Genomic DNA, 140206 nt, shown 5'->3' with positions numbered 1-140206 from the left:
TCACTCCTTGTCACAAAAAAACTCATCTGTTAGTACCTAAGTGACTGCTGAAGTGTCTTCAATGACAGTTCACCTGCTCATCATTTCACAACAAGCAGACAGCAATGCTTCCTTCCCAGTTCAATCCAGTTTATCTCATGTCCTCAATAGGGTGCGTTTGCCATCCCAATGCACTTTGAACCAGTTTTATGATTTTATCTTCATGGCAACAAGCCTCTGCTTTGAGAAGGAGCACTTATTAACTAGAGACAGCGTCATTTTCAAAGTGATTTATTTTATGAGGGTTTTGAAATAAATGATCAGTCAGTGATTGGCCATAGGGGAAAAGCATATAAAAGCTTACCACATGCATTGAACATACCATCTGGTATCCTTTAAAATCTAGCTTCAGGGTGGCTCAGCTAATTCTTCAGAGCACATGATGTTCACAGTGCACAGTGAAGCATGAATACAAAAGCTGAGTGACATCGCCCAGGAAGAATCAACACTGTAACTGAAGCTTAATATCTTACATCTCACTGTTCTAGCCCATCGTCAGAGACTGGCATTTTTTTAACTAAAACTGACATGACATTCCATAGTTTTAAACTCATTACAAAAAATAAAACCTAATCCTTTTATTTTCTGGTTGGATAAAAAAGGGATGCCTCCACTGTGTCTCAGTTCCTCCTTCTGACTAGCTCATGTAAGAGCAGGAGGTACAAAAAAGATACTGTTATTGTTCTTCTGAATTTATTGTTTGTGGCATGTACAGCCCTCTGGGTGCGATAAAGTTTCCTGACTCTGATGCTTGTCACATTTCAGGATCTGTGTTATTGTCCCTGAAAAGTATTAAATCAGACAATTTGGGTATTGTCTGTTGTTCTTCCACCCCGAAGTAAAGGCTAAGGCAGGCAATTATGCTCGAGTTTGCCACTGAAAGATGAGAGAGATGTCGACAAACTGGAGGGAGTTCAGAGGGGGGCCACTGGTGTGGCTGGGGGGCCAGAGGGTATGAAGAGAGGTTGCAGAAATTGCAGTTTTGAGCTAGGAGAGAGGGTAGGAGGAACTCACCGCAGCCTCCAGCCACCCAGAGGGGTGTTAAAGAGCAGGCAGATGCTTCGCAGAGGTACGTGGCAAAAGGACAAGCAGCAACAGTCACAAGATACAGCAAAGGGAAGTCTGACAAGATGCAAGGAATAATGGCAGCATTCACAGTGACTGTATTTAGGGACTGCACTGGATGTCCAGAGAGGTTGTGCAATCTCCATCTTTGGAGACACTCAAAACTGACAAGGTTTGAAGTTAGCCCTGTTTTGAGATGCAGGTTAGACCGGAGCTTCTCTCCAACCCAAATATTTATATGATGCTGAAGGGAAAACAAAGTGGCCTGTACTTGTAACATACAGGCAACAGTGCAGGCCCTGCAACGTAGACCTGTAATAAAGAACTGTCCTCACATTATTATACCAAACAGCCTGTCTGAGTAATTTAAATAATACCCCAGCAGGTCCTACAATAGAGGCATGGAAAATAATGCCTCTTACTAATAGTAAGCCAAATTTCTTTCACACAACTTCCATTGTCTTCCTTAAGAGCTACATACAAGCTCTAAATTTGCAATTTCACCCCAACTTTTTTTTCTATTACATAATTCAGAGTGCAAAGTAATGTCTTCCAATAGGATGTGGCCAGGGCTTGACATTAGGCCCCCTGAGTCCAATTCCTGGCACTAAGACGGATCAATTGCACACAAATTATGTAAAGTCATGTCTGCAGCTCTTTTTACAGCTTTAAGTATATACGTACACACAGATGAAGAGCTGCCTTTGCCCGAAGGAGGGGAAAGCTGTGAAACAAATAAATGTTTGTGCAAAAATTCATCATCCTTTCTGCTTCTGCAGAAAGGGGGGTGACATTTATTACACATCAGGCGATCCTAATGTGAAGGCTGGCTGGTAAGGTTATTGATTAAAAGTGCTATTGCCATCCCAGTTTGAGATTTAAAGTGAGGCAACATCACCGTCATCGGCCGTATGTTTGCTCATTAATTAAGGTTTCTAACTACCAGATTGCTCAGGAAGAAACATCATGCTCTGGGGACTCCTGCTGTCACCGCTGGCAAACCAGGACCCAGCAGCAACTGCCCGCGGTGGAGCCCTTTCTAGGATGGAAAAGTGAAGGTGAGCTGAACTGCTGTGTGAGAAAGATTGATTTCATTCTTACTTGTTTGTTTCTTCCAACAGGGCCACACAAGATATGCTGTTTCTACACAAACTCCCAGTGATCGCTGTGCTCAGGAAGGCGGTTGTGACATCAGCCTAAATTTTCCATGGTGTTTAATTAAATTTGGAGGGAGCTGATTAACCAAGTTACCATGCCGTCATGGGACTGGGTCTGTAGTGAACGCCCATTTAGTTTTAGTAGTGATGATTTATGCAAAGAAATAAGTAAAAACGTTACAGTTTCATGCCTGTTGCAGCTACCATAGCTGCCTGGGGCCTGCCCCTGCTGCTGCTTTTTCCCAGTTGCTTCAGAAATGGCAGAATAACGACCTTGAGAAGTACAAATAGATGTGCAGTCACAAGGGGAAGGGCGCCAGCACATGGGGCATAACCGTTGGCATGTGCTTGGCATCTGCTCGGCATCGCCCATGCCCGCGTTTCTGCTGAGTTTAACGGAATAATCTGTGTATGCAAACGCTTGCAGGATTAGTGTCATAGCTTGGAGGGGCAGGGCAGGAAAACGATGCTGTATATTTAGTTCTCCTTACTACAAGGGTCTGAGGACATGAAGGTAAGCAGTGAGATGTCGTTATCTGCGAAAACCCGCCAAGTTATCAGGTGTGCCGCCCAACCCTTAGGTCTAAAATGCTAAAACTGTACGTTTTGGGTAACTTTACATAAACCTTGGTGGGATTTTGTGCTAGCTGAGGGGAAAGTGGCCAGCCAAGCCAGCAAAGGGCTCGAGGTCACCCTCCCGCCGCTGCAGACACCTTTCGGCGGGCGGTGGGACGCCTGTTGCCAAGTGGCCCCGCCGCCCGGTGCCCCGAGGCCGGTGCCGGGCCGGGGAGGGGCCGCCTGTCCCTGCGGGGGCCCGGGCTGTGGCCGGCGCCGGGCGGATCCTGTCAGCGCCGCTGCCAACCCCCGGCGCGCGGGGGCGGGAAAGCTCCACGTGACCGCGAGGCCGCGCGGCGGCGGCTGGCGGGGGGGGGTAGGGGGTGTGTGTCACGTGGCCCGCAGCGGGGCTGGCGGGGAGGGCGCGGGCGCTCCTCGGGGGTGGGGCCAAGCGCGGGAGCTTCCGGACGGCGGGGAGGTGGGGCCTGTGACGTAGTTCCGCTTCCGCCTGGGCGTCGGGGTGGCGGTGGTGCTGCGGGCCGCCGCCTGCTGCCTCGCTCCTGGCCTGCGCCGCGCCGCGCTCCTCCCGCCCAGGTACCCGCCGCCGCGCAACGGCGGGCTGCTGCCCGCCCGGCCTCTTAGCCAACGGGAGGGAGGGCCGGGCCGCTGTGTGGGGAGGAAGGGGAGGGGGTTCCATCCCCCACCTCGGCGGCGGGGCCGTCCCCCGGGGACTGCCGGGCCTCAGCTGGCTCTTCCCCCTTCAAAGCCTCGGGAGAGGCGGGTGGGGAGGTGCCGCCTCCTCTCCCGGCCCCGGCGAGCTGCGGAGGGGTGGTACCGGGGGGTGGCAGGCCTCCCAGCAGGTAGCCTTCCCCGCCCGGAGACCCGCCGCCTGGGGAGGGCCGATCGCTTCGCGGGGCCGGTGGCGGCCTAGTGGTTGCCGCCGCTCTCCGTGCCGTGGGGCTGGCTTCGCTGATGCTGCAGAGCAAAGGAGGTTCCTTTGTAGAAGATCTGGTTTACGCTGTAACAGTGGTAGCTACTGTGTCTTGACTGGGCAAAATGTTTTGTTGGCTTTATTGATGCTAGATGATCGTCATCCGTAAATGACTAAAAATGAATGCGGATCGCACATAAATGACTGTTTAACTCAAAGGTTCTTCGTTAAAGAAGGTCTCAGGCAAGTCGATTTTTCATAGTTTATGAGAAGTTGATTCATTTTATCAAATGTTAATATACTTAAGGTAGCTACTTACTGGGAAAGCTAGCACTGTGTGGTATTAAAGGGTGCATTGCTTGGAGAGATATCTGACAGGTTTTTATCTCTGAGAGGGAACTTGTTTCTAGGTAGATTCCATAGAAGACAGTGTTGCTCTGATGCTGTTCAACCTTATTGTCAGTGGATGTAAAACCAAAGGTAGCTTTTTTAAAAAAAAACACTGATACACCTTGAAACTACCCTCTCCTAGACCTATGGAGACCAGTGGCTGATGCAAAAATTTGAGGTAAATATCAAGCCAGGCCTAGAAACCTCTTTTGATATTCTTGAAACTTGAGTTCATTCAAGTATGTTTTAACAGTGCCAGATCAGCATGTGAAAGATGCCAGCCATATCCATGCAGTGGGTTTGGAGCCTGAAAAGCAGTTATTACTGTATCCTGGAAAAGCTCTGAGCCTCTGTTCAGAAGCAAAAAGCTTTGTGACTTTGTCACATTGATGCTAGAACTGGAATATGACATGCAGTTTTGGTGGTTTTATTGGTGGGGGGCACACATGCGCCAAAAACCCTCCAGTGAAGATAGCAGATAGTCACTTACTCTTGGGGTCAGTATGTTTATTTCATCCAAAACAAATAAAAGTAAGTAAGCTGATAATTCCTGAGTATATAGCTTTGATAGGAGGAGAACACAGGTATTCTTTAAATAGTTTTAATAGCTAGTTCAGGAAGACTTCGTAAGAATTGATAATTGGAAGCTGGATAACGTGATGAGCATGGGGTCTGTAGTGCTAAACAAAGTTTAGAGGCAACTATGGAAGTTATGTTTTAATTGTTCTGAGCTGCTGGAGTAATAATCTTTTGCAAGATTCATGGGGTAGGATGGTGCGGACAGGAATAATCTTGCGTAGTGGAGACTCACTGTTCTCCGCTGATTCTGTATCACAGCTGGCACATGAACAATCCACCTCAGAAGTGATATATGTCTGCTGGGTTTAGAACCATCTGCTTGTGATGTGGTGACCATCTGAAGTGATTAGGTCTGGTCTTGGTAGGGAGGCAGCTGTGAAACTGAATGGCCTGTCACGGGTGGAAAACTGGAACAGATTACAGTCTTTTATGGCTTTGTATTTTACAGGTCTTGGAAACTGATAAGACTTCTATTTTGAAGATTTTTTTTTTTTCTGGTAGTTGATAATTTATAGCAAATGCAACATTTTAGTTGTCTGGTCATAATTAAATCTGTCCTGAAAACGTGAAAACTAAAAAGCTGACTACTGTCCTTTTTGTTAGTCAAAACAGACATGGGAAGGGGCAAAAAGATCACCAAATTTCATCTAGCTACTAATGATATAACCGTTTATTTTGTTTATTTTTTCCCCTCCTTCTGTCTGTTTACCAGTTGTCTTTATTCTCCCAGTGAATAAACATGCAGGTCAAATTAAATGATTGCGTGGTACGCAAGCGCATCAGTGTGGCTGCTGAGAAGGCATTAAAGATAGGGAAAGGCCAGCTATAAAATGTTGATGTTTAATGCCTGAAGGTAGAAGCTGCAGGAATTTGCATATTTTAGGAAACATTTAGAAGCTGTCTAAGATTTGGTCTCTCTTCCATTTTATCTGTATAGCTATGTTGGGTAGTTATACTTATGTGGGCAGAAATCTTGTAGATGAGGTTATGCTGGTAGGTATTAGTCATGTTAGAGTGACAAAAGAACCTCTTTCCTGATAGAGCCATGCCACCCAGTGGAAATGCAGCAGAGCCTGTTGCATCTAAAAAGCATTTTTTCTGTGTTTGAAAAATGATCTTGGAGACGGGAACTAAATCTGGCACATCAAGTGTTTGGAAAATGTCATACAACTAAAAAAAATGAAAGCAGTTGATGCTTAGTTTTGGAGAGCTTTATTAAAAGAAAGTGATTTGGACAGCTCTTTCTAATGAGGGTCCCTAAGGACTGATGATGGATAAAAGTCAGGAAAGGCAAGAGTATGAGAAAAAGTACTACTACATCCATCCCTTTCAGTTGGGCTGGATGTGATCAGGGAGAGTTTAGAGCTTAAACACTGTGGAGCTGTCTTACTGTGGAAGCTGTTTAGTAGGACAGCTTTAGTATGCCACACGTAACACCACACTTCCAGAAACTTTCCAGGGCTTTCACAGACCTCTCTGAAAATCACCAGTTGGTCTTGAACCCTGTTGGTAGAACTAGCCAGCCGGTGCTGTGTTGGAGGGGTGCTTCCCAACCTTTCTCCAGCCTGTGGCGTGGAGCTTGGTACGCTTGCTTGTCTCACCTACCTGCTGTTAATTTTTGGGAGCAACTCATGTGTCCAGGAGAGCCTGGACTGTGGTTTGAAGATTTTGCTGTGTGTGCTTTCTGGGTAGGTGCGATGGAAGTCCTTCATGCCCTTTCATCACTCTTCAGGATAAAGGATTAGAGAGTTTCTGCTCCTGGATGCCTTTTTTGCAGACATCGGTGATCTCTGTCTATCCCTGGCTTCAGTTTGACACTTCTGGCCATATGCGTTCTCAGAGGTGGCTGGGAAATGGTGCCCTGACCAGTGGTTGGGAGCTGGCAGGCTCTGCACTTCTGGAAAGCAGGGGATGTTACCAGGGGCGGTGGCCTTCAGAAAACAAAGGAAATCGTATCTTACGGCACAGTGGATGTGAGCAGGACTTCGGTTTGAGTGCTGCCAGTTCTGTAGTCTTTCTACTCCCTGCCAGATTACTTAAATTCCTGAAGCCTTCTCCTTCCACTCACTCTTTACTTCCCTCAGCTCCAGGAAAGAATAATTTGAAGTAAAGTTTAGATGTGGCAAAACAGACGTCTGTGACATGAATCAGCTTTTCTCTGCTTGTATCGGTGCTTCTAGGAAAGCTTGAATAGAAAATGGGAGTCGATTTGTTAACTGTACTGACACTAAAACTCTAGTCAAGAGCCATTCAGTACATTTTTCTAAAATCTTGAGCCCATGCATGATGAGTAGGTACGTTAAAATGGAGTTACTTGGAGGTCTTCTGTCTGACAGTGTCTCTCAAGTCCAGTTTGCAAACATCTGAATGCCTTCGGCAATATTCTTACAAATATAATTGATATTTCTGTAAGGTTTTGATTGAAATTCTTTATACTAGTGTTGTAGATCCTGGATTTAAGTACAAATTAGTTCATATATTGTCTGAATATGTCTAATGGTAATTTTCAGTTTCCTATTTACTAATTGAAGGTGGCAGTACCCAGATGAAATGTGTGCTTAAAAAACGTCCCTGAAGTAGGCCATCCTGTCTGCGAGAGGATCCTTGACATGCTTGGCATTGGCTCAGTAATGCCAAATGTTGCCAACAAATGTTGCTCTTGTCTGCTTGCCAAAGCAAAAAAGCCACTAAATCTCACTATAAGCTATGCTTAACTACGCTTTTTTTTTTAATAAGTCGCGCAGCAGAATTGTCTCCTTAATTTTCATGACACAGAAATCTGCTGACAAATATTGGGGTTATTTGTTGATATTTTGTAAGCAGGCCTGTTTCAACTGTATTCATTCACAGCTTTGACTTGAATTTACTACTCCCTGTCACTTTTCTGACAGATCATGGGATTTTCTTCTGCATTCGCCTGTAGGTCTGTTCTTTTCTTCCTTCTGTCCCTTGCAGCATATGTTCTAACTTCTTCTGTGGGCTTTTTTCAATCTCTTGTGGATCTGTTTTTCAGTTGGTCTTATCCCATCTCTCCATCTGCCCAAAAAAAGGATGATTCTTGTGGCCTGTTCTGGTGTTACTTTTTGTTAACCTGGGTTTGTGGGGGTTTTTTTCTTTTTTCTTATGAATACATTTACATGCATACCTCTGTAAAAAGTTATTTTTGTTCTTGTCTCTATATTAATGATTGATTACCTATATTTTGTGGATTATATTAGTTTCTGTGTCTGTATAGGTAAAGTACATATTGAAGTACAATGCCACTAAAAAGCACATACCAACTTGTGATTATTATTGAGTATGGTTTATTGCAAAAAATAATGAATTTTAATGTAAGAGGTATCTATTGATGAGAAATTGAACTTTTTTTGGTAGATGTCTCTTGAACAGCTGAGCTGTTAATAATGGGAGCAAAATCTACCTTCCAGAAGTAGATCAGTTGGTTTCTCAACTTTAAACAAGTAGTCATTGATCATTGAGCACAAATAATGGGCTGGGCAGAGAACGGATCGAGAGCAGCCCTGAGGAGGAAGACTCGGGGGTGTTGGTGGACGAGGAGCTCAGCATGGCCCAGCCCGGAAAGCCAACCGTACCCTGCGCTGCATCACCAGTGACGTGGCCAGCGGGTCGAGGGAGGGGATTCTGCCCCTCTGCTCCACTCTGGTGAGACCCCTCCTGCAGTGCTGTGTCCAGTCTGGGGCCCCCAGCATCAGGGGGACATGGACCTGCTGGAGCGAGTCCAGAGGAGGCCACAGAGATGCTCAGAGGGCTGGAGCCCCTCTGCTGTGGAGACAGGCTGAGGGAGTTGGGGCTGTTCAGCCTGGAGAAGAGAAGGCTGCGGGGAGACCTGACAGCACCTGCCAGTACCCAAAGGGGCCGACAGGGAAGCTGGGGAGGGGCTTTTTACAGGGGCCTGGAGTGCAGGACAAGGGGGAATATTTTTAAACTAAAAGAAGGCAGATTTAGGTTAGACAGTAGGAAGAAATTCTTTACTGTGAGGGCAGCGAGGCACTGGCACAGGCTGCCCAGAGCAGCTGTGGATGCCCCATCCCTGGGAGTGCTCAGGGCCAGGCTGGATGGGGCTGGGAGCAACCTGGGCTGGTGGGAGGTGTCCCTGCCCGTGGCAGGGGCTTGGAACTAGATGGTCTTTAAGGTCCCCCCCCAAACCAAACCAATCTATGATTCCAATTTGATCAGTGTACCCCATCTGACTTAGGTATTTGTACTTACTTGAAGGAACTACTGCTGTTGTAAGCTAATGTTGAAGCTTCAACTAACCTTCAGATTCATACAGTTAGGCAGTGATTTCCACCAGGATGCTACCTTTGTAGATAACGTATTTCTTAAAAGGTTTATTTAAATTATTAAGTGTAACGTGGAAGTTCACTGTGTTTCCACCGGGGTCTAGGCTGCTCAGTGTGGTCATAAATAACTTGGGAAATGAGATGAGTGGTGTCTTGTTGATATGAAGCCATTCAGGAAAGTAAGGATTAGGTAATAAATGACAGGTACAATTCAATGTTGATAAATCTGATGTAATTCAGAGTAGATAAATGTATAGTGGTGGTGCATATAATTTCATATATAAAATGATGGGCTGACCCTTAACACTGAGGAGTGAGATATTGCTACAAAAGTGTCAGTTTGATAGTCATCAAAAAGCAGATGAAACATTAAGAAGTATTAGGAAGGAAATAGAAGATGAACCAGAACATAATTATGGAACTGTATAAATCAGTGATTATCCTGCACCTTGAATTCTGCGTGGTTCTTCTTGTCATTCATCTCAAAAGGTATAAAAGAATTGGAAAAGCCTCAGAGAGGCAGTGAGAGTAATCAAAAGTATGGAATAGCTGCTGCACAAAGGTCAATGAAATAAGATAGAGCTCAGCTTGGAGAAGGAACAGCTGAAAGAAAATGGTAAAAATCTGTAGAATAATAATCAGCATGGACAGTGTGGATAAGAATAGACTTACTGATTTCCTCAGCTGCAAGAATGAAGGCGCAACAACTGAAACTAGTAAGATCCCAGGTTAGAACAGAAAGAAGGTGCTTTTTTGTATAACAGATAGCAGCCCTGCGGAGTTCCTTGCTAATGGATGTTGTAGGTATGAGTGGTACAACTGGATGTGTTTGTGGAAAAGAAATTATTTGAGGTTTATTATTCCATAGAAATTGCCTACAATTTTGGAAGACTCTGAGCTTGGAACTGTTGAAGTATCAGTTCTTGTTATTCCCTACTGGTCATTGTTGGAGATAAGATGGGATGCTGAGCTAAATGGCCCCTTGTTCTGAATCAGTACTGTCCTAAGATTAGGAAACGATGTAGATAGTCTTCCCTGAAACTGTACAAGTTTATTACTCTAGTTTACATGTGCATTATTTGCATTATGTAATTTATAACCTAATGAAGCTTATACACTTGTTTGTCATAGGCTATCTATACAAACATCTGTCCTTGAGACCGATCTCTGTGTTAAAAGTGAGGTCTTCACCTTCAACAAGAAAAAACAAGGATTGTTTTTCATAGGGGTCAGCTTGACAGTAGTATTTGTACTCTTGACTTATATTTGGTATTTTTCCTCCTCTTATGTTCTTCTCCTTCTCCCACGCTCTTCCTTAAAACCTTCTGGCTGCACTGGGACATGTGCACCTATTTCACTTGCTTGTGGTTGTCTGTTAACAGTTCTTCGCCTCTAGTCAGTATTTGTTGTTAATCAAACTGACTATAACTTCAGCTGCCCTTTTGTATGGCTGACAAAGCCAGTCAACATTCATTGTGGTGAAGCTCTGGAAAGCTCTAAGTGCTGTAGTTGCCTTCATAAAAAGATAGCATGACTCACTGGTCCCTATATTCGATGTTTCTTGTAAGGGTTGAAAGGTTAGAAGTTAGGTACACATTAATGACACCTTTGCAATGTCTACGTTCAGTTAAGGCTAGCTAGCTGGAGTCAGTGAACATAAGTAAGAGCTTCCGCTACCGTTAGTATGTTCGGAAGTAATTGGAGGCTAAAGCATCAGCCAAGTATAGTTCTTTTATTTCTGACAATAAGGTCTGCATGAGGATTTAATCATGTTTTGCTTTTGATGCGTTAACTTCACCTGCAAGCAGCCTGCTGTACCTTTTCTGAGTCCCAGTTTAGAAAAGTGTGACTGCTTTACAGGCGTCACTGTCTGGGTAGGCTGCCTACTCAGTATGAAAACTTGAAATATTTTTTTAGTGTAATGTGACCCATTTATGTTATGTGTTGGTCCTGTCTGAGATGGGTAGAGGCTGAAGACTTTCATTTTCATGAGAACTTTATCAAGAGGAAAGTATATGGGTGGCATGTACCTGTGTGGGCCAGAGTCATTAAAACAAGCCACTGCGAAGAGGCACTGCCAGTTCAGTACTTACTGTGGTTTAATTGAGACAAATGTAGAGTGTCTCATGAACTCTTGCTTGAAATACTTTTATTATTTTCAACAATTTTCACTTTATTTTGCCTTACTTTTCAGCAAAATGTCTGGAACTGATGAATTTTCGGTAAGTCACAGTTTTTCTTTCCTGAAGGTCAGCCAGTTCTGGTACTTCATTCTAAAAGTTGACAACCTTTTTCAAGATGAAGGAGAGCTTACAGTGTGAGAGGCTAATTCTCCACTACTGCAGTTGTGGTGTTTTCCTTTTGGGCAGATACAGCAGTCTGGGTTAAACATACAAAGCTGCTAGGTGCCTTGTGGTCTCTCCTGCTGTGCTATTAGCAAAGGAGTTGTGCTTTAATAGGGTCAGAATAGCTGTAATGGAAATCTATGAAAATCTTTTCAGATTTGCACTGAACTTGCTTATTGCTTTGTGTGGTCGCTTGCCTTTTATCTTTGGTTTTCTAACTGCAGCATGTCAGAATGCCTCTTCTACCTTAATGATAGAAGCTGCACAAAAATTAATGTAATCGTGTCTGTGCAGCAACAAAGAGCTCTTCTCCTCCCGTTTTGGCAACTGAAACATATACTCGTAGTGGGTGGATGTCTGCAACTAGTAAGTCCAGTAAACATTTTACATTCTCACTGATGCTTTATCTTTTAGTTGGCAGATGCTTTACCAGATCAGTCACCTGCTAAAACCTCCAAAGTGAGCAGTACAAAACCTGGCCAACAGCCTGGTCAGCCACCGCAGGGCTGGCCAGCTTCGAATCCTTGGAACAACCCAAGCGCTCCCCCTATGGCGCCAACCGGACTGCCACCAAATACGTCTGCTTCCAGTGTGCCATTTGGACCTCCACCAACAGGAATGTATCCTTCAATGCCCCCTGGACCGCCTGCTCCATTTCCTCCTCCTCCTACTGGACCCTCTTGCCCTCCTCCTGGTGGTCCATATCCACCCCCAACTGTGCCAGGTCCTGTCCCACCAGGGCAGTATCCTCCACCAAATATGCCCTTTCCAGAGCTTCCAAGACCTTATGGTGGTCCAACAGAGCCAGCTGCACCTCCTGCTCCGGTTGGGCCATGGGGATCCATGCCCTCTGGAGCATGGGGACCAACAATGGGAGGGCAGTATCCTGCACCTAGCATGCCATATCCACCCCCAGGGCCATATTCCGCTCCTACCCAGACTCCAGGGGCTGCACCGACAGTACCATGGGGTACGGTCCCACCTGGAACATGGGGACCTTCACCGCCGGGTCCATTCCCTCCACCCACAGGATCATATCCAGCTCCAGGACTCTATCCTACGCCCCCTAATCCTTTTCAAGTGCCATCTGGTCCTGCTGGTGCTCCATCAATGCCTGGTGGTCCCCATGTGAGTATTAATTTTGGTCTCAAATTACTCTAAAATGTAATACTTTTAAGTGTGGAAATTGAGTAGCATAAGACCTATTAGTGCAGGTAAGGGATTTCAGCACATCTGGTTTATTCCTGTAGTGAGTGGAATAATAGCCAACTTCTTAAATGCTTAACTAAACATACTAGAATGTTAAATTATATCAAGTTGGAGTGTGTCTAAGCATCACATTACAGTGGTCTTCCACTCTGTAGAAAGCCTTCTCTAAAAGGCCAAAAAGAAAGGGGGGGGGGCGGGGCAGGAGGGGAAGCCTTGTAGTAATTTCTGAAAGAGAAAATACTCTGTTCTCTGTAATCTAGTGAGATTGCTTCTAAGGCACATAGGGAAGGAATAATAAATTATAAAGATGAATTTGGTTTTAATTAAGAACTTCTGTAATTGTGAATTAACTGCTTTGTGAAAAGCCTGTATTGACCATGAATTATTGTCTCTTGCAGCCTTACCGTTGAATACATTCTGGGCAACAAAATACTGTAGTTTTCCACCTTCATCCACTACTTACAGAGATTTTTACAGTTTTTGTTTCAGTAATGTTTGGGGCTATGAAGAATACTTGCCTTCTGTATGTGCATTTGAGGTATGAAGGAGCAGTTTGCGTAAATTTACCTTGCTCATATGCTGGCATAATCATTTGGTTTCAAAGTGAATTACGAAGAACGTACATAAAACTAACATCTGTAGTTCTTATGTTGGCAAGTATTCCTTGAAAAGACGGGAGTTGCCAAGTAAGGATTATAAAGAATCTGGCCCAAGGACTTAAAAAAAAAAGTTAATTCTTAAGTTTCCATGGATGCTTTAAGTCTTGTTGCCAGACTTGTACTGGTCACTGAATGGATGGATAGTCATATTTTGTCTGTTTTCAGGTTATTCTAAAATGTCAATAAAAAGTGTTTCAAGGTTTTATTCAAGAAATGTAATTTTTGAACATGCTACAGTAATTCAAACTAAAGAGACAGAGCATGAGAACTTGAAGGTTTTCTCAGCATTTTGTATATATTTAAAACAATTGCTCAGTCTGGGACTACGGAAGAGAAGATGCGCATTTGAAATACTTGGTCTGACTTGTCAGCACACTGTTCGTGTTCACAAACAGGCATTTATGTGCAAATTTAATAACCTGAATGTGCAGTTAACTTTGAATCGACAAATGTGAGTTTTATGCATGCAAATGAGGACATCATTTTGCCAGTTCTCATTCTGTGGTGGTTGGAAGTTTGGCTTGGTCTATGTAAAGAGAAACTAATTCCCACTTAGGTAAGGTACTTCCCTATTTCTAACCTGGGTTCTAGTCATTTAATATTTGACTTTGCTGCTGAGTTGCGTGAACTCAGCAGACTTTTTCAGAGTCCCTGGAAACTGAACTTGAGCTTAAAAGATCAAAAAACCCAACCTCATAATTCCCTTCCCGGCAGTTTCTGGCATGGTGTTTAGTTCCATCGGCTACAAAGATCCTTATTGCCACAGTTGAGAACGAGGAGGTCTCATTGGGGCTCTGTTGAGTATCGTAATGGGGAAGAGTCCTCTGTTCTCAGCTGTGTGTCTGCATACCTCACTGAGTAAGTGTAATTTGGGAGTAATTGAATGTTTAAAAGCCTGTGCACTGCTGTGTAGCTGTCCCCCCTCCTCCCCCCTCTGAAGGGACACTACAGTAAGTTTTCATATTCTTGCCATATCTGTGCAAAGAGCATGCAAGGGATTTGCTGCAATGCTAGTTTAGTGTTATTGAGACACACAGCCATGTGTCTGTGAGAAGTTCTGGCACTCTTTGTGGTACTTCATAGCCTAGGCTTTGACCATGGACAGTTTGTTTCATCCCCAGCTGGGGATATCCTAACTTAGCCGCTGTAAGTAGAATTAAGAACAAATTTTGCTTAACATGGTAGTTTGTTAACTACCATGGGAGTCTTTGTATCATGGAACTGTGAAAGCGAGTTAATTCTCTTCCAGTACCTTATCGTGGCTTCCTGCATGCATGTGATGGACTATCTTAAAAACAAATGGGGTGACCTGGTGGTGATGCGTGTTAGTAGTCCTAGCCTTTACGGCAAAGTCCTGCAATATTTTTGCAGAAGGCGGCAGTCATCTTAGCTGTGCCTGTTTTACTCTAATGTCACGAAAGCTAATAGCAGAAGTATGTGTATTTTTTTGTTTTAGGGAGACAGTACTGAAGCTGAACAAAAATACTTAACGTTTCAGCTTAAAACCTGGCATCTGTAACCCTAGAAATAGGAACAAAAAGTGAGTCTTTACTAACCTTAAATAAGCCCCAGTTGCCCCCCAAACAGACTTGGCTTAGATCTTGGCAAGACTAATTAAAAATTAACATAAGAGAACATTGACTACATTTGCTCAAGTGCTTTTTTTGATACCTGCAGCCTTAGATGATAAATCAATGTAATGAAAAAACATTTATTCCAAATGAACGGATCGTGCAGTAGCAGCACTCCAGTTTGAAATTGCACTGGCCGTATGTCTTTGCAGGGAATGGGAAGAGGTAGGAAAGGATAAAGCAAGTGTAGCAAGTAATGATTTTTGGCAAGGGGATTTGTAAAAGTAACTAGACTTCTAGGTTCTTCCTGAAATAGGCAGGATTTATTACTGGAACATTTAGGCTAAAATTCAGTATATATGGGATGTTTTTCAATGTATATTCGTATTTCTTGAGATCATAAAACCTGTTTCATAACCCCTTTGTTTTTGTGAGCAAAGTTCTTTGCATAGCAGTGAAAAGGGTATACCTGTTAATCTATCGTGTAAAAACTCAAGTTGTCACTATATACCGTGTAGTAACTTTATCACATGTTATGTCAAGTGTGAGCAACTTCTGGCCTGAAGCTTTTGCAATGGAATTTGTACATTTCTATGCATCGTTTGAGTTAAATTGCTGAGAAGTTCGTTTTGACTTGTGCTTTGAGATTGACATACTGCATTTGTTTACAATATGAAATATAAGCAATCACATCTTTAAAGTATAGATTATCACCTGCTGCTGTATTTTCTTTAGATGAAACAAATATTGCTGTATGATAGTGAGAAGCTATAAATACAGGATTTGATATTTTTTTGAAAATGCTGTCACTTTTGTATAAGATTAGACATTAAACGTATTTTCAAGACTGTGGTGTTCACTGTTTTTCAATTACTGCTTTTGGCATGCTTGTGTAGACTTTTGCCTTGAATGAATAGTAAAAATAGGACATCCTTGATTTGCAAAGACTGAATATAAAATCAGAATTACTTGACTTCTGTGAGTGTTTTTCCTCTTCCTTTTGTGAATTTTTGCAGCTTGTGCATAAGGCATATTAAATGTGGATGCGACCATTGCGATATTGTAGCATATCGGCCTCGGGTATTGCCTGTTCACATAAATGCCCTGTTAAGAGGAAAAAAAGTAATGTGATCTTGCTTGTTCTAGAGGAGGAATGGGGCTTAATTTTTTTTTTACCTGTGAAGAGTGTGGTGTGCGTTTTTCCTGGCTCTGGACAATTCCTGTGCTGGGTTGACTCGTGGATGTGGTAAGTGACCCACAAACCAATGTTTTCATACGCTTGTCAGGAGTTTGATGGGGCAGGGTGGATAACTGAGAAACTCCAGGGCTTGGCAGCTGCGTGAACTACAAAGTTTGGGCATCGCTCATCACGATGTTTACATTCTTTGTATATAGTGGCCTGCAGAATGGTTCACACTGAGCTGGCCAGTGCTGCTGCCTTTGCTCACACCTTCAGCCTTCCAGGAAGGTAAAAATGGCAGCAGTGAGCAGTAACAAGTGGAAACAAAAATATTTATCCACTTCAAGGCTTAGAAAGCAAGCTCCTCTTAGACTGCACACCAAATGGAATCCTTACATCTGTTAATAGAAGAAACGATACAATGTCTGGCCAGTGCTTTATCTTACGTGTTTGGCTAGGGGGTTGTCTTCTCCTCTGGATTTCTCGAATGAATTGTCTCTTGCAACTGTTTTGCATTGGTAGAGATGAAGACATGGGTGTGCTGATCCTATTATGTTAGTTGTGGACTGCCCTGCAGACCCAAAAAATGTATTTGAATTTTTTATTTTTTTTCTTTTTTTGGGGGGGGGGGGGCAGAATCCAACAAGTGATACTTACCTACATAATTCTATAATTCTTATGGGAGTAGTTGTGAAAAACTGTTCCAGGGATCTTGCAGAGCGGGGAGGATGTGCAGAGGTAGATCGACAATGTAGGATATGTTAGTTCTGGACTGCTGTTTTGAAGGCAGACGGCTCAATTCTCCAAGCAAGGTCAGGCCCCCTTGTGTGTGGAGGCATGGATTCACTGGCCAGCCCGTTTCCAGCCTCTCTGCGCTGTCCAGAGGGTGAGATGTTGATAGTCCTGAGCCTGTGTGTAGTAAGAGCCCTTAGGCATCTAAGTAAGGACAAAACTTACCATAAATATTTTTCCTTATCATATCAAGATATCCTTTCCATATCAAGAAATGCAAGTTGCAACTTTAATAGAAGCTTCTAATCAGCTAGAGCATGGTGCCAGGTTAACTGTCACTGCATGACACGAGGTGGGGTGCTTACCCCAAGACATCTGGAGAAAGATCTGGAGCGGCCTTGTGTCGGGACGCGCTCTGTGGGCGGGGGCAGGTATCTGTGAGGCTGAGAGCGGGGAACTCTGTGCTCGCTGGCCGGCTGCTCCCCAGGCGTCACCCACCCCTGGGTCCATGCACGCTCGTGCACAGGCAGAGGCTGTGGTTCTAAAGGTCACGCTGGGAAGAGGGCCGATGGCTATATAGACACGGCGCTTGCGCTTCGCTTTGTATCAGCCCGGGTTTCCCAAATCCATTTCCAAGGTAGTTGCAGTGGGAGGATCAGCCATAACTTTTCCCTCTGCTCTCACAATTCGGGAGGATTTGAGTTAAATGATCTAGAAATGCACGTGCATACACACGCTCGTTAAGCTGCTAATGGCAGGGTGAAGTTTTTTTTGATCATCTCGCCTGCAGAATCAGGTGTGTGGGAGATGCAGCGCTGGAAGCTGTGTGCACCGAGGCAGCGTGCTGTTGGGAGCAAGTACTTCGTGATCTCCCGGCTGAGTTGACCCATTTAATGACGGTGAAGGCAGAAGAATGGCGACTTTGTATTCCCTGTGCGGCTGATCATAGCTTAGGGTAAAGTTAAGTTACACCTAGATAAGTAAAAAGGGATAGTCGGTGTATATATATATGTACGCTTCGGCTCTGTAATATCACTTTCCAAAGGGTACCCTCCCTGCTGAATGAGAGATTGGGAGATAAAATAGCAATGCCTGTGTTTCTGTCCTCTTTCCAACTTTCTCATGGCACTCAGCAGGGAAGGGCCGTGCTCAGAAGTCAGCCGGCACGCCTTTGGGTTTCATTTCAGGTCCTACTTCTGTTGTCTGTGCAAGATCTTACCTGCTCTCGCAGATTCATGTTCTTGTGGTGATTAGGGGAGGGAGTTCTTGTAGCACTTAACCCTAGAACTCCTGCATCAAGCTGTGCCATCAATCACTGGAATTGTTGTGCTTGGCATTAATGGTGGCATAATACGCATCTCCCTATCGCTTCCCTATCTTTAAACCAGATAACTTCTCTGCTGCAGCCCCGTGTGCATTCCCCAGAGTTCTGCTGGATGGGGCAGAGGAAAAAAGCTGCTGCTGCCGCGGGGAGCAGCGTGAACAGGACAGTGGCCCTGGCGAGGAGGTGTTAGGCTTTTGTCGTGGGAGGAAGCTCATCCAGAGGAGCTGGAGCATGTGTCTGCCATAAGTGTTTAATGTCATGCTCTGCGGAATGACTCGTTTCTCTGAGCTAGGAGAGGTGTCCTAGGGAGGATGAGCTATTTCAGTGGTTCAGGGTTGGCTGTTGGGGGGAGGCTGGGTAGGTGGCGGGTACCTGCTGTGCCTTACTCTGTTACTCACTGTCTCCCAGTGGTATTTAGGCCGGAGCTGGCATCCTCTGTGTGAAGCAGGGGGAAATTACAGCTTGGGTTTAAAGAGGAAAGCTTCCTGCTGGTGGTGGAGACTGTGTCCTAACACAAACACCAGCTCCTATTGCTGCAAACTGGGTGGTGGCAGGAGTTTAAGTGAGAGGTTCAGACCAGCAACAAAGAAACATTTTTCACCATGAGGACAGTCAAGTGCTGGGGTGGGTTGCCCAAAGAGTGGTGCAGTCTCCGTCCTTGGAGGTTTTGAAGGCTGGCTGGATAAAGCCCTGAGCAGCCTGAGCTGACCTTGGAGCTGGCCCTGCTCAGAGTGCAGGCTGGGAGCTAGCTGCCCGATGTCCCTTCCCACCAGAATCATGCCACGACTCATCAGATATTCACGCTGTTCTGTGTCTGATTAAAAGCAAACATGGAATTTGTTCTTCAAACAGATGCAGAAGGTGACAAACGACTGCAGATGTCATTGGTGACTTGTTGGTCTAATTAATGTGGTGGTGTTCCAGGGTAGCTCTGTGGCTTCTGATGGGAGCCCAGCATGTGCTAACGAGGGGTGATCTCTCGGGATATTCCATTTTACTAAGCTGTTAAAGGATAATGAAAAGTAAAACTGCATTAGGGTGCCTTTTCACAAGAAGGGGCTTGATTTGCACGATGTGAAAAGCTTCATATAGTGCTTTGTATGACAGAAAACATTCAAAAGGGTTTTGAATCTGGTGCTTTCTAATTTGCCTGCGTTCCCTTTAGTTACGCACAGAGAAGGCAGCACAATATCCTATTTTAAGTTTGCTTAGAAGGGGGAAGAATTAATGCTTTGATATCCTGGTGCTTGTTCTTGCTGCGCAACGCTGGAGTTCGTTGCTGCTCCTCAAGGAGACAGAGTTGATGATCTTGAAAGATTTTAATACAGGCACTTCAAAGTCTTAGCAGCTTCCACGTCACACTTTCATGTTCGCATTTCAATCTGGATGCTGTCCCCATTTTCCTGCTCGGAACGCTGAGCGTGAGTAACACAGCGTGACCTGGAAGGTAGGGATGATCGCATCAGTAGGTCCGAGCTGCTGCTGCCATCCTCCTGGCCTTGGTGCTCACCTGTTGGTCTGTACTGGCTGTCAGAGTAAGTAATTGTTAAAAAGAGAGTGTCTGTGGAGCGACACCAAGCAAAAACCGCTCTGAGTGGCTCAAATAAATCAGATGCTGGAAAAATGAGCTCGTGGCTGTTTGAAAGCAAAGCCTGATGTGATCCCTCAGGGTTTTTTTTTTTGCTCTCCCAGCTGGGAGCTGCCCATCCACGTCCTGGTGCCGTCAGGAGAGGGCACTGCTGCTGCTCTGGGCTCCCTGGCAGAGGCGGCTGCGTTTGGAGTTGATTATTTTTAACACTGAAGTTGATAAAATAAAACGCTCAGCAAGGTTTTAGTGACTTACAGTGCAGTTCAGGAGATGGTGTTTTAAGTTGTGTCTTTGCACTGACTCGTATTAGAGGAACACAGACACATGGTACACCAGAGTTAAATCTGAGCCCTGTTTAGTGGAAGTTTTCATAGGAGAATGAATTTCTGTGCTTTGCAAAAATCTAGTCTCAAAAGCAGCAAAGAATGAAATTTGGCCAACCGGCCAGGGACCCTCACAATGCTTCCTTTACTCTTCCCCATCCCTGGTTTGCTGAGCTATGGTAAAAGCCACCCATTGCAGTTAGACTCGATGATCTTCAAGGTCTTTTCCAGCCTGAATTATGATTCTATGCTTGCTGTTGTAATGAAGCTATTTTAAAGTAAACTTTTCCGAGAGGTCAGGATTGCAGCTGCAGCCTGAACAGTCTCGTCTGTGGCCTTTGTGTTTCCTTGCCAGCCGGATACGTTCAGCGCAGCATCGCGTGGGGCTTTCGCTCTCCTTGTCGAGCATCTTTCCTGGGGCACAGCTGGCTCAGGGCCAGTGGGGGGCAAGGCTTGGCCAGGGGAGCCCCTCCACGGGTGCTGCACCCAGAGCGACAGCAGGGGCTCACCCCAGCTTTGGTGGGGCTGGGCTCGGACTGGTTCAAGCCCCTCCTGCAATGCCACGCTAGTCCTTTCGGCTTTGGGGGCTGGATTTTTTTCTTGTAAGGTTGAATGAGGGCTGCGAGTTTGGGCACGCAGGCAGCACAGCCAGGAAAAGCACCAGGACCTTGTCATTCTGATGGCAGCAAGCCAGGGGAGTCTTCCACTTCATCTTGCATGGGCGTTTGGGATCGCTGTAGGGATTTCTCATCCAGTTATTTAATAACGTTAGGATGAAGGACCTTCCTTAAGGGCCGTGGGGCAGCGTGCGGCACGGAGCTTGGTGCAGTGGGGGAGTTAGTTGCTATTAAGCTCCCAGCCGGAGGAGGTGTTTAATGACTTTGGTAAATCTCTAATGCTGCAAATTGCTACGAGACTCATTTAGCGCTTGGAAACAAAGGTAGCGCTCAGCTGGGCACGTCAGGCGCAAAGTGCTTCTCATTTATTCATCTTTAATAATGGAAAAGATTCAAACTGTAGCATGGTTCTGCTCGGCTGCGGTGTCAGCGCTGGAAGCAGCACAAAGCTTTCGGGGGCAGGGGGGGCTTGCTGTTCCCCTGGCACCTTCCTTCAGGGCGAGAGGGAGCTAGATGAGCTGCAGTCTTGCCTTAGTGCTCTGTTTTGTAGGAGAAGAAAACTGCAAAAGTGGGAGTTTTGCGTTGTGCTTCATAAAGAGAGAATAAAAGGGAGCTGCCACAGGAAAAAGAGTGAATCCAGGCTTGCCAGTGCATGTGAGCAGCAGGGACAGTGCTGCGGACATCGATGCTCCTTATCTGCTGCTTTTGCTTTCTTTGCTGTCAGACTTGAGTTATTGAAGTGCTCAACCTTCCTCTGCATTGCATTTTTCACTAGCAGTAGATCAAGGTGATGTTTGGGTGTTGGGGGGTGAGTAAAGTACCCCAGGAGGCTCTCAAGTGAGCCATCTCCCCAGAAAGGGCCGTATGCGGGGGAGGGGGGCTGCTGGATTCTCTGCAAGACCCTCTTCTCAGGAGTCCTGGGAGGGCATCACGTGAGCCTGCAGGCCACGGAGGAGCATCCCGTTGCCTGTTTTTGCTGCGATGCCCCTTTTTTATTGCCACAGAGAGCGGGGGGTGCCTCGGGGGGTGGCATGGAGGGCTGGAACCGAGCTGCCCCTTTGGGGGGGGTGCAGCGTGGGGCTCTGCGCCGGCACACGGAACCTCACCTGTGGCTGAGCAAGGAGGTGAATGTCGTCGCAGTTCCCCAGCCTGGGAGGTTTGCAGATGGAAGAAGGAGAGACGACGGTCGAGTTTAGCACCTTGGGATTGTGCCAAGCATGGCCTTGGTGGCAGATCTGCAGCCCAAGCACGGCATGGGATGGCACCAGCCAGGCCACAGAAATCACGCGAACGATAAAATCCCACGGATGCACGTCGTTCCGCTCTGCAAAGGTGAGCGCATCTCCTGTGCCATTGACCTTGCCCTCCGGATTGGTACCTTTCCCATTAATCTACTGCCAAGAGGACAAGAGAGAAGCAGCTTTCTGTTTATGAATTTCTAATAAGAAGTTTGAAATGGCTGCTTTAAAGTTATTTAACTTTGTAGAGACAGGCTGCTCATTGGGGTGGGGTCTTTTGCCTCTGGGAGGCTCGGTAGCCACAAGAATAAGAGGCGGAGAAGGCATTAACTCCTGACAGAACTCAGCATAAAGGGTGCTGGGGCCAAGTAAAGCACTGATAATTCTGAATTGTAATGGCAAACTGTCGTTTTTTAATATGTATATTTTTAATATGTGTATATATATTTTATCTGTAACAATGTGTGTGTATATATATATTTTTTTTTAAACTGTTCTTCAAAACAAGCCAACCCTCAAGCCTTAAGCAACAGAGCTCAGCATCCTGCAGCCTGGTTCCTGCAGAGGACGGGGCTGCCTGCGCCACTGGTGTGGCACAGCTGGCTGCCTCCACTGGTCCCTGCCTGTGCGGTGGCACGAGGTGGCTGCTGCTGCAGCCCCCTGCTCTCCTCTCACCTCCACTCCTGGCTTCTAGCGCTCAGTCTCCATTAATTAATTTTCTATTTGCTCCGTCTTGTGCAGTTCTTCAGCTTAAATGGCTTCTTTAAGCTACTCTAGCATGTAGTTAATTAACCCAGTGGTGAACATCACCGTGACGCAATGGCAGGTGACCCTTCAAGAGGTGGTGGCACATCAAAGCTGTTGCAGAGCAGCCTGTCAAAGGTTATTGCTAGAGGAAAATGTTTAATAATGTATGTTGCTGTCCAGTGTAATGATGCCTGAGTGTCTGGGGAACCCAGCGTTGGTGGGTGAGTTACTCCCCAGCCTGGACTGACCCTGAGCCCACCGTGGAACTGCAGGAATTGGCTCCTCTCCAGCCTTATTGCTGGGTGGCCGTTTGTCGGGTTTAACCCCAGGTGGCAGCTCAGCCCCAGTGCAACGGGGGAGAGAATCGGAAGAGTGAAAGTGAGAAAACTGATGGGTTGAGATAAAGGCAGTTTAACAGGTAAAGCAAAAGCTGCGATTGCAAGCAAAGCAAGCCAGGGAATCCCTTCACCACTTCCCACCAGCAGGCAGGTGCTCAGCCATCTGCAGGAGTGCAGGGCTCCAGCACGCGTGACCGTGACTCAAGAAGACGAACACCATCGCTCCAGATGTGTCCCCCCTTCCTCCTCCTTCCCCCAGCTCTATGCACTGGGCATGACGCCACGTGGTGTGGGACAGCCCTTTGGGCACTGGGGTCAGCTGCCCTGGCTGTGTCCCCCCTCAATTTCTTGTGCCCCCCCCCCCCCAGGCCTGCTTGCTGGTGGGGTGGGGTGAGGGGCAGAAACCGTGTAAGCCCTGCTCAGCAGCAACAAAAACATCTCTGCCTTATCAACACTGTTTGCAGCACAAACCCAAAACATAACCCCGAATTACCTACTATGAGGGAAAATTAACTCTACCCCAGCCAAAACCGGCATGCCGTTAAATATCACTTGGCTCTCGCCTGCTATCAGGTAAATGCTGGGCGTTTTAAGATGAGGAAAGTAAATTGCGCTTAGAGAATGGGGTGGTTCAGCCTGGAGAAGAGAAGGCTCCAGGGACACGCTCTGGGGACTTCTAGTAAAAGGGGCCAACAAGAGAGGGACTTTTTGCGAAGGCATGGAGTGATAGGACAAGGGGGGACAGCTTCAAATGAAAAGAGGACAGCTATAGATGAGATATGAGGAAGAAATTCTTTACTGTGAGGGCGGCGAGGCGCTGGCACAGGCTGCCCAGAGCAGCTGTGGATGCCCCATCCCTGGGAGTGCTCAGGGCCAGGCTGGATGGGGCTGGGAGCAACCTGGGCTGGTGGGAAGTGTCCCTGCTCATGTGTGGGAAAATCACCTTGGGGGGGGCGTGGGGGGGGAATAGAAAAAAATTGGGTCCTCATAGAAGCGTAGTGTTACAGAAAGCTTTTTAGGGTAAAATACAGCTATCACTTTCAGGATGGTTGGCATGCATGAAATGTACAGCACCACAGTTCCCTAAGCCACACAACCTGCTATCCTAGAGGAGCAGTGCAGGGTGGAGCGGAGTGGAGTCACCATGGCGAGGCTCTGCTGTGCTCCCTGCAGGACTGGGAACGTGATGGTACCAGCAGTGATGCATAGCAGCTGGAAAATATATGAGAAGATGTCAGTTGCTGGACCAACAACTGTGACGAAGACCAAGCAAGAGCCTCGTTATCTGCAAGAGAAGGTCAGGAAACCAGGCCTGCTCAGCACCTCAGAGCCTTCTGACGAGGACGAGCTAACTGCTAAAAGCAAACAAACTGCTGAAGTGATAAGACTCAAGGATGCTAGGGTAAAATAACTCCTACTCAAATGGTCCCCCCTGAAGAGAGTGGATCCCCCGTGCCGGGAGCGTGCGCAGTAAATTTAAAATGAATCATATCATTAAATGAAAAGAACTTTACACCAATAATAATGAAGGAATGTATGACTAGGGTCACGCAGGCTCCGCCTGAGAGTAAAGAGAAGTATAAAAAGTGAATGAATGAGGGGACAAGTGGGTAAGATGCCACCGAGAACAAGCTAGGGGAAGATGCCACCAAGACGGACTCCTGTGACCGGCCGATGGGCTGAGCCTTGCTTCTCCCCCCTTAGGTGGAACTTAAATTAAGAGCTTCTTTGGGAGACTTGGAAATATCTCTAGAGAGTTACTTTTAAATATTTGTAGCCAGGCTGTATTGTTGTAACTTTTCTGCACATTTTATACTTTATAACATTTTATTTGCTTGTGCCTTTTTGCAGACAGTCACTGTCATCGGCAGTCAAAAGAACCTGTCCATCTGTTGCTAATAAAACTGCACTGTTAAGTAGCTGGTCGTCGCAGTTTCTCATTGAACGTGACCAAACCCTAGAGTGGTTCCAAAGAATGTTTATCAATATGGTGATAGGCACTTTGTGTATATAAATATATATATATTTAGAGAGAGAGAGTGTGGCCATGCTAGTTCATGAGCATGGCTGGACTGGCGGTGCAGACTGCTATCAGTGCATCCAGACCCGTGGTAGTTTAATATACGTAATAAACACAACTGGACTGATAGTGGTAAATTGAACATCACCTAGAATTTAAACCTCGCCGGACCTAACCTCCCACCTCGGTGAGGAAAGTTGGAAGGTGGAGGGGATGGGTGTGTGTGTATGTGTGTGAGAGAGTGTGCGTGTGTGCTTGCGTGCATGTGTGCGTGTGTGTGTGTGTGTATTTCCTGCTAAATTACTCCATCCCCTTTAATCCTTTAATGCAAGACCATGGCAGGAGGGTTGCAACTAGATGGTCTTTAAGGTCCCTTCCAACCCAAACCATTCTGTGATTCTATGAATGTGTTTGGCCGCAGTGAGTAGCACATCAGAGAGTACATCCCTAAGAAACAGCATGATCTGATGGCCGAGCCACCTGCCAGGGTCCTCTGTCTCTTCCCACCCCTTGGGTTTGCAGTTTGGGACTTTAAATTGTACATGGTACCATGCAGAGTTGCATTTTACATGAAGAGTCTCTAAAGCAAACAGGTTGCTTATGAATGCTTAAAAAAATCCAGACCCCAAGTATATGCCTATTTTTGAGAAATGACTATTTTTTTATCCGCTTTTGAAAAGCAGCCAGCCCCACATTGCAAAGCTGTGCATCACCAGGCCTTGCACCATTGCAAGCAAGATGTGATCGCCGTGACTTAATCTCCTACAGCACCCGTGTGCTTGTGCTCTGCCTTGCTTGGGGCTCTGGCAATAAACCCAGCTGCTCTCCGTGCTTGATCTGGAGAGGCAAAGCTTGAAAACCACAGTTGCCACACCTCTGTGTCCGACTGTGAGTCACGGCGGGATGACTCCGGTGGTGTGGAGCAAAGCGAAATGTGGACGTTTCACAGCTCTGCGTGCAAAGAGCTCTCGGCACCCACCCCGTGAATACCGAAGGGATGCTCAGTCATTGTCTTCACTGCTGCTTGGTTTATTGAAGTAAAGAAATTAGCTCAGATTTTGGTTCACTTTTCCACTTTTGGTCAAACATTTTTTTAACACTGTGCATCTGTTGCGTAACTGGAAGCACAAAGCTTATGGCACTGGAAGTGGAAAAAAACAGGCAGACCACTCTGGTAAATGTGTGGAGCTTTTGAGCAAAATCCTGAAAATAACTACAGAGGTTTTTCATGAAAACACCTCTTGCCAAAGACATCTGGAGGAGTCCTAGGGAGGAAGGGAAAAAGCGGTGAGGACTAACGAGTTAATACAGCCTTATCCAGGAAGGCAGAAATCGCCAGTGCCTGTTTAAAAACACTTAGTGCACGTCACTCGAATAATTTCACGAACGTGTGCTCTGGACATGCACACCTCTTGATGAGTCTGCTCTCGGAAGGGCTGTGCTTTAGGCAGATGCTGGAGCCAGGACTTGAACAGTTGTTCTGAAGAGCAGTGATCTCCTCCTGCTCGCGTTACAGGCTCAGGAAGCTCCAGATACTCATGCAATGTATCAGGGATCCTTCAGCGTTACTGGCTTAAATCCTCTCCAGCTCCCTTTGCCCTAAAACATCCCCCAAGATAGCACAGTGTTTATTTATTGTGGTGAGGTTTGGGTGCTGTGAAAGGCAAATGAAGCAGTGCTCCCTGTTAAAGTGTTTCCCCGAGTGGGGCATCCCATTCCCTTGGGTATCCCTGGCATCTCTCATCAGCCAATGGCATTTTTTCATGCTTAAGTTTGGTCCAAATCCTGGTGACAAGTATTCAGCTGAATGATGCTAAAATCCAGGCGGGTGCCCCAGTAGAGAGGAGGGCGCCTTCCTCTGAAGCCCAATCTTTTAGCTAAGCAGAGATGAACTGCAGGAAGCTCTACTACAAATCATTACAACCAAACTCAACAGATTTTTGCCTTTTTTCTCCCTCCGTACCAGCTGCAGGACCAGCTAAGCCATTGAGTTCAGCCGCTGCCTTCAAGCAGTAGTTTCTACGTTGTTAATGACACCAATTAATGTGTGCATCCCTTAATAACCTTTGGTCAGCCCTGAAGTGGTCAGGCAGTTGGACTAGATGATCGCTGTAGGTCCCTTCCAAGTGAAATTATTCTATTTATTCTATTTTATTTTATTTTATTTTTTTATTCCATCCCATCCCATCCCATCCCATCCCATTCTCTTCTATTGTACCAGCAGCACTGGGCAGCAGATCAGGATTTCAGCACGCAAACGCACCTTTTCCTTTTCTATCACTTTAAGCTGTGAAGCCCACTGAGGAAGCAGGAGATGATTCACCCTCAGCTCCAAGTACCATCGTGCTTGTTGAAATTCCAGCTGCCGTTAAGGGCTTCCCCAGCCTTGGTCTCCTGCCAGCCTTGCTGCGGCAGGTGAAACCCAAAGCTTTTTTGTCGTTTTTTTCTCGGCAGTCTCCGCAGTGAAGCAGAAAACGTCGGAAATTTAAAAGTAAATTTGTGGTTTATTGAACTTTAGTAAAGCTGGAGCCGTGGGCTATGCAGACGGGGCTCTTGCAAGGGCTACGGCCGCGGCTGTGCTCGCGGGGTCCGGCTGCGCCAGGGTCAGACACTGCGGACCCCGATGCCTGGAGATGGACCCACTCGAGACATGAGACACGGGACGGCCAAATGTCCCCCCTTAGTGGGGGGTCACCGTTTCATAAAGGCAAATATGACGAAGGCCTCCTGCTGCCAGGGCCCTTCCCAGCGCGGGGGGCGGCAGCTGCCCCGTGCCCGCCCCGTCCCCGCCCCGGGCAGGCGGGTCCCCGCCGCTGCCGCCGTGTCCGCGCCCACGGGCGCCGCGGGACAGGAGCCAGTCGCCGCCGCTGCACCCGGGTGAGCGGCTGCGCCCACGCGCGGGGTCCCGGGGCGGGGGGAGCAGCGGTGGGGTTTGGGCACCTATTGCCTGGCAAAGAAAGGGTTAAGGGTGTTGCTCGTCCCCGCGGGGGGGGGCTCGGTGCATCCCCCGTGGGGATCCCGGGAGGGAGCGGGGGTGCAGGGCTGCGCTGTCCCCTTGTGCGGGGCTCTGGGCGGTGGGGGACGCGCCACGGGGCGCAGAGAAAGCCCTCGCTGGCTTTTGGGAATGCTTGGGGTCCCGGTGGGATGGCAAATAGGATGGAGCTGTAAGGCGGTTTGCACCTGCCGGGTGTCGGGGCGCCCTGCCCGAGCCCCAAAAGGCACGCGGGGGGGAGGGAGGGGCTGGGGGGCCCGCGAGAGACACCCAGGAAAGTCACCGCAGAAAGAGAGCCGAAGGGGAGAGGGAAGGAACCTCTTTCCTTCCCAAGTTTTCCCGTGTTGGGTGCCTGTAGGAAACACTGGGGACGCACCCGGGGGTGCCCCCGCTGCTGTCCCGCTGTCCCTCTGTCCCTCGGGGCGGCGGGAGCCCCGGAGCCGCTGGGGCGGCCGCATCCGGCTCAAGCTCAGCACCCCGGAGGTGCTGCCGAAGGGCAGAGCTGCCCGGTGCCGTGGGTGGGAAAAACCACCCTTCCCGTGGCGCCAGCGGCCGGGCAGCGGGCACCCAGCCCCGGAGCATTCCCGGGGAGATGTCCCAGGGCTGCGCGCTGCGGTGACTGGGAGACAAGTTGGCTGCTGAGCTCCAAGCCGGGTGGCACCGTTTGGTGGCAGAAGAACAGTGGTGTTTCAAGACTTTCCTTTCTTGATAACAAATTTTATTTTGTTTATTTATCAAATCGACCATCCCTGGACTGGTGGGGAGACACGAGACTCCTGCCGCGCTGGCCCCACCAGGCCGAAGCAGTAAGAAATCCAGGCAGGGGAGCAAAAATACTTCTCCCTGAGGTGTTGCAGGGTGGGCAGGGGGAGCAGGGGGACCCCCTGCCCAAGCAGCACAAGCCATCGGCACCCACAGCTCAGCCTGGCTGGATGCAGCCCCGGGGAGCCCGCAGGAGCTGTGCACCCTCGGCTCAGCGCTGCAAACACATGGCAAACCCAAGGGCTTAAAAAAAGTCCAAAACACCCCCGAAGGCAAATAAAAGCTTTTTGAGATACGGGCTGTTCAAACAGTCCGGGCTCCTGGATGCCGGTTGAAAGGCTGACTGAGAAATGGTGCGGGGGCAGGAGTGTGGATGTTTTGCAGGGATGGGGTTACCTGTTGGTTGTGAAACCTGCGGCGTTCCCACTGTCCGCAGATCTGCCGTGACCCTTGTGTGTCTGGACGTTCCTTTCAAAGAGAAGTTTTCTTCTCTGCTTTCGGTTGGGAATTTTCCTTTTCTTTCCCTGTTTCTGCCTCTCCTCTTTTTTTTTTTTTTTTCCTCTTCTTTTATGAATGCTGTCTTTGATGGGAGGAATCCAGCTCAGGCAGCAGCTATTCCTGCACACAGGCAGGTATGCATTTGGCGGAGCAGCTCGGCATGGACTCATAAAACTTGAAAAGCAGCTTCTGTCCACTGGCCCGGAGCGGTTGGTGGCACGTGTGTCCCCCCCACGGTGCCCTCCAGCCAGTGTGGGGCAATTGGGTAAGGGGACCTCCACCCAGGGGTGCCACCCCCGCCTCTCGCCCTGCCAGGTCTGCTGCAGGTGTCTGTCCCGTGTGTCATGGGGTGGCTACATGTCCCCCGATGTGCGGTGCTGGGTTTGTAGCCCCCCCACCCCACCCCGCAGCACATGTTTGCAGCTGCAGCCCCTCCAGGGATTTTTTTGTTGTTGTTTTTTTTTTTTTTTTTTAATTGAAACATTTTCTGGGATGATGCTTTGGGGATGGGGAAGTGAATCATGCTGACTGCGGCTGGCACGCAGGACGAAACCGAACCTGTGACACGGCTGGGTGCCAATACCACATTACTCATCCCACCAAGTAGCTCTGCTCCTGCATGGGTGTGGGGGTCACCCAGGGCCTTGCACAGGCAGCCAGCACCCCCCAGCCAGGGCAGGGAGGTGGCTGTGCCTCCCCCCCATGCTGCCATCACCCCCCCAAGGGCCTTGCTGGCAGGGTCCAGGGCTGGATTCCCCCCGGGGCCATGCAGGCTGCCCGTGGCCTGACCCTCCATTCCTCCCGCAGGTATCAGACCAGGGTTTGTTCTGCGCTGCCGGAGCCGTCCTCCCTGCCTGCCGGGTACGTGATTCAGGGACTCACCCCTTTCCAGCCCGTTGCCACTGTAAACTCTTAACTGGTCTCAAAAACCTCTATTTTTCAGGTGGTGTATGTTAAAAATTACTTAAGTGCGCTTTGTCTTTTTGTTTTAGGAAAAATGTCAGACGGTTTCTCTGTAAGTATGAATTTCTTTAAAAAACAAACCACCACGGGGGCTGCGACTGGTGCCTTGCCTTGAAGCGGGGACCTTTGGCAGGGCTGGGAACATGTGTTTGCAAACCTGCGTAACTCCTCAAATCCGCCCCAGTAACATCGGTGTTTACTGGTTTTCTGGAAGCCTCAGCCCAGGCGCTCAGCCACCCCTGCTGCTGGGGAGTAACTGAGCTCTTGCCCTCGCGCACGCTGTAGGCTACAAAAGATGGATGTTGGAGGACTCAGCCTGACTCCAGCATTGCTGTCACCTAACCCTCCTCCTCTCCCCTCTGTCCCCAGTTAAACGACGCCTTGGCCACCAACAACAACCCGACCCCCTCTGCACCCCCACCCCAGGGCTGGCCCTCCTGGGGGAACCAGCCACCAGCTCCTGGGACATTCCCGGCATACCCCGGCCCTCCAGGGTCCTATCCTGGTGCACCAGCAGCATATCCCGGAGCACCAGGGGCATATCCTGGAGCACCAGGGGCATATCCTGGAGCACCAGGACAGGGACCATATCCCGGAGCACCTGGAGCATTCCCTGGAGCACCAGCAGGACCAGGGTCGTATCCTGCCCCAGGACAACCATCCAGTGGCCCTGGATTTGGGCCCCCTCCTCCGCAGGGGGGACCAGCTCCTCCAATGGTAACAGCTCTGTCATATTCTAAGGGTTTCTGTGTCTTCACTGCCCGATTGCGCTTGGCCATGGGAGGGATCTGGGGCTGACTGTCCCCTGGGGGGTGGCATGGGTGGTCACTGTGTCACAGGGCTGCCCCGGTGTGTTGTCACACCAAGCGCCAGCCTGTGCCTGAACATTTTGGCTTTCGATGTGCTTTTTAGCTAACACTGAATTCCTGTTGTCTCCCAGAAAGTCCCCTTCGACCTGCCCCTGCAGGCAGGACTCATGCCTCGGATGCTCATAACCATCATGGGAACAGTCAACCCCAACCCAAACAGGTACCGGGGCATCCAGCACCGAGGGCCAGGGGGGTCCTGGGGTGCCACTGGATGGAGCAGGGGTGCTGGAATTTGCTTTCCATTCCTGAATAACACCTGCCTGGTGTAAAATCAAATATTATACAATGTGTAAATGCCCTGTCAGTGCCCGACGGGCCCTGGGGTTCTGCCCACTTGCTGCCACTTTTGGCAAGCCCTGTAAGAGAGCCCAGGGCTTTTGTAGAAAAAGCAGCGCACCTGTTACTGTCTTTGCAGGTTTTCACTGGATTTCAAGAAGGGGAATGACATTGCCTTCCACTTCAATCCGCGCTTCAATGAAGACAACAAAAAAGTCATCGTCTGCAATTCGATGTTCCAGAATAACTGGGGAAAGGAGGAGAGGACAGCTCCCAGGTTTCCATTTGAAGCTGGAAAACCCTTCCAGGTAACAAAAAAAACCCCAGCTCAGTCTCAAGTGCACCTGCAACATGCAGTGGGTGGGTTCGGTCAGGGCTGTGTAACAAGACTCACTGCAAGGACCTCGATGCTCTTGCACAGGAATCAGCTCCTAGAGGTGATCCTAGGGCTGGTGTGCTTCCCTGGCTGCCCCACACAGCCGGTCCTACAGCACATTCCCTGCACCTACCTGCTCCAGCAGGCCCAGGTGCCCAGGGTAGAACTTCTCCCCACTTCGGTTATTCCCATTTATTATTATATCCTTCCAATTTACGCTGTCATTCTCAGCAGTTGTTGGGCAGGTTTCTAGAAGGTGTTTCCCCTGTTAACAGCCAAGCACTCTCCACAAACTTTTTCTCCTGCAAAATGGTTTCGTAGGTGATGGGAACACAGCTCTCACTGTGTGAGCCATGGAGTACCAGTTCTTGAACCAATGTAGTCACAAGACAAACCATGGGCTAAAACACGGGGGAAGGAAGAGTGCGGCGGGGCTCTGGGGAAGGCAACGGTCACTGGTGGTTTTGCAGCTGAGAGCTGCTGCACCAGCTTCTCCACATGCCCCTCGGCTGCACTCCGCTGGCAACAACCTTCAGCCAGCACCAGTCTGCAGCTTAAAATTTCTTCAAGAGCAAATGCAATGGTTATTTTTTGGCTGAGCTAAGGTTTTTATTTCAGCTCCAGATCCTCTGCGAGGTGGATCACTTCAAGGTAGCGGTTGACGGTGCCCACTTGCTGCAGTACAACTTCCGTGAGAAGCAGCTGAATGCGATCAACAAACTCTGCATCAACGGGGACATCACCCTCACCAGTGTCATGCCAACCATGATATAATTAGGGTGGTGGAATTTTAATGCAAACTTAGTGGTCTTAATATGGCTGTAACAGAAGTGCCTTCTTACACGAATACTTCTAGGTAATAAAACATACTTTCACAAGCAGAACTTGTTTTCAATTAGATCTCAAAAAGACACAACTTCCTCCAGCAGGCTGAGTTCAAATGTGGAAGTATCTGGATTCTTGCTGTAGAGGCAGAAAATCTCTGACAAAGGATGACAACCAGGAGCTGTTCAGTTTGTACAGAGAGGAGTACTTGGGAAAGGAGCCTGTGGTGTACTGCCACTGGTCCTGAGAGCTAGGGCATCGATCTTTAACCCCATCTTCTCCAAATACCAGGCAGCAGTCAGTAACTTGGTATTTTTAGCTTCAGTTGCTCTGCCAGGTAGAACGGTTACTTCTTCACTAAAGGAATCAAAGTAGTGCAGTGAAGGATGGAAGTTGCACCCGCCGGGGGAGGAGGAGGTGCCTGATCAGGCTGTGAACACATTATGCAGAATTCACAGAAGTGTCACCTCACTGCAGTTGTCCTCTAGGAAACACTGGAGAACAGGGAAATATCAAGAGCCTCTGTGCCTGACCTGAAAGAGGTACTTTGGGAGGGAGTTCAGAGATGGTGAAAGCAAAACTTCTCCCCAAGACCATGGCTAGAAGAGCCGCCCCTCTCCTTCACTTCAAAAGGCCCATTCTGCCCCTGTGGTGCCCAAACCAGCATGTCCTGAGACACCTCCCTCCCCAGGGAGGGCCCGCTTGTACAAGCGTTACAGACTCCACGGAACAGGTCACAAGCCTTGTTTCTCTCCCCTCATAACTTGCATGAGAAGAACAGTTTCCAGGGTGGGGAGGTTACTTGGCAAGTTCACCTCGTGAGTCAGGCTAGTTAAAAAAAGTATGTTCCCTTTGCTGTGAGTCATGCTCCTGGTCTTGGTTTGCAAAACAAGAACAGCGCAATAGCCACTATTGAAGTTTTCAAGGATGTCTTTGACATGTCTCACACTCTTTTGTAACAGTCACTTCATTTATACTGGGAAACGCCAAGATACAACAAGCACAGTGTTGAAATTTCAAGTAGATGCAGTGGCCCAGAGCAGCACTGCTAACATCGGCTTAAGCGTACACATTAGATAGCAGAAATCCCACATCACTGCTATTAATTACAGCGTTGATCCCCGAACAGAGCAAACAAGTTGTTCAGAGCTACCTACATGAAACTACCTGTATAACTAGAGTTTAGTAATGAAGATAGTTGATTCCAGCACAGTAACACCAAGTCACAATAGCTTCCTCTTATTTATTTCAGTGTAATCAGTACACAGCCTTCAGGTTAAAGCTTAAGGCAGATGAGCTCTCCCAGCTGCAGTGGCAATGCTTTCTGCTGAGGGGCTTGAATTACCTTTGCTTGCTTTAAAATAAAGACTTAACTAGCGGAAGAATGCATGTATTACACTAAAGTCACCACTGTAAGAGGAAGCGCAGTCAGGTATTCGTTAAAAATAGAGCAATGGGAGGTACTCTAATCATACTACTCAAATACACAGTATATGTAACTGGAATGCTCCTTATGTATAAGCATATTACAGTCCAGACAGAAGAATGTATAAGGAATAAGATACAACAACAGGCTGAGGTTAAAATGTCAAGTGTTCAGAGAAAGAAGGTGAGAGATTTTCACATGAAAAAGCAAAGAGAATAGGGTTTCACTTTAAGGTCCTTAAAATACTCAACAGATAAAGGTGTCCTTAAAGGAAATAATAATAATTGATGCCTATTTTAATACATTGCCAGGAAAAGATATTATCCAACTTAAAAATCCTTGTTAAGAGATAGTTTCTATTTATTACAGAGCAAGTGGTTGTTAAACATCAGGAAGACTCCCAGAGGAAAGAATTACATGCATGAAACCCTGCTGCAGCTGCTGCCGAGGCAGTTGTCAATGCACAGAATATTGGAGCCTAAGGGTGCAACCATGGGAGCTCACAGCAGTGACCGAGCAGGAAGCCGTGTTTTGGGGAGGTAACAGGCTGAGCCTTACCCCAAAGGTGCCCTTGCATCAGAAACAGGGCACAGCTACAGCGAGTCTGGTATGCATCTTACCAGCAACAATATGAGGTAAGTAAGGTCAGGATAGAAAAGCTTAATAATTAATCATTTTACAGCTTGAAGTAGACAGGAAATACATGAAATTATACAAAAATAAAAATATTTCAGGTTATAGTCAGAATATGCAAACATTGGATACAGCAGGTATAACCACCAAACACCCCACTACTAACATACAGCCATACTTAAGACATTACAAAATATTTTAGTAAGTTCCACTACAAAATACTACAGGTATTAATTCACTCAGGACACAGTTCAAGGGTAGAAGACTGTATTTCCAGATATCCTCTGTGGGTTTTCTTGTTAATATAATTCTTTGTGAATATAATTTACACATTTTGAATTTCTAGTCACCTTTCATTTTCCCCCAGAGGGAGAAAGGGGAGAAAATACAATAAGGTCGCTGAATACTTCAGCTGCTGCAAACTGCTGGGCTTTGCTCCTGACTGGAGTGGAGAGAAGCTCAGCATCCAGCATTGGCTGTGGGAGAAATCAGTGTGAAGTAAGTGTTTGAGGAACAGTTATCTGCTCTGCAAAACAGCACTGCAACAACATGAAATAAGCTATAGCAAATTCCCCTTTCTCCAGGACATCTGTATAAACACCAGACCAACGGTAATTACTCTCAGGCAAACACTTATGTATGTTAGGTGCCTGCCTGCTTGAGAAGCCACTTAAACATTGCAGGACAAAAGCTAGCAGAAATTGCTTTTGACAAAGGAACAGAAGCACGCAATTCTCTCACCCCTCAGTGCTGTGGACACGTTGCAGCTTTAGAGTAAGCAAAGCATGGATCTGTCAGGCAGAGCTGAAACTTGCAGCAATTCAGTAGATATAAGTAGACTAAAAAGTGCTTGCTTACATATGATACTGTCCCAAAGCAAGAGCCACAGGTCAAAATCATGTGCCACTGTAAGTACCATAACTTCTCTAACAGAAAATTTGCAAGCTTATTTCCATACGTAAAATACAAAGTGAACGTGGTCCATTTTGAAGACACTCATTACTCAAATGAGTAATCCATATTTTAAAGAGGATTTTTCATTACACCCAAATTCTTTTAACAATTTAAAAGTTTATGCACACTTTGCTTTTCTCTGTTGAATCTTACTTCCAGGTCTAAAAGTTAAAGGCATTAAAAAAAACAATCAAAAAGATGGCACAGACCTGAAAAATTTCAAGGAGGAAGTGGAAGAAAAAGGCCGGGTCATTCATTATGTTAGTACATTTTAAAGGTCATTCACAAGAAATATAATTTAAAGGATCAATCTGATAAGATTTAGACTTCTGCTAAAAATATCTTCATTCATCCTACTTTCATCATGTGCATTAAGGAACAATAGTGTGATCCCAAGCAGGGAGACAGGCTGTATTGTGGCTTGTATTTAGAGTAAGTTACATGAATTGGCTTGATAACATCTTAAAAGTTTAATTTAGTTTATGCAGTAACTGATTCTGTAGGAAAGGTTAACAGTACTGTAATGTGTAGATTGTCAAATAAACCTGAAGGTCAACTTACCATATCAAAAGGATTTCTGCCAACAGATGTCAAATCACTACATGAAAAGTCTGAAAAATAAGAATATTTGATTATTTTTTTAAGTTAGTCTGATGCTGCCGAAGTTGAAAAAACAGTATTGCTTTCTGCATTTACTGAAAAAAAAAAAAACCAAGAAAACACCAACCCCAAACCCAACTACTAAACTGTCTGTATTTACTTCTACTTCAAGCCTTTTATATTAGCTTTCTCCTTCACGTATCACAAGGAAACTATACAGAAAGACCTGAGGGGCACTGTTTGCTCACAAGCAATGTGTAAGTCACATGGGATAAAGGAGGTTTTGCCAACAGCACACATAAATTAACCAAGCTATGGTGACAGTGATTTCAGAGTAGTATTTAGACTACCACAAAACTCTGGAATAAACTTAAGGTCCCAGGCAATACCACACAAACAATACTAAGCAGCTTAAGATGCTCACCTGTTTGATGTATTTTTTGTTCTCCAGACTGAGCGAAGTTAGTCTCTGTGACAATACCCTTCTCCGGACTGCACATGACAGTATCTTGCCCTTGCTGTTCTGCAGCAGATACCTCCATCTCTTCCATGCTATCCATTACTTGTAATTCATTGCTAGAACTTTCCACCACCTGAAAAACAGGAATTTGCAATGTTTCTAGCCCTCTGAGAGGGCTAAGTTGACTGAAATAGCTGTATTTGCTTCTCAGAGAGCCAAAAGAAAAGCATCAGTGAAACCAGGCAGACATGAAGCAGTGCCCATGACACTAGGAAGCTTTCTTATTTTCCTTTTGTGTGCAATAAAAGGAAGTTTGACAGCTTTTGATGTAGAAAGCACAAAGATTAAAAGGTAGCCAGGATATTCAATGGATGTGAGTTTACAGAAACCAGCATGTCTCTTATGTCAAACCAAGTCCATACATCTAATCCACAGGTTTTATGAACAATTCAGGAGAGAGAGGGTTTTGACTGCAGACACTGTACAAAGCACAGGCAGGATAAAACTCGCAGCTTAAGGCTGTGATCCGTTGCACGTGAACTATTTCCCAAACACCCTTTCAAGCTTGATAATCGCTTCGAGAGTATAAAGGGAGTTCTTCCACATGAAAGAAGATTTTGAACTTCCAAGTGCCAAAAACATTCTGAGGATGTTCTCTGATGAGACTACCTCAAGAAAAACCTGTCAGCAATACTGAAAGTTAAAGATTACCAGTTTTCCCCAGTGACGTCCCCAACAAATGATTTCTCATTTGACAGGGAAAGCATGAAGTAAAAGGTGTAAGAGCAAATTAGTAACCAAGATAGTTTTATTTTAAATATATATATAATATATACAGGGCAGGGAGGGAGGGAGGAAGGGGGAAGTGCCTGCAGTAGTCATACACAGATCCAAGCAGTTACAAATAAAATTAAGATACTCCATTCCAATGAAAGCTACTAAAGGATGATTGCAGCTAAATACTGCCTTTCACAGAGTAGCACAGTATATGTAAGCTACGGAGGCTGTATTCCTGTTTTTTAAGGCTGCTCAAACATAGGCATGACACCAAGTCCTCAGACATTTCAGGGCACGGATTTCTGAACGCTGATACTTGTCTTAGTAACACTGCTGTGCTATACCTTTAAAGAGTGTAACAACCCAGTGCTCTGCTCTGACAACACGAGGACTGAGAGCGCCAAGTACTACTGTTGCCTTTAGTCACGGTCCCCAAATGCAAAAGCATCTTAAAAAAAAAAAAAAAAATCACACCAGAAAGCAGGTAGTGGACTTCAAGGAACATGACTTGCCCAAGCAACAAGTGTCCTCATCGAACAGCCCCAGGACCTCCAAAAGACAGCTCCCAATGAGCTAGACAAGGTCCCCAAACTGCAGCAGTTCATATCTATGTCCGTAATGAGAAGGAAAAAGCACCAGCCTCAGGAATACAGAAGATCTCTAAATGAGGATTTGATCAGAAACGTCTGGGGCTAGTAAAAAGAACATTTTATTTTGCGAGTAGTAAAACATTTAAGGCACATACATGAACTATGCATGACTCACCTTAGTCCCCTCTGCCGTGCCAGCAACAAGACAGTGTTGTTCTGCAACTATGGGAACGCTGAAAGAGAATGCAAAAGGTTTTCATTCTTCTCAATAATCTTCATCAATTACCTTCAATCATCTTTTGATTTACCCAACTAATCTTCCCATTTGTTCTGCAATTACGCTTGCTTGTTTGGCACTGGTCAGCTATATAAAACTTTCTGGCCAAAAAATAAACTTTTACCCCAGCAGCAAAATTACATTTGGGCAAAAGTCTTAGTATTTGCTTGAGGGAAGGAAAAGACACAAGGACGTTGCAATCTTTATCACTGCCAAATTGGAAGATAACATTTAATGGGTATTAATAATTCTTTCAGTTAAAACTGTAAAATTATTTGTACAAAGTTAATTAAAAGCTGCCTTAACACGTCTACCTTTGTTCAAGAACACCAGGGAGCTTTTCCAGTGTGGGAGTTTTTCCACTGGGAAACTGGTGCATTATTGAATTTTGTGCTGGATGGAAGCCTTTGAGCACTGGTGGTGTTTGTTTTGCAGTTGTATCCTCAGGGTTATGAAGAATAGAAGGAATGCTCTGAAGCAAAGCTCTACTGGATGATCGTGGAGTTGCTAGTTTTTCAGAAGTCCGCTGGGAAGATCTGCGAGGTGTCTTTGAAAGCAAGCCTGAAAAAAAACATTGAATGTTTCATTACTACAGCAGTTTCCAGAAGATTAAATGTTTGTTACGATTCTAGCTAGGAACACTATACTGTTCTGCTTGCTGAATTGTCTTATACAGATATTATATTGGACTCTTATATACACTGCAAGGAAAAATTGAAAAAAGGTGACAAGAGTAGGTCATTAAGTTACAAAACTACCTAACTCCAGCCAAGCAAATCAGTAATGACTCTCCCTTCAGAAAGAATCTGAAATAAGATTTGCTGTTCTTATTAAGTCCACCTAGTGAAAGCTATCATTAATTTCCATCTTTCACATCAGATAATTTTAATGGAATTAAAGACAGTGATTCAGAATTGATTCTTTTAACTGATTCTCTGCTAAAGCTTGCTTAAACTGAGTGTTGCTCAAAGCTTTTCAGAAGGTCTCCTCTACTAAACAGGAGGCATATAAAGTAACTGCTAATCTTGTGATAAGAAAAGATCTACACACACAAAAAAAGGGGAAATTCAAAGTCAGCTTATGAATTAGAAATGGGAGAAAAGCAGAACAGCTCCCAGAGAGTCAAGGATCGCTAGAAGTACTGGCTTCACAGACTGCAGTAAGATAAGATACTGAAAATGAAGTTGTTTTGAGCACCTGCTAAAACACCCACAAAGTATTAAGCAGCTTTTATAGCGGACTGGAATTACGTTATAATCTTGTTAACCATAAATACAGGTTACGGGTATACTTTAATTGCAGCTTTGAAGACAGTACTGCAAGAGATTTAGCTCAAAAAAAGTCCCAGTTCTTGTCTTACAAATATTAGCCTGCACTGACTTCGCTGACGAACCTGTTCAAAGCCTAGCCTGAGAACACTCAGATTAAAACTTCGTTATTTAACATATGCTGAAAAAACATGAACCAGCCGCTTTTACCTCTCTAAGCAGAGATTTAAAGTTGCCATAATCATTCCAGTCAGTATATTCATGTAGAACAGCACGCTTTGGATCCTTGATGTAATTAACCACTAGTTGAAATACTGTGTCCAGTACTGGAGCTGAATCCAGCACCAACAGCATAATCCCTCTCCCCAGGGAGACTGGTTAAACTCTCTTCAGTACTTTCAGGCCATGAAAATCATGATTAAGCTTCACTCACCTGGTAAGGTTTTTACAGGGCTTTCAATTCTGAAAAATCCCGCGTCAAAAACCACTTTTTCTGCTTCTGGTAGCTTCTCCTGATGCATACAATCAGCAGTTCCATCAAGTTTCATTTTATTCCTCATAGCTGCTTTTATAGCAGCAAGCCGGTTTTGGGCAGCCGTTCTTCCAGCTGCTCCCAGCTTTGGTTTAGACACTCCATTTGGAATCGGTTTTTTCTGAAATTGTAAGAAAGTCTAGGTTACATCTGGAAGCTTCGGATAGAAGCAGTTACTCAACTGCACAGCTGCTGGCCATGCATAAAGACAGCAACAGGCAACAAACATGCTGGAAACAAGGTCCCTGTTCATCTCCAGAATCTCTTGGTCTGTCATTCAGCTTTTTAGATTAGTTTGTGATGTCAATATTAAGGATTTTTCATGTTGATGCTGCAGTGCAGAAATACTCCGTACAACTTTTTCCTAACAAATCCAATTAATGTTTCTGAAAACAGTGGGATACAGGGACTCCTAGTGGCAGGGAGATAAAGTAACTGCAGGACAGATACCAGTCAGCCAGTGAAGACTCTCCTGGCATTCCATTTTTCAAAGGAAGTTGTGTCTTGTACCACCTTTAGGGTTCTGACATTTATGGGCAGCTCATGCACACTACAGTCCCTCCAGTTTCCTGTGCTTGGAGTTTCTTATCAACCTTCATATCATGTTAATGATTAGTTAAGCAGTCTCAAGGAACTGGATAGAGTTTTGGCAATGTGAATATGACTTGATATTTAGTCATCAGAAGCAATTACGTATTCCAAACAAAAAAGTAGATAAAATAGCTTACACTAAAGCTTATTTTGCAATATGCAATAACCTATTTTGGATAGTGTCAGACCCATCTGTGCTTACAGAACTAGTAGTTTAACACTACCCGTGGTGCTGTCTTAGTGGGACACCATTATAATTTAGCACTCCCTGCTCAGAACTGGCCATCACTGCCAAATTCCTGTGCGGTTTCCTTTTCAGTTAAGTCAGTGGCCCAGATACAGTGTTCTACATCTGAAGGGTAAATCTCTATTCTAAATGTAGCAGATGTGTCTTACTAGCAGAGAGCCCAATGACTCCAAAAGAGTCATCATTAATTCTTAGCTATAATCTTCCCAGCCAGAAGAGGCAACTAGCATTACAAACACCAACTAATACAAGTGCACTTGGGAGATGGACGGGAGAAGGGTGCATCTTGAGAGTAATTTCACTAATTCCAGCCCAACTCATTCTATGATTCTATGAATTTTTAAACATCTAAAGACAACAGATGAGTAGGGCTTTAGAAGAATTTCCATTTAAGATGACTATTCATTACAGCAATAGCAGCTTATTAGTTATTTTAGGTAACTCACACTGTTGCACCTTGATGCCTTAGGAGGCACACTTTAGGGGCTATTCATACCTTGACAATTGCTTTGATTGGGACTTCAAGTGGTTGCCACCCATTGTCTTGAAGCTTCTTCAGATTATCAAACTTTTTATTCACATCTTTGATCTATTGGAAAATCCAGGTTTAATTTTCAAGACACACATTTTCAGATTCACAATAGAACACCGTTAGTATTATATGTTCTCATACAGGTGACAGTGACATGAAGGTTACAAAAACACACACAAGCTTCAGATTAAATGACAAGACAGGTCTCATGTATGTAGTTTTAAGGTTAGGAGGGGCAGTATAGAATGGTTCAGTCAGATCTGAGAAGTAAAATGAAGGAGCTGGTTTAAAACCTGTTCTGGTACTGAACTTAGGCACTTTGACAATGGTCGCGCTTAAGGAATGCAAAAGAACACATTGTGTAATAGTCTTTATCCAAACAAGTACAGAGTCTTCCATTATGCAGGAAACAGCCATGCAAGCTTGTTTGCTCTCTCGAACTGCTGGTCTGAACAGCTTCCTGATGTAATCTGTGCTTGTTCGGGACAAGCTAGCTCTGCAGCATTACCTCCTCCCTGATACTCAATGCAACAGCCCTGTTCTCCGACTTTGTAATGGAGACACTTGCCTCATTTGCAGGTAAGGCCATACAAGGCTTATTTACGTACAGCAGAGCAGTCACTGAAGTGACAAGTCCTTTACATCCTTACTGTAACTCAGAAGACACAAACAGAAAACAGATGCAAAAGAGGAACAGAGTCTGCAATTCTGTTACTCAAAGTTTATCTGAGAGAAAAGGTAAGGGAGGCTCAGGAGAAGCTTAAGCTGCTCCTAGACACACAGTAAGCATAGCAAAACTCTGACTGCCAAGTTACTGGTTCTAACAAAGCTCCCCTCAAGTATCTCTGAAGAAGACTGAACCCTCACACTTTCTGGGGAAAATTCAAGACCTACGACTACGACCTTAAGAATAAACCCATCTTCACATTTAATTTAACTAGTTACAAGTTCCTTTGTTGAATGCTGATTTACAAATACCGTCAGGAGCCCTTTTGATAATTTAGAATATTCTATATTGTTCTGAAACCAATGGAAGCATCAACAGAGAGAGATGACTGGTTTCTACCACTTAAGTTCAGCCCTAAAGAAGGTTATTGTAGTTTCTGCATTATTCTCTTATTGAAGCATGGAACTCCCACTTTTCAGGTTAGCTCCAGGAATTTTCCAAACGTTCCCAGCTTTTGGTCCAGGTAGACATTGTGACTGTATCCTCACCCCAAACCAGAATAAGACTTGACTACATGCCTTCATTCCAGAGCAAAACAACATACACAGGCACAAGAAGACATGACAGATTAATTGCTCCATGAATTATAGAACATAGTATACCAACAGGTACTATTCACTATCAGAACGTGTTAAACATGGACCTGCATTTTTTACAAAAGAAAAATCAGAGCCTGAATAATCAAAAACCCTCACCCAAAATAGCTTCAATCCATTGTTTACAATTAACCCCATCAACTTCATTCTAGTGGGTTAGCAAGCAAGGACATACCTGAAAATCAACCATATCCCAAAATCCATCTAAGTCTGTACACGATGTTTCTTTTTCACCTCGTTTAAATTCACAGTTATCCACCAGTCCTTCAAACTGTTTAAACCTCTCTGCTATGAGCAGTCTTGTCTGACCAACGGTGGTGCGAATAAGGTCTTTAGCTGATAGCAACAAGAAAATAATAAAGAAAGTACATCTTTGAATAATCCATCATTTTACAATTGATTTAAATAAGTATCTGAAGAGTCTGGAATTTGTTTATTAATTAACTATGCTCATCTATTGTAGAGTTGCAGCAGTCCTATTCATTGAACTGCTCTAAACTTACTTTCCAAAAAAAACAAACAAACTACTATCTCCAAGTTTTATCAGTGCTCCAAGATAAGCATTGATAAGTCATCTTCACTTTCCCAAATAAGGACACTTACTCTACATTAAAACCTAATTTTATTTTAAAAAGTCAGCTTGGTTCAAGTTCATACATTGAAATACACTTGAAATTGACAAGAAAAAAAATATTTTGACATGTACTTTGTTCACTTTAGTGTCAACGACTATCATGTCAAGAACTGCACAAGCTTTAGTATTAGGAGATAAAGCATGCCTTTTTGCCTTGAAGTAGATAGAACTCTAAACTTTATCTAATATGACTTTTACTAAGTGCTGTAAACTATTTGCTATTTTACAAATATATTCAGATATAGGTGCTTCCCTCTGTCCCTGTCAGTCATAACACACCTTCTAGTGCCCTATTATAGTTGAGTCTTACCATCCTCTGGAACATCCAGCTCAAGTTTTCCATCCCACTGGAGGCACTGAGACATCAGCTTCTCTGTCTCAGACCGAAGAATGGTTCTAAAAATAGAGAGACAGCAAAAAAAAAAAAAGGTTTTGGAGAATTTTTAAACTTCCATCACTACTTGTGACCATTAATGGTTACTATCCTTTTTGCTTTACACTGTCTTTGAGCAGAAGCCATTGGATTGTTTCAGTCTGCTGACTCGCTGAGATGCTATTTTTCTTTCCTACTCCCTTCAAGCTTGTGTTCCTTAAGACAAGGCGTTAGTCTCCAGAATTTTATATTCTCTACTTGCACTAACCATACAGAAGGGACAAAAATGGGCCTACTCAGGTCACTTCCCACAATCACCGAATACCACAAGCTGATCTTTACAAGATGTCTCATTAGTCATGTTAAGGACCTCCAAACAGACAACAGGGAAGTGAAACACACGAACACAAACCTGAAATAGGGCACGTCGTGCTCTTGCTCTCTTACATCATCTGACTCTGTTTCAAGTGCTGTTATATCTGTAGAGACAGGAATTGTTTCGTTTGCTCTCTGAACAGAAGTTTTCTCATCCGATTCACTTGCTGAAAAATATGAAAGGCATTTGTTCAGAATCTGGTGAAAACTAAAAACATTAGAACAATAAACTAAATGTAAAGCTCCTACCTTTTTCTCCTCTCAAACTTGTAGTGGTTTGCTGTTCTTGAACATCTTTACCAGCAGGTGAAACTTGACTTTTTAAATTAGGCTCTTGTGCCTTAGTGTCACTGGATTTTTCAATTTTATTACTAGAAACAATCAAAAAGTACCTTTAGAGTTAAGACACATTGAGAAACCAACATTAAATACAGCAGAATACAAATACACAAAAAGCACGATTTAGAAGGCAATCCTACACACAACACTAGAGAACTTAAGCAAATCCTATTAAAACGAGTAGATCTCTGCAGACATACACATGGTGCAGTCCCCAATATATGGAGCTGCTCTACTTCTAAAGCATAGACAGAATTACGGATTATATTGCTTTCTTTGCTGTTGTATTAAGTCCACATTTAAGCAATGATAGCAACCATGATGTTCAGGTGTTTCAACATCACAGGTTGTTACACAGGGCATCTATAGAAAGATTGTCTTCTGTATCATCACAGAGAGATTCACTTGCATTTCAGGCCATTAAAAGAAAGAATCTTACACTGGAGAATTTGAAAAATCCCAGGAGGCATTAGGTGTCAAAAATGCATTCGCCCTAGAAGGAGTCATGGGTGTAACTTTGTAGGTTGCTAATCCACTTAATGGCTGAAACACAAAGTTTTGAGGTGCAAAAGAGCGTGTTCTGGGTCTCCCTGGAGAAAAATTTGGTTTGTTTTCTGCTGCGGTTTGCTCCTGTTGAGGTTCTACTGACACTGAACCTTTCAATGCTGGATCCAGTTGAGCATTTTTATCCACTTCTTGTTTAGAAGGAATTATCTGTAACAGCACAAATAGACAAAGCAAACACTACATTATCAAATCAACAAAGTGCTTACTATAGGCATGGGCTGAATTATAACATGGCTGTCTGAAACCCCTCAGGAAGGGAATAGTTTCAGATAAGTCACTTTCTAAATAGCGTACGTGTACAGAAGTCATTATTTACCAATAAGCCCAACTGGTTTTGACACCTACAAATCGTTCTAGCAACTGGGGTAGCACTTCACTACGAGGAATGCAACAGTCCACTGAAGGGGCTAAAGGAGCAGAACACCTCACCTACCAAAACAATAATTAAAATTAGTAAATGCTTGCTCCCACTACTAGAAAATAAATGCTTTAAGGTGATAAGCTCCTCAAGAGCAGAATTACTGGCTCCAAATCCACCTAGGTCTGTTGAATAATCACAGTTTATACACACTCTAATCCAAAGAAAAGCTAAAATAAGCTGATAGCAGAGGAATGCAGCCCAAGACAAGTGCAGTTAGGACCACAATGTCATTAAAAGAAGAGGGAAAGTTAATCAGTAAGTTGAATCCACATTCCTATGAGATGAGCGACCAGATAGTCATACAGAACACATTTCTGAGATATCTAGATTGAGATATTGTTAGCTCAAGCCAGCCAAAAGAGCTTAGATTGTTTTTCAAGAAACATGCATCTTCAATCCACTGAAAGTCTTGTTATACTTCAGATACCCCTGCTTGGAATGTAAGCCTTGAATTCAGCCTTCCACTCACTTCTAACTAGATGATTGAGGTTACAGTAAGAGTTTAACAACTGGCAGCACAAAAGCAACTCCTGCCTGTGAAGAGGTTCTTATCTAAGCAAAGATATAAGTGCCTCTTACCTCCTGTCAGTGTTTGTGTGTGACTGTACCACTTTCAATACTAGAGCACAGCTGCAGTTATGGAAACAGGAGTGGAGATGGAAGGCACAAAGGAGACACGAGATGAGAGGGAACAGCAGAGTGCAAAGGAGAAAAATCATTGATAGTTTTTGCACAGGACTGTCAGCGCATGAATACGTACACATATTGTTTGGGAACCTGTGTTGGAGGGCTACAATGAACCCACATACTGCCATGTCTAGGTAGAGGCAGAAAAGTCTTTTTATAGCAGTGACATTAAGAACCACAGCAACTGCCTTTAATTATGCTAAATCATGTCTACCATGCAGAGGGTAACATTTCCAGCTTCGTTTTTCAGTGGTTCAAAACCTAAAAATGCATTTATTTCTTCACTTCTAGAGTCTCATATCATTACCCGAGCAGGAAAAGGATACATTCAGAATATGTTTCGAAAAGGAATGAACTGCACAAAATTTACAAATGCCAGCTAAAACTAGCAAAGCAAGCTTATTTTTTTTTATTAGTTAAGACATCAGATGTGAGATATGTCACGTAAGAACTTCTTATCTAATGTAAACCATTGTCCAGATCTTGATTTGTAATCAAGTCATCCATAGAAGCACCAACTCCAATCTTAATTTTTAAAATATAGCAATATAAACACATACAGCTTCTTTCCAAAATCTAGGCTCTGAGTGAACTTCTTACTACTACTGTGCTTGAACACAAGTATATTTGAGCTACACTTACACTGTTATTAGCTCTTAAGTCAGTTTTACTGCTTTTCCATTTCAAATATTAAATAGCCTACCTCTGTGATGTCAGGTTTGACTGCTTTCCTCTGCTTCCCTGCATTTGCTGTCTTTCTCTGTGACTGGTTACCTAAAATGAGAGAAACTCCAGAAGGTCAAAAAGGCATCTAATTAAGAATAATCTTTCACCAAAAGACTCCCATAAAAGTCCAGCGCTTAAGACAGGGAGGGACTGTTTTGTTTGAGCGGGAGGTGGCTAGAGGGCAGACACCTAATTGCAGAAAGAAAACCTAGCCTAGGATTTCACTGCTTATCAAGAGATGCATGTTACCTAGAAAGGAAAACTGATTAAGTCACTAGCTTTTAATGTCATATACTAAAAATAAAAGTCACCTTACTTCCCTAAAGGCTGAAGAGGGACTATCAAGCTAATTTGAGTTCAGATTTTTTATTTCTATATGGCGTAAGATTTCTGTTGGTGAACTGAAACCGATACTATTAAAGCTGTGCTTTCAGCCTAGGGGTTATGCTTCTGTCATACGTAGCACAAGGGACACTGCAAAATAATCTGGAGAATATCTTGAGAACAAGAATACGTACTAAAATTTTCCCCTTCAGTAACCATCATGTTCCCCTAATCTAGTAAACAGGCAAACATGGATGAAGAGAAATTCCTGATCTGAAGAACAGAGGCTCTCATCTCTTCCAAAGATATCTGTTCCTGATCATAGACTTAATAATCATATGCCCTTGGACAGCAATACACCAAACTGGCAAATCTTTACCAGTTCTGGTTTTGTTCTTTCAGTTTATAATTACCATACAGGCATTGATGCTCCACACTGATGGGCTTCATGGGAAATGTCTTGATTTAAATATTGCAATAGAGCTTAAGTGATACAGTATCTAGTCCTTTTCTTACATGACAAATTAGCATGATTTACATAGAGTCTGTATTCAAAGCAGACAGCTACACAGCAGAACGTAGCATACTAAGACAGTTCAGAACAAGCCAATAGTAACTCTGCAGCACAACTGAGGGCCTGAGATATGAACAAGACCCTAAAGACAACAGCGCTGTCTTAGTGTATCATTTGACAATGAGCCTAACAGCAGCATATAAACATACATACGTTGTTTCCAGTGCTCGCTTATCCAGTACTAGACTGTTATCTATAGCACACTATTCCAAACAAATCTCAGGCTTGAGCTACACAAGCAGGACCATACTCACTGCCTCACTTACCAGAAGTAGCAGCAGTAGCTGTTATTTTTGTTGTTTTCAGCGTCTGCCTAGCTGCAGAGGCAGCTGCTCTGGTGATTCTTACATTTGAGGCTGTCTGGACTGCAGTCTGCAACACTGTAAGAAACATTAATTCCAGAGTTTTCAAGCTTAATAAGGAAATGCACTCAAGTAACATAACTGAAAGTTTCATTTTGTTGAAGTCAAATATGCACCAGCAATTATAAATTGCATTATTTTGCCAGAATCAACAGGGTTTGGGTTTTTTTGTCAGTTCAGTGCAAGCAGTGCTAAATATGGACAGCACAGCTCAGCTTTGGCATCAAGGCCATGCTCTGAAGGATCTTGATTGAAAAATATTTTAGCTGTACCATAGTACCCCCAGGACCATCAAGGTACCAGTGTGCTAGATGACACGTACAAAGCTTAAGGCACCCTTCTCAATGTTCCCTGCAATCAGCGTCAGCACCATCCCCATTTTATAGATTAAGTTCTCCAGAGTAATAACTTGCCATGGTTATTTGCACAGCTGAAAGCTTAAGCAAACCATCAGAGTAATGAAGTGATGCCCTGGTCATTACACAAAAGTATTCTAAGGTCTCAATTTAATGTAATCTAACAAAGTATTCTTAAGACAAATTACCCCTGAAATATTTTATAAAATATGACAAGTTCATGCACTGTATTACCCATCTTAATAATTTTTATCTTTGTATTTTAGTACTGTTTGTAATATCCTCCAAGAATGATAGCATTCTCCCGCACAGAAACATTTAACAGCAGCTCTCTATTTCGTACCCTCCCTTTTTACATCTGCCTGAAATCCAGTAGCCCCACTTGGTGACTCTTCATGCTATTTGCGTTTTTAATGTCAAGATGCAATTCTGTGGAAGCTAGAATGACAACCTGGGGAAGAAATTACTGGATAAATAATTATAATATTTATCCAGACATTCAATTCCCTAACATTTTTACACTAGTGTTTAAATACATACAATGCATATTCTTGATTCAGCACAAAAGGAACAATCGAGTCTAGCGGATGACAATTTTTCAAAAATTAAATGCCTTGTTTTATCGAACACTGATAATAGATCTTTTCAGTATTCACCAAAGGCACTACTGAAATTTATTTAAATAAAGGTTTGCTGCTTGCTGATTTAATTACATTAGGGATGTGAAAGTCATTTCATACTGAAATACTGAGTATCTTGCATTAACAATATTCCACATGACTTAGCCTTGTCTACTTAAGCCATGGCCATCACTGTGCTATCAGGAAGAATTTCTAATCAAAAGTATTTCACTCCCTTAAAGGTGGCATGGGTTGGATTTTTTTATTGTTTTCTTAGAAATGTATACAATTATCACATAGAAAGTGACAGATACAGAAGGGGCTGTTGTAAAATATGAAAAATTAAGATAGTACTTGTCATTTATCGAAGATTACAATCATACATTTACTCAGTTGCACTAGTGTGCATCAGAAGTTTGGGCTCCTGTCTCTGACATTATATGCAAATATGCTTTACCAGTAGGCCATCCTTTTCCAAACCTTTTTCAATGCTGAGCTACACAAACAGTTTCATTTAGAGACCACAGACACCAGCATATCTGCTGCACAGACAGAAGACAGACTTCACTGAAAATATTTGCAGCTCATATAATCAGCTATTTTTCAGGCTACCAACACCACCAAGGAAAATTCTTGTTTTACTTATGTCAGCTGTTCTTCATCTTTCCAGGTGAAGTCACTTGTTCTTTTGTAATAGCAGCAGCTACTACACATGGTATTCTTCTTGGAGACCAACAGAAAGCTCTGCACAGCTCCAGATGCTAAGGCAGCTAGCAGTCTTGCAATTCTGCGTACTGACCTTTTTCTTGTCCCTCTCTAGGGTGAATAATCAGTAACCAGGACAGCTAGTATTCTGCATTCCATTTCCCCAAGCACAGAGAGGCAGCAAGTACATGCGATGCCTAGAACCACACGCTTAATAACCTGCCAGCTGCTGTCCTTGTCATAGTTAGTAGGAATGGCTGTCCTAAAAATTCATTTCCTACACCCAAAAACATACCGCAGATCTCTCCCAGAGATCTCCCTCCCATAACATCACAACTACTGACTCAGAAAACAAACCCAGCAGCGTCCTTTCAGATTCAGATGCAGGGATCATACTACTTTCATACCTTTATCTTTTTCAGCTGCTTTGTCTGTACTCAGCTGTTTACATCCTGCTTGTGTAGGGTGCACACTACGCCCACTGGCACTGACCTACCAGAGAAGAAAATGTTTGTGAAGCATAAGATTTCCAGAAAATAAACACCTTAATTTCTTTCTTCATCTTTTTCTCCTAGGCTCCAGTAAAACAAATGGTCAAATAATTTGGCACAAAGGGCTTTAAAAAGTACAGAGAAATTAAGGATAACTAAAATAGCTTGTTTCAGACACGTGTTAACGTGCATTATGCAGTTAGTTAAGAATTTATCAGTAAAAAGAATGAAGAAAAATATTTAAGGAAGTTTCAGTTTACTATGAAACCAGGTGCCAATTACTGCCACATCTTGGTACATATTAGGCATTTAAAAAAAAAATCAGTTTTCAGAAAAAAACCCACCCAAAAAACAGTTTTATCTCAGTTGTCCCTTTGTGAAGTTATGACTGGGAATCCTTCAAATGCATCAGGTTTTGTAAGGCAAGAGTGCTAGATTCAAAATACAGCTTCTTCTGTAGATTACTGCTGGTGAAATTTCTCAACAAAATCTACTTTTCTATACAAATAATAGCAGAGTAAGCTGCCAAGATTCACAGTAAAAATATGCCAACACTGAAGTGATTTTTGAGTGAAGAATGAACTGCCTCTTTAAAACCTGCATTCATGACAGCCCTTCTGCATGTAAGGGATACTAAAGTATGTAACTTCAGTCTCACTACTACCTCTAGAAATATTTGCAGTCCTTGCTGACTACAGTATTTCGTATTGAAAAACTCATCTGGAAGATCTGTGCGTGCCTCTCTGTACTGACCTAATCAAACTCTGTAGTTCACTTCAGCACAATACAGTCTATCAGCTTGCTGAAACCTTTTCTGACCTGGTTTGTCTTTCTTAACAAGGAAAAGACAGCACTTAACTTGTAAGCACACAACCCTGAGTTATGGTCTGAAGGATAATTGGATCCTTTAAATTTATTCACTGAAGTTTATATAAAAAACAAACCGTAGAGTGCTTCGATGCAGTTGGTATCACAGTTTTTTCTTCCTGGTTCTTGGCCTTTGATCGAGTAATCCTCCCAGAGAAAGCAGGAGCTGCCTGGAAATGTCCACAAGGAAACAAGAATCAACATAGTCTTTCCCCTGCTGTCACTGTTCGAGTAGGCAAAAAGCCTAAGTGTGAAAAGCAACATGCTCGTGCAAAATGGGTCAAGGGTGTAATTTGGAAAACTTTCCAAAGTCCAGTGAAATAAGCAGGAACAAATTACCCGTTCTAAAATAAGTTCACCATTGCATTTGTGGATGAATCATCCCAGGTTTTGAGCTGAGAACAGAGTCATAAATATAAAAAGCAACATATCACTAGTACTATTTCCATCTTTGTTTTTAAAAAAGTGAGCCAAATTACTCCCTTTATTGTTCAATCTTATAAAATAAATATTTATAAAGTAATTATAAAATCAACTGTTTATTTGGTATAACATACACAATTTTGTATACAAATAGAAATTTTAATGTACTACACTACTTATATGTAGAAGAATGGCTGCAGAAGCATGGCCTTAGAATCTCTGAAGATCTGCACAATCCAGGCCTGGTATTAGAATAGGCCCGTAATCAGAATTGTACTGAAGTTAACAAGAACGGTAGCCTTGAGCTATCCTTGAATCCAGAGACCAAGTAATTATGTTGTGCCAACAGGCCGTGGCTGTAACAAGGTACAGCTGCTGGGAAAGCAGGTGCAGGGCCAAGAAAGATAGGGACCAGTATGGGAAAGTAGGGAGTAACAAACTACAAGGCTGAAGCACAGCAACACAATTAGCTACATGGGTAGAATGCTTATTTTAGTCATGATAATTAGGGGTGTGAGAACCGCGCATGTTTAGAGACTACTAACCAATTATATTTCTGCTTTATGAATATGCATGTTATCGGTTCTATATAAGTAGTGTTAGAAACTAATAAAGTTGAACAAGATGCATAACTCATATTGAGCGTCATCTTGACTCCGGTGAACCCTTCTTCCAACACTTACACCTCATTTAGATATTTAATATTACCCTGATTACCTTCTCTCTTGGCTTCACTATCACTGGATCTTCAGGTACAAATGAAAGAAATCCAGGCGCAGTTGGTCTGTATAACCCAACTTTAAACACTCCCTTTTTTGCTTTCTCTCTCTGCTCTCTCAGTTTTCGAAGTTCCTTTTCTTCTTTATAGCGCTGGAGCATTTCCTTGCGTTCATTAATCCTCCTGGTGGCTCCATTTGTAGATTGGCCTGAAGTAAAGATGGAAGACAGACTTGTTAAGAACATCTTGAAGATATTGAGCCAACAATATGCAAGACAGAAAATTTCAAAAACCTTTTCCAAGCTAGAAGAGAAACATAAACATACTAAGTCAAAAAGCAGAAGACTGGAATCTGTGCCTGCAAGTTTCAATAAGTCTTACAATGCAAATACATGTGATTGCTAATACATATTAGATTAATAAAAATTTAAATTCTCTTAATTGCTTTAACCCTTCCCACTCAGAAAAGTATTCAATGGTAAGTTTCAGCTTACAATATATCTCCCCAAATCTGCACCCAAGGAATACTGTAAATTCATACCCATTTTACAGTGTACAGGCTGTTCCTGCAAGGTTAAAGTATTGAAGTTAATACTTAAACTACTTATTTAGCTTATTTGTACCAGTTTCTCTATTCAAACTCTTGTAATGTTATTGAAAGCTGAAGTTTAGGTCAGCTGTAGATATTGAAGTCTGCCGCAGGCTGAGAATAAATGAGGCAGAAGTTTGTGAGAGAATAAAACCATAAGATGATGCTATACTTGAATTACATGTCTATCTGAAAAAAGTATACATAAAGTTAAAATTTATTAAGATACAAGCTTCCTATGTTTCTTACTTGCCATGATTACATAGGGATTGCACTCCTCCCTCCAATAATCTTCTGCTATCAAAATACTAAGGTGGAAGTATTTCTAAAGAAATCCATTAACATGTTAAAATATTAACTAATTTCTTAGACCATAAGCATCCAGGAGAGCCAGGGAAGCACATTTCAGTATATATGCAGATCCTATTTTCTGGGAGGAAAGGTAAGTCATCAAAACCTAACAATTTTTTTAAAAAAATTATACTATGCATTTACCTCTTTATAATGATATATACCCAGTTTTAACATAAAATTACCCATTTCTAAGCATATTTTAAGCACATGACAGACACCAGTTATATGTTAGATGAGACTTTAGATCAGGCTTCTTCACTTCTCAAACAAAGCAATCATTAAGAGACTTCCCATTGAGTATTAATAGCAAAACGCCTTCTTCCTTAGCTGCTGGAGACAAAGCAGAGCGAAGTCTTATACATACCACTGGAGCAGTGACAAGGATAAAGCTGTATTAAGACTATTTTCTTGATTTTCTTAACAGTTAGAAGAACTGGTAGTCATGGGGTTCTAAATCTTTTAAACTTTTTCTTCAAATTAAAGCGTTGACCATAATTAGGTTCTTGTGATAATGTTACTCTATCTACTTAAAGACATTTTAAACAATTTTTAAAAAGCTTTATAACAAGTCTTTACTTACTCTGTTTTACACTGCTGTTCTCCTGAGAGCCCGTTTCATTGGTCTCCTTTAGTATAGAAATCCCCTTTTTTGAAAGCTGAACATTGCTATCTGCCAATCCAAGCTGTCTGCCCTTCTCAAACAACTTGTGTCTGTTCTCTTTTTGAAGCAGTGATCTTCTGCGTGCAACTTTAGTTCTGAGCGTTTCTGTGCTCAAATCCTTTTTGTATCGGCTGGCAAACTGGGAGGTAGCAGCCATCTTGGTAACCCTAGACAAAAATTATAATGATTAGGCAGAACGCTATCATGTTGTGTTTTGCCCTTTTCATTAACAGTTTGCATGTTACAAAGCCCTAGGTTCTTCGTTTCTGTGTATGTACCAGAGAAAATGCAAATGACAATTTCAGTAATGACTCTTCATTATTTCTCTTTATTTTACACATTCAAGGGGCTAGTTTGTTTTGTTAACGGTCAACAAGTCTGACACAGAATTAGTAGGGGACACTGTCGCTGCCAGGGATTGGCCTGCCAATCTGTTTTCAACACATGTTTTTCGTGTTAAGGAGACAAATAGTAAATGACAAGGTTGTAGGACAATACTTGGAAGCAACACTGCCACTGAGCATTTAGATTATACCCTATCTGATGGCAAGGCATTTTTGTCATGCATCAGAGTACTTGGCACCATTTCTCAACTGAGTTTCCAGGATGCAACTGCAATACAATAGTGTTTATTTCAGGCAGGATCTCTCCTTACTTTTTTAACCTGAGGGAGACTTAACACAGACATCAGCTGGTCTGCACACGCTGTGCTATGCTAACAGCAACGTAAAAAACTCCATCCCTTGCATCCCGCTGAAGCCTGTCTTGTCAAGGGGTTTCATGCTCTCTTCCTGGAGAGGTCAGGACCATTTCTTGCAGTTGGTCTTTGTCTGTCACCTCAAACAAGGTCTTTTAGAAATCTTACCTTCTGTTACTTACAGAAAACAGCTTTACAGTAAGGAGGGTGAAGAGCTAAACTGAACAGCCACCAGTTACTCATTTATCAGTAAACTGGTCACTTACTAAGGTTCTTAACTTCAAGACAGCAAGCTTTGATCAAACTAAAGGAATCATCAGTGAACGGGACTGAAAAGATCAGCCTTGACTATACGTGCACAGGATTTCTTCAAGCCAAACCCCTTCCCCTCCACTTGCTACCAAAAGCCAAAAACACCATCAGCAGCCGGCCTGAAAAACCCAAATGTCAGAAGAGAGTACCAAAATAAACAGAAAGAATACAGAAATAAAGTATACATACTTAGAGGAAAAGCAAGCAAGGGGAGAACCTGAGCTATCATAAGAAGAAATACAGCCAAAGCCTATTCAGTTGCCACCACTGCTGGCAGTGGCAGCTCCTTGTTCATGGCAGCATTCATATAGTAACTTGCACAGCACCAGCAGTACCTGCACAACCATCTGCAAGTGCTTAGAATACATACTAGAGATAATGTACAAGTCAAATCTAAAACATTTTGGGGTTTTTTTCCAATATGTTCAGTGCTACTGGAAAGTAAAATGGTCAATGGAAGTTAAATGAGCAAACGGGAATAAAAATTAACTCTGCTTAAAGCACTCAAATCAGAGACTAGATCTCTTCTACATAATCCTAGAAGAGCTGGTGCACACCAGTGCCACCTGATTTGTGAATATCTTACATTTCATCCTGCATCTGACATTCCAACTGATAAATATTTAACACGTTTAAAGGATTTTTATGGTCTACCTTATAATTTGAATAATATTTTTCCTATGTTTTGTAGTATAAGTCCACTTAAGGCCTTCTCCCACAAATAAGCTTCAAGAGCAAGTGGCCTGCATTTCAGTAATTAGTCCTGCAGAAGAATTAATCTGAAACTTGAAGGTGGCAGATATGAGCAGAGATATAGAGAGGTATTATCTCCTAGCATCCCAGGTCTGCAAAAGCAATATAAGAGATGACCTGTGATCTCTTTGGGCTCATTAAAAAGGTATGGCATGTTCACTGTCCTAAACATCTCTTTAGGACAAAAATGTCTACCTCCTTTTCTTTCCAGGTTATGGCTCCTGAGTGGTACCTTGCTCAAACAGCAATCTAGATGACTAGTTGGAATCTAAATTAGCATAAATTAAAGATTAGTAGCAGGGAAAGGAAAAAGGGCTTATATAAAAGACGAGCTTTGTGACTGGCTAGCGTAAACTACCAAAATAAAGTGGAAAATTTATAGGACTAATTTTTATTCAAATAGTGAGGGAAAAGAACGACTTTTGAACAGCAACACCACAAAACTCAAATGAGAAATACAGATACGAATAACATTTAGATGCACAGTTAGCATTTTTAGCCTGAACAGTGAAAAGTAGAGCAGACAAAGCAAAAGCATAATTATTTTTAGCGGCAAGTTTAAGGGCTGCATAAGGTCTAGACTCAAGGGTTCCGAGACGGGGCCCCGGGGGTCACGACAGACGGACCACCACGTTCCGGTCCCCTGCCTCCCGCCGCGGCTCCGAAGGGTCGCCACAGTTTGTTCCCCTCAACCCCTTCTCCCGCCGCGCTTTTCGGTCAGCTCAGAGGGGAAGCACCGCTGCCAGGCCTCCTGGTCGAAACCTCCACCCTAGGGCCTGCTCGCTCGCCCACCGGCCCCCAAAACCGCCCGAGCGCCGACATACCTGTACCAACACCGCACTCCCTTCACCCAGCCCGCCTCGGCTCACTTTCAAATCTCACCTGACAACGCTCATTGGCCAGCCCCGGCCCGCCCGCAGGCTCTCATTGGCCAGTTCACGGCTGACAGTTGATAGGCGGAGCCGAAATCCCCGAGCAGGTTGTTTATAGGTCGTCCGTCACTGCCACGCTTGATTCTCATTGGCTGCGCTGAACATTTCCCCCTCGCACTTGCCACTCATTGGCCGGTGGGGTGAGGGAGCGAGGCCCGCTGGGCGCGGAGGGCTGCGCGGGGGCGAGGCTTGCCGCTAGCGGCCTAGCGGGCCGCCGCTGTAAGATGGCGGCGGCGTTATCTGGCAGCTGTGGGAGTAGTCCAGGCCGCGGCTCGCGGTGTTGTGCGGTGCCCTCACGCCCCACCGGGACTCGGGGGCAGGGTGAGGGGCCCGCGGGCCTCTCACCGCCCTCCCGGCAGCCAGGCAGGCCTGTGACTGTACTTCAGTGGCCGCGCTGTGCCGTCTCCTGAGGTAACGAAGCCGAGTTTATGCAGGCCTTCAGGAGCCTGGGGTTGTGCGCGGCCTTTGCTGCTGTAGCCCTTCTTATTTCTTCCTGTACTGCCATCGGACCGACCCAGCGGTTTGCTGCCGTGGGTTGTTTTTAATCGCGATTCTTATCTACAAGACAGTTTGTTCTGTGATTATTTATAATCTGCAAAATTAAAATGCAAAAATGTTAATGAAGAAACCAGCCACTTGGTGGCACTGCAAAAATGGCATTTGGAAGATTTAAAAATAAATAAATAAATATTACCAAACAGGAAATTGCTAAGCAGCAAGGGTGATGGTAAACGGCAGAGGACAACCATACCAACAGCCTAAAAATGCAGGACCTCCATATGGCATTACAGTAAAATGTCAGTAGATTTTTATACAAACGCGATTACAGTGGATGAAGACAGCAGTAAGTGGATTAAAGACCATTTGGTCAGAGCACAGAGCTGTTCCCCACTATAGTGATCAGTTCTGCATCGTTGGAGAGCAGCTCTGCGCATCACCGATGGTAGTACTCGAAGAAATGTCACCCCCTAGTTTCCTGCATATGTTGCCAGGGGTTACAGCAAAGATTCACAAACGCTGACCATCTGGACTAATCCTACAATCATTGATGCAGAATAATAAAAGATTAGTATGGAGGTTATTGGCTGGTGCCAGGTTCCCCAATGGTATGAAAAAGATCCAGTAAACAACAGAGCTCATACTTGTAGGCTCTGCCCACAGAGTCCAATCCAGCACAGTCCTTGGTGTTCACTGATTTTTGTTAGTCCCTTTTTTTCCCTAAATTAGTGGAATTTGAGGGTATTCAGCAGTTCTACCTTACGATATGAGGAGATAGCCCAATGACAAGGGCCATGCCAAAGCACAAGTTTTAGGGAAAAAATGAGTTTACATGTGTCTTCCTTTTAACCAAAAATCATTTTTTCTTACTGCATATCTGCATCTGAAGGATTCCTTCATGCTGAAACAAGACTTGTTTGCTCCTTGGAGCATTTGGACTGATGCGTTTGCTAATTTCCCCTCATGTGGCTGTTGATACTGAATAAGGAAACATGGCTGCACTACAGCCAGGGCTTTAATCTCACTTGTTCAAATAACATCAGTGATAACGAAGTGGTATGCCCTTCAAGGCAGACTGGTAATCTGAGTACCTAACCTGGATCCTTGGCAGGCTCAGGCTCTGCCATGCACCTTTGCTGGTTGTTACCTGAGCTAGCTACGTTAAAGCCAGAATGGGTTTCCTTAACGTACCACAGTGACACCTTCCACTAACAATATCTAGGTCACCACAGGGGTCTTGATGTATTTGAATAATGCCATGATTTTAAAGTATTGCAATGTTGCTTTAAGATTACCCCGTGGGTAATGGGGTGTTTTTCAACCAAATTCCTGATTGCTACTGATTTTAATGTGTTAGGAGGAATAAACACATTACCATTTCATGGAGATAAACAAGCAATAAGAATATAAAAACTCATTATCCTGTACAGATATTACACATGCCTGAAAGGTTAAACCTGTCATCTTCATAAGTCCTGATGATTTTATGATAATATGCCTACATTTTAGCCATTGAAGCTTTGAGAACCAATTTGAATCTATCTATTTCTTGACAATCTAACTGTCATTATCAGATACATTTTGTACCGAGGAGATCATTATGCGAAAATCTGCTACCTTGCTCTTTCTACTCTTCATTTGTTCACATAGAATATTGTTCTTTGTGAGGGTAATTCTTCCAACCCTTCCATAAATGCACCTTACTGAAGAGCAATATGGAGCGTGTAGGGAGACCTATCCCCAAATTTAGCCCTGAGATAATTTCTATTTCTGAATATATATTTGGTGAAATTTCAGGCAAATGTTGTTGCAAAGGTGTAGACCACAGCGAGGCATACTTGCTACTTGCATGGAGTCAAAGAGACGCCTCTGTAGGCAAACTACTGTATGTGGAGCACAGTACAATGCTGCAGAAGGCGCAGAGTAGTCCTGCCAAATTTGGTTGATAACCTCTTAAGTGTTGTGCAGCATAAACCATTATGGTGCACTGGCTGTTGTTCCCACTTCTGCTTATGCTTTTCATCTGAGGTGGTCGCTAGTTTAAAAACCAGAACAAATTCTAGGAGCAGAAAATAGAAGGTAAATTCCTGTCTTACAACAACTAGAAAACACAATTAAGTGTTCTACTGCGTTTTCTTGCTCTGTTCTTTGAGCTTCATTTTGCACTGTAGCATGCTTTTAACAAAAGTGTGAGATAGCCACCCACCAAACCCCTAACGCCTCAGCCTGTAGCCTGACAGGTTGTGGTCCAAGCAGCTAGGAGACAAGAGACATATGTACTCTCACCAGGATGGGCTTGGAGAGCATCTTCCCTTTCCTGAGTATTTGCTCTGCCACCTAGATGAGCATATACAATGAATGACACCAAATGCAACCCCTGCAGCCCACAGTCTTCAAAAGAAATTGGTAACCTTGCTCTGTTCTGTCAAAGAGCTAAACCCAAGATGTGTGGGCCCAGGATCCCAAGCTGATGGAAACACCCACACGCTGGCTATGCAAAGCAAGTCTAATACATCCTCTGTTTGATTTTTCCTGCAACCAGGTCTCTGCTTGGTAGGTGTGAGTTGCCACTGGCCCTCAGGAGGTGTCTTAGCACTCTTCCAGCTATAAATAGAAAGACGAGGTACCCGACTCTGGGTATTACATTGCACTCTGGCAGCCTGATACCTAATAGCTAAATGTTGTAGCACATTTATAAGGTTTCCCTGGAGCTAGCCTAAAATGCAAACTAGCAATCTTATAATGCAAAGTACAGTTGGAAACAAAGCCTGAGTAGTTTTTATCTCTGCATATCTTTACATCCTCTGCTATATACAGTGCATTTACACTGAATGTTCCTTACTGTTAGACATTTTAGTCAAAAACCTGCTGTAGCTCTACAGGTGAAAGCATCCTGCAGCTGGTTTCATCCTTCAAGGCACAAATCACATTTCTTTCTGAACAGACTCAAACCTTTTCTTCCATGGGGAAGAGAGTTGCGGGAATTAACCCCAGAACAAATGCAGGATTCAACTATAAGCCACTGCTGAGTTAAGACCAAACTTCTTGTTTCCAGGGTCTTTGGATTAATTGTACTTTTACCCCCTTGAGAAAAGCAGGTGAAGAAACCACTTTGTGTGGTGGCATTAGATGAATGTTTCAGCAGCATGAAGTAGGTCTCTTTAATTGAGTTAGGCAAAGACCATTGTGTTTTGATTTGAAAAGAATGTCCTGTTCCTTTACTTAGACAAGACTTCCAGTATTTTTTTAATTATTATTATTTTAGCATAAAGCATGTATGTATTTTTTTCTCAGCATGCACCTCCTTTGTGTCTCCATTGCCCAGAAGCAGATCATATGGCAGATGGATGCAACTGCTGGAGTTGTGTTTCATGGTTAAAACAAATACAAAGGCGGTAAGAAATAGTTTGGTTTAGAGAGTACAAACCTAAAGTTTTGAGGAATATGACCATCACACAAGATGGAAACAATACAAGAGCTGCAATGACTTGGTTAATCCTGTGTACTTTGACAGAGTTAAACTTCTCCAGGCCTCTGATAAGATAGGACTGGTTTTCTTTATCTATTGTTTTTTTAATGTTCAAGGCTACTGAAATGCAAAAATGCCAGATGGCCATGTAAGCTCAACAATGTGCAAAATCTTTCTTATATTATCACTAAATGCCCTGGGGGGGTAGGGGGAGAAAGGTTATTTAATCATTAGAAGTCACTTAACAGCAAATGGCATTTAGCCATCTTTATCAACTTACAGAAAAAAGACTGGGTCTGTGCTGTTGTGGAACCTTTTTCCATTATGACAGGGCATATATTTAATTCCCCTTTAAGTCATCTGGCGGTACCTCGTGTGTGAGTGTATGTTACTGAACTGTGGTACCTTGCTAGTAATTTTTTTTTCACATGCACAAACAAATAGCCATGGTCCTATATGAAAACACAAAATTCTCCTCTGGAACACATGAAGTTACCGTCAGCAGCAGCTAAATCCCATTGTTGTTCTGGGGTTTTGTCACAATCCAGAGGAGAAAGTACTGGAGGGATGAGGAACTGTAGGTTCTGTTTTCTGTCCTGTCACTGATCTAATGTTTGACCTTCAGCAATTCATTTTACCTCTGTCTTCCCTCCCATCCTTGCTTTGTCTTTGTATATTGCAGCTGTAGACAACAGGGACTCCAGAGACTTTAGCAGATTCGTCCCAGCCATCTGAGACGCCATTTTAATGTGATCCTGTGTCTTGGCTAATTAGCTCTGCCCCTCATCAGGACTGCTGCAGCACAGAGCTGTGCTGACACACTTATACTGCTTTTTAGCTTGAGAATGGTCTCAAGGATCTTCTCACAGTATTGCATTACACAGAGTAAGCAGTACCTCCACTGCTGCCCTCCTGCAGGTCAGAGAAACCAGGCGGTTTTGGTTTGCTAGCCCTGCCTTCATCCTGGGTCATCTCCACTGGGACGTGCGTCCCTCCCCACTTCCCTTTGAACAGAAACAAACTGCTGACATCTTATGAGGAGGGGGGAAGCTCCTGGCAGGAACCCCTTCAGGCTCAAGCTACCGTCTGGTGCCACCACTTAACTTGCCTTTTCCCAATGCCTTCCCTTTGCATTTCACTCTTGTTCTCAATACCTTTGGTTTCAGAGGACTTCTCTGGTGCCCAATCTCTTTCTACCTGCCAGCTGAGGGCTTCGTGAGGACAGCACAGAGAAGATGGCTGGGGTGATACTAGCGTGACAAACCACTGCCCAGGGTCTGTGCAGCTGTGCCTCCTGGCATACATCTACACCAGGAACAGCAGCTCATGTTTTCCTCTGTCGAGGGTGGCATCCGCACAGGTGACAGCACAGGGTATTTGGTGGTTGGGGAGGTAACGCTGGCAAAGCAAGCTAGCTGGCAGGGCTGGCACCGCGCTGGTGGGGTTCCAGTGCCCTGGAGGACCCCTGTGCTCTCCTGGTAACCTCCCAGCAGCTCCTGGCCCTGCAGTCAGGAATTAAGTAGCTTTTAAAGCCAGAAGGTCTATCAAATTGAGTACCTCTGGCCTGCTGCAGAGAACCGTATAGATTTTTAGCCTGTTATCACCACATTAAACCCACACATAAGCTGCCAGTGCCGCACCGCAGGCCGGGAGCTGGCACCCCAGTGGCTCAGCCTCCCACAGCTGCCGGCACACCAGCGGGAAGCTCCGTGCCCGGGGAACCGGGCCGAGCAAGGCTGCGGGGCCCCCGTGCCTGCCAGCGCTGGGACCGCGGCGAGGCCTCGACGCTGCCGGTCCCCAGCCCCGGGGTCTGCCTCAAAACGTCCCCGGCCTCGAACCTGCGGGCGGGGACCCCGCGGGCCCGGCGCCGCTCCGGGGAGCGCGCTGAGGCCCTGCGGAGAGCTGCGGGCCCGGGGAGGGCCGCGAGGGCGGCCTCGGGGCCGTGAGGGGAGCTGCGGGCCCTGAGGGGACGCCAGAGGCCCCCAGCCGGCCCCCGGGCCCAGCGCTCGGCGGTGCCCGCCCGGCGGTGCCTGGCGCAGCGGGGCGGCCGGTGCCTGGCACCGCGCGGGGGCGGCCGGCGGCACCGCGGCCCTCCCCGGTGAGCCCGGGCCCGCCCCGCCCCGCCCCGCCCCGGGCACGGATTGGCCCGGCCGGTGCGGCCCCGCCCGCCGCCGTTGGCCGCAGAGGGGAAACGGCCGCGCCGCGCCGAGCCTGGGCTGGCAGCTCCGTGCAGCTCGGCGCTGCCGCCGCCGGGACGCCCCCTCCTCCCCGCGGGAGCGCGGCCGGCCCCCCTTCGGGTAGGCTTCTGGCGGCGTGGGCTGGGGCGGGGCGGCCCCTCGGTTCGTGCTCGGCTGGGCGCGGGGCCGCGGGCCGGGGCGGGCAGGTGGGCGGTGAGCAGGCCCCGCACGCACCGCCCGCTCTCCGGCCGGCCATGGCGGCTGCGGGGGCCGCCGAGGGGCTGCTGGCCGCCCGCCGGACGGGGCTGCGCGGCGCCGGGCCCCGCGGAGGGCACCGGGCCTCCCCGCTCCCTCGGCGCGGCGCCTCCCCCTCTCTGGTTTATTTTATTTTTATCTCGTTCCTGGCGCTCCCCCTCCGCACCGGCACCCCTCTCCCGTTCCTGGGCGCCGCCGTGTCGGGGGCGGCCGCCTGCCCGGGGCCGCTGTTCCCTTCCCCCGTCGTGCCCCCTCCCCGTCTCCGCTGGCAGCGCTCCCGTGGCCTTCTCGTCTCCCGGCCCGGCGGCGGTGACAGCGGCAGCCCGCAGCCGCGGACCGCTCCGTGGGTGCCGGGTCCCGTCCCCTGCCCGCAGCCGAAGTCCGGTGGCACGGGGCGGCTGGCCCACGCGTGGCTGCGGGCAGCGCACCGGGCGGGGTCTCGGGGGCGCGAGGGGGGTGTTACCCCGGCATCGGGAAGGTCACGGCCTCGCCGCGGGGCCCGCCGGCAAGCACGGGGCGGGGGGTGTACCTGTGTTTTAAAAAAATGCACCAGCAAAGCAATAGCCGCATGTATTTTCCCCCCAAATTTTGGTCTTCTGAATATTTGCACTTCCTGATGGCGTTTTTCTGCACGGCTCACCCTGTGCTCCGGGCGCCTGTCAGCCTTTCAGGGGGGAGGATTGTGAAGCTCGGTGGACATAAGGAATGGTGCAAAAAGGCGGCTTTAATCGCTATTAATTATTGCAGAGAATACTTCTCATAACGTGTTTGCGTGGGGATGGTGTAAGGACCTAAGGAAAGGTTAAAAGTACCATTACGGTGGAAGTGATTGCTTCTCAAAATTATTTCCTCTGAGGCCTGACTCGAAACAATAAGCGTAGCTTTTGATTTCTCCAGTAAACAAAGGTCATTGACTTGAATCTTGTGGCTTTCAGGTGGGACAGAATACCTTGTATCAGCTGGACAGGTGGGTCTAATGCTTGTCCTGCAAGGTGCTTTGTACAGTGCCCAACGGGCAGCGTACCTCTTTCTGCTCTGCTTTTAAATAACTGGGTTGGATAGGTCTGTAAAGCACTGCCACAGCAGCTCCGGGTTCGTTGTGGGCTGTAAAACCCGCCTGTGAAGCTGTGTAAATACTCAAGTGGTTAACCCTGCTGCACTGCATGCTATCTTGGCTATGCCATAGCTCTCGGTATCCAGTTTTGGTAGCTAGAGATATCCAGGCTAGCTTTGAAACTGGCTAACGTGCCGCGCAGACTCAGGTTCCGAGTCTTAATGAGTGTTTGCGTAGTGCTTCGTGTTTTCTCGGATGAAAGGTTTTACATAATTGGCCATTATAATTGTCTGTCACCCCTAGAGAAGAGGAGGGGAAAAAAAAAAAAGGCAATGAAGGTAGGCAGTTGTTTTGGAAGTCCAAAAGTCTAAACCTGTAAATGCATGTAAGTTGTTAATGTTGTTACTGCTTAGTGTGGAGGCAGCAAAATGACGGAATAAAAAAATAATAATTTAGATCTGCTCTCCTTTTGAGCCATCCGATCAGCATTGTCTGGACAAATGACATCCTGCTTACATTTGAGCTACTTGTTCTTCAGTGCCCAGAGGAATTCCTAATGCAACTCCAGTTGCACCAGCACTGCATTTATTTCCCCCCCTTGAAATCTTAACTGGAAGCCTTTTACAGTGTTTTGATTCCTTTTTAATAAATGGCTAATCCCTTGCTGCAGGGGATGGGAGTGTTCTGAATACAGTGTTTTTGGGTCCTGAGGGGAGGGGGAAGGGAGTGCCTTGTCTTGCTTTCCAGCAGCCACCCGCCTTCCCCGGGCCTGAGTGAAAGAGCCTTATTGACTGGTTTTGAAGGTAACATACCCAATTTTCCTCTTACATGCTAAAAACCCATAAATTTGCTGTAGCACAGAGCCTTTGAGGGAAAGAAATGGAATGTCAGGGAGCCTGGGCTTCATCATGAGCAGCCTGGTAACAATGGCAGTGTCTTGGTAATTGCATTGTGCTTATCAAAATCTCCCCTTCTAATGACAAAGTTCCATTTTAATAGGTGTGAAAAGTTGTGGGATTTGATTTAATACTGGTGTCTTAAAATCATCATGCACACTCTGTATGACTAAGTTGTCTCTTATTTAATTGGAGAACGAGCAGAGGCTGAGGAGGAAGTGTGTTTCACTTGCACTAGACACTCTTTAAACTTAGATAAAGATGGTGAAAAAGTGAGAGTGGCTTATCAGGTGCTAAGCTGCAACTCTGTTTTCTTATAGGCATATAACATAAGTTTCTATATCCATCAAAATCGGAAACTCATCTTGTGCCGTGGGTGTATACCACGGTGTTGGTGAGCTCTTGGCCGGCTTGAATAGCAGTGAGAGTGTGTGTTCATAGAGACTGTCTTCTGGTTCCTGTGCCAGAAAGGCCTATGGTTTTGGGGTACAGAGGTACTAAGTTTGATTTCTGGTGGTGAGAAGTTGACTGCTGTGTAGTAGATGCACAATACTACCTAGGTGCTGACTGTCCTTGAGGTTCCAGGTGTCAACACATTCGTCTTAATGTGTTATTTTTACTTTTGCTGCCCTGTAGCATAACAAAACAAGCAAATCTGTATAATACTCAAACACTGGTTGCTTTATTACCAGCAGATATGGCATGTTTTAGTATTCCAGTTGTAGTTTTGATACCTGGTTTCAGAGAAGATAGGAGCTTTTCTTCTATGTGGTAGTTGACTCTAAGGAAAACATAGGGCTAGTCCTAAGCCTGTGATTAAAGATAATGTAGCTTTGGAAGTATGCATCTCTCTTGTCCTTGTCTGCTGCTTTTTTTGGCTTTTCTGGATTACTTGGTCATCAGATGCATTACTAGGTGTTCCTGTCTGTACATTTAAGCTTTTGAAGGAGATCTTAACTTCAGTGAAAGTTGCTGGTTAGAGATCGGCTTCCAAGCTTTGTAAGCTCTGCAGTAAGGAGGGCACAGGAATGCTGCTTTGGTATGTGTGGCTGTTTGGTTTTTATTTGTACCATATTTCACTGGTTTTGTTCTCTAAGCTATTTTGATTCCATTAACTTATTAAACTTAAAATCTGTTCAAGTCAGTGTGACAGATGTTTTTTAATGTATGAATGTTGTCCTCCTTTTAATGTCCTTTTTATTTCTACCCCTAAAATGTGAATTGGGATAATTGCCCATAGTGTGGATTTTGGCTGTAGCTGTGGGATTTGTATTTGGAATTTGCGTTTGTAGTTGTGGAATTTGTGTTTATTCCCAAATATCTTTTCTTTATTGCCTTGTTGTTGAAGGGGAATATCTGCTGGATCTCTTGTTAATCCTGCTGTTGTAGTCTTCTGTCTAGAGCATAACTGGAGATGTATTCACAGCTTTAGGCATGCTGGTTGTTTTAAATCTAGTTATTTTGGGTATCAAACGCAGAGAAATCACAGCAGGGCTAGCAGGTATAGATGTAGAGTGGGCTTGTGCAACTTGCATCGATGATACTTGCTTGGACAGCTAGTTCATGGTAAAAGGGAGGTGTCTGCAGTGTTGTTGCAATGGCTATCAGAGGCAGATGGGTTAAATATAGCTCAGGTATGCCTAAACATGCTGCAGCTGCACCTCCTGTTGCAGTACAGAGGTAATATGAATGTTTACATAGATCACCTTCCTACACATCAGAGGTTCAACTACCTCTTTTGTAGTCAGTTTGCTGCTGGGCAACCACATGACTACTTAATGATGTTTTGAGAGTAAAAATACACTACAGAGGGACACATAAATGACTGTTAAGAAAATGTCAGTTTTTTAAAAAAAATATTGTTCAGAAATGGCTGACTGGTATTTTGGGGTACAGAACATAGTGCTCTTTTCCATGTGGTTTAAAAAAAAATCCTGCTTTAGAAGCTGTTATGCCTGCAGTTCTTAACAAAGTAATGGCATTTAGGTAGCACAGAGGCTGAATTTCTGCCAGTTAAAATGTTGCTGTCCTAATGTGTCAGTCTGTACAGAGCTTGGAAGCTAATATACAGTGTTCTTCTGCCCTGCAGCAAAACAACTAGTGATTAAAAATTCAGCAGATATGTTGGTTCACTTAACTACTTGTTCTTGCATCATTCAGGTCATATCACACAATGTTGCTAATGTTCAATCTAGCTTTTTTTGTTCTAAGAGTGGAAATTATCTGAACTACCATGGGATTTACGGAACAGTTTTGGCAGGAACTGGGCTATGCAAAGTACATTATTCAGAACTGTTTTCATCCTTCTTCTAACTTGGAGAATCTCTTTTGATTTCTCAAATATTACTTGTTTGTGCTAGACAGGGCTTTTCTTTCTGTGGCTTTTCTCACTTTAAAAATCAAAGTGTTTTCCTTTGATTGCTTTGAGATAAATGAGACTCCCTAGTTTAGAGGGGGGAGGAAAAAAGAGCATGATAGGTGTAACTGCTTGCTTTCTTACTTGAACTCAGTATTCCATTTGGCCACAGAAATATTTTTGTATGAGAAATATCATTTTGTTTTGGGCAGGGTTTCTACTGCTTTAAGTACATCTACTTTTAATTAACACAATTTCGGTTAATAGTATTCAATCTAGTGCGTCGCTTGACATAGAATTAAATTTTACTTTCCCCTCCCTATGTTCTTTCAGTTATGTAAGCTTGGGGTTAGTTTTGGAGCATGTACGGGTTCTGGAAACCTTTTCTGGGTTACCTGGAGCTACAAAGTAGTGTTCAATGTAACAAGAACTTGTAGCTTGGTTTCACTGCTTTCACCATTTTCTGTTGGAAGCTGGTGCCTGTACTGCACGAGAAGCCTATAATCTGTGGATCAGTGCAGTAACTCTGGTTTTGTTGACCTCTCTACACTTCTCGAGAACCCCATCTACTGATGCTCGCAGTAGATAGAATGCACCTAAGTGGCCCCCTAAACTAGATGCATGTACATCTTTATGGATTGTGCTGTTATATAGCACAATAAAGGCAGGCTAACAACAGAGAAAATTGCTGGTTTGTCAGTGTCTTTGGAGTAACTCGCTATATTGGGGCAGCTTTTGGCTTGAGTGCTGAGAGAACTAAATTCAGAATGTGGAACGCAGGTGGAGTATTTTGGTCAAGGGCACACACGAGGTTCAGCCATCACTCAGTGCGTTGCTGCAGGTAGCTTTGAGTTGCAGTGCTTAGGAGGAGGCTGTATCTTTTTAAGTATGAAGTGACAAATCAGTATAGGAATGGAGAAGGGGCTTTTTGTTGTGTAGTATATGATGAATATGCCTGTAAATCAGGCTTTGGAGAAGTTCAGTTTATGATGTTGATTGAACTTGCAAATGGATGGCTTTTTGTGATCTGTCAATTGCACATCAAGAGGATGTTTTAGTTAAGGCAGACATTTTCTTGGAAAAACCTGTTTGGACTATTAAAGCCAAGGTACTTGAGAGAACTTGTTTCAGCTAAATTGTCAGTAGTTAGCAATTGGTTTGAAAAATGAAGTCTTAAATATGTAACCTCCCCAACCTCTTAGTGTCCTGTTTAGAAGGATGGAAAACAGGGATTCAGTTTGGGTTTTGCATATTCCTGATACCATGTATGCATGTTTCTGATATGCTATAATTGCAGAATTGATATTCAAGATAATATGTTTGTTCTCAAATTGCAAAAATAACTTCACACGCAGCTAATTCCATCTGCTGGAAAAATAAGACCGAGGCTAACTTCATCACTTATTTGGGACCTGATTTTTGCGGTTCTAATTACTATGCATGAACTTTGGAAATTAGCATACTTTTTTGGCAAACCTAAGCGGCAGCCATTTACTCGGGAATTTTATTAACTTTAAACATAGCTAGCAACTCCTAAGCTACTTCTGGTTCATTTTCTGGTTTTGGTGTTTTTACAAGCTTTGATTTAGTAAGCTTCAGTAACTTTTTTTCATCCTTGCAATGACTTTATATGTTACAGCAGCTTGCTGCTGTTTCCAGTAACTTTTCAGCCTGCAATCCAGTGCAAAATTATTTCTGTCATTCAAATAAAAAAGTGTTGAAACCAAATTCTCTTCAAATGAATGCTAAACCAGTAAAATTAGAAGTTAGGTTTTGGTTGCTCTTCTGTAGTGTGAGAAGAGCGCTTGAGCAGATGTAAGCGTAGATGGTTTTAAAAAAGTAACCTTGGGGAAACTGGGGCATGTCAAGTCTGGTCCTAATTCTGCTAAAAGCTGGTTTCATGATGTGAATTCTTAAGCTCCAAAGAGTTTGGATATAAAATAATCGTTGCAGATAGCAGCTACTAAATGTTCTTTCTTATTAAAGGCTGGGTTTTGACACATTTTCAGATTCTCAAGGTGTCTAGCAATGCCTTTTCCACTTGGTTTGCTTTTCTTTTTGTAGCCTCCTACTTTCACTGATTTTGCTGGTTGGCAGTGATGAGAGGCATATAACCTGTAAAATATTAAAATGGTCGGAATTTTATAGTAAAAAATAGTCTGCTTTATTGGAATGTTGTTATTTACTGGCTAATTCCCTTTTGGATGCAGTAGACTGGATTAATTTTAAAATCTGAACTATTCTTTCTGTGTTACAGTCTTAGCTCACTTTCTGTCCCATTAGAAACTTCCTATTTTGATATGTGCAATTGCAGTCCTGTGTCTTTGTCCCTCTCTCCTCCTCTCTCTTAAGAATGCAGTTTCTTCCTTGGGATGAACAGGGTTATATTGCTAGGCTCTTTAATTCCTCTCTAATTGGAAGAAAGCCAAGCATAAAATCTTTTTAATAAGTCACTCTAGAGATTTCTTTGTACATGCTATTATTTTCTTTGCATGCTAAAATCTCTGAAAAGACTTTTTTTCTTCCTCCCCCCCCAGTCTAGACCAGGCATAATTATGTTCGTGTGTATGTGTAGGCTTGGGTGTTGCCACTATGCAGCCCAGCAAGCAATTTGAAGTCCTTGGGCTGTTTAAGACCAAAATTTCTTGTAGCATCAAAGGCAGCAGCTATCCCTCTGCATCTGGGTAGGTGAAATAATGTTCAGTTGTATCTAAACTTCAAAGAGTAACTCGCAGCTTGTGCCTGTGGTTTGGTTTTCTGTAATGTGTCATACTGGAGGCTGTATTTTTTAAAAAGACTTTGGACACTGGGTTCAAACAGGACTTGGTGTGTGTCGACTGGTAGTAGCTGGTGTTGAACTGGGGTTTGTGTTCACCAGCTCACATGCTTCCAGAGGCAAACCAGTTCCCTTTTGATTTATGAAGGTCTTCACTGAGGTCTTTGTTCTGAACTTTGCCTTACCTAAGTCATCATTGCAAAGCGTAAAAACCCTTCCCCATCATGAAGCCTCTGCTTTGGCATTGAGACTGTAGTCTTAATTTATTTATGCCTTCAAAGCTTTTGTGCTTCTCCTGTCCTGACTCCTGAGGTTGAGAGAAGCTCCCTGTAAACATACATGCAAAGCTACCCCTTATTCTCCTGCTGTTAGACAGCTCTTGCTTTGGTATCGTACTGCCTGTCACACTGACTGAGACTTTTCTCATTCATTTGCCTTCCTGACCACCTGCATGCGTCCTTGTTCTGGTGAGATTTTTTTTTTTGTCCCTGCGTAGGACGTTTGGACCCCAGGCCATCCACTGCTGCACAGTTGGGGCATGCAAGGCATGGTAGCTTGAGACAAAGGTCAGGGACTTGGGAAGTGAACTCCAAAAAATACCCTTAAGGAAAGCTTGTCCTCTGGAACTGGTTTTCTAAATCTTGCATTTAACCATCAGGGCACCACAGCTTGCCATTGAGTGTGGGCCAGACTTGGTTTCTTGCCTATTTTTTTATTTAATTTCCTTTCTAAGGAAGGATGGCACTCTACTCTTGTGTTTTTTTTAATGAGTTAACTTTTATCTTAATAAACACATGAATGAAGTCATGCAAAGAGCACTTGTTTATGCATCTGAAATCTAAGTAAATCTGCTACCACTTCTGAAATTTGGGCTGTGGGAGGATTGCTGGTAGCAATGAATCCATCTTCCATGGTGTTAAGAAAAAAATCCCTGTGTTTCTCTTAGAATGCATATGGATTATTTTTTTTTTGCTGCAGTAGGACTGCAGATGTAGTCACATCAAAATAACTTGATTTGAATTGGTCTTGCAGCACAAGCAGTTGGAGATGTGGCTTTGCTACAAGTTACTGGGAATTCTCTTTCAGTGCAGCTTTACAGCCCATACTGCGGATGGGAGCTCCGAGCAGTTTGAGTCGCACTCCCTCTGCAGATAGTGCATGGGATGCCACCAACAGTGGACTCAACCAGTTTTCCTAATGATTGCTTTGTTAGGCTTTAGCAGCTTGTGGTATTGTTAAAATGGTGCCTGCTGATGTGTCAGCTGTATGCTTCAGTGTAAGTTGTAGGACAAATAGTAGTAGTTCGTGTATGTTTGTAGCAAATGTCTCTGCAGTGTACTGTATACTCTTCTTAAAAGTCTTCTTTCTTCCTGTTTTCCCTCTTTTGGATCGGTAAATATAGCCAGTGAGGAAACGGTTCTGTATGGATTTTGGGACGTTAACACAGCTTCATCCCTGGCCTGACTGGATCCAAAGAAGGGAAGGCACCAGAGCATCCTGCAGGGATGGTGCATGCATCTTTGGGAAAACATCTTTCTAAGAGATTGGGAAGAACTTGACTTGGAAAAAAATCCAGGAACTTTTAAGTGTAAAACTGTTGCATCCATAGTGGAGCCATACAGAGCAAGTTTGTTGATGTTGCTAGTTGCATTAATACTGGTTGTAAGGTGGATTTTTTTAAAAAACTTTTTTTTTAGGGCTGGGGGAATCCCCCCTGTCCCCTAGCTCTTCCTTATGTTACCTGGGTCACAGCACACCAGCAAGGAGTTGCTTATCAGGTGGCTGTCCAGACAGAACAAGAGTCTGTCAGGCTGCTTTCCATTTGAAAAAAAACTAGCGATATTTTTTTTAAAATAAGTAAATGTAGAAGCCTGTGGTCACAGATAGAGAAACTTTACTGGGGTGTACATGAGGCAGAGGCTGATGGAGAAGATGTGTCTTTAATTAGACCAGCTGGTATTGCTGGGGTGGAGGGGAGGATGAGTGAACTTTTGGGCATGAATAAATGTCAGCTTATTTTATCAGAATTGCAGTTTGGAAGCATGGATTTACTGTGAGTTGCCATTTGGCTTTGGGGTTTCTGAGGCCTTTCTACGTATTCCCTATTAGCTGCTGTTATGGAAGAAGCTGTGTACAGGGCTTTACAAACATGACACTCTTTAAGGGAAGGTAGGTGCAAATGGCTCAGGTAAAATGAACCAACGTTTTCAGGCTGGAATCAGTAAAGCTAGACAGTGCCAGCAAAGGATACCTGTGTCCCGAGTTTAATATATTCACAGTGGCTGTACTGAGGAGGATTAGTGAAAGATGCTTAAAGCTAGCAGGAACAGCAATGCTTTTCTTCTCTGACAAGTGGTGTGCTTTTAGTGGAATAGCTGAATGCAGGCATGTTAAGCTTAATATATGCGTGTGTGGGTACCCCCACTAAGTAAGCCAGTAACTTCCTTCTGAGGAGATGCCGAGAATATCACCTTTGCTGCCAGTCAGGGCCAAGCCAGGCTTGTTAGCAGCTTGTAAGTGACAGCCCTACTTTGCTTTGTTGGTATTTTAAGTGATGAGGGTAGCGGAACTAGAAGGAGAGGTGATAATGTCTGTGCTGTTTTTTTCTTTTATTTTGGGGGGGGGGGGGGGGAGAGGCAAGAGGAGGAGGAGATGGGACTAATTGCATACCTTCCAATTCCAGTTACTTCATTACTGAATAATCACTGGAGCAGCCCTGCGATCTGCTCTGACAGCAGATAAGTGGTGTGGCTTGCAGCACTTTAATCTAAACAAAGTTTAAGTGCTTTTTCCTTTTTTCCCTGGAGTGAAACTGCAATTTTGTTATGTGAATGTTAGCCAGGACAAAGTTGTTTTTGCAGCTGTCACGATGCTTCTCTGGGCTTTGTGCATGTTAGAGGTGTGTCCCCAGTGTGTGTAGCAAAAATATCCTAAAATACTGCATAAAACTACAAAAAAAAAAGTAAAAATACTGAAAGTGAAATACTTACCTGGCAGCTTTGGTTGAAGGCTCTCCAAGTAGTTTGTCAGGTGAAGATCTGTTTAGCTTTGACATTGGATGTCTCAAAGGGTTTAGATATAAACCAATGAACATTTAGATTATATTTCCTTTCCATAGTGATATGTGTTAATTAGTTTCTGTCTGCATTAGGCCCTGAATAGTGAAGTAAAACAGCCTGAGTGCTTGTCTGCTGCTTCAGAATACGAGTCCCTGCAGTGAGGGTTGTCATGTTGATGAGGCCGTAGCAGAACTGCATAGTTTTGGTTCCCCAGTGTAGAAATGGCATTATAGGCGAGCCATATGATGCAAAAGAGAATTTCTGGGCAGAGCTTCAGATAGTGTTTTTGTCTTCCTTTGAAATGGGATAAAAATGCATTTGTGCATCAGGCTGAATCCTGATAAAACACCTTCTTGGAACTGATGGTGATCATGATGATGATTCTGAGTTGCAGTCTTAAGGCCGTGAGAGCACTGCAGACAAGTGCCTGGATTTTGCATAGTGTAGTACTGGGCAAAGCTTAAACTTTTGTCAGGCTAACTTTTCTGGACTGTCATAGAACTGTTAAATCTGATCTATTCCTAAAAAGCCAGCTGACAGTGCAATCTGAGCCACATAAAATTCTTTGTCTCTACTTTTGACTTGAATGGAAAAGCAGTTTGTTTTCGCATTAAATCAAACTCAACTGTCACTGCCCCAAAGGGGGTCTGTCCTTGCAGGCTCTGCTTGGACTCTAGGCGGAGTGCTCTTGGCTCTCGCTGCTTTTTGCCGTAAGCCTGGTAACTCAAATCAGGACGATGGGAGGATGGTAATACACTGAGACAGATAGTTGTTGGCAGGTAAAATGTCTTGGGGAAGAAAACGTAATATGCTTTTTTAATGTTGATAGTTTCTGTACATTTAGGCTTGGTTGTCTTGGTTGTAATTTTGGGTTGGCAGATGGGGTTGATCATGTAGAGCAACTCGGTATGGATCCAACTGCAGTGTTAAGCTCTTGGAATAACTGAAGGTGAAGTGATAGTGAATTTCAGAGAATTGATGAGTATGAAGTTTCCTTAGGCAGGCCCTGCTTTTATAGGGTGGCTTTCAGAGGGAGACCCAAACATGCTTTACGAACTGGCCTGTGTTGTGCACGGAAGTGGATCCATGCTTTGATAAGAACAATATGGGTTCTTTTAATGAGACAAACTGCATCACCTTTTTTTAAGGAGGTATTTATTTGTATAGGGGGAAAATCTACACACACACACCCCACCCCCCACCCCCCTGTGAAAATATGTAGCTGATCAGACTCCTGCATCCATTTTTAGCTGCTGATATCACAGGGACAGGAGGTTGGCAGGCTGGATTGGGTATTGCCTAAATAAAAACTAGGTTCAGACTTGGGGTGTTACGTGGCAGCAGGGCTGCCTGCCCCCCAGCCAGCCCGCTGGGGAGGTCAACCCAGTGTGTTCTTGCCAGTTTCCCTGGGAGAAGGTCATAGGACACGAGACTAGTGTGGGAGCATGGGTGCTGTGCTGCCTGTTTAAAAGAAGTCAGGGGCCTTGGCTTTGTGGGGAGAAGAAGCTAAAAGATGGGCTGTGATAACTTTCTCGTGCTGGTCAACGTGCTCAGAGGGTAATGTAAGTGGAAAGGGAGTTGCCAGTGGACAGGAGGTTCGGCTGGGTAGTCAGGAGGGGTCTGCAAAGCACAGCTTCTTCCTATGAGTGGGTGAAGCTCCTCCGCCTATATGCTTATGATGAGGGCAAATACATTGCATAGAGTAAGAGCTTGGCATCTTTTGCGCTGAGATGGACTGCTGGTTGCTAAATGGTCTCTCAAACCCACAGTGCTGGGTTCTGCTTTGTTAATTGTTAAACGGTTATGTGTGGCTGTGTTCCCTTCCTCCAGTAAAAAAGTTGATCCTACATCTCAAAATGGTCCGTCTGCCTTCCCAGCACTGTGCTTAGTATTTCTGGAATTGCCCTTGGGTCTGTGCAAGTTGACAAGGCTCTTGTGACCATTTGGGATGGTGAGTGGCCTTCCCCATGCTCTGCTTCTCCTCTTGAAGTTTGTTAACCAAGCTTCCGCAGCAGCCACCCAGCCTTGGCTCTCCTCTGGCCTTTGTTTGCCTCTTAATGGTTGAAGTGTGCCTCGGTACTTCCTTCCTCGCTTCCGTGTGTTCGGCTTGGGGATTTCATCGCCCTCTGAAGCAACGTAGCCACTTGAATCAACACTTGTGACTGGGAGCGTAGATGAGTGTCCACAGGTTTTTACATTGGTGTGTTCGTGAGCTGCGGTGGATATCGAGTACTTGGTTATGATCAATCTTGACTGTACAAAATGAATTGGAGGCAAATGATCCAGTACAGGAGACTTTTCTGGGGAAAAGGTTTAATGAGTACCTGAAGGGCCACAATCCTGTAGATTGTGTGTGGTGTCATGTAGCTGTGAGTGAGATTTCTTTATTGCAGAAGCTGGATTGATTCCTCAGGGCTGGGTAGCATCTGATCTTTTATGTGAGGGAGGGGAAAAAGCTGTCCGACTTTAATCTGAATTTACTAGGTAGTTAATAAGAAAGACCTCTGCACTAAGTAACATGTTCAGCCTCTGTTATGTTGCAGGAGCTCCATGGAGATGAAGCCTGCTGGCTTTATTTTGCTCTGAAAACCATTTGGCTTAAAGTTGCCTTCAGAATCTCAGCCTGTGTGGTACTCTCAACTGGGTAACCTGCTGGGTGTTTAAGGGCTGAGCTTGGGGCAAAGCCTGGATGCTTTGGTGGCTGAGAGGTGATATTGGCACATGGAGCTTGTCATTCAGCTGTTCTGCCAAGACCAGTGTGCTTCTTGCCTGTCTCTTCATCCCTCTATAATTTACCATTTGTATTTAAAAGTAGAGGGATTTAACTTTTGTTTCCTCTGCAGTTGTGGTCCATAGGAGCAATTAGCTGTTGTGAGGGTGTGCACTGGAGCTGCCTATGGTAGCTGATTGCGTAAACCGGTATTGCTAAAGCGAGCAGGGAGCAAGTGAATGTATTTGCACCAGTCATCTAGAAACTGGTATAATTCGGGCCTGAATCAATCTCAGGCTGAAACAGGTTGTGGAATTTATGTGTACACCACTGTTGGGGTGTGTGGCATTGCGGAGACTAAGAAACAATGGTTCCCAGCCCTGGGGCTTGTGTTCAGTATTAGATAACGACACATGGGGTAATTATAGGCAGGGACCTGGGCGGAGGGGTTAGGAGAAGGTGAGGGGTGCATCCATGTAGAGAACAAGAAGTGTTCGTTGTTGTGCCGGCAGCTTGTTAATGGCACTGTTAAGAAATTGTGGGTGCGTCTGAGGTTATAGGAGAGATGGCAGTCAGCTTTGTAGAAGGAAGTGTTGAGTGAGTTATAGGAGACACGTGGATTAATAAGAGAAAGCGGAAGAAGGTAAACTGAAACTAGTCAAGTGTATGTATGGGGAGTGGCTGTGTTTACACAGAAGCTGAACGTGCAAAAGCAATGGCACTCAGGGGTGATGAGGAATGTGGGTAGTGGAGCAGTGACTGGGAATCTGCACCCAGACCCCCAAACACATGTGCTTGTTGAGAATGGAGGAACAGGTGGAGAAAGGGATTTGGCGCGGCTGCAGAGAGCTTTGTGGTCTCTCCTCTTGGCTGCCCCTGGGCTCCCACAGTGCTAAAGCAGCTTCTGCCCAGCTGCCCTGTGGGACTTGTGTGGCAGGGCAGCTGCCTGTAACTGTAGCTGCTGGACTGTTCGGGGTGTACTCAGGTATCAGCAGTGAAGACCTGCTTGAATTGATGGTGTTTCACATGCCAGCAATGCATTGGTGGTTGTTCCTGTGTGCCCTTTGCACTGGGAAAACCAGATCTTTTGGGTTTTAAGAGTTGTAACACTGTTACCATGCAATTAATTTCCTTTTTCCTTCCCTTTTGCTCTTCAGAAATGCCATTCTCATGAGTATGCAAGGAACCTACAGAACTGTAATGTCTAACCCTACATGGAATAACAGCTCTTTGAAGGTACCACCCTTTTTTAACTACATGGCTTTGTTATAGGTTGGGTTAATGATGCACTGATCTTTGCTTCAAAACTCGAAATTGAAGAACCATGTCTTATGTAATGCTCTGTCTTCCAAAGGGATGACAGTGCTGTTAACACGCCAGCCTCTGATTTCCAGCGCTTGATCTGGGGTGCCAAGGGGCCATCGCTGTTTTTCTGTGAACCATCTCTTTAGGTAGGTCTGAGATACTGCCTTGGGAACAGATGGTGGTTTCTATTCAGAGCGCTGAACTAAGCTTTTGTCATACTTGGTGGCCATCCTTGGAAACGTACTCCCCTTCTTTTTAGTGATGCCTGATGGCTTGCCTGTTTGTCATCTTCAACTTGATGACCTTCTGGATAGTCTTGATGAGAGGCTTCTAGCTGTATTTATGAAGAATGTAATGATAAAGTGCAGTTGTTCTTTAACACTTATATTGAAATGTTTTTGCTGTTTGTGCTGCATTAACCAACTCTCAGGCGTTGGCTTGCTCTGCTGTCTGGTCCTGCAGTGATGCCATAATACTGAATTTTGGACTGCCCTGTACGTTACCGTGGCAACAGGCTGATGTCACAGACTCAAGGACGTGACTTCAGTGTATGATCATGCAGAGGCATGATCAGATTCGTGAAGGAGAAAGCTGACTAATGCACATCTCAAAAGCAAACAAGGGGAATGCAGGTTACGGCTGACCAAGCATACTTCAGTATGAAAATTCCCCTTTTGGACAGAGGGAGGGGCTGATCATGTCTTCTATGACAGATGAGCTTCTCCTTACCATAGATAAGCAGACATCTTGCAGGTATCCTATACCTTTTAAAAAGGTGGTGTTCTGGGGTGGGGAAACTTGTTCTCTGGTTTCAGAGCTTTGAAAAGGCACTTTTTTGTTTTAGTGTTAAAGAACTCCTCAGTGGTCTTGTAAGCCCACTGAGAACACTTCAGCTTGCTTAATGTTGTTCAAACAGTTTAATTGGTTTTCCAAAGCTTTTATTTTATCCATAACATTGGAAGGTGAAAGGGGAACTCTGCATCTGCATTATGGTCACATTTTCCTATATCCTATTAGCAGATTCCAAGATTGTTTAATGTGATCTCCACCCATTTCATTTGGCTGCAACCTTTGCTCCCATGAAAACAAGGCTGATTGTTCTGAATTGCTGTGTGTATGTGCTTTGGCACGGCATGAAGGTACCTATAATAACACAACCATTGTCTGGAAAAAAAAGCAGTTTGCAGTAATAAGTACAAATAAAAGGGTGCAGTACTGGGGCAAGACAAATAATGGTCGTTTTCCCACCCATTACGTACAGCAGATTCTCGACATGGTCACCCCTCAGCATGACAGGGATGTGGGCTTTAGCATAGTATGTGAATATTGGGAATAAGGGACTGAAATATTTGCATGTTGTTCCAAGTTTCTTTCCTGGACGCGGTTCCATTGCTCATATCTACGGATGGGGAGACTGAATGACTTTTGCACAATGCGGTATTTTATTTGCATGCTGTGAGCAGTTTAACAAGTGTGTGTGCTAAATGAAGCATTCCCACTTTCAGTTAGCAGCTGACGCACCCTTAAAATAAAAAAGTGCCTTTAGGTTGAACAGTGGGGTTTTGAGGGGTGACATTGTGCTGTGTGTTTGAGGAAATGGTTGGTTGTGCCAAGCCTGAATGTTAACTTGAAATGCTGTGGGATTCAGCAAACAACCAACTAAAACTCCTTCCTGCTGAAGTAATTTTTGCTCATCTCTGCACTTTGTGGAATAAAAGCTGTTATAGCGCACGATCTGGCAGTAACGTAATTGTTTTAAATGTTCGGTGTCACAGGAATAGAGGATATTTAACCGAAACTGGCATTTCTTACAGCAGTTTGGTTGCCTCCCAGGACAGGAAGCTGTAGAGTGTTAAAAAAGAGGCATGGAAGGAGTTTTAACAATCCTCTCTAAATCAGGATGCTTGAATTCAGTGCCTGGCCTTGAGCTGAAAGGACTGGAAGCTCTGCAAGATTCAGTGATTCATGCTGCGCTGCAGCTAACAAGAAGATAATGGTGATGGACTATCAAGAAGGCAGCCTTGCTGAAAAGAGAGGCTTTGTGATACGGTAAAGGGGAAGGAAGTCTGGAGAATTTAGAAAAGGAACAGATGTTTTTGGAGGTGGGGAAAAACTTAACTATCCATGTAGCTGGCTCTCACAGAGGAGCCAGCAGAAGGAACTTGATACCAAACAAAAGTAGGCACACCCAATATTTAGCACAGGGATCCTGGAAAGCTGCTTTTCAGTGCTGCAGCGCTTCCCTGTTTGACAAATACCTTGTATGACGACATATTGCAGAGGCAGAAGTAAATAATTTAAGCACCTTTGAGTGTGTGCAGAGGTGTGTGTAAAAAGAGTTTGGAGGTATTTGGTTCTCCTCTTGAACAGCAATGAAAAAAAAATATTAGTGGATATATGAAATGTTACTCAAAGCAGGAAGCAGAGAAGTGATGCCGTTCCCTGAGAAGGAAATAACAGCAGAAGATGCATTAAAAAAGCTGAGAGGCTGCTTGTAGGGTGTGTTTGTGAACTGGGATGATGGGAAGTGTGATAAAATAGATTGCTGATCTTGTGTATCGAAGTCCAGGTGGCAATGATTTTTCAAGTTGTTGAAACTTGCATTCAAAAAAACCCCTGTTTTGCACTTACTAATAGGTTAATGTACTGTAATTGACTGTGAAATAAACCTGGGGGAATTTTCGTGTCTGTATGTGATGCACAGCCTCTTTGCTGTCTACTTGGCAACTGTACCTTCAGATAATTAAAAGCTGTTTTTTAAATCCACTCTTCTTTCAGCTCTTAGGTTTTTGCATCTTGCTGCTTCTGAGAGCTGTCAGTCACTCTTCTGGCTAAGGTTTAAAAACCAAGATAATGTGGTTTCAGGAAAGGAAAACTGCGGGTGAATCTTTCTATTTAAAAAAAGCCCCTAAACGTCAACCAAAACACAAAACTAGGTGAATGTGTGAGGCTTTTTAACACGCACATCACTGCTGCATTTCTATAAATAATTTAACTTTTCCAGTCTGGTGTGGAAAACTAAGTTCACTTTGACTTCCTAAGATCTCATGCCCCTTGCCCCTCTAAAATCAATTACCAAACTTCCATGGCTGCCTTTGCTTAGGAAGCAGTTGTAGTTACCCAGAAATTACAGGAGTTGTTCAGCACAGGGATCCTCTGGTTTCAGCGCATAGTTTCATCGCTCTGTAGTGTTTTGAGAGGCCGAAGGGTGGGATGCAGCTACAATGACTTTCCAGATTCCTAACAGTGTGAGGGACTGTTTTTAATAGTGATGATAAAAACAGCTATTCCCAGTTGGAGGTTAGTCAGTGGTACAATTATCAGAGCTATGAAATAGTGCAGGGATGGCTCAGAATGGAAAAACTAAGGCTTAAAATGTATTTTCTTGAGGGAGCTGTTTGAAACTTTCCTGCACGCTCATAGAAAATTAGTAAGAGATGTTAAACGGTGAGAGATCAAGCTGATGGGGCTTGGTGATTACTTCGGCAATTTAGTTTTGGGGCTAACAAACTTAAGCTGGCTTTTGGGAGAGGGATTTGGTAGCAATTTGTTGATGAAAGCCAGCATGGTGAGTAGGAGCTCTGGAGCTGGCATGTTTGATTTGTAAGGTTATGGTCTTCTGCTGTATGGTGCGCTCACACCAGCTGCTCCGCTGGGGAGCCTAAAAATGTGCTGAGTATTTTCACAGTCAAGTAATAATCCCCACCTTAAAATCTGGTTTGCTTAAACCATCCTTTTTAAAACACAGTTGTGGGTACCTTATTTTCTGCTTAGTTTCTTGGTGATTTGTTGGTTCTCATTCAAATTTTCTCCATTTTGTCCAAGAGGAGGAAACCTTGAAAAGAGAATATTGATTGTTACTGGTGGGGAGCAGTGGGAAATACAGAGTTAGATAGCAGTATGTATATTTCTCCTTTTCTGTCTCGCTTATAAAACTGTCTGTGCATTAATAAGTCTAAGCGTCTTGTGAAACAAGCCCAAATCTGATGTTTTCAGGTGAACTTTTAGAAGAGTTCTAAAAGGATCATTAACCTGGAAAGAATTGCACCAGAATTATTTCTGGTGTCCTGTTGTAGGTCTGTGCTACTGAATTCTGAAGATGAAACATGAAAAGGGAAAGATATGCAGCAAAAGTTCACAGTTAACAAGGCACTTGAGGGTGCAGAAGCTATCCTTTCCTGAAATTTAGCTGTTATTTTGAGATCTTTCTTTTCTTCTTTAAAGAAGAATGAATTACAGCAGAATTTGTGCTATGCTTGGATTTTCTGAAAATTTAATCATGTTAGTTGCTAGGCATATCAACTACAAAGCTCTGAAAATAAAAACCTATTTTTTACTTCAAGTAACTCTTGAGTTATTAATGGAAAAAGAAATCTTTAAAAATGTAGCCAAAAAAAGATTAAAGATCCACAGAATCGGTAGGTTTCAAAATTAGCTTAGATTTTAAAGAGTCTTTTGAAAAAACATGCAAAAAGATACTGTATTTTATGTTGGTCTACACTGCAGTTTATTGGCCAAAAACCCAGGTTTATCTGTAGCTGAGTTATTTCAGCAGAAGATGTTCTGTGTATGTTCTTCTAAAAATTTGTGTAAAACCAAACAGATACTTTGGCTGGGAAAGAGTTTTAGTGTGCATTCTTGCCTGCCTTCTGTCTTCATCTTAAGCTATTTAGCTGTGGCTTGTGTCAGAGTGTTCAGAATCCGTTCTGGTCTCTTTGAGCAGGTTCTGTGGTTTGCAGGCTGCAAAGCAGTCTGGTGGTGAGAAACATCCTCCACATCCAGATGCTGTTTCCTGGAACATTCACCTGCATTTTTGTGGCCCCAGCTCTGCTCACCAATGCTTCCTCCCTGTATCTGCTCCTGCTGAGCTGTACGTGCTTGGATGAGCTCTGCTGTGTGGTGGCTGGGAGTACCTACTTTTATGTGATGGATAACTAGAGAGTCTGCTTTGCTTACAGGATTGTGCCAAGTGCTGTTGTGAGTCCCACCTGTATTGCTGTGTTATTCCTTCTGTCACTGGTTTGGATTACACCTCTGTTTTGCTGGCTTTGACAGCCTGCTGTCCCGTTTCCTTGCCATGCCATGGGTATGACTTTATACTGCAAGCCTGGAGCTGTTGGAGAGACACTAGCGCAGTGCATGATGGTAGGCAAAAACCATGCTGCTGGATTGAAATGATGGGGCCTCATCCTGCCTGTAGTGAGCAAGTGACTCTGGCACTGTGGCCAATTAATCCTCTAATGAAGAGTGAAGATCGGCAGCCTTTGATGTGCAGTCCAGTTGAAGATGTGTGATTCTTGTGTGTCGTGTCAGTTAAACAGCGCCAACATTAATGGCATAGTCAGGATAACTTTATTTAGGTTTTGTGAAAAGTTGTGTGGTGAGTTATCCTTGGCCAACAGCCGAATGCCCACCCAGCTGCTTGGTCACTCCCCCTCCTCATCAGCACCAGGGAAATAGGTTTAGAGAGTTTAAAGCTCCAGATAAAATCAGGGAGATTACTGTTGTGGACAAAACAAGAGAAACAATTTATTGCCAGTTAAACCTGATTTGAGTAGAGAAAAACAAAGATAAACATTAAACCAACTCCTTTCCTCTTGCATTTCACTGCAGGGGAATACCTGCTCTGCCACAGAGCACCTCCTCCCTATCCTTCTCTGACCTTGGTGGGCTTTTTCCCCTTCCTGTTGAGTATTTTTGCCCCTTCTTAAATATGTTTTTGCAGTGGCTGCTTGGCTGATGGGCTCAACTGTGTGCTGGGGTGGGTCCTGGTGGAGCCAGCTGGAAAGGGCCTGGGGCAGCCCTGACCTCCTCCTGCAGAGGCTGTGTTGGAACCTGACACTAATTAGTGATCTTTTTGGTCTTAGATTGTAGCCTGTTCTTTGGGGGTTTTGTTTGGTTTTAGAAGATACCACTGGAAAGACCAGTGAATCCAAAGCTTGTTGAGAAGGTATTGGGTAGTGGTGTGTCTTGTTTGTTTGCAGGTGGGTGGGTTGGTTTTAGATGAATGATCTATAATCTTAATGAATCTGTTTGTTGGAAGTTTTCTGTCCTCAGCAGATGTAATGATGCACTTTTTTCATAGAACGTTTTATAACAATAGTTTAAACTTCCTTTTACATGAATTCTGTCCTGAAGTTGGGTATAATACTTACTGTAACTTCTCCTGAGTTTGTAGAGCAGAATATGCTGACCTATAAGTTTGAAATGTTGGAATTCAGCATTTTTACATTATGCTTGCAAGGGGAGTTTTCTGTGAAAGCATGGCATTGGGGCATCAGTGTCCTAGTTTAAACAAAAATCTGAAAGGATTTAAGATTTCATGACAAATCATGAGGCATTGGTTCAAAAACTCATGGAAGATGCTAGTATGTGAAAACAAGGTTGATTCAAGAGTGTGATAGAAAAAAATTGGGCATTTTGGATTTCAGAAATACTTGCAACTAATGGCACAGTTACTTCCAAAAGGTTTGGGGTTTGAGTATTGTTACACTTAATGTAGTGTTTGTGTTGCTGAGCAAGACTTTTGTTTGTTGAATTCTGTTTTGGAGACCCTTAGGAAAAATTTGGATGCTTCAGAGATGCCTGGTGAATCTTGTAACATCTCAGCTCGGCAATGGATTGGTAGAATGAATCCATGTGGACAAAATTATGTCATTTTGCTTTGAGTTTTCTTTGTTGTTGTTGTTAGATGTTTTTGTTTGGTGTTTTTGTCTTAGGGGAGAAGTGTTGTTTTTTGGTGTTTCATTTTGTGCCTGTGTCTTGTTGAGAAAATGTCCACAGTGGTGTAGGACAGAAAAATCCACAATGTGACTTTGGTTATAGGGTAAGATTCCACAGAATTAAACAAAAATGAATTATCCCTTGTTCTGCTAAACTATTGAGGGTAGGACCTGTGATCAGGGTATATGGAGTAGTCTCTGTGAAAGAAGAACTTATCAGTCCAAAGGCTGTTTCAAACCAGTTAGAGCCATATAAACCAGTTAAAGCCATGTTTAATTCAGGCAATTAAGTATCAAAGCTGATGAATTTAGTGTTTAACATGGTCATCTTCTCTGGGATTTTCCTGACTAGCAAAGTTCTAAAGAAGGAACTGTATTTATTTACCGGATACTTAGCTGTAGGTTTGGTCTTTCACTTTAGAAGCCATTTACTACCCCACAGAGATATGCACAATTATTGCTGTACATGGTGTGCCCTGGTGCAGGGGGACTTCTTGCCTATATAGTGGCATGTATGAGATTTTTGGTTTCCTGCTGACATTTATTTTGTTGGTATAGGCCAGTAAAATGGCCAGTCCTGTGCTGGAGTACAGAGACTCAAAGATTCGCTTGTAATCAGAGAAGTATTGCAAATGGGTTGATTTTCACTGTGTTGTAAGAGCTGCCACAAAACAGGCAAAGGAAACTTTAAGAATTAGAGTGGTTTGTTATGCTGTGCTGCTGGATCACTAACAAATTTATGGGCAAACTAGTGAGTAATTACTGTCAGGCAGGCCATGTGATGGTCAATTTATTAGATGTTGCAGCAAAAAGTAATCTACCAAATGTGTGCCAAAATGAGTCAAGTGGACCTCTCCAGCCAGGATCCCTAACATCCACAGGCAAAACAGGGTGATGAAATTATTGTTGACAAAGCTAATCTGCCACGTCAGTGTTGTAATAATAATCAGGATCATCTTTAGAGAGCTAATGTTGTGTTCTTGAAAAAGATAGGATGATTCTTCGTGCTGGTTTTAACTGGCTTTCTCTAGAATGGGTCAGGTTGGCTTTATTGGCATTCAGGCTGATTTCTTTCAGGTAGGCTGTTGGTGTTTCTGTCTCTGGTGTTTGTCCTAAAACTGCCTTTATTGTCAATTGTGCATTTTGCAGTCATTTCTACTGTTATTTGCACATACAGGAGCAATCTAGCGAGATCTCAGCCTTAAAAAACGAGGGCACAACGTCTCCAGAGCTCTGGGAGTGCTTCTTTACTATTTTTGGAACCAGCTCTATTACTTCTATTAATAGGGAGGCTTCTGGAAGCTTTCTCCTTCCCCTTGCCCCAAGGAAGCAGCCTTTCAGCCGAGCTTTCATTAATTCAGAATCTGCATGGCAAAACAAATCTAGTTTTACACACTAAATAATTCAGACATAGCTCATGGATCACGTGGCCTCGAATGCGCAGCATTAGTGTCTTCACCCATGCCCTGTAACCGGAGGATGCAGTAGCCATAGCCCTGCTCTGGGGTGGTTAGCTAGCCCCTGTTTATCATTCGGGGCACACAACAGGTTGTGCGGTGACAAGTGCCAGAGTAGGTGGTAGCTTTCTAGAAAGCAGAGTAGTGTGTGATCTGGGTGTGTCACCAGCACTGCAGCAGCATTGGCAAGTAAGGGATTTACTGTTTTTATTTTCCTCTTGGATCAAGCAGAACAAATCTAATGAGCTGGTTCTTAACTTCTTCCCAATTGAGCAATGGATGATGTCCTTACCCAGATTGTGCAAGACATCTGAAACCTTTCAGGAATAGTTGAACAAGAGAAACACTTGTAATATTTTTTTTCCCAATATTAAAATGCAGGGTTAACAAGGTGCAGCAGAGCTTATCTTTATTTTATTTTTACTTTTGTTGGGAGAGGGGATGACTTAGTCGTCACCTAGAGGACAGAATGCATGAGAGCTACAAATTTGAAGCCTTTCATTTGTTGACACGATCTTGGAAGCAAGACAGGTTCTCCCTGTAGTGCTTCATTAGAATAAGCATTTCATATGCTTACTGGTACAGCAAGTAGCGCTGTTTGACAGAAGTGAAGAGTCAAATACTGCCTTGGAGCCCTACATGCTCATTTCCCTGCTTCTGAAACAGTCTGTTTTGCACACTGTGCTTTGTGAACTGTTCCTTTCCACTGACTTGAAAGAAGCTAAAACCCACTTTGTAGCAGAGACCGTTCCTGGTGTGATTCAAGTCAGCTGAGTCCAGTCTGAGTTGCTGGGAACATGGTCCTGCTGGGCTTTGCTAGTGCCTGCCGGGTCCAGGGGTAAGTGGGTTCAGGAAGCTGACCTCTTGTGGGTTAATTTTCTCCTAGTTCAGCTCCTTGAGCTACTTCAGGTGAGAAATCAGATGGGAACCAGTGCTGATAAAGGGGAAGAAGGTGTGAGAGGGGTGAGACCCTGGCATGACAGGAATTAGAGTGACTGAAAGAGTTGTGGGGCTGCACAGTGTTTCGGAGCGTCCATGTGCTGCTCCCTGCTGACATGGATGCCCAAGTTCAAATTTATGTGGGAATCTTCAGACTTCAGTTAAATAACTGCTCTTCTGGTGTTAACAAGGGTCCAGAGTATGGATGGGCGCTTGGTGGAGCTTTGAGAAGGGCTGGAGTGAATTTGGTGGGGAAATGAGCCGAGGGCAATAGTAATGAGGTCCTGCTGCTTGGCCAGCTCTGATTCCTGGTGCCTAGAAGTGGTATGAGTAGGCTTTGGGGTATAAGTGGACACAGGAACATCCCACCTTGTGGACCCCCTGTGGCAGCTTTATTCCTTTTAGATAACATTAGATCTATGCAAATTTACACTTTTTTCCCATCAGACAGTGGGGAAGCTGAGCACACAAGGAAGGTTTCACAAGGCCAGCAATGTCTATGGTGGCTCCCATAGCCTCCTGCTGCAGGTGAAAAAGCCAAACTGCAGTTCACCAGGAGTGGAAGAATCTCATCTGATAGTAGTTAATAATCTTTGCACCTCTTAATGCTTGTGGGTTGGATACAGTGCTTTACTAATTACCTAGCTTCATGTGAGGGTTTGTTGGCAGTTGCGGGTAGATGGGAACACAAATGTGAGGTCACTCTGAAACTCCTTTTAGTTAAAACATGCTTGTTTCCTCTTGCGTTGCGTAAGACTTTCTATTAAATAAAGTAGTAAAACCTAGCTGGTAAACTTAGTGTTAAAAGGTGGTTCTTTAAGGTGTTTGAAATGGGTAGATATTGCATGAAGAACCCTAGAAAGAGAGGGTTGTGTTCCTCTAGGTGTCTAAGAGTGCAGTATGAGGAGCTGGTGTATCACTGCACTGTCCAGCCTAGTCTGGGAGCTGCTGCAGATCGCTGGTTGTTACCACAAACTGTGAATGTTGGGACTAGGGAGAGCTTTCTGCAAAAGCCTCTTGCTCAGGAGAGTGATACTCTTGGAGGTGTCCCAGGGTGGGGTTGGGGGATGGGGTGGTTTGGGGAGGGAAGGAAGGCTGAAAGGTTGGCTATGCTGGGAAATGGCAGAATTGCATGTCTGGTGAAATAAATACTTTGAGACAAGTACCATGTAACAACCTAAACTTGGGCTGAGTGGTGGGGGAATGGATGTGCAACCCTGCTCTTGCAAGAAAACAAAACCCCACACTGATGTCTCTATCATAAGGCCTCAGCACTGGCTGCTCTTTTTTAAATGTTTTTTAAGGAGTGCTTGTCCCCTCATAATGACAGTTCTTTGTTCTGAGTTTTCCTCTGAAATACTTGCCATTGCTTTCTTCTGCATCCTGAGTGTGCTGATGCTCTTTGCCCAGCTGATCCAGTGCAATGGCCCAGCAGAGCATCCTAAAGCTAGCCCTGCATGGAGGTGGGGTGGTCAAATGTGGTTTTACCAGCGGTAAAACTGCTCAGAACCAGTCCCAAGGCCATGCCCTCCTTCCTAGAAAGCAAATTTTCTAAAAGGATGGGCCCATCCTTCGAGCTTGTTGTTTACCAGTTATTATGGCTACTGTTTAAAACGCTTGCTCTTGCAGTGGAGCTTCAGCTACCAGAGTATCAAAAGCTGTAGTGTATTGCCGCACAGATGAAGAGACAGTGACACCCCTGCCCCCATCCATGCTGGCTGAGTTAATACATTTGTTTTCCTAAACTGCAGCAGTGTTCAAAACTGATAAGACAGGGAGTTCTGTGGGACCATTCAGCGACCTGCTGTCCATTGCTGAGAGGACGTGATGCTTAACTGCTGCCAAAATCTGAGTCCTTCCCACATCTTATGCATAAAGGCATATGTTTGGAGGTGGTTTCAGAAAGGGATAACAACACGATTAGGTTTTTAACTTCCTCTTGTTTTGTTTCTCTGTGCATCTGTATTTCAGTTTTCAGGCTGTGTCCAACTCTATGCAAAACTAGCAAATCAACTGAGGCACCTACTGATAAGGATCAGCCTTGGTAAAGAAACACACTGTGGTAGTTAAAGGGCAGTAAGTATCTGTGCTAGCTTGGATGGTGATTTTTTTCTTTTTTTTTTTTTTTTTAATTCACAAGTACAGCTTTTTACTACTTACACAGTAGGAATTTGTCAGTAGCTTGCTGGCATTAATAGTCTTTCAGCTCTTTTCTATAGCCCAGCAGCTAGAAGAGCGGGGGGGGGGGGAAAGCATGCTTTGTATGGAGCTGTGTTTAGATCTGTGCTGCAGTGCCTGTCTGAACTTGTCTGTTTTGTCAGCTTGTGCTTCCCTCTAGTAGGTGCTAGTCCCCTCTTAAACGCATGACATCCCACCATGCGATGACAGTGCTAGGATCGGGGTTGTAGCTGTCCCTGACCTGAACCAGTTTGATGGTTTTGCTTCTCAAGCTCTTTACTGCAAACAAGATATCTTTTGGTTTCAATTTTTTGTTTGGCACTTTTATCATTTACTTCTCAATTGATCTGCAAAAAATTAGGACTAGGACAAAACATCAGGAATAAGGGGGAGTTTTGGCTGTTGAAAAAGTGACTGGCATTCTTGAAATGATATGGTTACACTTATTTGGGTGTGGATATAATCATGTTTCTGTGATATAGTTCCTGCTGAGTCTGAAATGCTAGTGTCAGTAAAGCCAGAAGCAAAGCCAGACAAAAGCTTGGATAAAAGTCAGAATTTCAGTGCCTCTTACTGATGGCTCATGGGAAAGTAATGATTTTCTGTTTAACTTTTGATTTTCATAAAGCACTAGGCATATGCTTTATTTCTCTGTGAATTGCTGTTTGTGGATATGTATTTTGCAGCCCACAAAACATCAGAAATGGCTGGTGTTTTATGCCTAGTTTTCCCTCCTGCAGGCAGGGCCTCCTTGTAGGCTCTGGGTAGTCCAGTGAAGATGGTGTTTAACTACAAAGCTTCAATTTCTGCCGCTGTTAACCGTGGCAGCCTAACTCCTTGTCTTTCTGAATTTGTGGAGTAGAGGGCATGCTCTCATCCCCCCACTCTGCCGGTGCAGTGCCTCGCTCGTCTTCATCCAACATGTTTCTTTGCCTTGTGTAGAGCTCAGCAGAGATTTTTTTTTTCATGAAGACTTGAATGTGTTTATATAATACTTTATAGACTACTTTAGGCTCCTGCTTACTCAAATGTAGGCAAATGATTGACCTGTCATTCACACTCACTAGAGGAATTGCTATGGCAGGCATCAAGTCAGATGGCTCTAAACCAGCTTCTGTTTTCCCTGCTTGGAAAGTCATCCTTCGTCACTTTCTTGGCGAGTGTGGCTACCCAGTTGGAGCGGGCTTTACGTCATGTTTAATATGTGTCAGTGTTAACAGAGGTAGCATGGACTGAATGGAAAACAAAGTGCATCAGTGTCAAGGTGATTCCCCCAAATACCCAAACAGTCTCATTCAGTAACTCCTGAGGAGGTAACAGACCACCAACAGTGTGATGCTCAGGTCTTAGATTGTGTTTACCTGGTGCACTTGGGAGGGCAGCCTGAAGACTTCGCCCTTCCCCCCCCCCCAAAAAAAAAAAAAAGGGGGGGGGGGATGACACGGGACACCAAAAGTGCCAAAAAGGGAAAATGTCCTGATCACAGACTTAACAGTTAATAAATAGCCTACCAGATGACTCATCAAAAAGCCAGGTCTAGGGAATGGGCAAGTTATGGCCCTGACAGGAACCAGGGGAACCTGACACAGGAACAGGGTGGGCTTTCCAGGCCAGGAGGGGTTAGTGGCAGTGCAGAGCTGTAAAACCACACTGGTCAAGCACCAATTACTTATCTTATACACTGAGCTGTGCATATGTAGGTGCTTTTCTGTGTGGAAGTTTTTTCTTTGGCAGGTGTTGCGGAAGGGGTGATGTGAGAGGCTCCATCTCTGCGAGAGCTTGGCTGCCAGCAAGCACAAACCTCCGAACCTCCGGCGAGTGCCTCTGCCAGGCTGCGCTATGGAAATGCCACTGTAGGAATAGGGCAGCGGTAGGAGCACTGGGCGGAGCTGCTGGAAAGGAAAGAACAACCTGCTGTGCTAAATCACAAATCCCCTGGGGACACAGCTCTATAGTTAGCGTCTTCCAACGGCATTTGTTTATTGCAGCATCACTGTGCGTGGTCCTCTAGAGAGGAAGCAGACAATCTTTAAAACAATTGTTGGCAATTCAGGCTTGAGTATTTGAGTTTTTCCAGAGCTCTTTTGCTGTGTCACTCTTTCCTTTTATGTTCCAACTTGAAGGTTGTTTTTTTTTTCACCATCAAAGTACACGAAGGCGCCATTAAGTACATCAAGTGTCTACTCCAAGGACAAGGTGTAGAAGGCTGCAACCTAGTGCGAATGAGAGATAGTGCAGAACAGTTTTGTTCTGGTGAAATCTGTGGTCTTATCTGTGTGTGATGCAAAGACCGGGCAGCTTTCACAAGGCTTGGAGGCTGCATAGTGTCATGTTTTGTCCTTTATGTAATCACCCACATTATTTTGATTAAAATGCTAACGTTGACTCCTGGCAGCATCAAATCTTACTGCTAGCAGCGATTACCCTCCAAAGCTTGATGCAGTGCTAATCAGAAAGATCTTGTGCGTCCTGTTTGCATGGAACTCGGAACACAGCGTGTTCCATGGGAGGTGCCAAGGTAGTGCTGCAGTCATATATAAGGTGAAGGAAGCATTGTATGTGCAGACAGGCTGTTGGGGGGTGTGTTAGTTTGTATTTTAATGGTGTTCAGAAACTCGTGCTGCGATAATGGCATAATGGTGTTAAGTTCTTTTATATTGTTATATATATCTTTTGTATGTATGTATGTGTCTGCATATATGAGTTCATGTATTTTTCTTTTTCTTGGGAAAGAATCCTTGTCCTGACCATCTGTGCTTCAGTTGCTGCTGTACTGGAACGTGATCTTACTTACCGGTTGTTTGTTCAGTTTCTAGGTGGCAGAGACACGGTGAAGCTCTGTGTGGGGCAAGGAAAGCTGATGGGGAAGCCTTGCGTGTAACCCAGGATGGACTGGCTGTGACGGTGTGCCTTAGCTGGAGAGGTAGTTACGATGAAGAGTTCCTGCAGAGCTGGCCTCCACAGGGAACCGCTAAATTCCACATCTTCCACTTTCCATCAAGTCAAACGGTATGAACAGACTGGCTGGCTTGCCCATGGTTAAGTATTTAGCACTGATAACAGCCTTCTCCTTACTTTCCTATTGTCTTGAGTGTCATTCAAATGTTTGGTCTAAATTCTTACTTGCGAATAGTGTTTTATTGTAATCTTGTAATGGCTTAAAAGTAGAAACATTCTTTAGCATTTTTAATTGATAATGACAACTGTAGAGTCACTACAGCTGGTGCTGTACTTGGAGAAATCTTTGGGGTTTTTAGCAACAATTGTAAATTAGTTTGGGAGCATGGTTTTGTAGTAAAAATTGAAGAATGGCTTGTCATAGTAGGCTTTAAAACATACAGTCAGCTTAAAGCAAGTGGAAATACTGGCAGTCATTGTTGCGGTTTGTCTTACTATGGAGTAATTAAATTAGTTTAGGCTCAGATATGGTATTGCCCACTCTCCTGTGTGTCGTCTTAATAAGAAATGCATGATTGATTTCAAACACTTCTGCTTGTGACAATTAAGTGAACGCCTCTCACTGTGTCTCATTATAGGAACACCGTACAGAACAACTTGTCCTTATGCAAATGCAAGAACAAGCCAGTTTGTTTGAGTTCAAACTACTTGAAAATATATGTTTCTCTCTTTTTTTTTTTTTCTTTTTCTGAAACCAAGACTCTTAAACTTCCTCAGTCTGGAGGAAGAGAGCCAGCTTTCTGGTTTCCAAAAGCTGTGTGGGTTTAAAGCAAAATTTAACCTTTGTTCTTTGTGGTTGTGTAGACAGCATATGCTTGCTATGTTAGTTTCATGGTAATTTAGTGCTGGAAGAGACTTCCTGGGTCACCCAGCTCCTTGCTTTCCCAAGCAGTATCTCATAATCCCTTTTGTAAACTTGGTCCACCCTAAAAACAGTTATGTCTTTTCTTCTCTCCTCCCATAGATTAAGCCGTTACCGAAGATGTGTGATTAGGAACCTTCTTTTGATTTGCAGAAGTGCAACATTTGTGCCAGCTTATATACTCATTTGAGCTAGTGTGTTTTTTTATTAACTTTTGTCTAAGGACTGCTTCTTTTTTTCAGTGGTTTACTACTTTTGCTGTATTCTATAAAATATGGTTGTATAGCCTCATCTGTGGTTTTGCTGTGCTAAATGACCCAGGTGTTACCTAGTAGCTTCTTGAATAAGAAAGTGTGTGTGTTCTTGTTCTCAGTGTGGATGTATCACTTTTGAGTGGTGTCAAAAAGTGTATGTCGTGTTCCAGGGCACAATCTGGCAGGAGGGCTTTTCACTGCTGCCTTGAAAGTATCACAGAATCTCCTCTGCTTACCTCTGTTTCACGGATATGTCTGTGGTAGCCAATGCACCTTTCTTAGTTACCTCCAAAACTTCTTGGTGTTCAGCTTGCTGGTGCATCACCATCTGTATTTCAAAACTTGCTTCAGTTTCTGTTACTTGATGTTTTGTGCCTCTGCATTTTTGGAAATGCCTTCATTTCTGTGAGTGCACCTATAGTATTTGTGCTGAGGTAATTCCTAACAAAATCGGATGTTCCCAAGGCTGATTTTAGAGGCATGTCTTTGGTTTCCAGGCTGGTATTTTCTTATTCAGCATCACCTGGCGCCGTCTGCTGCTAAGCCAGCTCCTTTGTCTGTTTTCCCTTCCTCTGCCAATCTGTCTTAGCCAGTAAATCTCCTTGTGCCTTCTGAAGTCCATGTGAGGAAGATGTAGTACATTTGTCTAAAAAGATTACTTTTTTGAGAACCTTCAGGTTAGTCTGGCTTTTTGAACTATTTCCTCTTCCCCCTTTTTCCCTGTGTCACCTTAATCCTCTTTGCTTGCAAAGCACCTTTATATTGAAATCAGACTGCCAGGCCCAGAGAGGCTGTGATCTCTTTCTCCCTTGCAGTGCCACTTCCGATGTGCCACATTTTATTAACTCAAATTTTTGCCTTTCAAGAGGTTTATAAACCTTGCTTCTAGGCCTGCAGTTTATGAGCCTGTCTATTTTGGATTCTAAAGCTGACATGAGCCAGTCCTCACAATTTTCATGAAGCTTTGTAATCCTCCCCCTCACACCAATGGTTTTGTTCAAATTAGCCCCTGGGCTTTTGCCTTCAAGATCACTGTTCCCACCCCTCTTTAAAAATCATGCAAAGTTGAATTTGGTGTCTTGTGCTGTACCTAGAGTACTCTTAATCTCTGCCCTGACCTTGTTTGCAGCCCTCTTTCTCTCTCTGTCCTTTCCCACAAACTGAAGAACAGTTTACCATCTTTGTTTTGAAATCTTTTTGCTGTGTCTTAACACTGCACCGGTTCTCTTGTTTATTCCAAGGCTTCTTGATCGCTTAAGATACAGGTTTCTAAGTGATGTGACCTGGTGACTCAAAACCTGTGTCTGCTTCTTGTATCCTTCCTGAAGGAGGAATGTATTCAGGTGGTTTCTTGTGTTCTTGGGATGTGTTGTTAATAATGAAACCAGCTTTTTGACTCCTGGAAAATGCTTGCTGGGTTGTGCTGTCTGCAGTGAAATCCTTTGCACTGCAAGGCAGCTGACTTCATGATCCAGTTCCTTTCGGTCTTGAGTTTCAAAAGAACAACCTGATGACTTGCCTTCAATCTACTTTTGCTTATTCTCTCTTTTGAACTTTGAATTAAATAATAAAGATAGTGTGGTCCAAGGTTAATTGCTACAACCTCTCATGTGTTCTCATTATGTATGCACAAAAATGAGGACTAAATAGCATCACTCTTGTGGTTCATTAACTGCTTGAAGAAATTTGTTGTGCCGTGATATTAAGAAAGGTCTAGGCCCTCTTGCAGTCAATAAATTAGAAACCAGATGTTAAGAAAGAACATTTCCAGAAGGAAACATGTCACTTATCTGTGCTGCTCTGGGCAGTTGTATAAAACCACCACTTCTTTTCTTACCATGCTTCTGTGATTTCTTCTCACCTTAGCCTGTTCCACCACAGGCATGTGTGCTATCCTATCATCGGAGCTACGTGTTTCTGGAGCATCTTATAATCTTGAATACCAAATCTTTCAGTTTATTTTGTTCCCTTCCGCTTTGTCATCCCTGTGTCATCTGTAGTACAGTTGGAAAGCGGGGAGCATGGGTTTGAGCTTCCTCAGGCTCAACAAAGAATTGCTTCTATGTCACTTGCTTCACGCTAAGTGCTTTTGTATAAAAGACTGGCAAAGCAATGGCACTTGTGTAGAATTTAGAAGGTAGCTGAGGCTGCTGTGCTTTATGCTGAAGGGCATATGTGTGTGTGTTTACTTTAAAATGTGTTTAAAACTTACTAATGGGTGGGATCCCTCAGACTAGAGTAGTCTGTGTGTTGGGCTCGGGTGTGCAATCTCACCTTAAACCTCTACTTGGTGAAGAAGATGGATTTTATACGCGATAAATTTTTTAGCTGCTCCTGTGTGCAGTTGTATTTGGATGTTGTCAACACCAAAGTCAGGCCATTTGAATGCCTGGTGTGGGTGAACAAGCAGTGGGGGATGCAATAAGAGTTAGACACCTACTTTGCATTTAGCACCTCGGCTCTTCTGGGCCAGCTCTGCCCCACATGTTCAGCTTGCTCCTTTTTCTCCCCAGGCTCGCTGTTCAAGTGGAGAGCGCCGCTTCAGCAGTCCGATAACTTCTGTTTACCTTCAAAGCCCACGAAAATCCTCGCTTGATCTCTGATGCAGGAGGTGGTTTTGCAGGTGCTAGGAGGTGGGTCAGGAGCGGTTGCTTTAATATGAAGTTACTGCTGCAAGGGAGTGGGTTTTCTAGAAATTGGATGCCTCCGCAGCTGCTGAAGGCAAACCCGCCCCTGATCTGGAGCATCGTGCTTCCCAACCTGCTTTTCCCCAAGCTTGGACACTTGCCACATGCCAGAACAAGCTCCACTGAGTAGCAGAGTGTCTTCCATCCCGGCTGCTCTGGCTGGGATTTTCCCGCCCCGGCAGGATCCGTGGAATGCCTTTGGAGCAGCTCTGTCTGCTTTGCCTTGCCCTGGCAGTGCGAAGGGGATGGAAATGGTGCTGGAGACTGAGCCCAAAGGACCCACCAAGTTCTTCCAGAAATAACAAGGGGTTGACCATAGCTTAACTTGCATTCAGTACTCAGTCCTTCATAATTGTCAGTGTCCTTTAGAGAGGAGCAAAGCTCTATAGACAGAGAAATGGGATGCCAGGGAAGAGAAATGCCTTGCCAGAGGTTTGCTTGCTGTGGGTTTTATTGTAGTTAGGTTTTTTCTTTCTTTTTTTTTTGTTTTTGGCTCCTGCCTTGTGTTGGTATGTCCTGAGGGTTTTTTCAGAGTTGTAGTTGGCACTGCATGTGCAGTCAACAATGCTAGGAACTTTTGTCAACTGGGGTTAAGTGTTTACAAAAAGAAATCCACAGGAAACTTTGGGGTTTTGACTGAAATTTTCACCTTAAAACCTTCCGGTGCTTTGCCCAGAAAACTTGCAGTGTGATTATGTTGTTTGAGCAGATCGCATGTTGTTGTTGTTGTTGCTGGCCAGAGGAAATCTGTTGGCTTCGTGGGGCATTGTGAGAGTCCCTGACCCAGGTGCAGTGAGGGGCAGTTGGGCTCTCTGGATCTCAGAAAGGAGCAGTGAAAACTGAGCCTTTTCTACCAGTTTTACCTCCAACTTTGGAGCTGCCGTTAGAGCAAATATATTATTTTTTTCAGGCTGCTGTGATTTAGAAGATACGTAAAAAAGGATGCAGAAAGATTCTGACCAGCTTGGTGTGGCAGCTTATGGGTTTTCCCTTCAGTAGAGAGAGGAGGGGTGCGTGCGTGCCTGGGCATGTATAAAGGCATATATTTCCATATCAATCCGTTGTAGTAACTAACGTGATAAAACTGTAGTGGAAACAAGCTGTAGTTACAACCTGTAAAAACAGCAGTGTCATTCCACAAGTGTAAGTATCCTGTTTTTCAGATGCAGCTGATGAGAAATAGAAAAACTGGCCCTTTTATTTCATCATCCTAAGGATGGAATAACAGTATAAAGACAGCAGAGCTAGTTGTTTCAGTGCTGATCGTTCCTGGCAGAATTATCAGCAGTTCAAAATGGCACGTTTAGGATTGAAAAACCTTTTATGCTTACTCCATGAATTTCTGAAGAGTAATCTCTCAAAATGAAATTGGAAAGCTTGATGACTTAAAGGGTGGAGGGGAACAAACAGAATTATTCTGGAATTAAGTATCATAGGGAATTGTCAGTGAGTTCACCTTTTAACAGCTACTTTTTGTGTGTTTAAATATTTAAAAACTTAACTTCAGCTGCCGCAATTCTCTGCTTGCCAGCACTGAAATGTTGTAGAAAAAAGGTATTCTGTGGGTGAGGGCTGGGCTCTGGTTCATCTTCAAAGAAACTTCTGCTGGGAAGCCTTGTTCTAATTCTGGGAGCTAGAAATGAAATGTGCTGCTGCTGTGTGAGGAAGAAGCTCTGTTTGCCTCAGAGTTTGTTGTTCTTAATGCTCACCACAAAGGGTGTGGGAGTGGGGGCTTGTATTTTCCAAGTGACACCTTCAGGTAAGGTTTGTTACTAACTCTTCTAAAATGGAAGTTAAGTTCTCTTCCCCACTGCCTGAAAACTGGGAGGCAGATGGCACTGTGTGATTCAGCTGGTCAGGTGGAGTTAGCAGTACTCTTTATAGCTGTCTGGAGTTATTAAATGAAGGTTTTCTTTAAATCTGGATCCATTAAAACAGTGCAATGAACTGAATGCTGAATTCAAATGAGGCAATTATTCTGGCAGTAAAACTTCTGACTAAGGCATAATTTTGTTATGTAAATTATAACTTTTCAACCTTAAATGGTATTGTTGGCTGAGCCAGGGACTAACTGAAACACAGGAGGAAATATAACCTTAAATGAGAAATCTGTAATAGGTGAGGCATAACTCTGCCCTTTTGTCTTTTTCCATAGACCAGAAATAGCTGGGAGCAGCTGAACCAACTTTGCTGGCTAAACGTGTCCTCTAAGCATGTTGGGGTAACCAGTTTGGTCCTGTTTTCATTCGTATAAAACCTGGTCTCACGTTCGTTTTGCATCTTCTCTTAATGAAGGGTGTTGAACCGATTGTCCTGCTCGATTCCTGAAAACTGCTTGAAGAAAGCCTTTTAAAAACACGTTCAGCTCATCTTTCTAACACCCTGGCATGAAAACTCATGAATTGAATTTGATCTTCTGTTTCTAGCTCATGAGACTGAACGTGCGGAGTAGTGTATTTAATTGTATTCACCTCTTCTCCCCAGGGTACGGTGGTGGGCAGCCATCAGAGCTTTTCTTTCTCTAGTCTGAAAAACCCAGCTCCAAAATGCCCTTCTGGGTGGAGAATGCAGGGCCGCAGGCACCGTTCTCTGCAGCGGCTTGCTGCAGTGGTTCACCTGCTGCTCTGGCCCGAGCACATCCGTGGCCTGACCCTGCTTAGCTGTAAAGTGCAACCGAAATGAGGCAGACCCTATGGAAAACGAAGCTGGAACAAACTACAGCAGCACTGACTCCCCATTCTCCCTTTTCATCTATTTCAGCACCCTGAAGTTCTATTTTTATCAGATTATTTCAGTTTTTAGCATCCAACTGAGAAGGCAAACAAAACAACTCGGTTGCGTTTTGCAGAGGAGACTGAATTGGGAGGTGACCCAATTCCAACAAGAGCTGGAAGTGGCATGCAGAAGGCATGGGGAGAGATCTAACCCAGGGACTAGATCGGGGTATCTGCAGTAATGAGGACTCACATCGTCACAGGCTGTAGGTGAACTGCAGATGGTTTTGGCACTGGTTGCAAGAGTGAGGTAATGATCTTCCTATGCAATTGGGAGGGGAGAGAACATAACGGCATCCCTTTCCAGTGTCTGCCTCCTGGCCTTCAAAGTGCACTGCATGGACCAGAGGGGTCCCCTAGGTTTTATGCACGCTCCTAGGAAGGTGAACCAAGCCCTTCCTCTTGATGTACCTCGCCAAATCCTCTACCAGCACTTGTCACCCATCCCCTCACTTCTTATCGCTAGGGCCAGGAGGAGGAAGCAAAACCTCAGGGGTAAGCAGTGGTTAAGCAGCATGGCCGCTTCTGGTGCAGAAGAGGTGCAGGTGGTGCCTGGCTGAGTTGTTGCCCTTGTGTGCTTGCGTGTGTTGTGTTAGCAGCTGGAAGTGGAGCATCTTGCTTTCAGAGCCTTCCCTTGGCCAGCTGCGGTGCTCTCTGGCTCAGCTCTCCGTTCTGCCAGCCGTTACTGTGGACAGTCTGCAGCCCTGGCTATCCTGTGGGGCAGGGCTGCCCAGAAGGTCCCTGAGCTGTGCTCCAGGTTGCTCCTACGGCATGTCCATGTGTGTTCTAGGTCAGTGTCTGCTGTTAAGACTTCCCTCTTACAGCCATCCTGTGCGCTCTGGAGGGTCTGCTCGAGGGGTGGGTGTGCTGGGTTCCTTGCTCCTTGTGTGCTGACCCCATGGGTACCCTGTGTGTAGCATCACTGAGGGAGTCTTGAGGTAGGTGTGTGTCCCAGCTGCACCGTGGCATGGCAGGGAGAGCCCAGCTGGACTTTGGCTGTGTCTGTCTGATACAAACCTATTATGTGTGTGAACTGCAGGTGTTAAACTATAAATTTGACCCACTTTTTAGACATTATAGCTTGAGTTTTTTGATTAAAAGCTGTTTTTAGGCTAGAAACGCAATACTAAAGCAGTTGTTTTGGTGGTGGCTGTCAAGGGAAACATACTCTCTGTCTGTGTCCGTATCAGCTTGTGGTAAATGTGGCATTGAGCCTGCTGTTCTCAAACTAGCAAGCGTGGATTATCCGTGTTTCAAAAAGTCCTTTTTGAACCTTTCAACAATTCAATTTGAACCTGTAACAATTCAAAGATTACCATGGAAACATAATCTATAGTTAGTTCTGTAATATGCTTATGTGATACTCCTGGGAGAAGAGGCTGAAGTCTCCTGATAATTGCATCCCATGTGGCAGTGCCCTGGGCTTTTGTGGTTTTGAGCTTTGAATTGAAGATTAGTGCGAAGGTGTAACTGAAAGGAGGAGTCGAGTGCCTGGGACTGTTGCAGCAGTGGTGCTGCTGCTGTAATGTCAGCAGCATCCAAGTGTCTCCTTTACAGCTCTTAAACTTCTAACCATAAAACCACATCCTTGAAAGTGGTTCTCTTCAGCTGTATGTGCTGCTTCTGTCACTTTTTTTGGAGGGCCATGTGATATATATAGCATAAGAACCCTTATGGGAAAGCACACCAGATTTGCCTTTGTTGATACACTAAAGGATAGGTTTAATCTTGGGTGGTATTAGGGAATCGGATATCTGCTGGGATCTCTGATGAATATAATTACACTTACTAATTTTCCTTTTCAGCTTTAACTGTACTGTATCTACTGAAAAGAACATATCTATCTATATATCTGGTAGCTAATGTCAAGATAAACCCTTTGACCCACGTGTACCTTACAGCTGGATTAAATGAACGGACAGAAGGATAGCTCTGACTCTAGAGTCTGCACAACACATACAAGTTAAACGTTGGCATTTCTCCTTGCAATTCCCTGGAAACAGATTTCTGTAACAGGAAGATCTCTGCTGTCCATAAGATCATGATCCTGTTACAAGGAGTTCTCCAAGGGCAGGTGCTGCATCCTTGGTTGCTGCTTTTCCTTTCTCATGTGTCCCTGTTGAGGTGTGGGCTGCTTGACATGGAGTGGGAGGTATGCTGGTGCCTGCTCCGGGCTACCTTCTCTAATTCCAGGCAGGCATATTTTGCAGCTATAACTTCTTCCTTTTCTCTTTTCCTAGGGTTTCTGGTATGCACTTAAAGCCATATCTGAAGTTACAGAAGAAAGAGCGATCTCCAGAAATAAGCCAGGATTCTCTGAGAGGCTCACCTGTGAGCCATCAGAGACCAGCACAAGAAGAAAAATATACCAACTGCACCAAACTGAGCGTTTTCCCAAAACCCTCCTTTGTGACTCCATCTCAAAAGCTTCTGGGGATTATTTATCCAAATACTATGTGCAATATGAATGGGAAAGGCCCAGCGGATGGTCCAAGTGCAAGGGAAAAGAAGAATGCCCTCTCTGCAACCATCCACCAGGGAGAAGAAGAAGGACCGCTGGATGTCTGGGCTGTAGTGAAACCTGGCAATACGAAGGAGAAGATTGCGTTCTTTGCAGCCCAGCAATGCAGCAACAACAACCGGCTAGGCTCTGTGAAAATCAAAAGCACGTGGGATATTGACGGAAGAACAGCTAAACGCAGGAAAAAATCAGTAGATCTTAAAAAAGCCAAAATTCAGCTGGAAAGAATGAGGGAGGCAAATGCCAGGTGCTCCCAGCCAGAGCCTTTCGCCTGCGGCATCGAGCACTGTTCGGTGCATTACGTGAATGACAGCAGTGAGGGTGTGTTCCCAGGCCGGTCCCTCTCGGTGATAGAGATGGTAGCCTTTCTGGAGCAACGAGCAAGTGCTTTATTGGTAGACTGTGCTAAAACCTGCACGCCTGCTTCTGCTACGAGGCTGAGCGCTCAGCCTAAAGGTGCGCTTCCCAGCTCAGACCTTTTCTCCTCTGCCGGGGCCTGCGAGGTCCATGTGGAGAGGGGACCTTGCAGCAATAGCGAGCAGCAGCAGAGCGAGCCTGTGCGTGTGCTGGACATGGTGGCCAAGCTGGAGTCAGAGTGCCTGAGGCAGCAGAGCGAGAGGGAGGCTGGGAGCCTCTCTCGGAACAACAGCTTCCGCAGAAATGTCGGGAGGGTGCTCCTGGCGAGCGGCACCCAGCCCGAGGGCGAGGTGGGGAAGGTCTCCTCGGGGGTCCTGGCTCAGGGGGTTGGCTTGGAGGAGGCAGGGGTAGCAGAAGCTGGGTATGGAGGGTGTTGTGGTCCTCTGGGTGACACAGAGTTGTGGGATGGTGCTGCCTCTGCTCAGCAGCCTTTTCCTTCTGGGCTGGATACTCAGATGGGGAATGTGAATTCGGGACTTGCTCATACAGCATTGGCTGTAGCTGCTGGCAGGAGTGATTCTGAAACGCGGATCGAGCCTCCCAGACCCCTGCTGTCTGCGTGTCCAGCTGCTGCCAGGTTGCCGCCGGATTCCTTGCGGAGCAAGAACGCGACTCTTGATTGCATAGCGAAAGAGCCTGTAATTTTCCCAAAGCAAAGTCTGCATCCTGCTAGGAAGGAGCCCTTATGCATCAGTATATCGGTCACCAAGACTGAGAAGGGATGCAGGAAAGAGAAGCTCTCCAACTCCAGTGCTAGTGAAGATCCGCTCCCAGGGAGGCTGTTCTTCCTCCAGGCTGACCAGCCTGCTGCTCATGAGCAACAGCCACTACGGGAAAGTACCCAAGAAAAGCCAGGAGAAGTAGTCCAAAATGAGGATGAGGATGCCTTGGCATCTGACAGGTCGTGTGTCAGAAGCGGTGTCCCTACAGAGCCATCTGCCCTTCCTGTTCCTCCGACAGAAGGGGCTTTGCAAGTACTTGATGCTTCCTGCTTAAAAAGGCAGGTTTCGCATGACTTTCTGGAGACCAGGTTTAAAATCCAGCAGCTGTTGGAGCCTCAGCAGTATATGGCCTTCTTGCCTCACCACATCATAGTGAAGATCTTTGGATTGCTTCCTACTAGGAGTCTGGTTGCCCTCAAATGCACTTGCTACTACTTCAAATTCATCATTGAATACTACAACATCAGGCCAGCAGACTCCCGCTGGGTCCGTGATTCCCGCTACAGAGAGGACCCTTGCAAGCAGTGCAAGAAGAAGTACGTGAAAGGGGACGTATCGCTGTGCCGGTGGCATCCCAAACCATACTGCCAGGCTTTACCCTATGGGCCCGGGTACTGGATGTGCTGTCACCGGTCTCAGAAGGGCATCCCGGGCTGTAAGTTGGGTCTTCATGACAATCATTGGGTTCCTGCCTGCCACAGCTTTAACCGTGCTATTCATAAGAAAACCAGAGGAGCGGGAGCTGAAGTGGAAGAGGAGTATTAGTGCACATACACTTTCCTGCGAGATTGTTTGGGGTAGGAGGAGATTCTCATGCCTTGTGCTGTTTACAGTGTATATAATTGTTGTGTGTTTTTTCACAGGGCTATGAAACTGCACATACTTAAACACAAGAGCCTTTACCTTTTAGATTAAAGATAGCTTTTAGTCCATCTATGTAAATAACACTATAAAAACTAATTGTACATACAGAGTCTACAGCTGGCTGAACAATGTAATCACTACAATGCAGCTATGATAGTGTTGCGGCTATAGTTGTGTGTGGTTTTAAGTGTCTTGTTTCAAAATCTGTATATCCTGTATAATATATGAATGTTTCTGAGAAGAAACTCTAAATAGGTAAAGGTCAACTTGTTTAAAGAATCTGCAGACAACTTAACTGGACAACCCTAAAGTTAGACTAGAACAGGTCCATTATAGTAGTGTGGCAGTGGATTTAAAAAAAAAAAAAAAAAAGAGGAATATTATTGTATAGTCAGAGTATAAAAAGTTCTTGTCTACCTTACCCGTGCTCTGTTTCTTTTGTTTGTGGTTTTTTTTTTTTACATAAATAAAATGTGCATTCCTAGATCTGCCTTACCAGATTTTCTCTTGTAAGACTTTTGCCCCACAATAAAAATAATGTAAAACATGTGGCAGAAACTTGGTACTGTGAAGTAGTTTGGACATGCTTCCTGTAGAAAACTAGTCATCCTCCTAAAAAAGAAACAAAAAATACCCCAAAACTTAATATTACTTGAACAACTCCCTGCTGTAACATTCACAAGTTCCAGCTTTTCCTTTCCGTCCCATCAGCTGTGTGTGCAGCAGAGGCTCCTGTTGTTGGGAGGGCTGGTGCTAGGTCTGTAAAACTTGCAAAAAGGGGGGCACTCTGCTTTGAGTCCTGCTCCTCAGCTCTTGCACCAGCCCCTTACTGGGCCCTGGATGCTCGAGGATGTAGTGAGTCCAGCAGGAGGGAAGTGGAGTTGCCTTGGCTCAGCGGTGTGCTGGAAGCTTTGCTGTCTGCTGTACGCTGAACTTTTCCCTTGCAAGAGGAGGGGTCCTTGCAGTGCTTTGCCCTGCTCTGCTACAGCCTCTGTCATCTTATGTCTGAGGTGCGAGTTGGTGCTTTTGGAGGAGAGTTGTGAACATTTGCATCCGAAGAGCAGGTGAACAGTAATTCCTTGAACTCTGCACGGGAGCTGAGAGTGGCATCTACTTGAGTATTTCCTCAAATGCGTTCCCTGCTGGCAGTCCTGTGTTCTGGGCTCTGCTACAGCCTTCCTTGCTACAGCTCACTGCCTGTGGGGATGAAGAGTTTGGAAGCCTGGGAATGTACCCTGGACAGCCCGGCAGCAGCGTTTGGTTCCTGGGTGCGGAGTAGTGGAGCAGCAGCTGTTCAAGCAGCAAGTGGCACTTGTGCCTTTGCCTTGCCCCAGTCCCTTCTCTCCCCGCGCTTCGTGCCGTTGCTGTTTCTCTGCCCCTTCTCAGGACCAGGATGGACACAGAGCGATCATTGCTGCAGCTGGGGCAGACAAAAACCTCTGACCTGGTGCAAGAAGAGCTGGTGCCCCCTTCCCATGGGGCTCACCCGGGCTCCTCCTGCCCTGCGAACCCCAGGGGAGCACCTGGCAGAGGGCAAAGGGCTCTCCACGGGAGCAGCATCAGGAGGGGGGGCCGTGCACGCAGCGCAGGGGTGTGGGGGGGTGAGGAAAGCTGCGGCTGTGGTGGCCAGGCTGAGCCCCCCGGCTCCCTCCCTTTTGTTTGCCTAAAACTGGTGGGATCGCGTGGAGTGCCTGGCACTTTGGAGTGGGAGAACAGGAGGGAGGAGAGGGTGGAGGATGAAAGGTGGAAGCATCTGCCTTTTATTCTCTCTGTTAACAGTGAAAGAAAGAAAACAGAGCCCTTCCAGCATGAAGTGCGGGTTGGGTGAGCCCAGGATGCTCACGGTAGATTTAAAGAGTATGTTTGGTTTTTTGCTAGTCCCTGCTTTACCTGGTGCCTGCCAGGCTGCGCGTCCCGCACCCCTCCCCGGTGCCGCTCAGCCACCTCTGCAGTGCAGCAGACATTATGGCAACCAGGAGGAATGAAATTAGAAATCTAAGAGAAGGGTGCGGCTGCCTTGTAATCAGCTGGGAAGAGGGAGAGGAAAAGCAGGATCCCTCGTTAATTTGTGACTTCATTCTCTTTAATGGGGTGCAGGCTTCACCCAAGCTTCGATCCGCTTCATCAGCCGCACTGGGATGAGCTGCAAAACAACTTTCTGGCAGGAGTCGTCTTGCCAAAGCTGTCACCATCCAAGGCCTTCAGCTTAATTTCAATTAAGGAAGAGGGGAAAGAAACTGCTTTCCTGCCCCCCACCCAAGACTCTGGAAAACTTGAGATAACCCATGCCAGGCTGACAGCAGCGAGGAAAGTCCCTGTGAGGCTGAAATAGAAGCAGCAGAGGAAAATATTTTGTAACTAGATAAGGGGGCTGTGAGGTCATTTTCTTTGGAACAGGGTGTGAGATTTTGGTCACCTTTGTTGAACAAGGGGAAAAATGAGAATAAAATAATAACATTGGGCTATTTTGTTCCTTGAAGCAGTTAAATACTGAGGACAATTTGATCTCTACCTTATCCCATGCCTGCCCTCCCCCCACACTGGCTGAGGAGCATGGGCTGTTTTATACATCATTAATTATGTAGTTTGCAGGAACTGTCCCTGTTGCCCAGCATTGCTGCTACAGAATTGTTTTACAGAACCAAGTTTTGCATCCTGAAGTGGGTTGGTTCTGAATGTAGCCATGCTGAGCTGCCTGCAGGCTTTTTCCCCCTCTAAAAAGCAGTAGCATCCTGAAGTGGGTTGGTTCTGAATGTAGCCATGCTGAGCTGCCTGCAGGCTTTTTCCCCCTCTAAAAAGCAGTAAAGTACAGATTTCTGTTTCCTGAAGGGCCAGTTCAGAGAGAACCTAAGGTCCAACGAACGTTTTTTTTTCTAAGAGGCAAATAACAAAAAAAAAAAAAAAAAAAAAAAAAAAGTCTAGTGTTGGATTTGTAAAATTCAGTGTTCAGAAGAACTGAGTGAAGACTGGGCTGTGTGCTTGACTTCCCTGCCTGGGAGCAGTTAAGAGTCTTTGGACTGAATTTCCAGATAGGCCTGTGAAGAAATTGTAATAACATTTCTATTGTTCGTAAACTTCTAGTTTTCATCAGGCTCTGGGGGTCTCCTGGCACGGACACCCCTGAGTAAGCCGTCATGTCTGAGGCTTGCCGTTGGGCTCCTGCCTGTGTGTGCGGCAGCTTTCCCCTGTGCTGCAGCCCTGCAGCGCCCCGCCAGCGCTGGGCTCCCCTGCCTTGGCCTCCGTTCCCTTTCTGCAGCACCTGGCATTGCACCCCTGCACAGAACTGCACTGACGCATCCGACCCGTGTCCCAAGTCCCACTTCTGGCAAGGTGGGAAGGGTGGTAAAGCCTCACCCTAGGCGGCTTCTCCTCCCCAGCCTGCGTTTGGCTAATCCGGGCAACCCTGGAGCAGGGGTGGGACTCCGGGTATGACGAGGCTGCTCTCCTGCCACAGCCCAGCCCACACCTCCTGCTGATGGCACTGCTGAGGCAGAAGTGACCTAAGCGACCCGCAGGGATGCGCTCAGCTTCGGTCAGGCTTGGCTTTGCACACAGGCTGCTCTCCTGCACAGCCAGGACCGACTGCGCTGCGGCCGAGACAACAAACTGCCCCAGCTCGGTGTGCGGAGCCCCAGCTGCTGCCAACCTGAACGTGCCGCTGTCGGGAATCACGGGGCATCAGCCCTCCCATCCCCTACCTGCCATAAAGAAAAAAATTAAGCAGCCAGCAATCCATGGCCTGCCAGGCTACCAGTCCCACAGGCGGAGCTTGCCTCTTGCTGACCAGTTAGTGGCCCTTTCCCACCCCTCTCCCTCAGACATGCAACGGTTCACTTCGTCACCTCTTTAAAAATTCCGACGCGTCCTTCTGAAATAACCGTGTAAAGAGGAGCGTCCTCCCTGGCATGCAGCAGTAATTCTGGCTCGCCACCTGCAGAAACCACCGTCACCCAGCAGAGGAGCAGTTCAAAGCCAGGCTTACACACGAGGTTTCTCGGTTCACACTACCTGCTCCAGAGGAGATGCAGTTATTTTATGCAAGATTATTTTTTTAGAACGCGTACTGCTTATTCCACCTCTGTATGACTGCACTGTAACAGGTCTGGTCCCTGTGATGCTTTGAAGGCTGGAAATTCTTGTGTACTTCCCCAGCACAGTTAAAAAGAAACCGCACAGAAGTAACAATTACAAATATACAACTTTAAAAAAACTTACTGTTAAAGATTTATTGCAATAATACAATAAAATTTAGAAAAAAAACCAAAAACATTTGTGTTTAGTTACATCTAGTTCGGAAGTTGCAGAGAGAGGCCCCGAGTTTTTGCAGGTGACAAGCAACCCTTGGGTGTCCCATCTGAGACCCTTCAAAGGCACCCGATTTTCAGCGGAGGGCCGGGCTCAAAATCAGGCTCTTCCTTGGCAGCTCAAACCGGCCACCCCAGATCACTGGTCATGGACAAAAGTCACGGCCCAGACCCAAATTCCCGCATTCATGTTACGCAAAGTGTTTTGTAAACTCTCAGCTGGCTGTCTTCAAATACCTATAATTACAGAAATTCCTGCCCTCCCTCCCCTGCCCCCAAAACAACCTGGAAAACTAATCCTGGCGATTGCACTCAAGGTTTGGACACACACAATTCTTCCTTAGCTACACATGTGCAAAACACTTAAAAAACAAAACAACAAAACTCACAATCTGTATTCTGTTACAAAAATGTTTCGTGAGAAGACCTAGCCCAATGCATTTTAACACCCTGGCGGTGCCATTGTGCACTTTCAGAATATGACGACTGCAAATAAATTATTTGGAAAACATGAAGTATATGGCTTAAAAAAGGTCTTGTGTCGGGTTTTCTTTCCCTAAGTAAATGACAGTGTACACAGCTGAATCACAGCCTGACCTTTAGGGATTCAAAGTAGCACAAAGGCAGCAATGAAAGAGTGACTGAAACGCAAAATTAAAACAAAAACAAACCAAAAAAGAAAGATATTTCTATGGCGGGGTCCAGTGCAAAATAAACGGGGAAGCAGAAGGGGCTGTTGCGATGCTAAGAGCCCAAAATACAGTACTGGTGAGAGTGTGCTGGTTGCTCTGAACTGCGAAGGGTCCGATAGCTGCAAGGAGTAAAGTGCTGTGAACTGAGCAGCGACCAAACCCTCCCGGCCCCGGCAGTGCTCGTTGCTGTGGGGCACCAGCCCCGTTCAGGCTGCAGTAGTCAAGGGAGCCTTGGCTGTTCTCTTAAGACAAACCCAACTCTTGGATTTAGACCAAAAGGATGGTAGGATCGAGGGTGTCTTCATCTAACCACGTCCATGGTGCTAGTGTGGAGGTAAGGGTCTTTGGTTTAAAAAAAAAAAAAAACAAAAAAAAACCCCAAAAAACCAAAAAAACCCCCCAACTGAATCAAACTACCAACAACAGATGCCAACTCCCAAGGCCAAAGAGAAAAGCTGCCATATGAGAGGGGTGGGGGGCTGGGAGACACGATACTGGGCTGGTACCCCTGGCGTGGAGCTCGCTGGGGTATGCAGGCATCGGAACCAAACCTGCTCTTCCACCCCCTCCTCAGTGGAGCGAGGAGGCAGCGCTGGCTGGCCAGGAGAGGAACAGCACAAAACCACCACAGAACGCTCCACGAGATGGCTAGGCAAGCCAGTCCCGGAGCCGGGACTTCAGACGTGCAGGAGGACACGGCCCGATGGCGGGGACGTGGCTCACGCAGCGCTGACTGCACCCTCGCTGTGCCCCCGTTAGGAGCTGCGTCCCCACAGGGAAGCTACCGGGCAGAGTGGCAGAAACCTTCCCTCTCGGAGGGACGGGAGGATGCTTTCATGTCAGTTTACCCCGTGGAGAAGTACAATGTCAAACTATATAAAATGTAAACCGTATGTTGGAAGCCTCACTGAGCAAACCATCTTTAAGTAATACATACCGCAAGGCAGAGGAAGCGGAGGAGCACTTGCTAACGAACACATCTGTTGGCATCGCACCTCCCGTAGTTTTACAAGTGAGCCAGCTGCGCTGTGAGCATTTCTGCAGTGAAATGAAATCAACTTCTTGGCATTCAGTAAACAAGAGAAGAAAACCCCACCATAAACATAAAATAGGGTTTAAAAATGCATGTAGTGTGGAGACCCTGTGACTTCATTAAACTAGCTTGCAATGAGGTTTTTCTAATATTAAAAAGTGGCAACATGGTGTCGTAACTGATGAATATTATTGCAACAACGCAATCCTGTATCAGCTTCAAACATGGGTCTAGCTAAGAGAACGTCCAGTGTTTCTTTGGTGTATGATATTAAGAGTAAAGAGCACAACATGAAACTTGTAGACTACCTACCAGTGGAAACAGCATTGAAACAAACCAGTTTTCTATGGCAAAACTGGGTAAAGATTCACAACCAAACCTAAAGTAAGAGCAATTTGCTGTGTGAATTCTTGTCCATGCTGATTCTTTGTATTAAAAATATGGCAACAGAGATTAGAAAACATGTTAAAAATGCATAATTTTCATGTCCTGAATGAAAAAAAATTTAGAAATATGCATTTTTGCATTATGCAAGACAGATTTAAAACACACACAAACAAAAACCCTGTAAGGAGTTAGGAAAATGTGAACTGCATTTGCACCACTGTCCAGACCGCACACTGAGCAGCCTTCTCTCTGTACTCATCCTGATCCAAATACTCCAAAATCTGTTTCTTCTTCAGAAAGTAGAGCTGGAGGCTGCTGCTGGGTCCTTTTTCTTCGATACTCAACAACGCAGACAGAACCAAGACACAAAGTGCCGTCACAGAATCCATCAGAAGTACGTAGCTAGCTAATTTACAAAATGGTACCATCACAGTCATCTTGGGTAAATAAAAAGGTTTTTCTGGTTTACAAAATGAAAGTCTGACCTTTTCTTTGTTCCAGGCACTACTTAACTGAATAGGTACGGTTTTACTACAGCATTGTCAGGGAGGGATTCCTTCCACAAATCCTACGATCCTTTTCCCGTGCTTGTTAGCGATGTCCAGTGTACGCCTTCAGCCAAGAAGTCACCGAGGCAGCAGCAGACGAGATCATTCCACCAGCGCTGCTGCTGGCAATGGGCTGAGAGACCTGTGTGCTCTGACTCTGCAGCATCTCCACCTGCTGAGAGGGGATATCGCAGAACCTGGGGCTCGGCAGATTCTCCCAGTCTGTCCCTAGGTCTGTCTCTTCATCGCTGACGTGCTCATCTCCACTCTCATCTGTTTCACCGGTGGCACTGGGATCCACAAACTCCATGGAGTCTTCAAGATCAGCACTGATTTCAAATGGCCCAGACCTGCAAACACGGACCCAAAGCCATCAGCACGCTTGCTACCACGCAGGAGAGGGACCGTCCCTTCGCTCACATGAGTCCTAGGCATGCCAAAGCACCCTGCTCTGTCATGCGTACAGCAGAGAAAGAATAACACCTCTGTGTTTATCAGTTGGCAGAGAGAAACTCACTGGCTACAGAGATAACTGTGTATTATGACAACAGTGAAATGAACACAGTTGGCCAAGGAAGCGATAACTTGGGTTCCAACCCACGGAGCAGGAATGGCGGAAGAGCCGTTCTGCTTTGGCAGTGGATGGTGAGACACGTACACTCAAAAGAAAAAGCTACTGCTAATAACTCACAGCTCCACTGCTGGAAATCTCAGCTTGATGTGGAACGGCTTTTATTTTTAACGCTAGCCCTTGGCTAGGCCAAGACGGCTGCAGCTCTGTCAGCGAGGGGAAGGGTGCAGTTTACAACTTACGGAGCTGCGTTGGCACAACTTGCTGGTGCAGACTTCCCACAGCAGCGCTTCACCCTCAGCAACACCTCAAGTTCTTTTTTTTTTTTTATTCTGATCAAACTGGTCAAACACTGGAAGAGGTTGCTCAGAGAGGCTGCAGAGTCTCCGCTGGAGATACTCAAAACCATAGCGGCCACTGGTCCTGAGTAACCTGCTCTAGTTGAGTTCTGCTTTGAGTGGGGCGAGGGGCTGGATGTCCAGAGGTCCTGGCCAAACCCACCTGCGCTGTGACTCCAAGTTCCCTGCTGCCACTGCCTGGTGGGGGAAGCTACTGCATCCCACCCCAGCCCGCCGCTTCGGGCTAGCGAACAGGCAGCCAGACCCTGGAACTTCTTCACCGAGCCAAAGCTGGCGGTTTCAGAGGCTTGTGACCCATGGTCAGAGCCTGCGAGGTTTTCAGGGAGGTGCTGCAAGGTGGATTGCCCGCAGCAAGCAGCATCCCTGGCCAAAGTTCATTCCAAAACACAAAGCTGCTCAGTGGAACCGGAGCAAGAATGTGAGATGGGTAGGAGTGTAGAGTGGGAGGAGCCTGAAGTAGCGATTTAGCATGGAAAATTTTAATCCAGACAATTAAAGCCTGGTAAAATTATATGTATGTGAAAACAGCAGCCTATAAAAGAGACTATCAGGCATCTATAGGCTTAGATATCTAGAGAAAAATAAAGAGAGCTGGTTGCTGCAGACTTTGCAGACAGTTGAAAAATTAGAGGTAGCCACTCCTCTTCCCTAGTCTGGAAAGGAATGGGAGCACTGTCTTCTGGCAAAGCATTTTGCTTAACAAGGCAACATAAGAGAATCATCAGGTTTAAGGCCAGAAGGGACCATTAGATCATCTCGAGTGATCTCCTCCGTAACAAAGGCCATTATGTTCCACCCCTTCCCCCTGTCCTGAGCCCAGGAACTTCTGCCTGATGAAAGCATCCATTCTGGAAACTCCCCCAGCCTTGACAGGATGACATAAGGAAACAGAGAATCCCCACCTTCATTCTCGTGGGTAATCAATCTCTGTGTTAAGCACATGCGCCTCATTTCAACCTAGCTCAGACTCTCTGCTTCCAACGGCGTCTGTAAAGCCATTCAGTAGCCCGTTATTTCCTCCCCAGGAAGGCATGGAAACCAAGCCATCTATCGATCTCATCTCTAGCAAGCTAAGACAGTTTTACACAGACTAAACCACACCCCTCCCTGGTAGGTATCTTCTCCGACTCCTTCCTGTGACCTCCTATGCTGCTGCGTGGACCCAACTGATGCGTGCACAGAGAAGTGAGACCCACTGTGGCGCCTGGGCCTTTCACAGCAGCTGCTTTCCAGGACACAGTTCTTCATTCTCTGGGTATTTCCTGCACTTCTCCCCGTTTTCAGGCAAGCAGCAGCAAGCACGAAATTTTTTCCAAACTGAGCTATGTTACAAAGATTTGGCTCCCCGTATCTTTAGGCTGAATCAGCAGGGATATACCCAGAGAACTTCAGGTAAATGGTTAAAGGCACACACTCGGTCCCTCTTAGTGGCACTGCAGGTTTTCTAATAAAACTAGATCTGTACATGAGAACAAAGTGGAAAAGCAGATTTCAGAACATTACGGTGTTTAAGGGGGGATAAAGATTAAACAAATATTTGCAGACTATCTTAGGCATAAGTGACTTGTGACTGGATTATCCCAACAGGAAATCAATGTTGTTGGCTTTCTTATATTTCAGTTGTAAAAAAAAAATAAAATTATTAAACCTGGTGCACGTGGGCCCATGGGAACTGATGTTCTTTTCATCACGTACTAAGTTAACAGAGAAGTTGTGCTTAATCTTGATTTACATATAAATTAATACTATTTGAAGTGTCGACTTTGGTCTAGGTTGTTCATTGACTGGAAGTATTTTGGGAAAGGTTTACCTAGGATTTGTTTTAGGGTTTATATTGCTGGATGCTCTTAGGTATTCACATGTTGGCAAGATGGGGGTAGGTCATATTTGGAACGCAGGGAGACTGCCTGGCATCTGTGCTGCTGTCCCCTGGAGGGAAGGAGCTCCTGCTTCTGGGCACAGGGGAAACAAGTCTCCAGCAAAGCCTCCAGATGAGCCTGCCATATGCAGCAGCACAGCAGACACGCATCTTTGAAATCTAATTTCCTACTCAGGCCCCTTCTTTTTCTGTCCTCCCTTGCCTCCTCCTTGTAACTACCCTGATTTCTGATGTAACGAGGCCTGATCTATAGGCACAGCAGAAGAGAAGAATTTCCCTCATAAGTAACAAGGCAAATGCATAACTTCAAAGGGATTCAGTCACAGGTGAGTTGAGATACTGCTTTTCTTACCTGCCCAAGTTCTCAGTGTCTGGGCTGACCAGGTACATAAGGTTCCTGAGCGTATGCAGTGGGTGCAACAGATCTAAATTTACATGCTACCATGGGGAAGGTAAGAAAAAGACATGATCAGTTACTGGAGGAAACCTGCAGGCACAGCTGGTATTTTAAAAGCTATTCAAAGAATCCAAACATGCATTCCCCCTACCTGAGAGAAGCAAAGGTGAAGGATGTTAGCATTCAGCTTCTTCACCGCCCGTGTGAACCTGTGCCTGCTGAGATTCTCTCCACAGAACTCGCTGTAGAAACACCATACAGAAAGAGAGAGCAAAATGCTGTGAAAATACACCTACTGGAGACATCAGCATTCTGTGCCCAGGCTTCCTAACAAATCCCGGAGTGAACACCCTCACGGCAAGTGCTTGTTTAAACTATACAGCCGGTTTTAGAGTGCTCAGGAGATTAATTTTTCACCTAGCAAGACTGTTAGCATTTCACCAGCCAGCACTGCTTGCCCTAGTCTCACTGGTGTCAACAAGACAGGTGATGTAAACTGTATGAAACTTGAAGATCTGCCGTAGCCAAGCTACTTCAGCTCTCCTTTAAATCTTGCATCATTGCCTGTTCCCAAGCTTTTCCTTCTGTGAAGACCGAGCACCCAAATAATAGTATTAAAAAACAACTTTTGTGCCCTTACTTCAGCAATCACTATTTTAAACACTTAAAAAGCATATCAGGAGCATATTTGAACCCCCTGGAAGCCTGACCAGCTCTCCAGCTCCCTCAGTACCTCTCCTGTACACATCCCATCTGTTCCACATAGACATGAAAAATCTGACAGTGCTTTTCATCACAAATGGGGTTTCTGCAATACACTCCCAGACATCTGGCAGCCAGGTATGTTCCCCATTGGTGTTTTATCCCTAGGAGAATTATATTGCTGTCATGCCACGTTATAAGGCCTTGTTCTACAGCACTTAATGCAGCGGAGCTATTCAAGATGACTAAGAGCTGCTGAACTGGGCTGCGATTTTGTAATGTGCAGTACGGTCTCATAAAACGAAAAAGTTGCTATTCACCGACTGTCATATTTCATTTCTAATTTGAGGATGCTGAATACGTCAATTAGAAAGCTCTTATCGTCAACTATGATGGCTGGTCTACATACTCAGGAGCTAAAAAATGAGGGCGGGACTATTAACTGTGGTCTAAAATCCTGCTAGCCCTCCACCCAAAATTGAACAGGACAAAAATCCATGAGCCATCAACCGTTCCATAAAAGCCGTTCCAAGTAATGACTTCGTTCCCAAAACCAAACTGAATTAAGACCAGTCAAAACTGGCCACCGATTCACCTCCTCCGAGGCTTGCGTTTACTTGCCTGTTGCAGAGCTTCTTGGGAAGATTGACATCGAGTATGAGAGACAGAGTGTTAACAAGCTGAGTTGCATAGCACAATGCAGCACTGATGGTATAAGCAGGGTTATTATGTTCCATATCTAAAAGAAATAAAAACACCATGAAAGTCTCGTTTTAAATAAAGCCTCAGTGGGTGTGTTAATGCGTTACTGAAGTCTACTCTGGAAAATGTCATTTGTAAGTACTGAGAACAGCCTGAATCCAGCAATCATTTACAGTGAAATCTGTCAGAAGTTGGTAGAAAATAGTAATTCTTGGAATTCCTGTTAAAACGACAACATGTGAACCATGTCAAAACTGTGAATAATTAACTTTATCTCTCCATTACATTGCGCTGTGTCCCAGTGAGCATTTCCTGCAAAAGAAGATTTGAGTGGACTGATCCCTATCCCGGTGTTTATTTCTGACTCAGGTTTGTCTGGGTAAGGACAAACGGACCGAGCTACTGCTCCTCACTGCCTTCTGTTGGCATCCACGGCTGCAAGTTCTATGGCTTCTGGAGTATCCCAGATGCCTAATCAGACCTTCCTCCTTACCTGGTCCTTGGGTAGTCTTCTTCTCTTCCATCCAGTTGTAATATGCTGAGTAGTCTCCATTATTAGGAAGGGTTATCCAAGGCCCTGTGATACTGATGCTGGTGTCCCCGTTATGATCATCACACACCCATCTCCCAGACAGGTATGTGGTTCTCCTGGCTTCCGCGAGCTTGCTCACAGTGCTAGAGGTCATAGCATTGTCACTCTCAGAAGACACATCTGCAGGATCTCTGTAGCACCCAAAGAGGAACAGAGTGTTTTTAAAGGAGCTTAAAAAAAAAATCCTCAGAGATGCACTTAGCAGGCACTCAGCCAGATTTCGCAGAGAGCAGAACGCCTGTAGATACACCCCTGCAAAACTCCTCATTCCCCAAACTGCTTTCCTTTGTTCTAGGATTTTTAATTATCTGTTTTAAGGAAGTTTAACATTGGACACATACCTCAGATCTCTCAGTGGGGAGATGCTAGCACCTCCAGATTCTTCTATTCTGGACCTCTATCTCTGGGTCAGATGCTTTGCCTTTGGGAAACACCTCCTTCTCCCCACAGACGCTCAGGGAGCCAGAGTGTCTAGCTTAGACTTACATGACTCACTTCTGGGTGTCTAAAGCAGAGCAAAACGAGTCCAAAAGGATAAGCCTTCCGTACCTCACGCTTGTCTTTACTTCTTCAATGGGAAATATGACTGATGTTAGCTCCAGGATATGCGTCCGACGAAGATTTGCCAGATGCTCGTACTGGGTTTTCAAGTCATAGGTTTTTTTCTCTACCAAGTCTCCCAGCTTGCGGTTATGCCTCTGGATCTTCTCTTTCTTCTCCTGATGTCGCTGGGCCCTGCGATAATGCTTCTGGTTCTCCTCTTTAATTCTCAGAAGCCCCTCCGTGTCTGTGAAAGCAGCAGCAGATATTAGCCTCAGAAAAGGAGCTCTGAGGCACTTGTAGTAAGTTTGTGAAAAGTATTACTAATATTTATAGAAAAAAAGATCTATAGCAGCTTAAAATGGAAAACACTGCTAAACTATTAACAACTTCCAGCCGCTCAGCGGTACAACTTTTTGATCTTTTCTGAAGATCTCCAAAGAGACTGAAATTGGGATTATTCTTTCCCTGCCTTTTACCCAGCTATTTTTGGATTTGGAGCAGAAAAGCCAAGATTTCACAGTTTAATTAAACTTCTGAGGTAATCATCATGACAGAAATAGCTTGACTGTACATGTTTGCATGGTGCTGGCCAAAAAGACATACGTTGCTTGCAGCCAAAATCAAGCGCAGATAGCATCTTTATTCACCATTTCTGGCACCACTGCTGCTATTAGTGTATGCTGTTTGGGCTTTGCTCTCGTCCATGTGCTCTTAAAGCGCCTGGATCCCACCAGCGCAGACTTCTCGTTACCACAAGGGAACACTATCTCCCTTTCCAGTAACAAAATGAAACATGTGCTTGTGTACTGGAGCACTGCAACCACTGGAATTCACTCCACGCAGCAGGCACACAGAGGCTTAGAAAAATATCCTCCAAGAGCATCTGCTGATTCTCCTATAAAATAACTGACCACAGTAATGCAGTAATGCTTCCACAAACATATGGTGCTAGAGACAGTTAGCCACCTCTGTCTTTCAAAAGCACAGGAAAATATTTCTTAGACACACTCTCCAAACACATGTATTAACGTACCCTAGTTTGAACGAGAGCTATCTTAGTCACTCATTTTCTGGGTTTACAGCTGAAAAGAAACAGTGTTGGTCAGGTTTTCCTACAGCAAGGCATCACTTTCCCATAATTAAGAAGTGGGATAACTGTCCCTTGCACAGAAGGGAAGCACTAAGCCCTGACATCATTTTACTGATCTATTTTGATTGCAAGGCACAGATGAGACCAGAGCTACAACAAGAAGCTTCATGGCATCTGCTACTTAAAAAAGCCACATTACATACTACTAAAATCAAGAAAACCTCTAAGTAGCTGTACCTACTTCAAGCAACACATTCAGACCATCAGCCTTCCCAACAGGGGAGCACAAAAATTAAAGGCTACATCCAAAGAATGGGACCAAAGGCTGTTTCCCGTCTGCAGGTCTGTGCCCAGCCACGCTCAGCCAGCACACGATACCCTCCTGCTAGTCCCGGTTCACAGCCGCAGGGTTGGAACCACACAGACCTTGGAATGGTCCCTGTTCCAGCAGAGGGGGGAGACCAGGCCTGCTGGCACCCCTCAGAGCATGCCTGTCCCCACAGACACAGAGAGTGCTTTCTCTGAAGGTCAGGAATTATTTCTAGTCGTCTGACCTGTGGTGATCCATGATGTGTTTGATCGGAAGGAAGATCTGATACGCGGGAAATGCAAAGTCTCAGATTAAAGAAGGTGAGAATAGTTTCTCTGTGCAGATAAGAACTAACAATTCTCAAGTTTATCAAGTAAGTGATGCCCTATTAGAGGAATCATAGAAAAATGGACTTTTCTTTGAGCGATACCGAGAATCCCCGTGTTGGCTAGTAATTCAGTTTCCTTTAAACATTCCTGTAACCTCAACAGAAAATCAATTAATGCTTGCATTCATATTCCCAATCTCTCCCTTTGCATAACGAGTAAGAGACAGAGGAGGAAAAAAATGTCCGTCTGTTCAATTTTCATACTCATATTGTACTTAAAGGCTGCTTTTTCAGAGAGTGAACTCCCTTCTCTGCAGGTTCAACAGCAATTATTTGAGAAGCAGGGGAGAACACTGCACACGCGTTTCCTCAGTAGCAGTCCCGGTGCAGAAACAACTGTCCTTTTTTTGGCATAGCACCTCTGTTTTATGACCCAGTTTATGAGGTGATTAGAAATTGTCCCCAGAAGTATTTGTGGACATCACTATGTCCCACACACCTACGCTGCCTGGTACATGCAAGCACGGGCACACCGATCTCTGCCCAACAGAGCGCTACGCCAGATATTTGCAAGACTGTCTCCTTGAACTGTTCTCCACAGACAGAAGGCAAACATTTTAAAAGCTTATTTTAAGAAGCACCAATTATTGAGGTATCAAGGAGAGTCAACTCCAAAAGCAGGAACCCAATGTTCCAAGAAATCGTTCTTATTTCAGAAAACTAAACCATATCTAAGAGAAGAAAACCAACCAATCTGCATTTCCTAATGTGGTCCACGAGTGAACCAAGCTGGGTTCCTGACCTACTGGCCACTCATAGCAAGAGTTAATTTTGGGTCTCAAGAGCAGTTTTGGGGTAACTGAGCTAACAACAGGTCAACAGTTTGGTCAGTTCATGGGTTAAATCTAATCTAGTTCACTGTGAATCAGAGAAGTTGCAGAAGCTGCAGGTAATACACTTAACAGAATAGTAGAAAAGTGGAGGAACTCCACTCCCCAGTTGGTCCTAACATTTTGCCACTTTCAGAGCTGTATTTTGAGAAAAGATGACTAAGTTCCTCAAAGTCACACTGGCTTCCTATTCTTCTTGCTGCACAGGCTAAAGAAAGAAAGTAGTTATTACCTCCATAATAATCTTCTACCTACTGAAAAGCTTGCTTTTCCTCACCTTCCTCTTCTCTAAACCAAACCAAACATCAATTTTCTTAGACAATTCCTTGTGTTTTATTCCCAATATTCTCTTCCAGACTTTCTCCAGTTGATTTGTATCTTTCTTAACTTGCTCAAATTGGACACCAGACTTCCACTGAGGCAACGCCAGCACAGCAGGGTAACTGCTTCCACCTTAAATACAATCCTTATATTAGTATGACCCAGAACGAGGTCTGAACTTTTCTGGAGCAGCATTAGATTGCTCATTTATATTTAATTTGCAATTCCCCAGGTCCTTTTCCCATCAAATCTCACCACTGTCCCCCACTTCGGATTTATATATATATGTTTCTCTTTCCTAAACAATATGCACTTGACTTTGTCCTTTTCATGATATTGCCAATTTATCTGCATTATTTTGAATGTGATCCCGTTCTCTGCAGAAGTCATATCAACATCCTCCTTGGCTTCCTCTGTTCCACCTTCTATTCCACCATGCAGGCTATTATGGAGAATATTGGACAAAACTGGGCCAGGAACTGGCTCCTGCTGAGCTCCACCTGTCTCACCTCCTCAGTTTGACAAGTATCGCCACTCTTCGAATGCAGCCTTTCTAGCCTTTTGTGTCAACCTTACAGTGATACCCCCAGAGCAAATGTATCTGCTCGCTTGCGAGGCGGCACGGGGTAGCGCCCCAAGGTAAGGTATGTCGCATCTTCTGCTCCATCCTCCACTAGACCGCTTGATCCCCAGTTGATTTGACGTGGCCTGTTCTCAACAAAGTGGTGCCTACTTTTAATTACCTTATCTTCTAGCTACCTGTAAAGTGGGCAGAGGTTCATAATAAGGTGACCATATGTCATCAGTTCAAGGTTGTCCCTTCCCTCACCCTTTGAAAACAGATCCTGCTTTCACTGTTTCCTGGGACATCCTCTCTCCCTCATGTTCCCAAGTGCTCCACAGACTACTTCAGCTTGTTCCTCAAGTTCCCTAAGGTGAATCTTGTGAGGCCTTGCTGACATAATCAAAATATTATTTAGCTGGTTGTTTTCTTTCCTTAGCCTGTGGTCCTCTCATGATGTAAAATTTAATCTGGCTAAGCAGCTGATCACATTTTCTTCTCGAGAAGACAGAGCAAAGAAGGTGCTGAATGCTTCACACTTCTTTGCACTGCTATTTGCTCTCTTTCCTGTAAACTATCAGACTTGCCTATTTCTTCATCTTTTTCTTATTGTTACTATCCATCCTCCTTATTAACTGAAAAACATACTGCATCTCAGCCTTTTTGACATTATCACCACAAGCTTGTGCTAATCCTTTATAACTACTCTCAGGTATATGCTGTGGCTCCCACTGTCTGTACGGCTCCCTTGAATTTCAAGTCGTAAAAATGTTCTTGATTGCATCAATATGCTTCTGAATAGGCTTCCTATATTTTTTTTGCACGTAGGCCGTAACAAGTGCTGCATATTCTTTTCTGAAAATGACCCTACAAATCTCTTGTGTAGAACAATTCACTGCTCCAAAAGCGAAGCTGCTGAACGGTGGCAACTTACCAGCCTACGCTGCATTTCTGTGACCCCTGCTCAAGGAGGATTTTAGCATTTCTAGGCAGGTGTGGGTTAAAATTCATCAGTTACTTCACAACAGCTGCAAAGCTGTTTGCTCCTCTTTATCAAGAGGAAGTGATCAGAAACACTACACTGAATAAGGCCCTCTCTAGGGACCAAGCTGAAGCCATAGGCTGCTAAGCATTTACTTTTAAAGCTGTTGCAAAATGATTTCCATCCAGCTGAAGAACATCTACTGTTTTCTAATTAAAACTCAAGCATAAAAAGGCTAAAATCCACTCACTAATTTGCCTTCAAGTTGATTTAAGAAGTGACAGTTTGGAAATTCACCATTCTTAAAAACTAACACTCAAATTCACATCAATTGATTTTTCACTCTAAGGCACAGTTTTCCACATCACAAGAGCACAGGCATTACTCACGTCTTGTCATTTCATCATTTTCTTTGCAAATGGTCTGTTTCAGCTGCTCAATCCTCATCTTGCAAGACATTATTTTCCATCTCTGAAAAAGAACATTCAGCAACTCTAGGGCACAAACAACTTCAAACACACTGACTAATGATTAACAACAAAGCCAGCAGCTTTAGTGCAAAAGTAGCAGGATGTTCTTAATTGGATCAGGTGAACAAATAAATATTTCATATACTGTTTGGTGCACAGAAGAATGCCACAAACAAACCAAATGCCTAGTATAAAGTCAATCAGTATAATATGTTATTGATCAAATATCTAGTAAGAAATTAAAAATATTGACAGTTTGGATCACTCTGCTTGCAGAGCCAATTTCAGTTTTGCTTACAACAGGCTTTTTGGGACAGCAACACAATGACCTCAAGGTAAATTTTAACTTTAAACTATGAGATCTAGGAATTCAGAGACTTTTAAAACTATGGGACGCTTTGAACAACTCACCAGCTGATCAGTTATCTCTTTCCCTTCCATGGCCTTCAAAACACTAGAGGAAAAAACACGATTGAAAGTTTTATGACTGTCTGGACTACGTCTGTCTCCAGCAACAGTGCATTAAAGAGACTGGTTTGGTTTTTTCTGAGAGTTCTTACAGTTTATTTTCATTTAATAACTACAACTTACTGTTTTTGGAATTCTCTCTGTTTGGTTTTAAGATGCATCAGCCTTTCTTTCTTGTCTGAAAACCTGGAAGAGATTAAATGTTTTTATTGATATTTTGCATAATATGGCATTGTAAGTTTCTGAAAAGATAAAAAGACTTAAGCCTGTGGGAGTCTAAACCTCAACTATCTGCCTTATTCTTGGGAAGTAATGGCTGAATGTATAAAACTCTTGCAGAATTCTACAGCATGTGTCTCACAGGAATTGCAACAGAACCTCTACGATGAGGAAACATCAGCTTGTGGTATTACCCAACTTGTAAGCAAATTATTTGCTATTTCTAGAAGATTTATAGTTTCAAAACATCAATATTTTGTGTATTAAGAAAACAGATAGTACTATAAAAACCTTTAGTCGCTGGAGAAATTAACAGTACTATCTCAGATACTGTCATGAGGCTGAACTGCGTATTTTCACAAGCTGCGATGGTATTAGCTGAGTCCACTCTGGTGGTGGGAAATGCAGGTTTTCACACACTACACTGCATTTTCTCCCTTCTAACATGCAAGAGTCTCTCACACTTTATTCATTAAGGGGTCCAAATAGGACAGCACTCTCTTAAGACTTTTACATGACATCCAAATCTTTTTTGTATTAGTAACAGCAATAAGTTGCAGCCTTCTACTTCTTCCTACCAGGCACCTGTAGCCGTCACAAGCGCATGACCCAACTGTCTGCTGGAGTTCTGCTTCCCCAGATGTCTGAGGTCTGGCAATTACAAAGAACTGATCAGAAGGGGACTCTTTTGGATGCATCACCCTGTGTTTTCACCCTTTGAATACGCAGCAGCTATGTTCTGCTCCCTTCCATGTTCCACAACGTATTGAGAAATACATTTAAAGAAAACACGAATGATGCATATTGAGAAATGACAATGAAGCATGAAGCGACAAAGCTAACAGTAAGAGCAAACAGCAAGAGAGCCAGCCAAGAAATTTAGACAACACAAAAAATAGCAAATGCACTCTGTCTTCTGCCAGCGTATGGCTTCCCAGCTTCCCTTTGTGCCTGTGATGTTACAGCAGCATCCCCATCCAAGCCTCAAAAGTGTGTCTTGGGTTAAGTCCAGGCACGGAAAAACAATTCATTCTATCTCCCTCTGCAACATGCAAAATTGATGATTTTATCCTAACAGAGGTCTAAACATTTTACCTACAACCCACCAAGTCCTTTATTTAGAAAGAATTACATAGTAAGCCTTGACAGGATGGCATCTTGGGCCTCCCTCTCTACTCAACTCTGTGGGTTTGATTTCAGGTGTAACATTAAAATGCTTCATTTTTCTCATCGAAGCGCTGAAATCTGAAAGCTCGGTGACTAACTCTGGGTTCAGAAAGTGAGTAATCACCTTTCCAGATGACATAAGCATTAAAACAACAACAAAACTACTGGCTGCTGCCTCTGTAGTAAAGCAAAAATACCTATTTTCCTTCCAAAACAAACCAAAACCAAATGCAGGTGCTTGGCATAAAAGCCAGAGGCTATGCGTGAGCCGGAGGAATGTGGTGCAACTGCAGCCCAGCTGCTCAACCCAGCGCATTTGTTCTTCCTGTGTCCTCACCCCACCAGTCATCATGGAAATTACAAAAATGCACTGTACTAGACTCCAGTTTACCACAGAGCAATGCACACCTACTGCACCCCGACCTTTGGCTGCAACCAAAAATAACTTGGCCCAGAAACACCGCTCGGCACTCACACAGGGAGAACACGCTGGGGTAGTTTGGCAATTCTTGTTTTCAAAGCTGGGTTAATGGGCATGGAGTCTGACTAAACACAATTACCCAAATCACGTCCATCACATCAGCAAAAAGTTGAATGATCTGTCAAGAATCTGCGACTAAATTAAGTTCTTACTGTGGAGGGAAGATAGAAGTATTTGTGAAAGCCTGCAAAAATTACAGCTCACCACGCACTTCAGCAACTACGTCAAACAGCTCCTACAAACTTCTTTAGCAGGTTTCTCCTAAGCAAACATTTCCATTTCTTTATATAGCCCTAATTTTAATTGCGTTGCATCATGTAACTAATTTTTCCCTATATATCTACAGCCTTCCAATTTGGCAAAGACAAGACTTCAGATGAACTATTATAGGAACTCCCATACAATGCAAACAGAGAAGGAAAGAACTCAACATCTCGAATCATCCATTAAATGTTTCTCTTCAGTCTTACCACGTTAAGCTGACATGTTCTACAGTTACCTGGCTTATTTCCACATGTTCACAACTGGAGAGAAGCAACAAGAAGGGCTTCCTAATCTATAGGGACTGATTAACACCGAAGGAGTAGAGGACAGCAATAGGTACCTCCATTACCGCACCTGTTTGCTATAATAAAACTCCGTTGCTGCGAAAAGTCACTGTTCCTAATGATAACCCACAGCTTAAAACAAGTCAGACAGGCTTAGATGTCACATTCATATTGTCTTTGGCTTTTGCCACCTGCAGACACATAAAGCAAAGCAATGCAGCATGCCTGTAAAATACACTCTGAGAATTTATGCATATGACAGGCTGGAGCAAACTCCCGGGAGGAAGAAGAGTCTTCAAGCTGAAACCAACCTCAAGATGCCGGCTTAGTTTGCGAATATACAACACATTACTAATGAAAAGAAGAATGTCAGTGATTATTTTACCGGAGGACTTCCGGCCTACTCATCCTTAATTGTAGCTGTACTTTAATAATTAATCTTAACAGCTCCTCCATCTCTCCCCCTCACAGATACAGGGTGTGATTTTTGCCAGACAGCTGAACAACTTCAGTCTTACTGCAGCTTCTATAAAAATTAGCACACAAAACAGTCCAATGAAAAGAAACCTGACATAATTCTTACTGTTAGAACACAAAACAATTTATCTTCTTATAAGGACAAATCACAAGAAAATTCTAAAAATAGACCACCATTGGATACAGGGAGCAATGCTTGCTTCCTTTACTTTTCACAAGAGAGAGAACAATCCTTTTCCCTCATCTGTAATGCTTCAAAAAGACAAATGGGAGGCCCAAGTAACCCCATACACTTCCACATTCTGAATTTCTCACACGGCCCTTATAACCGAATCACACAGAAAAGCCCTTGTCATGACCCTGTCAGCCTCCTCCAGCACCGGCCATAACACTGATCTAAAATTAACCCATCTACTACTAGAAGGCATAACGTAAACAAATAAATAATGATGACAGTAAACACAACCTGAAAGCCAGCCAGTTAACTGCACCTGTCCCTGCATGACCTTGCCATGGTGTGTGGCTGCCGTTTAAAAAGTCGCTCCCCCTCTCTGTGCTCATGTGGCAAGAAATTCACAGGCACCCGCTCGCTACCTACAAAGAGGAAACTAAGAAAACTGCCCTCTGAAGTGACAGGCTCTTCCTCACTTTTCTATCAGTCATTCCACGCATGAATTATAGAATGCAGACAAAATGTGTCAAGCACAGTTTTAAAACCAAGGAATTCCGTTATCCTCAGAAGAACAAGAAGAAACCCGAGCTTTAGCGGGCTTTGACCCTACACTGAGCGTTCCTGCTGCCATCAAACATGTCTATGTTACTGGGGTGTTGCATTATTCCTCTACGTTACGTCGTTCCTTTAATTCATTAATATTAAGTTGCTGTTTTCAATGAATTACACTACTGCTTGGGGAAGTTTTGAGCAGCAGGAGAAACAAAGCCTGGGGAAATTGAACGTAGAGGGAGACCCCTGAGAATGGAGGCTCTAGGAGAACAGAAGAGCAGTGATCCCTACAGATGGAACCATGGGTCCAGGCGGGGGGGGTGGTGTTGGGTGGGAAAAGGAAAAAAATGAGAGACTTATTTCCTGCAGTTAAGAAACACAGTGTAAATATACATATTTCCTAGCCACAGATGAATGGGACAGTTAAAGCGTCTTAGGAGGATGCAGTGAAAACTGTCTGACAGAAAAGCTGATCTTGTCTCACGTGAGAAGATAAAGTAAGATAAAGAGTTGCGTTTTTTTCCAACAAGCTGTTGACTCTGGCACTTTGGTTGGCTAAGGCTGCTTCTTCATGGCTTCATTTTTCTGATGGGTAGAAAAACTTCTTAAGCCTTAGTTAATGCAGAATGACAGAGGTTCCACTGTAACAAAGGCTACGGTTGAATTTCTATAATTAAGCCTGATGTTTAGCCAAAATCTTAAGGCTACAAAAGGGGCAAGGAAAAAAAAAAAAAAAAAAAAAAGTGGTTTATGTTCCAAACTCCAAATCCAATTTTTTTTGTGGAAGCTGCAGATAACCCCAAGCAGTCTCACACAAACACAAATTTTCCATCTATTTTAGAAAGACTAAGTACAGTTGGTGGTTCTATGACACAGTTTTTCATGTTAATAATAATAATAAAAAGCAAGCCCATCCAGCAGCTGACTAAGGTCTCGATTTCACAAGCTGATTCACGTCGGCTGACACCCTATGCCTACTCCCACTGATGTTAATGGAAGACAGACACCACTGTCCCCTTGGCTGTTCTTGTGTTTGGCAGAAGGATGTGAAGAGCCTTTGGTGCGAGGACCATAACACACCGCACGCTGCTTACCACCTTCCCAAAATAGTTTGAGAAATCACTCTCAACAGCTGCTAACGAAGCTACAAATGAAGGACCAAGAACACAGCGTCAGCCAAAAAACAGAGCTATTCTGGAGATGGTGCTGGGCAGACTTTTTAAGAATCTGGGATGGACATGCTGTGAACGACAGCTACGGAGGGGCGATCTGCATCTGAGTCATGTAATGAGAATATTTGCTTATTGATGTAACACACAGCCAACATTTTGCAAAACTGAGCAGGAAGGTACATGATTAACTCCAGCGGAGCATTTTTTGTAATTCTAAAAAAAAAAAAAAGGGGGGGGGCATGATTACAACTATTTGTATAGGCAACAAAATAAAAAAACTCAGGTGCTGTTTTCTTGCACACCTTCCTGATTTTGTGTAATGATTTAGAAGGCTCCCGGTTGAACGCGTGCTGCTGAAAACACAGCCGTTTCCAACACCCTGCCGCAGCGCTCTCGCTTTGCCCTGAACCGCCGGAGTTTCTGCCAGCCACACCGCCGCGGGCACACCTGCTGACGGCCCCGCCGAAAGGAAAGTCGCGGGGGCTGTACTAGTTACATTATTATTATAAGGAAGGCACCGTGGGCCATGCTCCGCCCGGGCGGGGCGGCCCCCCCCCCCCCCAGCAGGCAGCCCCGCGGTGGGCCCGGCAGCGGCAGGGGCGTCCCCCCACCCCCACCCCCCCCCGTTTACCGCCCCCCAGGGCGGCGGGGAAGGGGGACAAGGCGGACGACCCGCCCCCCTCCTCCGACCCCAGCCCTGAGGGGAGCGGGGGAGGGGCAGCCCAACGGCCACCGCGCCAGGCGGGGCCGCCCGGCCTCCCCCCCCGGGGGGGCTGGGCTGAGGGGGGAGAGTGAGTGCGTCCCCCGCCCCCGTCCCCTCAGCGCCGCCGGTACCTCTCGGAGTCGCGACCGTCGAAGAAGACGAAGTCGCCGCTCTGGACGCACTTGGCGCAGGTGAGGCGGCGGCGCGTGGTGTTGCAGAGCGGGCACCGCTCCACCGCCACGTACAGCCCCTCAGCGTCCTCCTCGGCGCCCCGCAGAGCCGCCGGCCCGGCCCCGCCGCCGCCCTGCCCGCCGGGCTGCGGCCGGCAGCCGCTGGGAGACGCCATGATGGGCTCCCCGCGCCGCCGGTCACGTGGGACTTTGTTTTCGGGCAGGGGCATTGTGGGAAGCGAGCGCCGAGGCGGCGGCGGGCCCGACCCGGCCCCCGCCTGGCCCCGGCCTGCGGGGCACCTCGCGTACCCCTCCAGGGCACATACTGGCCTTAAAAATAAACATTTCGGGTTTTCTCCTCAGTCTGGCTGCCCTCAGCACCTGCTGAAAGAAGGCGGGCAGCCCCATCCCTGCTCCCCTCACGACCGGGTTGAGCTCCGCCGGGCCTGGTAAAGAATTGTGTCATTTTACATTCTTTGTAAAAGCTGAGGTGGGAAAAAAAAAATCCCCAAACCCAAACAATCCCAAAACCCCAACAAAACGTAGAAAGCACCGACTGCAGATCTGCCATCATGCTTCAGAGCCAGCAGTAAGTGGTGCTTGCTGGGGTGCTGGGTGCTCACAGGAACCTCGTGGGTCTGTCACCCTGGGGAGGAATGGCCTGGCTTCCCAGGGGAGCACACCCACCCCCTAGCAGGGCTGGGGGGGGGCTCCAGCTGCAGCCACCCTCGTGGCAGTCCCAAGGGGACCATATGCACCATAGCCAGTCAGTAAATGCTGCATGGACTATACATATGCAGAGCCAGTCCCCATACACATCCTTAAGGGTGACAGACTAGCAGGTTTCCTCATCCCAGCCTCAAGGTTGGAGCCAGGCTCAGGAGTTCAATAGATATGATCAACCAGTATGTAAAAGCAGAGCAAGTAGTCTGTAGGAAATGCCAGGCAGTTAGGAGAAGGAGTCCACCCAAGCCAGAATAACTTAAAGCAGTATCTCCCATCAAAAGGAAACAGACCACATATGCCTAAAACATGTTCCAGTTTTAAAAGAGAATTCCAGCCTACCCAGCCTGTATTGTTTCCCCTTCCTCATATATTTAAGTGCTACAAAACACTAGCATGTAGGTAGAACCAAGATAGTTAAGAATTACCATAGCAAACTAACTTAATCAGTAGCTCAGGGAAAAGGCACAGAGCCCTTTTCTCATCTATTAATGCTTTTTAAAAGTGTGGATAAAGCCTAACTTTACTGGTGAAATTATGTGGCAAGTTCATAATTAAAATGCAACTTCTTTAAGAGGACTCATCTTAAATAAACTTTTTCCAGCATCCCAATAACAGCAGGTTGGTTTTCGCTTGGAAAACATTATTGTAACTCAAGATCATCAGCTATTACAGCTACAATGCAAATAAAAGTCCAGCCCATAGCTGTGGGAAGCCTACAGTGTTAGAAAAGCAAGCCTCTGTTTAGAATAGATTTGAGTGTGGAAATCCAGTTTGACTGTGAAAAAGAAACTGGTAACAGTTAAGACCAGTTTATCATAAGGAAGTGCATGAAGTTGTTCAAACTTTTTTCCCCAGAGGAGCAGAGCGACTGTTACAGAAGCACTTGTAAGACATATTACAGACACAGAAGTTGAAACCACATCCTCACCAAATCAGAAAAACTTGTGACAGCAAAACTAAGCCCAGCAAGACTATGACACCCTGTTCTGTATTAAGCTGTTGTCCATACTGTGCATTTCCATCAAGGACACAGCTAGCTTTTGGCCTGGGTTATGCGTAAGTCATCTAACAGCAACCTCTAGTGGCTTAGGGAGCTTCTCGGCAGATCCATCCCATCTTCAGCAGGAAACAAAGGGAGGACACAAAAACTCCAGCACCACCAAAGCCCTGTTGTGGAAAAAAACACCTTGCTTCCAGGGAATTGTAGAAGGTACCTGAACAGTGAAGGGATAGTGTTTGTACTGCTCCTAGTCACATTGCCATTCCAAGCATGACACTTTTTTGCAAAGTAAGCCCCGAGTTCACTTGGAGATAATGTACAAAATCTCCATTATTTTAGCTGCAAAATTACCGAATGTGGTGTAGTGCCACTGGCTGAACTCTGGTTAAAACAAGTCTTGAGCATCCAACACTTTCTGTCTTTCCATCAAGTCCATGTTAAGGCAGTTCCTATCCAACATGTTTTTGTCTGGACCAGGCAAAAAACTCCCATCATCTGAGGGGACTTCAGTAATACAGTTGGGTACCATTTTGTCATGGCACAAATTAATTTTAACAAATTAGGCGATTTGATTAGTTACCCCTCCACCCACAACCTTTCTAGGTACATTCCAGCAGTCAGGGGCCTTGAACATCATCTCTCTTAAAAAGAGTACCAACACCATTACAAACAAGAGTTTATCTAACTGGTAGGATCAGAGGGGTTCAGTTTATGTCCTCTAAAAATCACTGTCTGCAAAACACTGAAGTAAACGCATGCTGGATTTTGTAAACTACACTGTAGACAAAAATATATTTTGAGTTTACACATGAAAATACAAAAACATTGCAGGAGCTAGGTTTCAGTACACTTAAAGCTAAGGATTTTGACAAAGCTAGTTTGAAACGGACTTGTTGATTCATCTGTTCAACAGGGGAAAAGACATGTGATTTCTATCACAAAATACTTTTAAGTCCCACCTTAATATGTATTCTGTCAAAAGTACATGCATTTGGAAGATTTTTCGGCTTGACAGAAGTTGTTAGAACTCAATTGGATTACAGATAGCTAACCTGAAAGCAAAAAAGGACATCTCACAAACTACAAAAAGGCATCAGCATTTATAGCATTCAGAATAGCACTGTTCGCTTAACAATCCACAACTGTACAACGGGGTCCAGAAGTGCCCTTGCCTCTGTTCCATGCATAGTAATACAAACCCATGTATTATTCTTAGTTGCTTTACGGGCCACATTATGATGATTTCTTGAAACCTCTTAGAATGGGGTAGATGTTCTCAAATGCCTCATAGATTTCAGAACGCTCTTTTGCTCCTAGAAAGACATTTAGGAAGAAACAAGTTAAGAATTAACAGAGTGTTGAGAATAACTGAATCCAACTCAAACCTAGTAAAGATTACAAAGCATGAAGAAACACAGGAGTTTAAAAGCAACTTACTATTAGTTTAAGGCAGAATTTCCATCATACTTCTGCCACCTCACAAAGAATAATTTCTAGCTTGCTTTGCTTTAAGACTAGACTAGCTTTGTTTAATCTGTGGAACCAAACCAGCAGTTGGCTACTCTTTCCAAGTGCTAAACATTGGCTTTGGGAGGGGTGGGGGAAGGAACTGAGAAGAACTATGGTGTTACCTGCTTAACAGTAACAGCTCTGCCTGTTCGTAAGTGGAAAGATAGAAACAAGAAATGATGGACACTTATCCCAATACTGGAAGTTGATCCATGGTTTGAGAACTCCCTTCCTTCAGTCCTGAGAAGCTTTTTTGGTTTTAAGCTTTGTTAGGGCACCTGTGATTTCAAAGCTAGCCTTTTCCATATTACTGCAAGAAATTTTTTAATGCCAAGTCTTGTATGCTAACTGTAATGCAGTAGGCAGCCACATTCCTTGCCAGTGACATGACTATCATGCTAGTACAACAAACGTCAGCTACAAGAAAAGTGCATTTAAATGAACTAGCAGATGGATTAAGCGCTACTCTGGATGAGCATGTAAACCTTTCCCTCAGAACACACTTGGGCATGACTAATTCATCTGCATTACCACAACTTTTACTTTCAAAGTAAAGTTACTTTCAAGTTACTTCCCTGACTAGGGGAAAAAAACCTCACAGCTCAGTAAATTCAGTTTTGTCATTACAGTTGCACCCCTTGTTCACAGTTCCATGTGAACACAAGTTCCAGGGCTTACCTCACTGCTTCTGGGCCTGCTGCACACTCAAGGGTGTTGCAGTTAGTGTACCCAAAAATGCAAGTACCAGTGGAATGGAACTGACCAGACTGATTTTACTGAGACCCAAGAAGAAGGTGGGCACACATTGGAGGGAAAAGCATTCAAGCTTTGTACAGAGTGTCCAATTCTTCAGTTAGTTGAGCTCATTCATGATTTATGATTGCGAGAATCTCTGGCTAAGGCAGGCACTTCTCTTTTTATCTTTCACATACCTCAAAGCTGTGTTGTGAGTGTACATACAGCATTCGAGTCCTCTGGGAACAAGTACCATTTACCTTTCAGTACATCTTGAGTAAAAGTATTTTCATGAGCTTTACAAAAGAACATGTTAGGGACATGCACTCAGAAATTCAACTTTTCTGACATGGGATCTGAGGTACGGATATCTACTGAGCACACTTACTCAGCAAGGCTTTTGCTTCATGAGTGTTTTGCCAAACACTCTAGAACAAGTCCTTAGATCTCCACCCTTTCCTCTAATAATCCCTGCTAAATGTTGTCAGTGAAGTGTTTTAAGAAGTTTGCTTCCTGTCCAAGCAATTTTAAATTGCTTGTTGTGATATTAGTATTTAAGTGACTAAGTAGTAACGAGCATGTCAGCATCCTGTTGGGATTCTGTACATTGACACATGGCATTATGCTTTGAATAAAGACACTCAAGTTTAATGACATGGAAATATGAGACTCTATATGAAGCAATATGAGATTCTAGTACAATACTGATGTTATCTGCAGAAAACACAGATAAGCAGTAGCAGGCATTAAAAAGATTTCCAAGTGGCTTTACTGTGGCAAGGTGTTAGTTTAGCTAATGTTCAATTTAAATGCTTCCTCTGAAGATATGGTAGCATTTGATTACAGATATACAGAGGGAGACCACTCACCAGTCAGCACAACTTTTCCAGACACAAAGATAAGCAGCACTATTCTGGGTTTGACCATCCTATATATAAGGCCAGGAAATAGTTCAGGTTCATAGCTGTTTCAAACCAAGCAGGTAAAATTAGTAAAACGCAAATACTATTTCAGTGTTGTATGCATAAACTGTTCTTTAATTATACTAAGAATAGAGTAATTGCATCCACAGATTTTAGCTAGCTACCCAGAGAAAGGCAGGTCATGTTTTAGACATCTTCACGAGAAAACTGGTATTCCCAGCTGGAGCTGGTACAAGTACCTCATGCTTACTTTTAAAGATTTCTGAGACTGTGACTTCCCATAGCATTGAAGACGTTATTGTAATCTCCGATCAGTACTCAAATCCTTTGTAGTCTGCAAAGAGCCCTTATGAGGAAGCATCTTGTGCAACTCAGACAAAATGACAGCCAAGTGAATCTTTAATATATGTATTTAGTCCCCAAATTAAATGCAAAATATTAAATGCAGTGCTAGTTGAAAAAGACAACAGAATTTTGGTTTTGTCAGTGCTGAAATCTTTATCCTTTCCTCAGCAATGGCAATAACTAGTTCTTAACAAGCCCATCTTGAAGGCACAGCATGCCCATTGCTCAACTACAGGTTTACTTTAAATTGATGTCTAACAGAGATCCAGACAGAAAGGACCAAAGTGATATTAGAGAAACACACTGTATTTTCAGTTCTATATTTTACAGCTGCAATCTGGCTTCATGCCTGAAGTTTAACAACCTTATCCTTGCAGATTGGCATCTGGTTTGACAGGAGTTAAGAGGCCCACTTCGTATTAAAGTTTCACATGGAGCAAGGGCACAGCCCAGGTTCAAGCAGTTTAAGAGCTGCTCCAGTTAAACCTGAAATGTTTAATCAAGACCAGTTATTTTCCTATTGACACTATAAACCTTATATATTGACAATATAAACTATATTGACACTATAAACCACTAAGGTTTAACGTTGCACTCAGCAATTACAGGAGACTAGTAAAATGATGATCACCAACACTGCTCAGATTAAAGAAAATCTCTGGTACATATTGCCAATATGCAGCAATACTGAAGAATCTGTCAACAGCATCACAGTCAAAGAAAGCTTTTGTAAAAGACAGCATCTTCATTAACCAACTGAGCAAACAACCCAGAAGCGGTTCTCGAGCCCTTCATCTTAACCAGATCTAACTTGCATCCCATCTACCCCAGAAGTGACTGAACAGTTTGTAGTATGCTCTCAGTTACAAGGTTTCTAGAGTTGGTGTTTATCGTGTCCCGGCAAGGAGAAAGCAGTGAAAAATGCACAGGAGGGCAATTTACAACAGCCCTTCACTGTTGAATTATGTCAGTCACGGTTTCAAGCACTGGAAGCTTTACTGCTAGCTGCTGCACATTATCCTGGCAATTAATCAGAGGGTCATTTTGGCCTGTGCCCCTCTCAGAACAGGAGTTACTGCAGAAGATAAACCTTACAATCTTTACTGTAACACAATGGCATCTACAGCCATGTCACACTTGCTTGACCAGTAAGTATGTCTTTCTGTGAGCAAAAGACATGCTCGATATTCAGTATCCAGTTAATTATTACTCTCTTCTTCCAGGCTTGTACAGCCTCAGAATTTGAGTCTGCTTGTAGCTTACAATGACACCACTTCAAGTTGCATGGGGTTGTAAATCTGAATTCCACACACCTGCTGAACTGCTGATGAGCGAGAAGCAAACCTTCCAGCCGGATAGGGAACCTCACGTCACAGCTCCCAACCATATTCTGTATCTTGAAATCCAGGAACTTGGCAGGGAACCCAAGCTTCTGCACCACGCGTGCATACTTCCTGGCTGCGAGCCGTGATTGCTCTTCACTGAAGGAAGAGCAGAGGGGGCAAAAAGCATCTTTGATTAGTGCTTTCTTCTGCTGTCAAGATGGAAGTCAGTTAGGAGCCACCACCGTACTGATCTGTGCTCCAGAAAAAGATACGCTACTGCACAAAACAGCAAGCCTCTATCCCTAGAGCCACTTGAGCAAACTAAAAGGAATAAGGCACTTAGTCATTCACTTTCCTGTGGTCTATTTGAACACGATGGAGCACGTTGCATCACTCAGGAGTTCCCCTCTTCAGAGGTTTCTTTCTCAGTTCCTTGAAACAGCTTCTCAGAGCTGATCCAAGAGGTAGACTGCAGACAACAGTACAATCATCTAGCTAGCTGGGGTGGGAGAAGAGGTCTTCTAAGCTGTAAATTAATGCATTATCTCACTGACAATTTAGGGACATAAAAACCAAGGCAGATGCTGAACTTCAGAGTATAGAAATAAGCTTTGCTTCTCTCCAATTCCCATTTCCTTTAGAGGCAGATGTGTCAAACACAGACACTGAAGAGAGACTTGACAGACACAAGTTATGTCCTAATTCACTTCAAAGTCAGTGAGAAATTCAAATAATCCCTTAACAATTCCTGGGCGTTTTAGCAGCTTTTCTGCTAATGTCTGCTCAGCTCAATCTATGGTCAGGGACAGAAACACATAGTTCAGTAATTACTAAACTGCCATCATGAAGAAAGCTAGACATTTTTTAATACCAATGTTTCATTTTTTTTCTTGCAATTATGACAACCCTTTGCTAGATAATTTAAACAAGGTTTTCTGACATTTTTCATTACAATATAGGCATAGCTGCAAGACCCAGACCTTTAGAGGGCAGGAAAACCAAAAAAATACCTTTTTGCTCCTGTGCAGACCATTTTTCCTGAACTGAAGATGAGGGCTGTTGTTCGCGGTTCCCTGATTCTCATGATCACAGCAGCAAACCTCTACAAATTCAGAGGCAGACCTCACAGTCCAGCCAAGAGATTTGGCTGGTACTGCATTTCTGTTCATTCTTTCAAGAATTGTCACTTGCAAAGCTCAACACAGCATGCCTTTGCTTTGTAAAAGTGTTTATTTACCACCCTGAAACTATTTTCCACCTCCCTAGGACCAAGGGGCTTAAGACTATAGTCACAGGACCACTGCCTTGTCCCTTACATTTTGTGGAGCAGTCTGGAGTCACTTACAGAAAGCCCATTAATTCCCAGTGAGATTCTACAGCCTAGGCCACTTGATAGAAGTATCCTGTAATACCAGTTTGACTCCAGTAATTCTCTTTCCTCCAGCCAAGAATTTCAGGGCTGATCTTTCCTCCCCCCAACAAGGGCTGCTTGGGCCATTTCAGCTGGAGGTGGCTAGCCACAGGTGGGACCATTCATCTCCTTTCTTAAACAGCTTCGTAACATCTCATTGCTGGGGCTTTATTAAAAAAAAATATCTCCTTGTGGTCCCCTGTATTTCTTTCACTTTAACAGGCTCAAGTTGCAGGTTTTTTTCTGTGGGTCAAGACAGTGCTATTAGAAAAAGTACAAAGCTCATGGTGAACTTCTATATTAGAATCCATTAGCACTGAGAAAGCTAAGTGATAGCACAGTTTTGAGTCCTTAAGATTTACCTTTGGGTTATACTCTGCATTTCTGGCATGCAGAGCTATGTTCTTCAGATCTAGTTTACAAGCCAAGTTTACAGTTGACACTATATTCCTGAGGAATGAGAGAAAAAAATTCTTATTGCAAAAGCAAGCCACTGCAGAACCAACCCCCAGCATTATTAGCTTAATGTGAAGTCACACTCTAATTAATAATTGCCATCAACTAACTTCCTGCCTATCTCTTTCCCACTCTAGCATTAAGCGACTTTTGGCAAAACTTAAGTAATTCAATACCAAAATTACATTTTGAGGTACAACAAAGTACAAAATTATTAGTCCCTGAATACTGAGTTTGTGTGTCTTCCAATAACTACATCACTGAAGTCTTTTACAGCTTTGACTTGAACCATTAACGAGTATTTACAGAATTACTACAGCACTCAGGGTGGATAAGGGTATGTTATTCTCTACAGGTATAAATTACTCCATAGTTGCTGTAGCCTAGACAGGACAGGACCTTTTAACAAGGCCAGAATTTCTCACGCTTCTTGTCATGCCCCTTCCCCTTGCTCAATTCAGACTATTTCTGCTCACAAAAGCAGCAGGCTGACATCTTTAAACCCAGAGAGCTTGCTGTCACCCTTAACTTTCTCCCTGATGGAAGAAGTCCTCCTTTCCAAGTATTCTTGTCTTCTCATCCTGCAGACTGAAATAACTAGCAGTACATAAGATATACAAATTATTTCTACCAAACACTTCTGCCTTTAAAGAGACTTTCCCCCCTTAAAAAGCCACTGGCATTTCAGTTACTCACTCAGCATGTTTATTAAGTCCACTCTCCCCTGTTTTGCTAAGCTGCATATTGTTCTGTGCCACTTCCATTTTTGTGTTGTATTGCACAGCGCAGAATCCAGTTGCCTTCCAATATTGTCAGTTCATTTTCTCCACCTCTCCTCAAAGAGGAAGAACTGCCCCTCTATTTTTTTGGCTGGGCTTATTAAAGACCAAACCATACTTTTGCTACGTTCTCTTAAGTGAGAAGTCAGAGCACTACCTTGCAGTTTAAGCAAAACTATTATATATGCTACATATATAATACATGAACTTACTGCAACTGAGGCACTATGCCAGAGCTTTCTGATGCAGGTGTCACTGGGGTCACAGGAGTCATTGGCATCAGAGGATGACATACACCAGATGCCTCAGGAGATGGTTGAGTTGCATCTGGATGTGACAAGCTGCTTTCATCCTTGAAGATACCACTGTCCTCACTTCTTGATGCTGACCTATCAAGCTCTTTTTGTATTTCGCAGCCATCTTCAGATAGATTTTGTTCTGGGTTACCTTGGATGATATCAGGAAGATAGCTGAGATCCACAGATGAGAAGTCTGTAGGGAAGTCTTTGGGCTGATTAAATTGAGAAGCGAACAACGCATCTTCAGTTGTTTGAATTGGAAGGTCTACATCATAAGGGCTCATGGAAGTAAACAGCTGATCACTAGTTGAGAGGTCATCCTTGAATGAAGGAAAAAGTGTCATTAAGGATCTTGTATTAAAATGTTTAACTGGGAGACTAAATTAAGATTAACCTTCTGTTCAGTGAGAAAGTTTCAATCATTCCTCACCCCATTTCCCAGAACATTATAGCAAGAAATAGTCCTAAGATCTGAAAGTGTGTCCTTTGCTTGTCTATCAGCATATAGATATCCAGGTAACTTCTATAGCAGAGATACACATTTTCCCACTACACTTAAAAGGCAGTCTAGAATACTGTAATACCACAAATTGAGAAATTAACTATATACCTTCAGCAGTAACTAGAGGTATTGTTGGTGCCTTGCCCTTCACAGCTGCTGTCGGGCCTCAGTTACGCACATAACCAACATAATTGCTCCTGAGTTTTTCCAAAGAGGACAGCTGGCATTTTCTGGCTGGGTTTAACTCCCATTCGGTATATTACTATTTCCTCTCCCTGCTACCAGGGGACAGTGTCAGTGTCGTGTTGGATTTGTGCAACAGAGGGCAGCAACTCACAGAATCACCGGCAGTTCCCTCTTCCAGCTGCTGGAGGTCACCAGCCTAATTTAAGTGAGGCCCAGTCGGCAAAGCCAGCATCCTTTCCCAGATCAAGCACGCAACATATCTGCAAGCAAGTTCTTGCATACTAACGTTCTTTGTCAGCTATTTATTCTTAAAAGCCATTTAAAAGGTTTCATAATATTGAGGAGGCAAGAGTTTAGGAAAGGATTTATTCCCTTCTCCATTAGGGCATAAGCCTCTAGTTACTGAAAAGCTTCTTGCAAGAAGGTGGTTTCTGCCAACACCCACAGCAAGCAACAGCTTGGACTAGGTGATCCATACAAGATGTTTTGTGTTCATTTACGCACTTTTAGGCTCAAGAGCCAGGAGAACCTGAGAAGTCCAAGCACAAAATCAGAACAGGGAACAGTGCACAAGACTGAGGCCCTTCAGTTGGCAGCAACTGCCAGAGCTCCAGTGGGAGCAGGGTTTCCAGATCAATGCTTTTCAGCCCTAAGCTACTGCTGCTTTATGTTCAGTGCTAATCATCTCACTTAGCAATGCAAGCATGCACACAGGGAGATCTCTGCTCCTACTTCGCAGTATATTTTCCTGTAGATACTTGGAAAAATCTTACTAAGTGACAACTCCTCCCAGAGAACCCTTACTTGCTTGAATACAGATGTGATCAGGTCTAGCTCTGAAGGCATCATGAATACCTAGGTCCGAAACTGTTTGTAAAACTGAGTTCTAGATGCATAGCCCCACACGAGATCAGTTGGGGCAGTATGCCAGTGAGTAAGGCTAGGTACTCCTTAACTCCTCAGCTCCTTGGAAAACAGGATCCAAGAGCACTACCTGAGAATTAAGCATTCAGATACAAGTGTGTTAACAGTTACAAAGAACAACATGCTATGGAATAACTAAAACACATCTGTTTTAAATAAATATATTTCAAGTTAGCAGCAGGTGAAGGCACAGTCCCTGCAAGACCTCCAGTGGATTAAGGCACAGCCGTACAGGAGCTAACTGGGAAAGTTTTGTATGAATCATGATGCAGAGAAGATGGCACAGAAAAGCCTCATCACTGCAAGCCTGTAGGACTACTCACACATTGTGCTAAGGGGCATCAGAGAATGTGATAAATGTAATAGTCAAACACACACATCCCAGTCTGTGGCATAGCTTAAAGAAAGAAGCTGATGGAGAAATTAATGGTACAGGAGGCTGGAAGTATTAAACAGCTGTAAAAGAAGTAAAAAAAAAAAAGTAACAGAAAGTAAACCACATAGAGCTGGTAGAAACGGAAAGCTAATCTTCCTTTCTCATCCAGTTTCCATATAACTGCTCTGGGAAAGAGCGCTTATAGGGTTAAGCGCTGGGGAAGATTGCCTTCTTGTTAGACAGATGCTCAGAGGCTGTGAAAGGGGGCACAAGACCATGTTTATATTGGGCTGGCTGCCAAGGGTTATTGCTATAGACTCTAGGTTAATTAACTTCACAGAAGGCCCCAGCAACCACATAGCTTTGGACATCTCCCAGCAGCTCCAGGAAGGAGATTTCACACACAGATCCTGTCTGAGATCACCAAGCTGGGGGCGGCTTGGGGGGAAAGGGGGAAAAGAGCCATTTTCACTTCCACTGCAGGAATCCCTGCAAGCCAGGTACATGTAAATCAAATCCAGCTGCTTTAAGCAACAGACTTGGATTTATTTTTTTTTCTTTCTGCAGTGATATTTCACATATCTGCTATTATCAAGTGTCTCAGCAAGCCTGAAATGCTTCAGTATTCAGCACAGTCAGTAGCATTTATAAACCCCTGGTTATACCTCACCACATTATTTTATAGGGCCATATTCAAAGACTTTTATTGACTGCCGTAAGGAGGTGTCTGGATTTAAACAGCCTGTGCTAAACCCATTTTTCTGAGCTGAAAAGTAGTTTACAACAGGATGCAGGTGAAGCAGTTGCATTCCCTGGGTGAAGATGCTGCTCAGCTGTGGAGTCTGACCCTCACCACCCGCTCCCTCACCCTCTTGTCTCTGCAGCCACCTGAGACCAGGAAGGTTAGTCCGAATACCGAAGAAAAGCAGTTTTTGCAAACATTTACCAGTCAGCATGAAGAGATCTGAGCCTCCTACCCCTTTAGTGTCAGCACACCCCAGTACACAGGCCACTCCTCGCAAACAGCGCTTCATAGCGAGTTTAACCACAGCAGCATTGCTCCTGCAGCAGGTAAGAGCTACCTCCCCTAGCAGAGAGCCCCTCCGCCCCTTCCTCCATGCTCCCAGCGGCTCCGGGCCACTGTAGCGCTCCGCTCCCCTGGGCGAGGCCGGGCCGGAGGCGGCGGGGCCCTCGGGCGGGAACGCGGCGCCGCAGTTGGGATTAGGGCGGGAAAGCTACTCAACGTGGCGTTGGTGGTATAGTGGTGAGCATAGCTGCCTTCCAAGCAGTTGACCCGGGTTCGATTCCCGGCCAACGCAGCTTTCCTTTATTATAAAATTTTTTTCCCCTCCCTACCTGCCCGCCGTAGCACTCCAGGTACCGCTTCAGCGGCGACGCGCCATCCATAGCTGCAGCCGCCCGTCCGAGCCCTCAGCGCCGCCCCGGCCCGGCTTTAACCGTGGGGGCGGCACCGGGGGGCTTGGTAGGGAGCCGTGCCCTGCCACCAGGCTGCCAGCCCTCCTGGGGGGATTTTTACCTCATCAAACAGCCTCAGTGCCCTTCAACTGCCCTGTGGGGGGCTCTCAGGTAGGTGGTCTGTGAACCCAACCTGCTCCTGAGCTCCCTGGGAGCGGGAGTTGGGCCTTGCAGAGGTACGGCTTTGTTTCCAGCTGGTGTGAGCCAGTGTAACGTGCCCTTAATTTCTCCCACCTGCCTCATCATATGCAATAAGGCACATCTGGTCCTTTGGGAGGAGCCCCAGTCCAAAATTATAAATCTCCAGCTGGAGGTGTTGCAATGAAATAGCTTGTACTTAGTTAGACCCATGTGCCTAATGCTGCTGAGAGGGAAGAAGCTATTCTTCTATCCACTGTTGTTCTCCTCTTGCAGACATTTTCTTCACTGTTCTTTCTTGTTTCTGCTCTTTATGCGTGATGATTTAAGTAAATTTTTTTAAAAAAATAATGATCCTTTTTCAAAAGCCTCACATGTGCAGAGCCTGGGGAGGAGGCCTCACCAGCTGGTGCTGCAGGAGCCTGTTGTTGCTAACACAGCTCAGCTTGGGTGCTGCTTGACTTGATGCCTACAGTTGCTTTCAGACTTGTTCCTTTCCTCCTGTGCTGTCGCTGTGCAGTGAGGGGTGGATGGGTTTCTGTGAAGGTGCAGCTGGCAACATGTCCCTGTTCATGTCTTGGAGGGGTAGACGTGCCGACTGTCGTGATTGATGTACTTGTTGCTCTGCTAGACTTTGCTTTGCTTTCCACTGTGAGATTTGCTTGCAAACAGCTGGCTGAGCTGAAGAAACCCTTTGGAAGAAGATGTCAAAGCCCAGGCATGCAGCAAGTCTTTAGGAGGTGTTGCCAGGCTCTTCTTGCTGCCCCAGAGGTGCAAAGGTTTAAATTAGTACCCTTCATCCCTGTGGCAAAGCATGTGTGGCTGACAGCATTCTTCCCTTCTCAGCACAGCC

At 44.6% G+C, this 140206-nt stretch overlaps 6 protein-coding genes and 1 non-coding gene across 14 annotated transcripts; 4 read left to right on the top strand and 3 right to left on the bottom strand.

Moving 5' to 3' along the window:
• Positions 1–3299: 3299 nt before the first annotated feature.
• MAPK1IP1L (mitogen-activated protein kinase 1 interacting protein 1 like) lies at positions 3300–15749 on the top strand. Its single transcript, XM_037394972.1, has 4 exons — positions 3300–3410; positions 11215–11242; positions 11780–12493; positions 12973–15749. The coding sequence occupies exons 2-4, from the start codon at positions 11219–11221 to the stop codon at positions 12982–12984; spliced, it is 750 nt and encodes a 249-aa protein (XP_037250869.1). The 5' UTR covers positions 3300–3410; positions 11215–11218; the 3' UTR covers positions 12985–15749.
• An 11947-nt stretch (positions 15750–27696) lies between these two features.
• Positions 27697–32525, top strand: LGALS3 (galectin 3). 2 transcript variants are annotated; one of them, XM_037395012.1, is made up of 7 exons: positions 27697–27788; positions 29971–30024; positions 30156–30178; positions 30496–30843; positions 31067–31155; positions 31411–31579; positions 32266–32525. In XM_037395012.1, the coding sequence occupies exons 3-7, from the start codon at positions 30161–30163 to the stop codon at positions 32419–32421; spliced, it is 780 nt and encodes a 259-aa protein (XP_037250909.1). In that variant the 5' UTR covers positions 27697–27788; positions 29971–30024; positions 30156–30160; the 3' UTR covers positions 32422–32525. The 2 variants fall into 2 exon arrangements, with proteins under 2 accessions (XP_037250909.1, XP_037250910.1); XM_037395013.1 differs by lacking the exon at positions 30496–30843.
• Positions 32526–33695: 1170 nt separating this feature from the next.
• DLGAP5 (DLG associated protein 5) lies at positions 33696–56491 on the bottom strand. 2 transcript variants are annotated; one of them, XM_037395010.1, is made up of 19 exons: positions 56435–56491; positions 53768–54015; positions 52244–52452; positions 51181–51273; positions 50153–50237; positions 47969–48082; positions 46782–46852; positions 44843–45117; positions 44314–44435; positions 44102–44231; positions 43627–43712; positions 42858–43018; positions 41324–41416; positions 39891–40110; positions 38504–38750; positions 38088–38145; positions 36510–36678; positions 36047–36096; positions 33696–35007 (listed from the first exon to the last, which is right to left on the bottom strand). In XM_037395010.1, exons 2-19 carry the CDS (start codon positions 54003–54005, stop codon positions 34885–34887), a joined length of 2544 nt encoding a protein of 847 aa, XP_037250907.1. In that variant the 5' UTR covers positions 54006–54015; positions 56435–56491; the 3' UTR covers positions 33696–34884. The 2 variants fall into 2 exon arrangements, with proteins under 2 accessions (XP_037250907.1, XP_037250908.1); XM_037395011.1 differs by lacking the exons at positions 33696–35007; positions 36047–36096; positions 36510–36678 and adding an exon at positions 37406–37929.
• A 6194-nt stretch (positions 56492–62685) lies between these two features.
• On the top strand, positions 62686–103010 carry FBXO34 (F-box protein 34). 4 transcript variants are annotated; one of them, XM_037393852.1, is made up of 5 exons: positions 62686–62806; positions 76950–77028; positions 77147–77243; positions 91203–91402; positions 100169–103010. In XM_037393852.1, exons 4-5 carry the CDS (start codon positions 91326–91328, stop codon positions 102351–102353), a joined length of 2262 nt encoding a protein of 753 aa, XP_037249749.1. In that variant the 5' UTR covers positions 62686–62806; positions 76950–77028; positions 77147–77243; positions 91203–91325; the 3' UTR covers positions 102354–103010. The 4 variants fall into 4 exon arrangements, with proteins under 4 accessions (XP_037249749.1, XP_037249748.1, XP_037249750.1 ...); XM_037393851.1 differs by lacking the exon at positions 77147–77243; XM_037393853.1 differs by lacking the exons at positions 76950–77028; positions 77147–77243.
• A 3638-nt stretch (positions 103011–106648) lies between these two features.
• ATG14 (autophagy related 14) lies at positions 106649–126426 on the bottom strand. 3 transcript variants are annotated; one of them, XR_005105220.1, is made up of 11 exons: positions 126205–126426; positions 120706–120768; positions 120526–120568; positions 120034–120115; positions 115168–115405; positions 114520–114749; positions 113946–114063; positions 112774–112864; positions 112578–112663; positions 108386–109766; positions 106649–107790 (listed from the first exon to the last, which is right to left on the bottom strand). XR_005105220.1 is itself a non-coding variant. In XM_037393855.1 (10 exons), the coding sequence occupies exons 1-10, from the start codon at positions 126417–126419 to the stop codon at positions 109460–109462; spliced, it is 1473 nt and encodes a 490-aa protein (XP_037249752.1). In that variant the 5' UTR covers positions 126420–126426; the 3' UTR covers positions 106649–109459. The 3 variants fall into 3 exon arrangements, 1 of the variants encoding a protein (XP_037249752.1); XR_005105221.1 differs by having other exon boundaries at positions 106649–108486; positions 108794–109766; XM_037393855.1 differs by having other exon boundaries at positions 106649–109766.
• Positions 126427–129184: 2758 nt separating this feature from the next.
• On the bottom strand, positions 129185–139146 carry TBPL2 (TATA-box binding protein like 2). The gene is made up of 7 exons (XM_037395453.1): positions 139096–139146; positions 135665–136071; positions 134580–134667; positions 133817–133908; positions 132795–132962; positions 131083–131177; positions 129185–129282 (listed from the first exon to the last, which is right to left on the bottom strand). The coding sequence occupies exons 1-7, from the start codon at positions 139144–139146 to the stop codon at positions 129203–129205; spliced, it is 981 nt and encodes a 326-aa protein (XP_037251350.1). The 3' UTR covers positions 129185–129202.
• TRNAG-UCC lies at positions 138987–139058 on the top strand. Its single transcript has one exon. It is a non-coding gene; the product is annotated as a tRNA-Gly (tRNA).
• Positions 139147–140206: the final 1060 nt, after the last annotated feature.

This window comes from Falco rusticolus, chromosome 7 (genome assembly GCF_015220075.1).
Source record: "Falco rusticolus isolate bFalRus1 chromosome 7, bFalRus1.pri, whole genome shotgun sequence".
Classification (NCBI taxonomy): domain Eukaryota; kingdom Metazoa; phylum Chordata; class Aves; order Falconiformes; family Falconidae; genus Falco; species Falco rusticolus.
Note: the sequence above shows the minus strand (reverse complement) of the source record. Positions and strands in the feature narration are given on the sequence as shown.

What these genes read in the sequence shown, in the direction of transcription:
- ATG14 (XM_037393855.1), bottom strand. Translation starts at nt 126,419, where the DNA reads ATGGCGTCTCCCAGCGGCTGCCGGCCGCAGCCCGGCGGGCAGGGCGGC. An exon ending in AAATGATGAAATGACAAGAC is followed by an intron (nt 115,406 to 120,033) that starts GTGAGTAATGCC and finishes CTGCTTTCACAG; the next exon opens with ACACGGAGGGGCTTCTGAGA. An exon ending in GAAGTAAAGACAAGCGTGAG is followed by an intron (nt 114,750 to 115,167) that starts GTACGGAAGGCT and finishes TGGGTGCTACAG; the next exon opens with AGATCCTGCAGATGTGTCTT.
- TBPL2 (XM_037395453.1), bottom strand. Translation starts at nt 139,146, where the DNA reads ATGGATGGCGCGTCGCCGCTGAAGCGGTACCTGGAGTGCTACGGCGGG. An exon ending in GGCATAGTGCCTCAGTTGCA is followed by an intron (nt 134,668 to 135,664) that starts GTAAGTTCATGT and finishes CTCATTCCTCAG; the next exon opens with GAATATAGTGTCAACTGTAA. An exon ending in GCTCATCAGCAGTTCAGCAG is followed by an intron (nt 131,178 to 132,794) that starts GTGTGTGGAATT and finishes GGTTTGAAACAG; the next exon opens with CTATGAACCTGAACTATTTC.
- DLGAP5 (XM_037395010.1), bottom strand. Translation starts at nt 54,005, where the DNA reads ATGGCTGCTACCTCCCAGTTTGCCAGCCGATACAAAAAGGATTTGAGC. An exon ending in CTGCATCGAAGCACTCTACG is followed by an intron (nt 50,238 to 51,180) that starts GTTTGTTTTTTA and finishes CTTCTCTGGTAG; the next exon opens with GTCAGTGCCAGTGGGCGTAG. An exon ending in GGGATATGGTTGATTTTCAG is followed by an intron (nt 41,417 to 42,857) that starts GTATGTCCTTGC and finishes ATTTTCCAATAG; the next exon opens with ATCAAAGATGTGAATAAAAA.
- LGALS3 (XM_037395012.1), top strand. An exon ending in GGGGACCAGCTCCTCCAATG is followed by an intron (nt 30,844 to 31,066) that starts GTAACAGCTCTG and finishes GTTGTCTCCCAG; the next exon opens with AAAGTCCCCTTCGACCTGCC. An exon ending in GTCAACCCCAACCCAAACAG is followed by an intron (nt 31,156 to 31,410) that starts GTACCGGGGCAT and finishes CTGTCTTTGCAG; the next exon opens with GTTTTCACTGGATTTCAAGA.
- FBXO34 (XM_037393853.1), top strand. Translation starts at nt 91,326, where the DNA reads ATGAAGAGTTCCTGCAGAGCTGGCCTCCACAGGGAACCGCTAAATTCC. An exon ending in ACTTTCCATCAAGTCAAACG is followed by an intron (nt 91,403 to 100,168) that starts GTATGAACAGAC and finishes CTCTTTTCCTAG; the next exon opens with GGTTTCTGGTATGCACTTAA.
- MAPK1IP1L (XM_037394972.1), top strand. Translation starts at nt 11,219, where the DNA reads ATGTCTGGAACTGATGAATTTTCG. An exon ending in CTGGAACTGATGAATTTTCG is followed by an intron (nt 11,243 to 11,779) that starts GTAAGTCACAGT and finishes TTTATCTTTTAG; the next exon opens with TTGGCAGATGCTTTACCAGA.